The sequence below is a fragment of the Haemaphysalis longicornis genome, unplaced genomic scaffold (assembly GCF_048455015.1).
Source record: "Haemaphysalis longicornis isolate Haplotype H1 unplaced genomic scaffold, Haemaphysalis longicornis Haplotype H1 scaffold_1, whole genome shotgun sequence".
Lineage (NCBI taxonomy): Eukaryota > Metazoa > Arthropoda > Arachnida > Ixodida > Ixodidae > Haemaphysalis > Haemaphysalis longicornis.
The window spans coordinates 149270417-149414595 of NW_027526203.1; the positions used below are offsets into that span (position 1 = coordinate 149270417).

General features: G+C 47.8%; 1 protein-coding gene and 1 long non-coding RNA gene across 2 annotated transcripts in view; one reads left to right on the forward strand and one right to left on the reverse strand.

The window, feature by feature from the left end:
• Window positions 1-5738: 5738 nt before the first annotated feature.
• On the reverse strand, window positions 5739-90227 carry LOC144137907 (cytochrome P450 4V2-like). The gene is made up of 12 exons (XM_077669927.1): window positions 89800-90227; window positions 83730-83962; window positions 81396-81505; window positions 76731-76819; window positions 57188-57387; window positions 51564-51633; window positions 35470-35596; window positions 33084-33266; window positions 28642-28815; window positions 19435-19501; window positions 12035-12214; window positions 5739-6336 (listed from the first exon to the last, which is right to left on the reverse strand). The coding sequence occupies exons 1-12, from the start codon at window positions 89802-89804 to the stop codon at window positions 6173-6175; spliced, it is 1602 nt and encodes a 533-aa protein (XP_077526053.1). The 5' UTR covers window positions 89805-90227; the 3' UTR covers window positions 5739-6172.
• Window positions 90228-130148: 39921 nt separating this feature from the next.
• Window positions 130149-144179, forward strand: part of LOC144166571 (uncharacterized) — a 20104-nt gene continuing 6073 nt past the window's right edge. The window contains exon 1 of the long non-coding RNA XR_013321707.1: window positions 130149-130267. This is a non-coding gene — a long non-coding RNA (uncharacterized LOC144166571). The remainder of the gene's footprint in view (window positions 130268-144179) is intronic.

Genomic DNA, 144179 nt, shown 5'->3' on the forward strand with positions numbered 1-144179 from the left:
CTCACTTGTACTCAAACTCATTGATCCTCACGAGTATTCCTAATCAATCTGTACTCATGAGTACTCAATCTGTACTCATGATTACTCAATCTTCTGCACTCATGAGTGCTATATCTATACTCATGTGTACTCAATCTGTACTCATGAGTACTCAATCTGTACTCATGAGTACTCATGAGTACTCAATCTGTATTCATGAGTACTCAATTTGTATTACTCACGAATACTCAACTGAACACTCAATACCCCCCGGCACAATTAAGTGTCCGCGTAGCTTCCGTTTGTATCCAGATCTGCTTATTCGCAGTTGCTCGATGCTGGCGTTTGTTTTTTGTTGTTCCGGATACTAGAAACTTCGTCACAGGGCGTTTGTCTCGATGAGGTTCGGTGAATATCAAATCGGCTTGTTTTTTTAAGTGTGTTCCGTTGTATATTAACTTCGTCGGACCTGAACTTGACAGCGTTTACGGCGTTGCGTAAGTCGCGTCGCTTTTGTCGGCGATCGTGTTCCTGTAACTCGTTGCGTGCTTGATGCATGTGGCAGCGTAAACGTCCGTTTTGTGTGCTGGCGAGCTGCGGTGTGAAGGGATGGCATAGCTCAGCGCGTTGAGGACGTTGCTTCGGTTGAGGTGTGCGTTGCGTATGCTGCGGAAGCGAGTTGGCTGTTCGTTTAGCGTGCGGTGGCTTGGTGTTGTCGTAAGGTGGCGTGGCGGATCGGTCAAAATTAGAGTTCCTGTATATCGCGTAGCGCAAGAGTTGCGCGTCTGATTGCCACATGCCGCGGGTTCCAGTTCGACAAAAAAGCCTCCTTTGAGTGCTGCGCACAAGACCCCGTATTCAGTCAGTTCTGCTCAACTGAGCATCGGCGGTTGTGGAAGCGGCGGCAGCGGCGGCGGCTCAGCTGATAAGCAGCCGAGAATCGTGCGCCAGTTTTAAATGCAGAGCATTTCTTTAACTCATGATGTCACCCGTTCTAGGCGTCCGTAGTAGTCTGCATCGCTCGCAGGTGCGCCCTCTCCCCCGCTCCTCCTCTCCCGCATCACGCTACCCTCCTCGCTCTCAACAATAGGTCCGCACCCCTCCCCCTACACTATATAAAAAAATAATACTTACCGGCGCCTGGTTTCGATCCCACGACCCTGCGGGCGGAACGCAAGGTACATGGTGCTCTACCCACTGCGCCACAAAACCGACACAGAATGAAAGGCTACGAACGCGCCTTATATCCTTGACTCATTCAAACTACGTCAAGAAGCTGCTGATACAACGCATTCACTACCACCAACTCCCCAAACACTAAACGTTAACGCAATACACCCACCCCCCTAATCGACGCATTTACTCGAGTCCCCCTCGCGGGGAGATGTGCCCTTTTTGTCCAGCCGCTGCTCGCCACTCCTCCTCGCCGCTGCCGATGGCGCGGCGGCCTACATACGAGAAGGGTGGCTTTCCCGCATGACCTGGAACTCAAGATGGCGGATGGACGCGCAACTCTGCTCCCCTAGGGGAGCTATATACAGGAACTCTAGTCAAAATCGTTGCGGCTCCTCGCTCCCTTTCGCCGTGGTTGCTTTAGAAGTGAAAGCGTTGTGGTGGGAAGGGGGCGTAGTTTGTCTCTTCCGTTCGGCCCACATTCCTTGGCGTCGTAAGCGTCACTTCATCGGTACGGAGTTCGATGCTTTCTTCTGGCACGGGCTCATTCGTTGCTGTTCTTGCCGTGCCCGTGTCGTCGTGCCGTGCCCGTGTCTTTTGCCCGTTGTTTCGAGAATGCTAAAATCGCTCTCTCTCCCGTACAAGCAGGCTCGAAAGCGTTCCGTTCGTCCAGAGTCCGCTTCCTCGCGATTATGTCCTCTTGTACGAAATGGGGTTTGTCGTGTGAGTCTCGATCGGAGCAGCGGGTGCTGATGATCTTGTACGTTCCGGCTCGGACGTGCCGCAAGCGCTGGCCGTGTCGTTGCTCGTTGACGGACCTACCTGCACGAGTGTGATGTCGTTCGTTCGCTGGACTCGGGTTAGAGCAGCGGATGCCGGAGCGCTCGTACGTTCCGGTAGGGTTGAACCACGTGCGCTGAGTTCGAGATATGTGCAGTGCCCAGAATGCCCAAAATTACAGATATGTGCAGTGTGCGGATACGGACCGTGGAGGTCAGTGAAAAGGTGTTGCTCTGACGAGTGTTTGTAAGCCCAGCTATGGCTGCCTGCAGCAAGCACTCAGCGGTCGACCTAGTGATAGCGCAAGGTTTTAGTATGCCAGAGAGTTTGAGGGGCCACTATGATTACATCGGCACTAACAAGCATTTTTGCAACGTGACATATCGCTGCAAGTACTGCAAGAAAAAACGTGCGGGGCAGGAAGCTCCCATGTATACAGCGGGGCGTGATATAAGTTGCAATGATAAATTATCTTTATGACAGACACAGAGAAACGGACAGACAGACAGGTCAACATTGTCGCGCAGGAGTAGCCAAAAAAAGGCTATCGTCTTTAAAATTAGCTGCACAAAGACGCTGCCGCCACTGTTCCGCATGCTGCGAACCCTGCGCAACCATACCCATTGCCACCGTCGCCAGCCCGCAAAATAAGAGATAAACACAAAGACGAAAACCGGCCAGCGCAAGAGAAGCCCAAGAGGGAGGTACCGCCGCGAGAAAGGGAAAGAACAGGGGCGCTACGCGCCGTTATGTTTATTTCCATTAAGAGCCCGCGCAAAACCCGCACGGGTCTGACTTTAACCACTCATTTTTGTATCCGTGTGTGTGTTGTGCCAGAGCGCCCTACACGAGTTCGCTGCACCTGGCGACAGGCCGACGGCGGGGTTGATTCGCGCCTAGGTCAAACCGCCCGCGTCGGAGGTGCCGCAACTTGGCGGGAAAGGCGCCGCCGAGTCTTCTCTCCCTTTCCCATCGCTACGGCTGGACCAAATCTTGCCTGGGGGAACGACTCCCGGCAGACACGCAGCAAGTAGCGCCTGGAGAAGCCGCCGCAGAGTCGCCTTCCCTTTCCCGGTCGTGGCGGCTCGGCTTACGCAATCGCTTCGCCTCCATTCGCCAGATTCATATTGCGGCCAGTGATAGCTCCGACTGGAGGCATTCGAACTGCACGCGGCTGCAACGGAACCCCGGGGGTATAACACAAGCCCGGAAGCAGTGGTGGTGCGGCGGCATCTCATCGGAGGCACTGAGTTGAGAAGTGCTATCACCTTTGTCCGAGCCATGTAACTCTCTTGCTACCTTTGTATATGTTGTATATAAATGCTGCTTCAAATCATCGTCGGCTCGACTACTTCGTCGCTCTGCTCTGCGCAGCGTTGATTGCGGACTGAACAGGGCAACGTCGCAACAGTGGTGACTGAGCTGGGATGGCCCATTTCCAACAGTGTATGTGTATGTGTTTTGGGGGCGTGGAGCGGGTATCGCTCCCAGTCGACGGCCGCAGTACACGCAGTCGCTGCCCGTCCTTGGCAGTCGCTACAGCACTGTCCAACTGCTCTGCCGTGCTTTGTGACCTCGAAAGCAAAGTTTGTAGACAGGCTTTTCCGAGGCGTGATAGCTTAGCTTGCACCGACGTCACTGTATTCCCATGTTGGTGCGTTGGCTGTACAGTGTAAATCTGCAGCTCTTGTCTCGAGCAGCGTTGATGAAGCTGACAGCTATCGATAAAAAAGTGAGGTGGCCTCGTTATGGGCAAGCAACATGTTTTACGAGACGTTCCAAGACGCGAGCTTAAGGTAAAAACCCAACGTCTGGCGTTGGCGTTCATCATATAAAACGGCCCCTTCACGAGGCCTACCACAGTGCGAGCTTAAACTCGGCGCAAGTTGCTAGCGAGGGTTGGTCGCCCCGCCAGTAAACAGCAGATGAAGGTAGGGGAAAAACAACCACCGAAATTCACCGTCGCCGTCAGCTTGATCATTACACGGTGGCATAAACGAGAAGAAGCGCATCAGGTTGCCATTCGAAAGCAAAACGCTCCTCCAGCGGCAAAATGCCCGCGCTCTTCGACAAAATATGCGAGCCGAAACAAGCCGTCGCACGCGTTCGACTGGGCATTATGATGTCCGATTAACAGCCCCCAACTTGCACGGTGGGGATATATGCTCACTTGTAAATGGACAGCACAAGAACATAGTCCTACCAAACCTGAGCAACAGGTTTCAGAATGGGAGCCTAATAAAACCATATGGGCGCACGTACATCAGCCAAATTATCGCGCGGGCGCCTGTGTCAGCCCCCTGGCGGCGATCTTTGTGGTCCCCAATAACTTTTAAAATCGCACAAACTCCTTTGTGGGTTCACTTTAAAGGGACCCTGCAACACTTTTTCAACTTTTTTTTTGAATATTAACTGCTTGCAGAAAGTAGTCACCCAAGACACCCAGTATTTATATTAGGGGGTCGCAAAGTACCTCAGCCAAAAATTAATGCTGTATACCTATCCGGTAAATTGGAAACTCGCTCAAAAGATTTTTCTCTCTTTCCCGGACTTGACGTTCTTCGAGGGCCCGAATTACGTCACTGAGGCCATGTACCGGCTGTTGGCCGGTTCTTCTTCAGTTGCAGCAATGAACGCTTTTTGATAGCAACTTAAAAATAAAGCCACAAAAACAAAGCAGAAAAGGAAGGCGTATCTGGTGCGACGAGCAAATCACGCAGCGCCGCTCCGTGCTGGCGATAACTGTAGTTTCCGCAGTGCTTCCCGACGCGAAGGAAAGAGTGAAAGCGTTTATCGAAAGTGTTGCAAGGTCCCTTTAAGTTAAAGAGGTGATCGTACAGCTCACAAGGCTCCATACTGGTATTTAAACAAAAAACGTGCCTTACAAGTTGGCACTTTAAATCAAACAGGCCAGAAACTAGAATTTTCCAACGTCGGCCACCAGCATTATTAGTTCAGGATCAAATATTGCACTTTCAACAGGACAGCGAAATTTCCTTAAAGCTCACGCCGAGATATTTTTGAGAAGAAACGTATTTCATTTTCGCATTTCCGTAGTGAAGTGCTGTACAATGACGCTCGACAGTGGTAATGACCTTGTGATGGATATGTCTTGTATTATTTATATTTAATATAAGCATTTTGCGCGTAACCAATCCTGAAGCTTATAGAAATACCGATGACAAATTTTCAAGTGGGTAATAAACGGGAATGAAATAAACATTTGGGCCGTGGCCCTTGAATAAAACATCCGGAGCGTTGCATATATTAACTGGGACATCGATATATGTAATCAGTCATAAAGACCCCGATGGCGGCCCCGGCAAGACACCGACCTCGAGTATCAACGTCTTTGTGATAGGCAGCTAACAATTGCAGTCCTCTGGAGCACAACATGCATCCATATTGTGGTAAGATACAAATTGAGCTTTCGTGGTCTTCGCCCTATTTAATGTAGTATTACTTGCATATTTTGAGCTGGTTACATTTCAGAGAGCCTACAAAACGAATAACAAAACAAAATACAGAGATGAGCAGGCATTTCGTCGAGGATATTTTGCCCTTTCGACCTCAGCGTCATGTGATAAATAAGCACTGCAGCCATCTAGCAGCATACCTGACTATTGCTTTTTTTCACCCTAAAACATAAAAAACTTGAAAGACGATGTTCACCCGCTATTAGGACTGCCAAAAGCTTATTTGTGGCAGGCCAGGTTTTGTTTTTAATTGTGTCGCTGGAGGCCCAAGGTGCTCCCATCGGGTTTTTCCTGGGATCCAACTTTTTTGTAGCCTTGAACAACCAAAGCGAAAGAACCGAGAGCTGTTTATAACCTGTACTTCCTACAGAGAAAAACGTGCAATTACAAACAAAATAAACGCAAGCAACATTCCAGGCCGGGGTAGTAGAGAGCATGACAACAGGTAGTGACGAACCCTTACAGTGCAGCTGAAAAGTCTAACGGTAATTTTGGAGAAAGATGAATGTCAGGAGTATTTTTAAACGTTACAGTTCGTGCGGCAGGAGCAGAAGATTGGATTAGTTAACTAGCTATTCATTCCGGCAACCGTTATGCAGAGGCTACTAACGACTAGGCGGTTACATAATTTTCACTAATGGCACACACGATTATTTTCTCAACGGCTCAAAAACAGGCAGAAATGAATGTCAGAAACATGCACGTTGGCCATGATTGCTTCAGGGGGACGTCTAAATGGTTGCAGTCCATGTAACGCTGGCCAATCACAGGTTTCGTCTGCGAAACTTCACGTTCAGCTTCTCTTTTGCCCTCAGTGAAACCTCGAATCCCAAGGAGAGCTCTTCGAGTGGCAGTGTTGACTCCACGCTGTACTTCGAGAACACTGTCGCCAGCACAACTCTGCTTTGCGCGTACCCAAATTTCTGTCCTGTTAAAACGAAGGAAGAAAAAAACATTCTACATGAGCAATTTGTTTAAGGAATGCGAGGTTAGCGTACCCACGACACCACATGCCTCCAGGAATCTGCCTGACTCGTGCCACGCCAAAAGATTTCGTTTCTGAATCTCCCAAGCCTTCAATCTTTATCCAATTGCAAAGATGAGGGTGTATAGGTCCTCTACAAAATGAAAACGTATGTTTAAATGCCACTTTATTGTGCCTTGTCTGGCTTTACAGCACCTCTGATTGGACCTTCTAACTGTTCTCCAGACGGAGAATGAGTTGCTCCCTGCAGCATTTGGTAGCGCTATATCTACGTCCATATCTTGGGAATATTTTTGTCCAATTGCTACACTTAGCTGATGCTCTTTTTCCCGCATGCAATTAAATAGGTGGGAGTAAAGCAAGAAGAGTCCTACTTCTGCGTCATAAAAAGGAGCGACAACAACAATTCATCAGACTAAAAAAAAGTTTGAATGTAGTTTAATATTGTAATCTCGTTTCGACTGTAACACTCTCTCATTACATAATTTCAAAGTGGCATTGAGCAGGAAAAGCTACATCTTTAGCCTGAAAACCATCGCGAGCTTCTTAAAGCAATTTATCACGACTGAACGTACGTACATTCTAATTTTTTTGCAGAAAATAACAAGTGGACACGTTGAGTGTGAGTTACACCCAGTGAAACTGGTCATCGATCACAACGTTAAAAGAGAACCAGCAGACGCAACACAACATACAGAGTTTAAAATGGTGAGGATGATTTGGTTGCAGTTATTGGTGCTAGGCCAACTAAGGGAAAGGCTCACCAAATGGAAATTGCTGTTTAATAAAAGTGGTGTGACGTATAACTTAAATCGAACAGTAAAATTGGAAGTGAAATGGAGTGAAAGACATAAGAGGGCTGGTGTACAGGGCCGAGTAAGGCTATACGTGGTGTAAAATTATGTGCAAAAATTGGATTTTAGTTAAAAACTTACAAACATGCTCAATGAAATACATGGCGTTGTCGGCTAAAAAGTGCAATGGTTGTAGTGGCACATGTCTGTAAAGTTCCGGGAAGTGTTTGCGCGGTTTTGTATCGAAGGCTTTACAATAAACGAGGATGTGGATTACAGATACGTGTGCTGCACACACTCACCTGTTCTGCACACGTGTGTGTGTGTGGCTTATCCGTAACCTCGCTACGGCGAATTAAATGAACATGCGGTGGGTGTCAATAGTGCAAGGTCCAAGGTATGGTTTTATTACTTGTATTGATTGTCTATCTATTGTGCAAAAGAAAAGCGAACACTGACCACCTATAAAAATATGGGTTCCTCGCATACGGGTTGCGCTATGTAGCCAGCACGTGACGTAACGAGCATGCGTAGACGGCCGGAAAAGTCACATGTGTCCGTGTCCGATTCATCTTGGCTGGCGTTGACTGAATGAAAAGCGATTCCAGTTGCCGCCGGGATGGCACGCTCTTTTCCCGAGCTAAAATAGCAGTATCGTCCCAATCAATCCAGTGGAAATAGTTGTGCGCCGGTTCTGCTGTGGCATTCGTCGTGTGATTATTATTCCTTACATCACGTTGGTGCTCCGTCAGTTGTTTGCGAAAACTTCCCTGCTTCGCCAATGTACACCTGACTGCAATGAGCGCATGGAATCTGGTATACCACTCCTGGGAATGAATCACTCGGCAGTTTGCGTTTTACATTCATCAGAGGAACTTACATAGGCAATACGGATGTCGAATTTTGAAAATACGCGGGAACCTCCTTCGCTCATTCCTTGAACGTATGGCTGTGCGTGCGCAAAATGTCCTGTTGTTGGGCGTTCTTGGCTGCCGCATCTTTTTATCAGTTTTGCTAATAAGTCGTTTAGTATAGCCGTTGGTGACCATTTCAAGGCGGATCGTTCCCAATTCACGTTTCACTGCCCTGCCATTTGAGAAGACGCGTGCGGCACGCGTTATCAAGGGTGACACAACGTTCGTCTTGTGGCCGACTGGGCGGCAAGATGCAAAATTGAGGCAACGCCTCGAGTATGTGGCCTTCCTGTATACTGACAACGTGAGCTCGCATCCCGGTGAACCCGGACATCCAACAAAGGAAGCACGTTGTCTTGCTCTAGTTGCATGGCGAACTCTATATACACATTCTGGGTATTGAGGCTGTCCGGAAGATATGGGACATCTTCCCTTTTTTTTAAATGCAAAAACAGTCATCGACGTAGAGGCACAAAGACCTCGGCGCCGGCGTGAAGGTGGCCAAAACCTTCCTCTTTAGAAAGCTTCCATAACTAGACTGGCTGTAGTAACTGATTCCGATGCTCACCTCGCCGTGTCATCTGTCTTCTGATAGAGGATTCCCTTTAACAAAAATAGGTGTTGCTCAGTCAAAACGCCAGCAACTCGCAAAGCTCGGGGACGTCGAAGGGAGTGCGCTCGGGAAAGCCACTATCGTCGCTTAGGGCTTCTTCGCACGTGGCTATTGCCAGATCGACTGGGCATTAGTAAATAAAGAGTTGACGTCGAATGAAACCATGACGTCGTCTTCAGTTAAAGTTGTGTCATTTAGCTTCGAAACAAACGCAGATGAGTTTGTTGCGAAGCTACACTGACTGCTGCAAATTTAAACTGATGCTGGTAATTTTGAACTACCTAAACTGAGCGCTGGCATTTTAAGCGAAGTTTTCTGTGGTCTTCAGCCTGATGTGAAGAGGCCACTTCTACTGCTGCTGCTGCGAAGCAATAAGGCAGGCGTAACTTGCGCGCCGGCGGCTTAAGGGCGCTTGCGACGCGATGAATGACGCTGAAATATGCAGCCCAGCAGAGCTTTCACTCTAAATAAACAATGTTTGCAGCCTTTTTGACGCCATGTTGCTGCACGAGGCACCGTTTCGTGACACTGATCAGCCTTTGTTTCGACAAAAATAAAGAAACTGGTGCCACTTTCTGCATCAGCTGGCATCGGTTTAAACTGATCGATGAAGCGGATGCAAGTCCGCGTCATTCTTAACAGTATATTTCATGACTAGCAATTTTGACTGGCTTCGCTCAAAACTTTTTAATGGTAAAAAAAACGTTGCAACATAACGTCAGCACTATTTCAATTAGCTCAGCACAACAAAATAGCGTACAGTAGCTAAACCGACGTCAAACATTTGCCTACAGCGATATTGCTTGGCGGTGGTCACGCCGAATCTCTTAAAGGGATTAGTAACGATTTAGCGTTTTACAGTGGCTTCAGTGCTTACCCGGGAGCAAATTATGCTTTATTCACTGAGAAATTAAAGTTTAAGTCAAAATTTTAATTCACCCGCTAAATCATGTGTTTCGTCACGTCCGTGATGACGCCTCCAGGCCAGGTACTTCAAACGATTCTTTGTAATGCGACTAGGGCCGCAGTGAACGTCCAAACGTGTTCTGTTCCCTTGTTTACCTTTAATCCTCCAAGATGGCGGCACAATACTTCCAAGTACCCCTGTCCGCACTCTGTTCTTGACCGGATTTGTACCTGGTTGACCATTGTTACGGTTGTTAGCAATCGCTGCGTGAAACGTTGGGTATGCTCCAAAAACAGTCACAGAAGACAATGTCGCTTATGCCAGTTGACCATCCTATGCTCAATGCACCGGACGGCTGTGCAGCTATAGCTGGCATAGTGCTTCCATGTTTACGTGTGCGTTCATAACTTCCGTTGCTTACCACACCATTGTCACTGCTATAAAAAAGCATATGCATTAAGTTTAAGCGGGGACAGCTTGTATTGCTAGCTTACAAACCCTCCCTAACTTGCGTTTGCTTAAAGCCATCAGTCCCTCGGCTGCCCTTATTTCGTCGTAGGTTCTAGTGCGGGAAATGGGCTAGGGGGTCGCATGGCCACCCTTTTTTCATAATTATAGAGCTTATTTTAATGAAGTTCGCGTTAAATATGGTGTCACTATTATACTAACGAGGTAATCTTTCGAATGAACCGAACTTGCATTTTGTCCTCGTGGCCCCTTTATGGAGGATTGAAGACAAAATACAAGTTTGATATCCAAATATCCTGTTGGCTCATAATGTTGATGCCAATTTTAGGTAAACATAAGAATAATAACCTTATTAAAGTAAACAATGAAGCAATCGCGACTCAGCCACTTTGCCGCTAGGCTCTTGTGACACCGAGAACTTGGGCGTGGAATGGGCGGCCGCCGAACCTAGCTGCAAGCAATATATACGACCGCCAACGGAGTAATCCCTCCACTTTCCGTTATTGCACCGCTTGAATGCTGACACGGAAACACAACCTCTGCTTAGCAGTTTCCTCATTGCTTCCCTTCTTGCGTTGTGTTGCACAAAATTAAACATATTTTTTTTCTTTTTAAAGCAAAGCTTTCTAGCTCTACCAGCCAACGGTTCTTTCGTGGCGTGCGGGACAACGAACTCCCAACGCGGCGGAGATGGCAGCCGGGGGACGGGGGGAGGGGGGCGGAGGGTTTCACTCACGGCTCGGCGAATACCCATGGCTCGGCGAATACCCAGCGTTCCCCGCGCGGAAGTGCCTGTTCGGCGGCGGCGGCGTCGGCAGTACTGCTTTGTCGTCTGCTTTAGCGACGGTTGTTTTGGGCCTGTTTTAGTGCAGCTTCGCGTCCATTGCGCGATGCCTTCGCGCGGCTAGATTAACTTGTTCAACAGCACCTCCAGGGTAACCCACACCCGACGGAATTAAGTGATCGTACGGCCTACACACGTTAAGGATTGCTTTGCAGTGCGGGAAAACAAAATGTACAAACCACATACAGACATCTGGCCGCTAGAGAAACGCTACCTTTTGCGCACAGCTTGCCACGAATGGGACTTCGTTTTCTAAATTTGTGAATGCCAATTCGGTTGTGTTTAGATAGGTATTACAAAAGGCGAAAGTAGCAACTAGTTCTGATAAATAGCGATTATAAAAGTTTTTTAACTTTCTCGCAATTCTCAAGCTTACTGAACTAACTAGTTTAGATCGGTATCAATGGGAGTCACTAAGCTCACATGCCGAACTGTTTCGGTGTCAGCGCTTGTGTCGCGCGGTGGTGTAGTCCCAAGCTAGCACATCAGGATGGCTACGTTCCGCTGTCTCACACTTCGAAAGACGCTCCTTTCCGTTTCCTTTCTCCCGACTCAGGGCCGCGCTTCAGCGGGGACGTCCGGCGCTCTATCCCGGCCGTGTCCGACGCTGCTGCTGCGTTCGGGAAGCCGCTCCCGCGAATTCCAGGTAACGGCTGGAATAATGTCTGGTTGCACTCTTTGTAGAGCCAAGCGTGTGAATTCAAGTGACGTTGCATGCGCAATTGTTGTGGATGTCGTTTGAAGCTGTACTTTCCAACCACGTTCACAGCGTAGATTGAAGCCGAATTTTTTATCGTGGCTTGAATTGCATTACTGTTTTGTAATGTTTTTTCGAAGGCTCTACAGATGGTGCGGTGGTGTGGACACACGGCACATTACATGGAAGTTCTTAGGTGGATAAACTTGATGTCCCAAAAAGATGACGGTAGCGGTGCACAAATATTCTACGTTTTTCTGAGACTCTCTTTGGAAGATGTGTGCTTCATAACAAAATATTTGACTTTCCGCAATTCTCTGAGTGCAATGTACTAGAATACAAACGTAACTTTAGAAGAAACGTCCCAACTTGGCAGCCTTTTGCGGCATAAAAGCAAAGCTCACCCAGACAGGGGTGGACACCGCCTGAGAAAGGAAGAAAGGCGAACGGAGGTATTTTTGCAGAATTCTCGGGGAGGAAGCGTTCGGGGATAAACATTTCCGGATCCGTGTACACCGCCTTGTTCGTGTGCAGCGTGTAGAGATTCACCATACAAGTCGTCCCAGCAGGCACAGTGTGGCCATCTGCAAGCCAAGATGAGATGTCTTGTTAAACTCTTGTGTCATGTATAGGAAGAAACACATTGGAGGATTTCGGGTGGCTTGCATTTTACAAGTACCTTGTACATCGCCAGTCCAAAACTGAATTTTATTTTGAGAAGAGCGAGCATTCAACCGAGAGGTATAACGCTCACTTTGTTGCGCATGTTTTAGGACAGTGTCAGAGGCTTCTTACGATGTGGCTCTCCAATGCAAAACTGGTAGGCTCATGTCCCTTATTTTGTGAGCAAATGATTTGTAAAACTGTATATACAGTCACACCCGTTTATAGCGAACTGCCATATGCACCGCGATTAGTTCGATATATTCAATAGTTCGATATAGCCTAACCCGCCTATAACGAGCTTATTGTTACGAGCTCGCAATCCGCGGGAGCCCTCCGCCCCCTCCCCAACTCCGCCATCCGCATATGCAGAAACGAACACAGTACAGTAGCCATTACCATACCAAAATATTCCATTTATTGCAAGCATCAAAGCTACTTTCCGCCTTAACTGCCCACGTTGCAAAAAAAAAAAAAAAAAGGTGATTTTTGTTTTCACTTTCGTTTAGGCGGCTTCAACCAGCATAGCATTCTCTACACGAAACATTGTTTGCACCAGTTCGAGTCCGCGTCCTCAAAAAACTAAGAAGCATTGGCGGAGCACATTGACTGCCGAAAGCGCTTCATTCTAAGCGTCGGACGGATTTCACTCGCGACATCATCGGGAACGTTGGCGAGCTCTTCCCACAGTTCACGGATGCTAATGTCTTGGTCCGGACTCGCTGACTGGGCGGGTTCGATCGCGAGTCCCGCGCATCAGAAATAGTTACGGAAAGTATTGGGCGTCACGTCGCTCCGTGCGAGGCTCAATGTCTCAGTCGCGGCTCTTGCTGCGCTGTCGCGGCCTATCCACATCTCAATCGCCGCTCCGAGATCACGCATTTCGGCGGCCATTCTAGGCGCCCAGAGTTCGATATATCGGATGTGAACTTCGTTATAAGGAATATGTTTCCCGTGTATTTCCGTAACTGAATTATTTTTGTTCGATATATAGCATAATTCGCTCCATCCGGGTTCGTTATAGCCGGGTTTGACTGTATTATGCTGGTGCGATGCTTGCGATGTTTCCAGGATGCCCTCGTATACGGAGCTCCGATTTGCGATCGACGCGTGTAGGCTGTCGCCAGGAGTAATCTAATCATGTTGCTTTCCTCTCCTTCACCTGGCGCTGGCGCAGTCCTTACTGCTCTCTTTTGGGATCATAGCCCGCATGTTGCGAAGTTTTAAAGGGACGGACAACCAATTTTTTTTGCGTACATGTTCTCTAGCTCATATGAAAGCCAGCGTTTTATATTGTCGAGTAACCACAGGCAATTTATAAACAAATTGGCGGAACTATGTTTAATTTAGCACTAATCTTTCCGAAATCTGAAGGGTTCGTAGCGGTTCGTAGTGTAGAAACTTGACACTACAATATGTGTCCAGGTTACATGAACTCAAGGCTTTCAGCTACTGAAACTGCTGAAACGCTTAATCAGTTATTGAAAACCTTTTAACATAACTATTTGTGTCAGTTTAAATTGCATATGTATTTTTAAAGATTGTTTGAAAATTTTAAGGACGCGCCGCCCGGTGCCGCTGGGTTGCTCCCAGTGTGGCGTTGGGCCATGAGCATGGAGCTTCGTTTCATATAAACATTTCGCTTGGGAATCACCTTACCGTAAGCAGCGATTGCCGTGTGTGTGATGCACGGAAGGCTGTTGTATAAAGGATATGTTAGCGGCTCACTTTGCCTTTGCGCGTCTAACGTGCTTATTGTCATTTATTTTTTTCACTAGGGCAATCGGGTGATTTGGACGGCTAATTGCGGTACCCCGTTTCTTCTCTTCTTAAGCAGCCCCGAAGCACCTTCAGTAGACCGTATGCTTGCGTCAGAGAAGTCGGCAAGAAAAAACGATGGAAAATGACATCGTGGATGGGGGATAAGTAGGAGCGTTACATATAATCCGAAGCTTTATTCAACGCAAGCAGTTAGCGTGGGTGGGCAGCTCTATATGAGTTGGATTCTTTCGCGGTTACCCAAAAGTATGATATTAACAGCAGTGCTGTTTAAGCTTTTAGGTCCTCCATGGAGTGTTACCAGAATACTCAGCCCAGCCGAACGTACGCAAGCTTGCGCTTCTGTGCGTCGGGGGTCGTTGAGGCTTGCGCGCGCGCTTGTGCCACGTGAAGAGCTCGCAAAAAATAGCAAGAAAAATACCGAGAGCACTTGAGCATGCGCCTCGTGGGGAGCGCCCTGCGCCGGCCAGGTCGACCTTCGAGAACACTCTTCCCAGCGTTCGTGCCGTGATTTCTCGCGTGCTGTTCTCCTCACCAGTTCCCGTACATAGGCCCCTTCAGAGCGAGCACAGACGCAGAGTTCGAGCTGCAGACCCGGGCTTCGGGAAACCGGTTGCCGCGGGTTCTAGCATATGCTAATGCAGCCCAGTTTGGGACAGGTGTGAAAGCCTGCGGACAAAACGACCCGGCCCTGCCAGTCACGCAGAACTTTCAGCGGAAAGTTCGGAAATCCATGTCAGGTGCAACAGCCAGTCTCCGACGAAGGAAGACGGGACACCAGCTCTGCTGTTTCTCCAGCCTTGCACCACTAGTTCAAGCTGCTCCAATTTTTTAACTGCTTCTCGCTAATGGGCTCCGTGAAATAAACGACCGCTAAGCGGCCCACTTAATTAAAAAGGTATGACAACTACATATCATAAAATAAATATAAGGTAACACATCTCTAAACGGGAGAAAACACCTCCCAAAAAAGGCGAGCCGGCACTTAAAAGACACAAACATAGCGCTGCGTGCAATTCTTTGTGGCGTTTTTAGCCAGGATTTCTCACGTTTAAACATGTGCGAACCAACGTACTTGCTCCTTATTCTGAGACTAATATACCGCCGGTCTCAAAGACGCGAGGTAGCGGCGCCCCGTAGGAGTGGGTCACACATTTATTAAACATACGCCGGAAGGATCGCCAGGCAGGCATTTCCGAATTCCCCATCCTTGAAAAAAATTCGTGAAAGAGCCTCGCTATCGGATCGCGACAGAATGATCCGTCACGCAGCCCCTCACACACTCAGAAACCATGGCGGGAGAAACTAATCAACTTTAATTCAATCCTTTATTACAGCAACCCTATTGGAAAACATCCTACGATATCACCTTCGCAGGGCCTTTTCATTGTCAAAGCGATCTATTTAAACGCCCATTCGCTCAGAAGTTTCACCCGTCTCGTAACAGGTGTCGCGGAAAGCGACGGAGAAAAGAGCCACACAGCCGGTCGCCCTATGGGGCTGAACACAAGCCAGAGCCACGAGCGTGAGGAGAGAGCTACGTCCGTGCGACCCTGCACTAAATTTTTTCTTCTGCTCCATTATTTTGCATCGTATGATTGATTACAATGGAAAAAGATATCTTCTTGGTCAATCCCGATAAGTGGGCATGCGCCATTTTTCGGGCCACCACCACCGCCACCGCGAAAGCCGCCTCTTTATTATCATCAACACAGTCCCCCGCCGCCCAGGTGCGCTGGTTGAGCGGGAGGAAGCACCAGTTGGCGGTATTCAACGACAGTAGATGACCTGATGTCTTATAGACAGAACTGGTGGTCAGGGGCAGGTATACGACGATAATGCGGATATCCGTCCGCTAGCTCACGTTTCGGGATAAGTAGTAGGCCTAAGGCAATCCTACACCCTAGTGTCCTCCGTACCAAAGACACAAAAAAACGTTCTACCTACACCGGATGAACAGACATGTGCTTCGTTCAGCTCAGTACATCTTGAACATCGCAATTTCAGAGTGAATTCGATATGGCGATATTCTGAGAGATGGTCACTGCACAGGGCATCTTGTGGCAGACTGGCTTTGACTAAACGATGCTGTTCTTGAACTCCCAATGGTGGAATTGCGAGAATCAGAAAACGTGATGTACATCGCGAAGTAGACCAACCCGCACTTGTTCATCAATCTCAAATCGACGTAATCTCGCCAGCTGCGTGTGATGAACTGCAGTCTTGCCACGCAGAGCACTGGAAACAGCAGGGACCGGCCCGTCACCTTTATGTCATTCAGAGTCATTTCACTCGCTCACTCGAGCTTTCTGGGACAAGTTTCCTATCCGCCCACCTTAGTCCACATCCTAGTGTGGCTGATGCCGTAGCTTCGCCGATCGGCAAGCTGCGCATCTTGGTCAAAGTCGGCGTGAGGGTGATGCCCGGTGCCTCGATCGCCGCCCTAGTCGCCTCGTGATCCGCCGTAACCACCGCGGTCATAGGGGAATTCGCGCTGCAGGGGCGCCTGTGTTCGATTGACGTGCTCCGCCGTGTGCACCTGGCTGGAACGCGTGTAGTCTGCGCAGAGCGCCGTGGCTTGTAGCTGGTCACAGGTGACCACTCCTTATCGAGAGTTGCACGGATCGGGATGGTGAACTGGTCGATAGCGCCTGTGAAACGACGATCGTGGTAGCGGATTCGAGAACTTCCAGGACGTTTTCAGGGGGCCGCCAAGTGGGGTCAGTGAATCTGCCTGGTTTACGTTCATGATTTCGCCGCAACCAGGTTCGCTTGATGATTCGTATGAACCGATTCGAAGCTCCGGTGCACTGATTGGAGGCGGAGAATCCTGGATGGGCCAACACAAGCAGAGAAGCCAGCGCCGGGAACGGTCGGTCTGGCCATCCCAGACCGACCGCACTTGATTTTCTTCGACGGTTCAGACGCCGCTGCCACTCGTTGACGTTTCCTGCTAAAACATCACGTGGGTGACAGTCGCGAGCGGGCGCCGTTGCCACTTGAAGGACAGTGTCCGTGTTTCCCCCGGCGCTGGCATTTGCACTGGCACCCCCGCTGGCGTTTATCGCTCCTGGTATCTCCAGCGCTGATCCGTGCACCGGCGTGCCGATTTGCATCCCGCAAACTATCAAATGAACCTGGTTACGGAGGACTCGTGAAGGGAAACCAGGAAGCTTCAATGGCCGCGCTCGACCGCACCTCGAAAGGGTCCTGGAAGTTCTCCTATCTGCTGCGGCGATAATCGCCCTGGAGACACTGTGGCTGAGCTCACTATCCTTACCCGCGTTGCAGCTCACGGCGAGAAGTGACCACCGGTGACCAGCTACCACCCGTGGTAACCTTCGTTGGCTACGCAACTACATACAAGGGGCACATGACGGGGCTCCTTAACCGAAGAATGTGCAAAAAGCAGGGAGGATTTCCGTATGATCCCGCATGATACGGCAGGCCAGGAGGCGACCAGGGAGGCGATCAACGTACTGAACATTATTCTGACGCCGGCCGCGATCATGATGAACTGCTTACCAACCACGACAATGCCATCATGAACACCACCTTGTTTCATGAGGTTGGCAAAAGAGAGCTCGCAGCCGTGAAGGAAGCGAAGCTGGCCACAGCAAGTAGCCTTCTGGAAGGCTACTCCCAAGATGACGGTAAGCGGCCTGCTCCTGTGGTGCCTGATGCTGCGAATGGCTATGCAGCGGTTCATCATCTGCGGCTGGCTGGACTACATCAACCTTATTACTGATTAGCAAGATGAACTGCTTCATGGCGATCCCTACATCTCTGGTGACCCTGGCATTGTGGGAACGTCATCATTTTAAAGGTCCCTGGTTCGATCCCGGGTTTCGGCACCAGATGTCGCGGAAAGTGGCGGAGAAAAGAGCCACACAGCTCGTCGCCCGATCCTGGGGCTGAACACAAGTCACTGTCACAAGCGCGAGGTGCGAGCTATACCCGTGCCTCCGTGTCCGGGAAAGCCGCCTCTTTACTATTATCAACAACCGGCGCAGGCGCTCCACCCCACACAAAAAGTGAAAAACATCTTCGCAAAGAAGAACGCCAGAAAGACGTCCGCCTCCAATTGTCTTTCTAGGGCAAACTGTTTCTTTCAGCAGTTTGTATTCTCAGTAGGGAGGCATTCATTTACCGCAATGAAACTTCTGAGCATGATGATTTTTATTTATAGTGGGATATAGAAACCCTTTTCATAAGCTCACCCGTAGCACTGGGGGATCACTGCACAAGGGTGCTTGGAGCTAGTAAATGACCCCATGGTTCGATTGTTCCTGCTTCCAGCACATCAGGATAACTTGCGAAGCATTTAACTTTGGTCAAAATAGCATATGGTTCCTCAGCTATCGCAGCATTTGTTAGCACCAAGAGCAGATTTCGGTTCGGTCTGTGCCGTTCTCAGGCAGTCCTAAAAACGTTTGTGTATACGCTACTTTGTTCCATTGAAAAATCATCGTAAATTTTGCTTCCAAAAATTACAATAAACGTCGCTTCCGCGTCGTTTCGCAGAACCTGAGCCGTGGCTGGGAAAGCGGTTAATTCGAAGAAGTAATTTTATTAACAGCGGAGGTGTTGTTACTGGCCGTAAGTTCGGGGTGCGTCCACGCCGAAAACTCCCCGCGACGAACGCTATCGCGTAGGCGTCGCGCACCTGTCGCATTACCCACTTTACAACTGAAAGACACAGATAGCGGCCGCCCCAACACTGGAGAGGAGCATGCGCATGCACTCAGTGTCGTAGGAGAGCCCTTCGCGCGGGAGCACACATCATCGTTCGCATGCGCTTAGTATCGTACAAGAGACCTCGCGCGCAACGTCGTCGCAGTTCTCGGCGTGGCCCGACCGCAGATAGTTCGCATGGCCGAGGAAGCGGCCGCGAACAGAAAGGCAGGCCGTCCTACTGAGACTATGTATCCATCAATGCTCACCTACAACAGCTTCCCGATTCAAGTATTGCGCATGGGCGCAAGCTTCCCCAGATTTTTCCTCACGAAAACTGAATTGGCAATTTTTCCTTCTACACTTCGAGGTTAAACGTAGCTCCTGATCATTAACGGAGGTTCCCTTTCTTTTTCAAGATGCCTTTTTTTTTTTTGCAGCGGGAGTTAAAAAGAGGATGGGTCCCACCCATGGGTAGGAATTGAGGTGACGCGAAGAAGCGGCAAGTGCGAGACGTGTCGTCAAATCTTCAAGGGGTTGATTCTCCCGGCGGACACTTGGTCAATGGCAGCGCGAGTTCTTGCAAGTGGACATTAATTTGTAAAATTCCGATTGCGCCTACAGTAATATTGGATATTTGTAACAAATAACTTTTAATTAATGTAGCCAAAACAAGCCGCACACTTACCTATAACGAGATCTTCTGTCAGCTCTCGACCAAAGATAGGAAATGGCGGGCAAAGACGGGTGGCTTCCTGCGCGAAAAAAAGCAATCAAATTTTCTGACGCGACGAACTCCATGGTGCTGATAAACATCCTAGAATCTATTAAATAGAAGCTTTTTTGGTCTTACTGGTGGTGGCGTCGTAATCAAAACGCACTGCAGTAAAGCTAACTTTGCACATTTTTAGGGCACAGGATGATGGTGATGCCGATGAAACAAAAAAAAAACGTTCCTCCTGGTTGAAATCGAAACTATGTCCGTCGCGTTATGAAGCCGAAGTCTATCTGATACGTTGCGAGGGCGCTGGCTAAGCGTTGGCGCCTTTGGCTAAGGTGGACTTTGCTTTTGTACATTGGCAGTTTCGATCTCGGACTGCGACGATGGTGTAACGGCGACGATTGCGGGAAGTATGCTCAGCTTTCTCGTGAGGAATTCGTTTGCAGTTGTCTTAGTTTGGACTGCGACTCCCAGGTCATTTGCACTTTGATAGAAACCGCTTTTACTTTTATTGCAGCGGCTTTGACTATCGCACTTCGCCATTTGGTTTTCGCACGCAAGACAGCTCCGCGTTTCTACCATCGTCCCCGTTAGACGGAGGGCCTTCTTATTAATGGCCACTGCACCGGAGAATCACGCGAAATACATGCATGAGAAACTTTATTTGCACCAGTCAAAAGCACAGAGTTAACTCCGTGCCCCCCCACCCCCCCATCAGTCGACCGGGATCCCTTGGGACACGGTGGCTTCTAAGGCGAGACTGATGACTTTGCGCTGAGTGCTTGAGGTCCGGCTGAGTAGCAGAGAAGACCCCGGTTTGTAATTTCCTCCAGTAGACCTCTTCTTTCCTGCTAAGCTGTGGATTAGCCGGGGGAAGTACCTTACGCGCTAGTCTATAATGTTGGGTAATTTCGTGAAAATTTCCAAGTTCGTCTACCCTCGGGGATGGTTGTAGAAACGGGTCTAGCGCATCCTCGGCGATCGTCCGGAACGTAAGACCCAGGGCGGCCGCATGCTCCTTTTCGTTCCCGATGAAACCCCGATGAGCTGGAGCCCAAATAAGCGTCACCTGTTCGGCTGTCATTTTTGCATTCGCGAGCATTTTCCAGGCAGCATTGGAAATCCTGCCTCGGTCGTAACTTCTAATGGGTAACTTAGAGTCGCTATCACCCTCGTTCCTGGCTTAGTCAGCACCAGGGCGATGGCAGCCTCCTCTGCTTCTTGCGTGTCGCTACTAAGTATTGTGCAGCATGAGTGCGGGACGCCGTCTTCCGTTACTGCCACTGCCGTGTAAGCTTTCTTTCCTATGTGTTCTGCGGCGTCCGTGTATAGGACGTCCGGGCTGCCTCCGTATCTGATTTGCAGGTCGGTGGCCCTATTCCTACGTCTGCCCTCGTGATATGCCGGATTCATGTTCCTGGGCAGGGGCAATATTGTTAGCTTTTCTCGAACATTCTTAGGAAGGTGCTTCATGTCCTTAGCAATGTCTCTGGATTTGTAGCCCAGTCGTTCTAGTATTCTCCGACCTGTTCTACTGCCTAGCAGTCGTTTTTGCTGCGACGCCTTGGTCGCCTCGATGAGCTCGCCTAGGGTGTTCGAGACGCCTAGGCTGAGTATCTTGGCCGTCGAGGTGTTCGGGGGAAGACCCAACGCACTTTTGATTCCTTTTCTTATGGTAATATTTAACTTGCTTTTCTCTGCCTTGGTGAGTTTCAGGAACGGGGCAACAAACAGAATCCGGCTAACGCCAAAGGCCTGAAACAGCCTCAGGCGGTTTGCTTCCTTCATCCCACCGTGTTTGTTGTATATGCGTTTTAACATTCTACAGATTTTCTCCATACTGTTTTCTAGTTTCCTAATTGGCTCTGGGTTCTTGCCATTTGCATGGACGTGTGGTCCGAGTACCCTGATGCGTTTAACTGCGGGTATCGGTCTTCCGCTGGCTCTCAGCATTATGTCATAATTGTTTCGAGATGCCTACCTAACATTGTTCGGAACAATGAACAGTGCCTCCGATTTTTCAGCAGAGAATTTAGCCCTATTGGTTTTAGATATTTTTCGACCTCGCATATGGCTTTTTGGAGGACTTCCTCAATGTGCCCATCGCTGCCACGGTTGATCCATAACGTGAGGTCGTCTGTGTATATGGTGTAACGTAGGTCCTCTATCTTATTTAGTCTCTCGGGGAGCCCTATTATGGCGATGTTGAAAAGGGTAGGGGATAAGAGCGATCCCTGCGGCGTGCCCCGATTTCCTAGTTGTATGTTTTCTAGGGATGCTCCCCCTAGCTTTATGGTCGCAATCCGGTTAAAGAGAAAATCCCTCACATAGCTGTATGTTTTCACACCTACGTTTAGTGAGCTCAGGTTGTTCAAGATTGCGGTATGCTTAACATTATCAATAGCCTTAGCGACGTCTAGGTCAACGGTAACTCTAGTGTCTTGGGTAACTTTCTCTATGATTTCCTCTTTAATCTGGAGCATCACGTCGCAGACGGACAGTATGGCCCTGAAAACGATCATGGTGTCCGGATACAGCTCTTTGTCCTCAAGGTACCTGCTGAGTCTAGTTTGGATGACGTGTTCCATCACTTTTCCTACACACGACGTGATGGAGATTGCCTGAGGTTTTCGAGTCCCAGCTTCTTTTCTGGTTTTGGAATGAGGGCTAAGTTAGCCTCTTTCCATTACGGAGGTATCTCTCCCCTATTCCAGCATCTCTGCAAGTAATTCGTTAAGTTGCACATGGACTCGTCGTTTAGGTTTCTTAGCGTTTTGTTACTGACTCGGTCCGGGCCCGCGGCCGTTTTGGTTCTGAGATGCTTAATTTCAGCTCTAACCTCCGCTACCGTTAGGGCGGCATCCAGCGCCTCATTCGCGCAACCTGTGTAGTCGGGCAGAGTTTCGCGAGTGGGTGGACTTACATAGCGATTGCGGACCTCGTCTAGTAGCTCTTTCGAGGAGCCGTTGAATTTGTAAACGAGTCTCTGAAGTTGGTGTTGCGCTTCTGACCTAGTCTTATCCGGGTCAAGCAGGTGCCGGAGTAATTTAATGCTGAGTTCCCTCTTTGATTGGTCGCATATGTTTCCCCAATTTTGTTTTGTCAGCTCTATCGGGTATTCCTCTATCTGTTTGTTTAGGATGGCAATCCTCTTACGGAGGTTCTTATCCCACCTCTTGTTTTAAATTTTCTCCTCTATGTCTCTCTTCTTCCTCCAGAGGCTGATGAGGTGGCTGTCGACTACCTCAAGCACCTCGTCCACCTCCAGGTCGTCCGTGGCCGTTTGGGTGGCATCGAGTATCCTTTTACTCCATGCCCCAATATCTTCTATAGGTTCGTTATCTGTATATATATTCCTGAAGGCCTTCCAGTTTTTACTCTGTGCTTGCGCTTTTTCGGAACTGGGGGTCCGTTGCTAACCACGATCTCTGTGATCTTGTGATCACTGCCTAGGTCTTCCCCTGTATTACACCACGTGGCCTCAATACCACCGTGCGTGAGGGTCAGATCTGGCGTCGTGTCTGTTGACACGCTGTTTCCTTGCTTCGTCGGTCGCATGGGGTCTGTGATTAGCACCAGGTTGTGATGTTGAACTTTCTCCCATAGGGCCCTACCTTTAGCTGGAGTGTGTTTGTAACCACAGGCTGGGTGTGGAGCATTGACGTCCCCCACTAGGAGCAGAGGGTCGCTCTGGGCTAGGCTTTTTACTTTGAGAAACAGGTTCTCGAAATCACATTTCCTTAGCTTGGGTGAACTGTAGATATTTAGTATGTATAAATTCCTTTCCGCACGTTTGCGCGGTATGAGCTCCACCAGCGAGTGGTCGATTTCGGTGTTCCCGGTCTCATGCTGCATTGCCGTTACATTTCTCTTGACAAAAGTGACTGCCTGGGTATCGTTTCCGATTCCCGGATAGGATTTATAGCCTGCCAATTTTGAATTTTTCCCGCATTCCTGGGCCACAATGACCTCCGGGCGATCGCTTCCATCGAGAAATGACTATAAGACCGCACGTTTGTTGATGAAGCCCCTACAATTTCATTGGCAGATCGTGTTATTGCTGCATTTGGATGTCATCCTGAGGTCGTTTCGTTTGCTTTGTCTGGGCTTCCCCGTATAGCCATTAAATTTGGTTCTCCCTGAGTTGGATTTCACCTTTCATTGTTCCATAGCGCTGCCCAGCGATTCTACTTGCTGAAGTATCGACTCGAGCATGCCCTTTATCGAGTTGCATTCCGCTTCTAGGTTCGTTATCCTATTCTCGTATTTCACGCCCTCTTTGTTCTCCCTGGATTTAATTTTCTTGAAGGGAGGAGGACTGACTGCCAGAGCCGGTGTAGCCTCCTGCTCTGTCTTTTTAGTGAAAATTGACTTAATTTCGTCTAACTGCTTCATTAGTTCTGCATTTTGTTCCATCAGGATCCTATTCTGCTCCTTCAGGGCGTATAAGATTTCCGCATTAGCATCCTGGGCGGCCCTTGTCGGATATCCCGAAGTTGCACGAACACTGCCACTATCACGTGAGTCCTTGGTGTTTTATGTGTCAGTTCTCAACGCCGGCAGGCGAGGGAATAATTCCGAGCGGTTCCTCGACCTACTGCGTGGCCTAGGCTTGCTCCTCGAGCGGTCCCGGTTTTGGTCCTTTCTGCTCGTTTGTGGCGTGCCGCGGGTGCCGAGTTTTGTTTCTCTCCTCTTCTTCTTGCTTCCGCGGTTTCGCGTCGAGCTTGCGCTCCCACTGTCTTTTCTTGACAATGTAGGAAGTTTGGAAAAGGGCTTTGCACCTCTAATCCCCCGTCATGTACTCTTTGCCATACAACTTGCCTTTAGGTTCGCGTCGATGTTCGTTCGTCGGCGATGGTTCCCCGCATCCCTTGCATGTCTCCGTAGGGTTGTTGCAGACGTCCGACCGGTGACCGATTTCGCCGCATTTGAAGCACACCTCGAACCGTTTTCTGTAGAGGTAGCATTTCATGCGCGCCCCGAAGCAGAGCATCCACCTGGGGACTTGGGGGCCGGCGAAGGTGATGATCACCGAGGCGGAGTTTCCCATCCTTCGCACCCCAATGACGGGGGGTTTGCGCGGTGGCAGAAGGCAGTCTCCAGCTCTTCTCCGGTCAGCCTCGGGTCTAGTCCATGTAGCACTCCTCTGCCGCAGTTGTCGGGTGCAGCAATGTAGGCCAGAACTTCGAACTCTTTCCTTCGATTTGTAGTTGTCTCAACGCAAGCATTTTGACGGCGTCTTCTTTAGGTGTGCTGTAGGTTATCGTCCCCTGCCTGTCGTTCATCATGACTCGATCTTCTTCTTATCCTTTTTTCCACTCTATGGCGGCTGATAGTCTCAGTAGCCTTCCGATAACTGGTAGCGAGAGCTTGGTGAGTCCGAGCCATTTCTTGGGTCATATAATAACTTTGTCCTCCGCGTGGAGCAGCCTCGGAAGGTTCGACGCGATCGATGTTCCTGCCCGCTGTTTGCCGGTTAGCTTCGCCTTATGGTATTGTTTTGCGGCCACGTTTGTAAAAACACTTTTGTATTTCGCTCCATTCGGACCGGAGCTGTTTCGGCCGCGCCCGAACCGCCAGCTTGACTTTCTCGCTGCCCCTGTTGTTCGAGCTCCTTGCCTTTCTTGGTCACTTTCGTCACCCAATTCGACTTTTTCAGCTCCGCCGGATCGATGTCCATGCCATTGACTGTCATCACCATGACGGCGACCGCGAGCTGCCGCCGAGGCTGGCGGCTGCCGCCCGGGCTGCTGGGCTGCAAGGCCTAACGTAGGCTTAGCGAGGTGTTCGGCGTGGTCGACCGCGGGGGATGGAATAATGTCTTATAAAGTTCACTCACGGGCTTGATTTGGTATCCGCAGGATAATCGTCACTTCCGGAGTGAACTCACACCAATTTCAGGCCGACATTTGCTTAGTTCCGCTAGAGAAATTGATCATTTTACGGAGTCGACGTGACACGCGCCGCGCCCGCTGGCCCCCTAGCGGCCAATCATCACGCGACAAAACCGCCTGGACAAAAAAGCAGAGAGCCAGAACAGCGCGCCACAAAACAGGTCGCGGGTTCTATTCGCGGCCGCGGCGGCCGCTTCTCTGATGGAGGCGGAAAGCAAAAACGCCCGTGTGTACGAGATTTCGGGGCACGTTAAAGATCCACAGGTGGTCTAAATTATTCCGGAGTCCTCCACAACCGCGCCTCATGGCTTGCGTTGCGTCAGCGCGTTAAACCCTGTAATCAATCAATCAAGCGTCACAAAACAGGGAATATCAGGACACAACCGCGACATACGAGCTCAGCGGTAACACGTAAACTACATCGTAAAGGGAAAGCACTGCTACTCCGCGGAGGGGAGTGGTAGCTTTGTCATACCCTCTGTCGGTTGCCTTTTAATCATATCGCCGAATGACCTGCAAATTACACGATATATGACAGGACCCAACTAGATCCGTGCATAAGGTACACTTGCCATTCTAAGCATTGGGAACGAGCATGAACTGAATAAAAAAATTCACTCCGCCCTGCTGTTGAGTCGCGCTATTTTTCAGTAAACTAGTAGGTAACAAGTCATCTTTCAACTTATGTTTGCGGACCTGGGGCAAAGTTGTGTGAGAGGGCTTAGGTCCTGCCTCGCAACTTAATGCCCCACCATGAAAATGCGGCCCTTTAAAACTGCACTTTGAAGGGATCGTGCCTCCCGTATCTTGAACTTTTTCTTTAAAAAGGTGGTGCGTTCAAATGATATTTTGAATCAGACCTACAAAAATTTCCCCGCATTTCCCCGAGGGGAAGAATGTGAAAGTGTGAATGCAGGAGTTGAATTTGCGCGGTTCGGTAATGTTCGCGAAAGAGAGATCGCACACACACACACAACTACAAAGAAAGAAAGATGCATTTATTCACAGACACCTATTTGTGTTGTCGTTGTACTTGATTGCTATAGCGGATCTCAGCTTTGAAATTTCGTGTCAGTACTCCTTTAAGCGGGTGAATTAGCCCTTCTCACGCCCGATTCCTGGACAATCCCCCACGTGGGTATGTGCCATGCACAGACACCTATTTGTGTTGTCGTTGTACTTGATTGCTAGAGCGGATCTCAGCTTTGAAATTTCGTGTCAGTACTCCTTTAAGCGGGTGCATTAGCCCTTCTCACGCCCGATCCTTGGCCAATCGCCCTAAGTGGGTATGTGCTAAAGAAATTAGGAACTCTTCTTGGCCAATCGCCCTAAGTGGGTATGTGGTGCGGACGGACGGACGGCGGTGGACGCGTGATTCAGATTACTTGGCCAATCGCGCTAAGTGGGTATGTGCAAAAGAAATTAGGAACTCTTCTTGGCCAATCGCCCTAAGTGGGTATGTGGTGCGGACGGACGGACGGCGGTGGACGCGTGATTCAGATTACTTGGCCAATCGCGCTAAGTGGGTATGTGCAAAAGAAATTAGGAACTCTTCTTGGCCAATCGCCCTAAGAGGGTATGTGGTGCGGACGGACGGACGGCGGTGGACGCGTGATTCAGATTACTTGGCCAATCGCCCTAAGTGGGTATGTGCTAAAGAAATTAGGAACTCTTCTTGGCCAATCGCCCTAAGTGGGTATGTGGTGCGGACGGACGGACGGCGGTGGACGCGTGATTCAGGGTCGCTTAAGAAGTGCATTCGCACTTAAAAATGTTGTTGTGGCTCCACGATATCCTCCTCATGAAATATGCATTATCACGATCGATTATCATTACTTGGACGTTAATCCGGCTTACACCATTCGTTTATTTAGCGTTACCTGCTTGCGACAAAGGTCATGCGGGGGTAATTTTTTAGCGCTTTTTAGGTATTTAAAAAAAGCTATGTTTAATGCATGTAACAGAACCCTTGGAAGCTGATATTGGGGTTAAAATACACTCTGGCTAACTTCTGCCTCATTATTCCTCATAAATGTTAACAAAGAACCTGCGTAAGTTCGCGCGCACAATACACCCGTGAACCGATCCTGATATCAAGCAATCGAATGCATCTCATGATGTTCGCGAAGCGGACTATGCACCGGGTGAAAAGCGCTTTTTTTGGGTGTTTAAGGGAAAATGGAGGATTTCCAAGTGGCGAAACTACATTTGGGCTATGCAGCTCGCATACCTGGAGGGAAACAGATGATGTTGACCATTTGCGGATCTTTTCCAGGCAACAAAATCACGACACACCGGCGATTTGGTTTTCACCTTATTCAGAATCCCGAAGAGGGCTCCACTTAATCGCCTCTGTTGGCCTTACTGGTGTTATCACAATCCCAGAAATAATAATTCGTAAGGGCGGTACATTTTCTTCATTTGTCAAGCCAAAGCCACTTCTACGTGTGATTTTCTTGATCAGAAGGCAAATGTGAAAAAAAAGTAAACCTGCTTTGCTCTCGATTCTCTGTAGCCGATGCGAGTACCATAGGCTCCGCGCCGTGCGTTTCAGGCCTGAAAGGCGTGCTTGCAAAGCGCGGACATCTGAAGATCTCTAGACGAGCACAGATCCACGTACAGCGACATACGAAGCAATTGGCTCAGCAGGAATGGCAGTCGTTCTGCTCAAAATTAGACCAGCGAAAACCTCTTACGAGGATTTGGAGCTAAGTACGTAGCGTACGAGCACTGCCTACTGTGCTGCGCCCTTTCTGCTCTGTTGCTCTGTGGGCGAACAGCCGTGACCTAGACGTCGGTGAAGATTTATGCGCCAAAGTCACGGCCTTGTCGGCTGCAGTCTTACCTGCCAACCTGAGAGCTGTCTGTTTGCCCTCTGCAATTGTGTGAAAAAAAATTCCGGATTTGAATGGCCGCACCGAGCCAATGTTGCTGTGGTGTATGAAAAATTAATTAGTTAGATTTGAGCAATGAACGGGACATTCAATTTCAGTATACGCAGATATCCTTTTAGGAAGTTAGTATTACCAGCCGTCGCAAAACTTAGGTCAAACTCATCAAGCGCGAAACTGGAATATCACTTTGTGTTGACTTCAACCCGTCTGCAAAAAAACGCGCTGGCACCGTACTTCCGAATTAGATAAGAGGAAGCTAACGGTTCAACTTTGTACAAAGAGAGCCATCGCTGTAACAAAAGTGTATATGTACGTGCTACAAAAATCATACTTTTTGGGCCCTTGCACTGCCTGATTGAGAACTCTTTTAATCGAAACCGGCTTGCCTTGAAGCAGCAGTCCAGATATGGCAGCTTCTCGAGGTCTCCGGACGTGTATTCGTGTTCAACGCCTTGTCCGAAGGCATCGTCTAGCTCCTTTTGTAGCTTAGTCTGCTTGTCAGGGTTAAGGCCGAGAAGGTATATAGCCCAACAGATGGCTGCTGTTGAAGAGTCTGTAGCCTGAAACGATGTAGAAATAGAAATAATGCAGTGAACTACACTCTTAGCCAAAAAGGACGAAAAAAGGACTAACTACAGCTGTTAGTCCTCGCGAGCGACCGTTGCTCCTCAAGAGGAGTAACTGTGGGATCGTGCGCGCCGTGGGCATAATTCGCGGAGTAAATGTTCGTCCCCGCCGATCTAGAGAGCAACGGGAGGACGAAAGGCCGAGCAGTTACTCCTCCCTGTAATGGCGTCGTTGTAATACGACCTGCCGCATATGTCTCTTCAGTTTCATAATTTGCAAACAAACGTAGCTGCGAATACAGAATCTTTGATATAGTGTCTCAGGAACAAATTTTAGTTTTTAAAATAACCAGAAAACGCCTTGGCTAAGTGAAGAGGCGGCTCGCGGCACGGAGCGGCGATGTGCGATATTACCAACGCCTCTTGTTCACGTTACTACGAAGTGTCACGAACCTGGGGCTCGCGAGCGATAATACGGGAAAACGAAAGACTCCGCGCACATAACACAGTGAGGCAGGTAGCAAAAAATTTCTAACCTTACTCACTAAGTGTAGTGAATACACATGTTTAAACCGGCCGATAAATGTCAACAACGACGACAACAACGGTAAATCAAGAGCGTCCACTACACGTAAGCGCTTTGCTCTTAGATGTCATTAGTGCGACATAAGCGCCTTCCGTACAAAAGCAATGACAATGCCTCAACAGCCGTAAGACACGGCTGTATTTTCCAGTCCAGTCTACCAACGCTAGTTGAAGAAGCCCGCAGTGCCGCAATGTGTTTCGTCTAACGCGGGAACATCAGCCCTGTCCGCCTATTATTTCTCTCGCACAGACAACCATGAACTCGTACATATGAGACCAATGAAATCTGGGGTAAGTTGCGAACGTAAGGAACTTGGTAAGTTTTGCCGAAGCGGGTGCATCGTTAGAACACTCAGCCTCCTGCCGCGACGACGGCAGTTGGTTTTTTTTTCTTTTACGAGGAAAAACTATGCTTGTGAGCGCCTAATTCCAGTCGAAGGTCAGCAATAATGTCTAGAGTTAGCATCGCATGAATTGCAAGCAGTGGCATTGCTAGAAATTCGGACACCAGCAATAAACGCAACGACGGCAAGTTGCGTTTGCTCTCGACTACCCGTTTTGCACTCGACTACGTTTTGCAGTCGACTACCCATTTTCTGCCCGTTTCTTCATCTGGTCTCGTGGCCTAAATGCCGAAGAGGATGCTCGCACAGTGCGAGTACTTCATTGAAAGCGTTCTTTATATAAAAGAAGTGTATAGAGTCATGCCGGAAGAACCTGAGTGGTTACCCATTCTGGATGTTCTAGCACAGTTTAAGATGTTTTAAGCCATTCCCTTCAGCCCACTGGTGGCCGGAGCTACTAATTTGTGTACTGGGCAGTGCGTTTTGTTTTGTCGCCAAGCAGGCAATAAATAAAAAAAAGTCTCGTGGCCTAGTCGGTAGTGCGTCGGGTTGGTGTGGCGAGTGGCAGTGGTTCGATTACCCGCCAGCGGGTTTTTTTTTTCGCCGATCTCCTAGCTCGCCTCCGGGGGGTAACGAAAGGGATCAACCGTTCTTTCGTTGAGGACGAACGGTTTGGGGAGTAACCGTTCGTCACCTCGCATTTACTCCCGTAGGGAACTAATGGTTGTGGCAACGAAGTTAGTCCCCCAAAAGAGCAATGACCCTCCCCTGTCGCTCCCTTTTGGTTAATAGTGTACAGCAACATTCGGAGGCCAATTTCGACATCTACAGCTGCCACTCTGCCTTTAGCAGACTATTACAACATTCACGATCTTTTTGAGGAACCACCATAACGTAGGGTATCATGACCATCTTCCGGTACGCTGACACGCGTGCTCGCTAGGACGAAGGCATACGCTATTCACCGGGCGGTCAGTTGAGTGGGCACTCTGTTCAGTCGGAGCGGAGGTGGAGGCACTCTTTTCAGCCACGCTAAATTGGGTGCACAAAACAGGCATGCTTGCAAATATAGTACGCCATTGTAGCCCACGCCGCCGATGTCTCTTTCACGGCTTGGTTCGTGCTAAAAATACAAGAATATATCACACATTTGGAGCTACAGAAAACTTTCATGTGCCCGGTTGTTGCCTGGGATACGATCGACCAATGACGACAATTTGATGACTCGTGGCCAGTTGTCATAGCGACCACAAAGTATGCTCGCTCTGTTAACAAAATAATCAGGACGGTACAAGAGCAACACAATTTTGCGTTGTATGAGTGTCTACTTAAAGCCATGTAGTCCTCCCCGCCCTCCTAACAGCGCCGCTGGTCATACACGTTACAGCGTGCAATCGTACTGATTTTTTTACCGACTATTGGGCTGTTTTAACGTGCGCCATAGATCAGTTTCGGGAAATACGGTATGAGCTTGTCTTGTATTATTAAGTCATACGCTGTGCCCTGCAGCAGGAAAGGATATCAGCATACTTTGAAAATTGATCAATGTGAACGACGAGCATTCAGGGTTAAAAAAAATGCAAGAAGGTAGCTTTTTGTCGTGTGAGCATAAAGCTGTTTGAACTTAACAATATCTTAACCCTACATCATAGACGCTCTCTTTTGTGTGTTTGACGCTATGTAGGGCAACGCTTGCTGAGTAACTGGTGTGTATCAGGTGTGATTGTTATTGCCTCATTTATTACATTATTGAAACTCATTTATTACATTATTGACTGTGGCTATCTTATTCTAGTGATTTCCCACCTTCAAAAGCAACTGCGGCGGTGCTGACGAACAACGGTCCTCCACTTTTATTTCTGGAAGTATTATAAAGGATATGTTTTTTCCAGCCAAGAGCAGCAATGCGTGATTTGCTCCGCACCGGAGTTCCCTCCTCTAGTTTCCGCTTTGCTTTTGTTTCGATGGTATTGCAATAGCACATACAATCTATTCGTTGCTGCAACTGAAGAGAAGACGGCCAACAGCGGCGTCATCGCTAATGCCATGTCCCTCAAGTACTCCGAGAATACCCGCGGACCTTGTAAAACACTAAAAGAGTAAGGATTAGCCCTTTCGGAGAGTTTTTATGTTACGTGATGTGCATGGGCCAGGAAAACGTTCCCTGATATTTCGTGTCCACGTAGCCTTAGGACTGGAAGTGCTACCACTCCAAAATTGAACTGGTGATGTCTGCAAAAACGCTAGGTGTTTTTTTCGACCAAGACATGTTTTGGAATACACACATTAATTTTCTCGCAGGGCAACTTTCGCGCATAGTTGGAATGGTATATTCTGTACGTGACCTTCCGTATAAAGTCAAGTTACTGTTGTACAATTCACTATTTCTAAGTAATTTTAACTATTGTTGTCTCGTGTGGAGCACAACTTCTGCAACTAATATAAATAGGTTATTTTTGCTACAGAAAAAAATTATTCGGCTTCTATGTAATGCACGTTACGATGCTCCTACTGCCCCTTTGTTTAGTAAACTTTGTCTACCTAAGATTCAGGACCTGCTTAAGTACCGCTTAGCCTACACATATACTCTAGAACGCAAAAACAATACTAAGAACATTTCGTTGATAGCTAATCTTCAAATTAATCATACGCCCTATCCGACTAGACTGTCTGAACGTTGGAAAGTTCCTCGCCCACGTACAAACTACACTTTGCAGATGATTGGGTATACCCTTCCGAAGTTGTTGAATGGACTTGCATTTATTGACTTTGATATTGACTCATGTACAAAATCTATGCTGTTTAACTTGTTTGTTCGGAAAGACTATGATGTTTGGGAATAGTTCCTTGCTGTGTTTGTGCGGTTTGTTGCGTATATTTTTTTATCACTACTGCCTTCACGTCCTGATATCCACTTATTGATGCGCTATCTATTGTAGTTTTGAACATATTGTATTTTCCGTGCTAGTTTTGTTTGTCACCCACAAGTGGTGTCATGTACTGCTTGTTTTTGTTTGTTTTCCCCGCCGCTGTTGTTGTTTCTGTTGTTTCTGTTGTTTCTGTTGACCATGAAGGATGTAGGGCTTCGTCAAGTTGCTGAGTGCAGCTTTTTACCCTATTTTCCGCCATAACGGTGTACGTTTATGGAAATAAACTTCAACTTCAACTTCAACTTATAGAGCTCGTTTCATTCCTGATGTTACATTGAAAACAGTTTGAAATTGTTACACTGAAATCGTCAAAGTTACATTGAATAAATTGAAAACAGTTTCACAGGAGCGTTTCAACAACTGACTTGCCGATATAATCAGGTTTGAAGAAGAAAAGACTTACAGCAAACGTCGTCGAGACTGTATCGTAGACGGCCTCCTGCATTGTGTAGTCTGGGCAGTTCAGGTTGCTCATGAGGTAACTATCGGCGGCATGTAAAACATGCGCGTTATCTTCGCCCATTTCGCTGATTTTGTTAATACCAGCCAGCTGACTCTTCAGCGCCAATGCTCTTTTTTTAATGGCCTGAAAGAAAGCAGCAAGTTTGGGATATGGCTTTTCATTGAAGGGACAGTGGCTATTTTTTCCCCGCGGAGCTGTTGTAGGCTACCCACTGTTTTTGCGTCAGTTGGACGGGAAAAGCCCATTCCCCTCTCCTCAGTCTGGCACATTCACTCTCTGCTGCCACCTCTAAGCCCCCAGCTCTTCATAGTTCGACACGCGATGGCACATGTTGCCCTTGCAAAAACGTGTTCCCAGCAATGCACTTGTGTTTAGAACAAAAGCCGCATTTAGAAAACCGTTGCAAGCTCGCTCTTCGTAAGCTGGGTTTTTCGTACTCTGTGTTCCATAGTGAAGTCTGCTCTGGAAACCGTTCAAAGCTGGCCCGGCACGCCGGCGTGCTTTAAGCGAGAGTTTCGGTTCAACCAATAACCCACAAACAGCTCAGCTGGTGATCCACTTTCAGCGAGTTGAATGGCCCTGAATTTGTCAAGCAGCGGTAGTTTTGCTAATGCAGCTCAATACGCTTACTTTGATATCTCCGGCGCTTTCCCGTGGCATGGTCTAATGACAGATTCATCAACGTAGTTATAGAAATAATAAAGAATAAGAGTCCTTCTACTTTTGGTTTGCCCACATTTCCTTTGAGTTAACCCTTGATGCCTATTAAACATTGTTACACCATATTTCACCCTTCTTTGAGTTTCGTCAAATATTACCAAATGAGGCCACATACAGATCTTATGCGGCGCTAAAGATCACGAGGAATCCTCTAAATATTGCGAATGGCAAGAGAAGGCAATATTTGCTCAAAGGAAGCTTTTTATAACATTTAGACCGTATAAAACAGCATTGCATGGTTACTGCGTGCAATAATTTATTACCAGACTCACCGGGCGTACTAGTCATAAAAGAGCATCACTGTCCACCGTGCGCAGAAGGCGTCATCGCGCAACCGAGCAGTTTATTTGTTTTTTATTTATTTATCACGATACCCACAGCGCCAATGTTGGCATTACAGTGCCAACATAAAACAATACTGTGCAAACTGCTGTGAAAAAGACATGTCCAATATCGTAATGAAGCTTTCATCTTTACACGTGAGCATTACGGCCAGTGCAGCGATCGGGGAACAGTGGCCCAAGGTTGTATTCTGCAAGCATTACAGACCTCCCCAAAACCTATTCTCCAACTGACAGGGCGCCTTTGCTCTGAGCATGAGTGAGCACCCCGTCCCCTTCCCTTTCAAGAAGCGGTTGTGCACCATTCCCCCGGCTCCGTCGCTTTCAGGCAAGAGTATTGAGAGGAAAGCGGTTCACCCTCGTCATTTTATTTATTTATTTATTTATTTATTTATTTATTTATTTATTTTCTAAGGGGATTATTTATTTATTTATTTATTTATTTATTTACTTATTTCACAAACCGTACAGTGCCAAAGCATTGTGGAGGGAAGTGAAGCTGCTATTGGCACAGCGTCGTACATAAACCATATCAACTAAGAAAAGGTAGCGTTGAGCACCGCACACCAAATAATTTTTAGATGCGAAGCATCTCATGCTCGGGGCTGTGTCCCTCCCTCCCTCGTTGTCGTTGTCCGCCGTCCGCACACTACTGCGCATGCGCGTCTATTCAGCCCCGCCAGCGTTTGGGCTGACGTCAGCGCAGTCCACTATAAAAAGAAATACTTAGGCGGCGCCGGGTTTCGATCCCACGACTCTCTGGCCGCAACGGGAGGTACGTGGCGCTCTCCCACTGCGCTAAAACTTTTTTTTCTTTATTACCCACTGCGCTAAAACCGAGACGGGCGCACGTGCTACGAACGCGCCTTATGTCCTTCACTCATTCAAACTACGTAAAGAAGCTACTGATACAACGATGACACGCGAAGCTGAACGTCAACGGAAACGACGAACTGAAAACTAATGGGAACTTCAGTCGACCCCATGGCTACTTTGCATACTACTCAGGGTTCCCCTACGGGAAGATAGTGTAATTTTTTTGGTTTCACAAGGCTTCCAAAAGTTTGGCTTCTTCACAAAATATTATTCGGCCAGTGGCTCTTGTGGATCATCACCATTGCAAAAGACATATGCACACGGGGCCAATACAAACAAAATAAACATTCATAGCCAACAGAGAGCAAAACCGCTCAGCAAATAGTCCCGTCGACAGCTTTGCGGTTGGCTGCTCCCAAATCCATGTGAAAACACATGGTTGAACTTACGGTCAAATGCACTGCCTCTATCTTTTGGATAGTGTCCTTCCAGACCTTGCCATCTGACGTCACAGAGTAAAGTGAATCAAACCAGTCCCACGGTCGTAGGAATCGCGCTACCAGCAACCAAGTCATCCTAGAAGAAAAAATAAATAGATCAGTGCTCGAAAATATTGATTTTCAATATGCTACTGTCACGTACGGGACAGTTGATTATTTTGTTTTGAACTGTGAGCGTCATAGCTAATATTATTAGGTAGCACAAACTCCTTCATTTTGTTTATTTTTTGAGCCCCGTGTTCTAAAAAATGTGTATGACACTCGAAAAGTGGCCTAAAACAAAGGTACCTCAAACAAGTTATTATGAACTATTTGTTTAATATTTATAACATATTTTTATACAGCGAATATTTAGGACTTAGGGCATGTCGTTATTGTGCTAGAAACCAGTTAATATTGTTTCGTAATGCAAACATTTTACGCTCGCCACACTCAACAGTTAATACTCATGGCCTTGCGTACTATCCTAGGAACATAATATTTTAGCAATCATAAGACTTTTATGCAATTGCTCCACCGAATTGCTGGAGAATTTTAGGTATTGAGCTCCACCTCTCTTAATACTGAATGAAACATCTTTGACGTGGTATTGATGAGCAACATGATGATTTACCATAATTCCTGAATGTGCGAGACAACACTGTATAGCACTAAGGAAGGCTTTAGTACTCGGTCACAAATTATTTGCGATTTCGCAAAATGACAGAAGTGATTCCACAAGCGTTGGCGTTGTATTATTTGGCACAAGAATGTCAGTTGCGACGCCACTACAGTTTTAATGTCTTGGAAATACAGAGCACCGTGCGTCTGCAACTTAAAATAGATAGGAGCTCTGCCATTGCGAGGAACGATCAGACTCGAGAGGCCATTTAAAACAGCGCCTTTATCAAAACAGGCGTTTGATGATCCAAACTGTGCCACACCAAACGCAAGGTAATGCCTCGACGCCAAATACTGTTCCGTGCAGTACCCTACGATCTACCTATCGCCAAACACGGTCGAAATTGCCGCAATACTAGAGTGGCAAAAATTTCGGAGCCTACGTACGCGTGCAACTGCGTTGTGATCGATCAAGTCACGCGCATGAGTTAGTGAAAGCAGATCGCTCCTTTAAGGCCTGCGACCTGTTTCAGGACAACAATAGAACTATTGTTGCCCGCAATTTTTGTGCGCAAGCCTAACTCAAGAGGTTTGTTCAAAGGGCGTATGGTTTCGCCAGAGCTTGTGCCGACTGCTTAGAGCAAGCACGCAACGTCTCAGGAGACGGCCTCGCGTGTACTAGCTGCTAGTCTATCATTGTATCTAAATCGGCGTATGCGTAAAACATTTATTCAAAACCATTACAGTCGAACTTCGTTTTAACGAACAGTTATACAACGATTTATCGGATATGGCGAAATAAATATGAACTTTGGTTGGCCACTCTTAATTTCAATGACACTTATTTTTTGCGTAACGAAACCCAAATCGAGCGAGCCACGCTATATCGGCTGTAACGAAGAAATATTTGGTTCGCGGGAGGCTCAGAATTCAAAACCTATGCTAAAGAAAGAAAAATAGAAATTATTGAAAGATAGCACAACCATTTGTAGTAACTTGACAAACTACAGGCGTAGAAAAGGCCCTTTCGTGCGTGGACACTGTGGAAAACTGCTGTTAGCTCAGTTATGTGCAGACGAAGACCACATGCTTCTTAAAGTAAATGAAAACGCAGGCCTATTTTGTGAAACGAACTCCGTTCTTTTGTAATTTCACGCTCTCATGTTCCGGTCCATTGAGTTTGAAGCGCCACTAGGAGACAGATTAGGATTACTTCGTTTATAGTGAGTTCGAAGCCCAGAATAATGCGTTTTGTATTTACGATTTTTACGCGAGCAATACTGCCGATTTCTTAGCGAAGATTTTTACCTCTACTGTTGCAACAAATATTAGATATAACTAACTTATTTACTACCACCGTATAACTAATCAACCGTATAACTAACTTATTTACTGCCCCGATACTTCTTCGTTATACGAGGTTCAATGGTATTTGGTCTTTGCACTGAACCACAGGTTAGAAAGCACTTGTGTTGACACCCTGGTCGCAGGCGTCTGCAGCTTCGGCCTCTTGCGGGTCGTGTCGCTTTCGTTCGCAGCTGAGATTTCATTCGCTGGTAGTGCCAAGTTTACAGTGACAAGGAGAGCGCCACCAAGTAATGTGACTGCGTTTAATAATATATCTATTGACACCACCGCCGAGAATCGGGTTTAAACGAGGCAGACGTTGCACGCCCGTGTTGTAGGGGCGAAGCAGCTTATCTTGTCCGGCAGCTTGTCCGGCGTCCGGCGTCCGTGCTCACGGCACAGCACCGTGTAAATAGCAATAGCTGTGAACAAAAGGTTCACAAAAGGTTAACAAAAACAAAATAAAAGGTTCACAAAAGGTTAGAGAGAGAGAGAGAGAGAGAGAGAGAGAGAGAGAGAGAGAGAGAGATTCACAAAAGGTCAGAGTGAGAGAGAGATAGAGAGGTTTAGCAGTTTCGCGTGGCTCCTGGAGAGCCCTGCTGCGCATGCGCTAGGAGCATTAGATTAGATTGGATTGCATTTGGATTGGATTGGATTTAACTCGATTGGATTGGATTGAATTGCATTGGATTGGATAAAATTGCATTGCATTGGATTGGATTGGATTGGATTGGATTGGATTGGAATTGTATATACTGTACACATGCGTTGTCACTCATTTACATGCAAGAGTGGGCAATGTCTCGGTGGATTTCCGGTAAGAACACTAGTCAGCACACACTACAAGCAACCTTCCCTGTCTCAGCTTAGACACCCCAAATTGGTGTTAATTGAGGCCTAAAAAATCACTGCTACTCCCAGTTCACCACACAGATGGAACTGTGTAGTGTGAAACGTCGAGTCAACAAAGACAAATTCAAGATAGCAAGGAGATCGTGGAGATCGCCTGTTGTGATGAAGGCGCTGTGCACCTGTGCTTCGCCCATTCGTCATGATTCACTTCGTGGAGATGCGTGAATTTTTTTCGTTTTCTTGTAAGTGCGAGCGCAGTTGCACAAGCCGCGCCATGTCTGTGCCGCTTCATGGCGGTTTTCAGATCTGCCAAACAAATAAATCCCCCGTTTAAAAATATCAGCGAATACTAGCCTTTAACCCATAAACCTCGTATAGGTGTACATTTAGATCGGGAGTCGCAAACATTTTGAGGAGGAGGCGCAGTTGCATGAACGGCGAAGGGCCGGAGAACGAATCGGGGGGGGGGGCGGAGAAGCGGGGGAGGGGAAGGGAGGGGAGGGCTTTGCAGGCAAAGAAAAAACATTAAGCGAATTGCCAATAATATTAGCAGACAATTGACAATAATCTGGCTAAGTGGGAAGATGGGGGACAATACCGACTGAAAGCGATCAATTCTCTCTTCTTGTCTGTAGTCTAAAGTCAATTGAGGTCAAAACTAGCGTGTCGGCCTTCAGATAGGAAGTGACAGGGTTCTGACGGTTCTGACAACGTGCTGGGGGCCGTACAATACTGCCCCGCGGACCGCTGGTTGCCGACCCCTGATTTAGATGGTTCCTAGATGCGGTTACTTATTGCGCGAAAACGTCACACGCGGCGCATGCATAAATCCATGCTTTCATTGCGTCAAAATAGTTAATTGAATATCGCGAAAAGGAACGGTTCTAGGTAAGACAATACTCGCATCGATCACGAAGAGGGCGCACAATCGTATAATTTTACCTCATAAACCACATATCGGTATACATTTATGTCATTTGTAAAATGCGTTTACCTAGTGCGCGAAAAATAGTCGCCTGGGGTGGTTCTTCGTTTGCGGTTTGGGCTTTGAAGGTTTGTCGATCGATTGGACGCACTTTCAGCAAAGGTTTGGACGCACTTCTAGCTTTCGCGCTTTCCTCAACTTTCTAGGATGGGTAGGTAAGTCTTTACAACCGCTACCGGGCAATAATGTTTGTCTAGAGCTGCTAACTGGGGTGCTTTTCTCCCGTGGGAGCTAGGCTTGCTATGTTTTTAGAGGTGATCCAACGTTGGGGAGCTTTGAAGCATGTTGGAAAGGCGGTGGTTAGCGTACCCCTTGTAGAGGGCCATTTTGTCGTTGGTAAAGAGGGTACTCATTTCCACTTAGATAGACCGCCTTGATCTTGGAGGCTAATTGGTGCCGGGACGTAGATTGCTGGGATGGGCTGCGGTTGCAGAGAACAGTAGCTACTTACAGCTAGTAGCTACTTACAGTATCCTAAAGCATAGAATGACGTTTCTGGTTTTGTGCGGGTACTGTAGTGCATGTCTACGTCAAGGGGGAGGGAGAAAAGGTCGCTTGTTTGCCCATACTACACTTATGCACCAAGTGTTCTTTTGTGGGATACATCCGGAGTCCGTGGAGACATTCTATGACTAGTTCTATTAAATCTTTTAAGAAATATTGGTGTCGCGAGGCGCCACGTACCTCGTTAGTGGTATACTGCAACGCGTGCATGGTCTTCGCTGAAAAGTCTTCGCCTGGTACATTAGCACGGTGCTCCTAAAATTTCTTATATCTCAACAACTCCCTGTAGGATTGCGTATTGCGAAGCCGCATGGTTAGGTTTTGAATTGATTAGATCCAAGCAAGTAACATAAAGCCCTGTCTGCAATATCCGCGTGTTCACGGCGCACACGGAGACCTGGAAGGCCACAATCTTTCTCTACCTGAGTGCGACAATTCTCTCGCCCAGTGCATTAATGAGAGTAGAGCATGACACTGGAGATCCAGTTCTGAACATAATGAGAACATCTTGAAGCCGGCGGAGATGTGCTTCACTGGGGACTTGGCTTCGATTTTCAATTCTGCAGATTTCGAGCAATTGCGATCCTTGCGTTAGGACGTGCGCTTCGTCCGCAACCAAGTTGCCGTTGCTTTGGATGTGGAGACCTCGTATCACGATCTCCTTGCTATCTTGAATTTTTTTTTGTTGACTCGACGTTTCACTCTACACAGTTCCATCTGTGTGGTGAACTCGGAGTCGCAGTGATTTTTTAGGCGTCAATTCAACACTAATTTGGGGTGTCTAAGCTGATACAGGAAACGTTGCTTGTAGCGTGTGCTGAAGTTTTTCTGGGGAGCCTTTCAAATTCCAGATTGTGACAGCGTCTGCGTAGATGCAGTGTTGGAGGTCGGGGAGATTCTACAACATGCCGTGAATCCTAAGCGTGGCAAGATCAAGGATGTCCGGGGTATCACTGCACCTAGGAGAATTCTTCGTTGAAGGTGTTGAAGGTATTGAAGGTGTTGAAGGTATAGTATACGTTGAAGGTATAGTACTTTTGTAGTCCCCTACCTGTATGCCTAGCCCTTTCGGCCCTGGTGTCCTATATTTAGTATCTTAACCGAAATTATTTTAGCACTTTCAGACAAAAACTAAAACAATTAGTTTTCTGGGAATTAGATCTTCAAGGATGCTTCTATCAATAAGAATCACCATTGTTCGTTCTTTGCTACAGCTGAACGCTTGAAAAAGAAAGGCATTGCAGTGAAGACCAGGCAAACGTAAAAGTCACAGCGTAAACCGAAGCCCTAATTTTATGAAATGGCAGTTCATCTCAAAATACTTGCTCTACCGGCTACGTTTTTTTGTATGCAGGTTTAGTACGTTCAAAATTTAAGAAATCTTTTTTTTCCAGAAAAACAAACAAAATGTTTGTTTTGCTGGAATGAAAAATTTTACATGCCTACTGATCTAATTAGATGTCATGCTGATAGATTGCTAATTATCTGCATGAGAAGCTAAATTTTTCCTTTGTAAGTTTATAGCGTCCAAATAATAACGAAAGCGCACACAAACAATCTTTTCGATTGAAAGAAAAAATTCAGGGCTGAAAGGGCTAGTATAGAAATTCTCAGAATGTGCCGGATGTAATTGTACATATTTGGTCAGCCTTTCTTAGATTCCTCGTCGTGCACGGTCGCCTACTGTGGTATGTTGTCGGCAGCTTCATGTAGTGTTACGAATCGGCCAGCGCCGCCATACTTTCCCGCAGCACTCCACGGCTGTGCGGCGAAGCCACCTCGTGCGCCTTTCTGCCGTCAGGCGCCACCATGTCGGTGACAAGTTGCGACAAGCCGAGCCAGACGCTTCGCTTTCGGCGCATTTCAAAACTTCGGCGGCTGCCGGCGAGGCTCGTCTCCACGCTCTTCAAGGACACAGAGGCCCCGCGAACTCAGCGGAGTCCTCCTCTCCCCTCTCCCGGACTCAACGTGCGCCGAGGCTATGAACGGCTTACGAACTCTGGAAAGAGCGTTGTGTGTGTCTGTGACGTTCGTGGCGTGTTGCCGCTTGTTGCGTTTTGACCGTTACCGCTTTTGGGTATAAATAGACCCCCGCAAGCGTTGTAAACCATTCCTGGTAGAGCAGCAAATCGATGCTGTCGCTCTGTTCGAGTCCTGTATTGTAACCTCGCCCGTCGGGGCATTGTTTTTTTGGCTTCGGCTCACCTCTCGCTATGAAGTAAACAGTTACGTTGGCCTATCAGCTCTGAATTTCTTCCCGGCTGCGGCTCGGCCCGCCCGGTCGCAACAGTAGCTCACTGGTCGCGATGAAATTGAGCTGCATTGAACTGGGATCATTTGTGACCTCTTCACATAAGGCCCGTATTTTTTGCTGTAATTGCAAATGTGCTGTAACTATGGCTGTAAATATGGCAGGCAGGGAGTCTTGTCTACGTGGTTTTGAAGTCATCTCACGCCCATTCACTTTAATAGTTTCCCAGAATCGGAGGTCTCAGTTATCGATCGATTGATTGATTGTAGGGTTTAACGCGCCGACGCAACGCAGGCGATGAGGCGCGCCGTAGTGGAGGGCTCCGGATTAATTTTGACCACCTGGGGATTTTTATCGTGCGCCGAAATCTCGTACACACGGGCGTTTTTACTTTTCGCCTCCATCAGAAAAGCGACCGGCGCTGCCGGGAATCGAACCCGCGACCTCGTGCTCAGTAGCGCAACGCAGGTCTCAGTTATCGGTCTCAGGTTAGGATCATTAATTTTAGAATAAATCTTTATCAGCCCCATTACCTCCGGATGGGCCGCGGTGGTCCAGCAGATAAGGCGTTGTGCTGCTTAGCGCAAGGACGCGGGTTCGATTTCCGACCGCGGCAGCCGCTTTTCTGATGGAGGCGAAAAGAAAAAACGCCTGCGTGTACGAGATTTCGCCGCACGTTGAAGATCCCCAGGTGGTCAAAATTAATACGGATCGCTCCACTATAGCGCACCTCATCGCCTGCGTTGCGTCGGCGCGTCAAACACAACAATCAATCAGTCATTACGTCCGGATGTTTGGCATATTGCGGTGTTCGGCGTAGCGAGGGCGCGGCGCTATCTCTTGATAATATCAGTGCGTGCGGCCACCGTGCCTCCGTCGGGGCACCTGTCTACATGTCCGTGCTCGGATTAAGCTAGAAATCTTTCTCCGTGTACCGGTTTATTGTACTTGCGCGCTAGCTGTATAAGCGGACAGCCGTATTTATTGATTGTAGGGTTTAACGCGCCGACGCAACGCAGGCGATGAGGCGCGCCGTAGTGGAGGGCTCCGGATTAATTTTGACCACCTGGGGTTCTTTAACGTGCGCCGAAATCTCGTACACACGGGCGTTTTTGCTTCTCGCCTCCATCAGAAAAGCGGCCGCCGCGGCCGGGAATCGAACCCGCGACCTCGTGCTCAGCAGCGCAACGCCTTAGCCACTGAGCCACCGCGGCGGGCGGACAGCCGTATCTCAGTATTCTGTAGTTGTACGTTGTACTGGCGCCAGTCCATGCGTCGAATGAAACAGTAAGTCCCGGCCGCCAAGCCGTCTGCTTCCGTCATTTCCAAACCCAACAGCGGCTATCAGGACAGAATAGATTCAACGTAGTAAATGATGGCAAATAAAAAACTACTTACAATAGCAATAAGCAGCGACGTTTTCCTTCAACTACCAGAATTTTTGCTGTAAAGGGGTGCCATCTTATAGTCATGTCCAATAGTACGGTTTTTACTGCGAAGCAGTATATGGCTTACCCCCCCCTTCAATTTTTATTCCGGTGTCATAGATTTACTCGGCGCCGATCCTCCGCACCACCGCTGACACTTCTTTCACAATTACTTTCCCCCTCGCCTCCACCGATGGCGCTTTGGCAAGTCGTGCAGTCGGCAGCTAACGGCGGTGGTGCGGTTATCAGGTGATTTCCAAAAATAATCGGAAGCACAGATGGGCGTAAAGAATGCACTGACGAGTACTACACTCCCAAATATGAAATCTGTGCGCAGCGCGAGCTGCAGTCTTCTCGGTCACGGCGCATTTCTGCTGCGTCGCAGCAAGTGTTCGCGTGATCAGCAAACGCACGGCGGCGTGCGCTACTCTGCTGCTACCTCGCAGTGCACCGCCGCCGCCGGCCAGCATGTTGCAAACCCTGCTTGAACCTCCCGCACAAATGTCACGTGGTTCGGATTCGCCCCGTACAAGGGAGGAGCGAGAAGTTTTGCATTTCGTGTTTGAACCTCCTGCGCAAACGTCACGTGGTTTGGATTAGCAGAGAATGGAACAGCGGCTGGGGAAAGTGTCAGGGGGAGGCCGCTCCTTGGTGGCGACACATGAAACGTGTGAGGGAAAGGCAGTGAGAGAGATGACGCCGTAGCCGCACGTGTCGTACTCCACTTCACCCTTCGTTAGACGCTCCTCTCCGTTTTCTCCCTTTCGTCGCTGCCGCGTTCGCTGACTCGTTTAGGCGGTTGTAAACAGGCGCGGCTACCGCGGAGCCCAGGTAACGGCTGCCAAAGGGCTTCCCCTAAAACGACCGAAACCCGCAGTCGCCGTTTCCACTGAAATTCACTACACCAAGTAGCTGCGAGTCCCTCCCGCTAGAAGAGAAACTTCCTCAGCTGGAACGCTGGCTTGAGCTCATATTTATTTTTCAGCTTGGAAGGCCTTCTGAGCGACATTCTCGCCGGGGTCTTTCACGCCCAAGTATGCGTCATCACCGGTTGTCGGTTTATGCGTGCACGGATTGCGGGTAGGAAAAGGGGGGGGGGGGTGCACGCACAGCTGAGCTTCACTCCGCTACCTATGAAATGCCGGTTGTACTGGTGGGAGATTTAGATGTCGAAATTACATAGCTCAATGCTGTTAGGCGGCTGTTCTCCTCAATCGAGTGGTTCGGGTGTGGGTTGTTGTGTTACACAAACATCTTACACACAGACAGATGCATACGAAAGGGAAGGAAAATGGACAGCCACATGTTTGTACGCGAGAATAGAGCTCAAGGGCTTCCAGGTTTTTATTCGTTATGGGACGGATGCATGCCGTTCGTTTGGAGGAAGAAGAGCAAGAATTGAAGCGTTGGCACGAACACAAGCGCGAATGGGTGCAAAAAGAACGGGAAGCCGCTGGCACCACCGTTATCGCGTCAAGTTCAGCTCGTCCAGTAGCGGCGAATCCCTCCCGGATGAACAGCAAATTGCCCGCCTGGAACGCCGGCGTGAGCCAATATCACTTCTTCAGAGGCCTTTAAGGGGATATTTTCTACGGCGTCTGTCACTTCTAAGCACGTGGACATGACCGGTTACCGGTTTGTACGTGCGCAGGTTTGTAGTGAAGAATAATGTGGGGGTAAGGGGAGGCGTGCACGCGCAGCTATCCCGTACTGATGGATGGCATGTCCGTTGTGTTGGAGCGAGGTTTAAACGTGGACGTTAAACGGCCCAATGGGACCTGTCCGAAGTCCTTCGGGGTAGAGCGGATTGGGTTTGTGTTTAGGCTATGTTCAGATTACTGACGCAAAACCCGTATCGTGACCTATGGACGTAAAAAAATGTCATGTCACGCAGTTTTTTGGCTGAAACGTGGAATGACGTCATCGGGGCTCATACTGTTGCCGCTACTGTCGTAATAACTTTACGTTATTACGACAGTTGGGGCAACAGTCTGAACCCGGACTTACACAAACAGTAACATGCTGACGCCGCGGAAGGGACACAGACAGTTCTATGTTTATCTGCAAGAACAAATGCGTCAGAGCTTCATTCCGTCAGAGGATCCGTCAGAGATTTATTCAGCTAATTGGCTAGGAAATATTTTCCATCGCAACTTACGATAAACATGTTTTGTTACGTGCACTCCGTGGACTGCGTCCCGCTTTGCAGGTCACCGGTCTTCACAGAGTGGAAGGGCACTAATTTTTCTTATCTCTTCAGGAAACGACGTCGCATCGCTACGCAAATAGGAGGCATTTTTTAAACGAGTGGCGCAATTCGCTTCTATTCGCGATTCCCGCTGCTAGCTGCACGTTACCCGGGCGCAGCGACGAAAAATTTGGATCATATCTCATTTCCCCACCGAGAAGTGCGCGTAAGCATCGAGGCTACAGGAGAGAAGGAGCTCCATCAGGGCCAAATCGGCATTTTCGTACAGGAAATGGTTTGTCCCATGAAAACACTTTGAGGAGGGTGCGGGAGGGGGGGGGGGTGGAGTAACCGGCACTGTAAAAAATGCTTGCACGCCCTCTTGTTCTTCGCCCTCAAGTTGGAAATTAAATATTTTACTTTTAAATACTTCGCGACCTTCTGTTGGGGCCTTGCACTTTCTTCCCCAAGAGAAGAAACAACACAGGGTGGGATTTTTAATCCAAAGAGAAATAGCAAGAAATGTGGGGGTATATTTCAGCATTAGTGATAGAATAGCGGCTTTTGTGATCAAGCTATAAACAAGCGATACAGGTTAGAGCTAGTACAGTCATATGCGTCAACAACCAACTATGATGATTAAGCCGTACATAGCTTCTACGAAGACGTCGAAGAAGGCAACAACGCAGCTAACAATTGTAATGGGAGACTTTAACGCAAAGGTCCGTTAGAAGCAAATGGCAGAAAGGTCAGTGGGAAACTTCGGAATAGACAATCGCAACAGTCGAGGAGGTACACTGGTGACATTTGCAGAGAGATATAACCTGAGGTTAATGAAGACATTCTTATACAAACAAAATTATATCAAATCGTCTTGGGAAAGTCTCCATGGTACAACCAAAAACGAAATCGACTTCATTCTAAGTGACCACCCGGGTTTCGTGCAAGACCTAGCTGTGCCCACTTCCAAGTAACATTCCGCGCAGCAATCACAGGAGGAGGAGGAGGAAACAACTTTATTGGGAAAACACCTGCTGCGGGGACGCGGCCTAGGACGTCGTGATAGCTGGGCCCCTGTCAAGGCTTACTTGCGCGTCCTCTGTTGGAGGAGTACTTTCAGGCCGTTGACGGTTCAGGGCAGCCACCACCAGCTGGACGGCCTGGAGTTGTGAGTTGTAATGACATCTCTCGCTGCTGCTGTAAGCTGCGGCGGGAGCGTGGTGCCTTTCGCTTCTTCTGGATGAGTTCGGCAGTCCCATAAGACATGGGCCTCCGTGGCTCTGTCTCTATTACACAGTTTGCACAGATCACTGGTATACACTTCTGGACATATATGCTTAGCTATCACTGGGGTCAGTAGAGAGTTCGTCTGCAATTGTCTATATACCACTGACTCTTTCCTTGTTAATTTGGGATGGGGTGGGGGAAAGGTCCTGCGGCTATGTCGGTACCACTCCAGGATCTCCCTGTATGTGGTGAGTGGTGTCGTTTCTTCAGGCACCTGCAACCCTGGTGGGAGGCTCGGACTCTCGGACGCTTCGCGGCTGGTAAGCGCGTGTGCAGTCCGGTCCGCCTCCTCGTTGCGGTTGCTGTGCCCTTCTCGTGAGTTCAATGGGCCCACGTGTGCCGGGAACCATCTTATAGTCACTGGTGCCGACCGGGGGGGTAGGGTACCGCACACCCTCACAACACTGGGGGTCACACTGTTTGTAGCATAACTGGTGATCGCTGAGCGAGAGTCACTTAACACCGTGGAGCATTTCGGATTAGTGAACGCCAAGGCAATGGCCATTTCTTCAGCGTTTTTCGTGTCTTTGGCTTTGATGCTGCCCGCCGTGTATAGGTCGCCAGTGGTGGCGGCTATCACCACTGCGGTGTAGGTGTCTGGTCGACCTGGGTGTTGAGCGACGTCGACGTAGAATGCTCCTGTGTCCGTGGCGTGAGTGGCGGTTAGGGCCTTGGCTCTCGCGAGTCGTCGTTCTCGGTTGTGGTCTGGATGCATATGTCTGGGGATGGGACATATACGTAGGTTGTGTAGGAGATTTCGTGGCAGTGGTAGTGATTGTTCGCTGTTACGTTGTGATTCTTGCTTGCGAAAGCCCAGGCGGTCCAGGATGTGTCGCCCAGTGCGGGTTTGCAGTAGCCTCGTACGTTGCGCTGTGCGCTGAGCCTCGGCAATTTCTTCGAGAGTGTTGTGCACGCCTAATTCGAGAAGCTTCTCCGTACTGGTGTGGTTGTATAGGCCTGTCGCCATCTTATACGCCTTGCGGATGAGTGCGTTGAGCTTTTGGCGTTCCGCTGTCTTCCAATTGTGATAGGCGGCCACGTATGCGATGTGGCTAATGGCAAAAGATTGTACCAAGCGGAGGAGGCTGGCCTCTTTCATGCCCGCATAGCGCGTGGATATTTTCCGGATTAATCTGATTGCTGTGGTGACTTTGGTTTCGAGCTTATTTACGGTGAAGCCGTTGCATCCACGCGCGTCGAGGTGTAAGCCCAAGACTCGCAAGGTCTTTACGTGAGGGATGACGGTCCCGTCTCTTGTTCTTAGAATTATGCCGTCGGCCGCCGTGATGTTCGTGCGTCGCCCGTAAGGTGATAAAACCAAGAGTTCCGATTTGGTTGGGGAGCATATTAGTCCAGTGTCACGAAGTCGATCTTCGATGACGTCGATTGCTTGTTGTAGGGTAGCCTCTATGTGGCCGTCGCTGCCTCCCGTAACCCATGGTTGCAGGCAAGCTAAGGCTGAATGTCAGAATCTAGAAAATGAAACTCGTGAAAACTAAGAAACCCCGCGTGGAATCAGTCAGAGCCAGATCGCAGGAGTTTAAGATAGCTCTTCAAAGCAAATGCTCGATTTTGAACGAACAGAAAGAGGTCAGCGTAGACAGGCTATATGACAACCTAACATCGGCACTTAGTGGATCAGCAGCAGCTGTGGGAGAAGCAGCATGTAGAGAACAAACTGGAAAACTAAATAAGAAAACAAGGAACTAATTGCCGAACGTAAGAACATGAGAGTTTCAAGTATGGTGGATCGAGTTAAATTGGCCGAGCTGTCAAAACTGATTAACCAAAATACGGTTAAACCTGGATATAACGACCGTCTATCTAGCAAATTCTATTTTCAATTCCCCATTGTCATCCCTTTCGAAGCATATGTGTTTGCGACCTGTATGTAACGAAGGCGTTGCGACGGTTAACCTAGATGTAACAAATTCGCTAAGTTGGTATCATTGTAGTGTGCCCTTTTTCTGAAAAATAGGCTACGAAAATGCCGTAATTTAGCGAATTCCGCTCGCACTGCAATCTACTGTGTGTTTGCACGTTTGAGTGCGGTGTCGGTTAGGTGCTAGGCCTGCCTGTCGACGTGTTGTTGCGCGTCTCCGCTGGTACCTGTAGTGTCTGTTCTGCTGCCAAACAACAAAAAGTATCATCTTGTCAACACAAGCTCGAAATTTTAAGTTCTGTCTCCGCCGGCGGGAAAGAAGAACGTCGCCGTCGCGTGAAATATCCCAGCTAGCAAGCTCTCAACAATTTTGAGTGCTGAAAAGAGCCTGAAGTTCGCAAAAAGGCGCCCTTTCAGCGTAGGTTTGGTCCTTGAAACGTGTTAACGCACTGAAAGGTGTCTAAAAGCAAAAGGGACACTTGAATTACGTTTGCGCATACGGTGGTAAATGACCTTGATTCCTTGGAGTGCCGTGTAGTGATTAAGCTCGTGGGAGAGCAGCAGGCGGAAAGCACGCCGTTTTTTACCTTGAAATATATCCTTGAATGACGAGTTCCCCGTCACTAATGTCTAGCAGTCTGGTTGCGTTTCTGCTTCCTTCACTCAAGCCTTACCACTAAACCTGCATGTAACGAATGATTCCGAGATTTTGTCAACTTCGTTATATCCGGGTTTAATTGTAAAACAAAATAAAACTAAAGACGTTCGTGTATATAACATGACAGTGATCGAACAAACGCTGCCAATAGGAGAATGCTTGAAAGCAACTAAGAGAAAGCTAGCCATCGCCAAAGACAGGATGTACGTGCTCGGAGATGAGCAGGGAAAGATTACGCCCAACTTGGACTTCATAATTAAGGTAGCAGAACGATTCTAGACCAGACTGTATGCCAGTGATGTTACAACCAGAGAACCCACCGAGAATACAAGCTCAACTTGCGATGTCCGACTAGTAACTAATAAGACATTTGAAGGTGCTCTCAAAGGCATGAAAATAGGAAAAGCTGCAGGTGATGACGGCGTAACCGTATATCTTTTGAAAGGGGGAGGAGATACTTTACTGTAAAAGCTTGCTGTACTATTTTCGGAATGCATGAAGATGCAAAAAGTGGCCACAGCCTGGAAAAACGTCAACAATATTCTGATTCACAAGAAGGGAGATCCCATGGACCTCGAGACTTACAGACCCATCAGCCTACTCTCAGTTGTTTACAATCTCTTTACCAAAGTTACAGTTAGCCGCATTGGTGACAGCCTGGATTCCCATCAACCGAGAGAGCAGGTTGGGTTTAGGAAAGGGTACTCAACCATGGATCACATCCATGTCGTCCGTGAAGTGATGTAAAAATCCGCAGAGTGCACTAAACCCTTTACTTGGAATTTTTAAATAACGAGAAAACGTTGTATTCCGCACTCACCGCAGCCGTTTTAGAAACAGTTGAAGGCCAGGGAATAGAGGAAACCTACATAAGAGATCTAGAAGACATATATAAGAAATGCACGAGCAGGATAACGCCACACAAGCAAAGCGAAAAATTGTCGGTCCGAAAGGGAGTAAGACATGGAGATACCATCTCTCAAAAACTATTCAAAGCGTGCTTGAAGGTGGTATTTAGAAAGCTTGACTGGGAAAACATGGGGTTAAAGATAAACAGATCATTTTGAGCCATTTGAAGTTTGTGGAAGACAAGGTCTTGGTGAGTTAGAAGGCAGAACACACGCAAACAATGCTTGGAATTACATTCAGAAATCACGGCCGCGGGCATAAAAATAAATATGAAAAAATTAAAGTAATGAGGAATAAGCATGCGAAGAACGTCTTCTTCAGCTTAGGAAATGAAACGCTAGAAGTAACAGAATATAACTACCTCGGACAGATGGTTATTGCTGTGGGCTAACCACGAGAAAAAAATGCGGCGCAGAATAGGAATGGGCTGAGGATAACTCGGCAAACACTCCCAAATAATGAAAAGTAAGTTACCTCTGTCACTAGAAAGAAAAATCTAAAACCAGTGCGCACTTCAGGTGATAACATTCAGCTGAAACTTGACACCTTATTAAACAACTAGAAAGCAATCTTAGGTCGGCTCAAAGGGGCCATGGAACGAATAATGTTAGGAATAACACTCAGGGACAACGAACGAGCCACCAGGATCACGGAACGAACTTGAGTTGGCGATGTCATAGTTCAAATAAAGGGAAAGAATTGCAGTTCGGCTGGCCACGTAGTGAGACGAAGCGACAACCGGTGTAAAATTAGAGTAGTGGATACCAACAGATGGGTCAAGAAGAAGGAGGAGGCCATTAACACGACGAAGAAATTAAATACGGAACTTCGGGGGTAAACTGTGAACTCGAGTGGCGCAGGACAGGAGCGGTGGGAGGTCAATGGGAGAGGCCTTCGTGCTGCAGGGGACCTGAGCAGACTGATGATGATGATGATGATGATGATGATGATGATGATGATGGCGATGCGATCAGGCACCGATGAAACAAGGTCATGCGCAAGGGTTACATTCCGCGTGCGAATGCAGTCTAACCTCTTCAGTAGTTATGCCTGGGCAACAATATGCTGGAAGGTTTTTTAACATCATCATGTGCGTTCTTGGAATTATTTCTAGCTTTTATGTGTTATGAATGGTTTTAAAAAAATGTCTCACGTGGGGTAGCCGTGCGCGTACTGCTGGTTATTCTTCTTTTGAAGCTCCAGGTCCTCGCCTAATATTGCTTCTGTAACAAAAAATTATGCCGAGCATATTAGAGAGCTGTAGTGATGTTCTTATTTACGCGCTATATATTTACCAACTTGTTAAATTTTTTTTATCAAAACTCCAAACAGCACTAATGCGCAAGCAGCGCTAGCAGCGCAAGTAAGGCCACCCCTGGCGACAATATCCAGCGCGTGGACTATGGCGTACGCAATACTCGATCAATCTTTTTCTTATTTGATGCAAAATAATACATTAGGCGCTGTTGATTTCGTTAGCGTGCTGGCCACATGCTAATATTGCTTTTTTTTGCAAGCCACTGACTCTTTTTGTGTGTGCCTCATCTGTGCGTTCGTGCTCTCAGATATTGTCAGAAACGTCCGGCCAGAACCTAAGTTATCTTGTTCGGGAGTCTGCCTTTGCGGCTTCCGCTCCGCTCGCGTCATCACACCTTGTTCACCCTGTTTTTTTTTTTTTTTTTTTTGGTGTGTTAGCCTTTTTTCCATCGTCGTCGTGCTGATAGAGGTATTGTGACGGCGTCGCGGCGCTCCGGCGGCGTGGCCAACTCGTTTCCGGGAAGACGACGTCAGCTCGGCAGGGAAGTGGATGCCCAATAAGGTCAACGTAGCCGCTGCACTGCGGGAGAGTCGTCTCGTTGGAGATCAGTTTTTAAAGAGGCGCGAGGGGCGGCGCGGGGCAGTCTGTTCGAGTTCGCACTTGGTGCATCATGTGCATGGTGGTGGTTACCGGGGGTGAAGTCTCTTTAGAGGAAGCACGATGGTCGGCTTGCGGCGGCACGACCAGCCTCGTTTCTAGGACCGAGTTCTCGACCGTCGTCGTGAACATGAAGAGAGAGAGAGAGAATAAACGTTTAATAGAGCAAACGGTGGTTGCTCAGCCGTCACTCGGTGGGGTGGGTTAGCCTCAGTCAAGGTACCCTTGGCCCTTGGCTGCAGCCCTGGCGCGGGTGACCAGAAAGGTCTGGTCAGCGTGACGAGAGCTGGTCAGCAGGCCCTCCCACTGCTCTGGGGAAGGGTTGGGGTTCGAGGTAAGCGATGGGGTATTTTTACAGGCCAACACCATGTGGTAGGTGGTATTAAGAGAGGGGCAGAAGTGACAGGTGAGGGTGTATTGGATAGGGGAAATAGCGTGGAGGATGGGTGCGTTGTAATAGGTGGTTGTTTGTAGTCGACGCCAGATGATTGCTTCTTCGTTTTTTAGTTAAGGATGAGGTTAAGGCAAAGTGAGGCGAAGGTTACGATAATGGTGCAGGATGTCGTGGTAGCGTGATGGAACAGCAGAAGGTGGAGAGTGGGTTCTGTCCCTGAGGGAATGCCCGGTGTGAAAGGGCGCGGGCAGAGGCATGAGCCGCCTCATTTCCCTCGAGGGAAGAGTGGCGAGGGGTCCAGACGATGTACAGCTCGGGGAAAGGATTGACTGATACGAGTTCGCGTAAGGCGGGAAGCGAGATCCGTCCACGTTGAATGTTACGGCACGCTTTCTGGGAATCCGTTATTATTGTAAGGTATTCGGAGCCAGGAGAGTCTTCTACCTTAGTTGAATTCTGGGTACATATTGTTAGCAATTTTGGGTGCAGTAATGTGGGACCGGATTGAAGGTGGAATGCGCTGAAGGGCTTGTGAAGCAGGTGGGGTAGGGTATCCGAAGGCCTGGAGGCCGCGTCGGCCGGTAATGGTAAGGAGGAGTCTGGTGAGTTGGCTGTTGCGTTGAGCTACCAGGAGTTTTTCGAGGGTGTTGTGGATTCCGAGTTCGAGGAAACGAAAAGTGGACGTTTGAGGGGGGAGGGCAAGTCCAATTTTGAAACCTTTTAAAATTATTATATAGACTTTCTTCCGTTCTGCGGGTTTGAGGGCGATGTATGGGGTGGGATATGTGATGCGACAAATTAAAAGTGCATGAATGAGTCGTATTGACCATTCTTATTCCGCACCCTGGCCCCGAAAGCGTCAGCGAGCCGCCGGGCAAAACCATCTCGTCTTCGTCAAGATTTTGGATAGTTGTCGGACTGTAGTGTTGAGGCCAACCATACCGAGGGTTCGTATGTGGACCATGCCTACGGGGAACGGCTGGAGTGTTTGCTGGGTCCTTACGGGCCACGCCTTGTAGGCCGACGTGTAGTACTGATTGATTGTTTGGATTTCCTCGTAGAGCATGTTTTTGTATATCCATCTTTGTGTATTTTCGAATTACCTTTTTCTGTGCGCGTGTACGTATGACCGTGCGTTAGTCGCCTTGCATGCACCTGTCATCCCTTTGTATTTTGCGTATCATGTTGGATGCATGCGCGTATGCGGCTGTGTTCGCGTAAAATCTATTTTATTGTTAAAGTGTTGCTTGTTTTTCTTCAGTCTTGTGTCCTATACCTGTGTATTAGCTTTTTTTTCTTAACCGAACGTTGAGCCCGTATACACCTCTCTACCTCCAGCGACTTCAGCCCACGTACATACGCACTGGGCGATCGACCTTGCAAAAAAAGTAAATAACTGTTTTCAACCCTGTGGCTTGCGTAAGTGAGAAAAGGGTTGTACATGAGTGACGCCAAACAAACCCTTCCTGCAAGAATCGCAGTCATTGCTGAACATTGAATATTGAAAAGCACGGTAATTCAGCTAGGGTGATTACTAGTTACTTTGTATTCTTTTCCACCGACCCGCCATCCGCATACAAAAAATTGTCATTTGATCCCACCGTGTCTTTGGTTATTTCCTCTACTATGCGGCATCAAAATTACAGCCGAAGAACAAATTTTTCTGCCGTGTTTCCCTGCCGTGTACGGCACTTCTTATTATCTATTTAATCCATCTAAGCGCGTTCCTGTCCAATGCCTTGAGGGTTTGGGTCAGTGTTGCGGAGCTACCACTCCGGAATTGGAATGATTCCGGATTCATTCCACTTTTTCGAGATGCCGGAATGGAATGAGAATTGAATGAGGGCAACGCTTGGAGGAATGGAATGGGAATGGAATTAAGCGCCTTTTGCCAGGAATGGAATGGGAATGGAATGAGGATTTTAAACGACAGCGTCACCATGGCTGGTGCTATCCGGCTACTTGATTAGTCTGTGGCGACGACTGCGTCGGTACATCTCAAAGGGGTCAGCGGTGACAAAAACAAGAACGCATACCCGACATCGCGAATAACTGAATCCGCGCAGCCTGCCGCAGTGTGTGTGAAAATAAGCTTTCAGCGGCGCAAGCGCGTATGGCCGGTGGCGCCGTTACTCGTCGTGCTTCGGCAGGCTGTTTGAGGCATAGCTTTCTCTATACAACTGCCCGTGGTGCGATGGCAGACCAGCGTCTCTCTCAGTGGCAGGCGCCGTGTGACCAGGCCAGCAGGCGGGGAATAGCATCGACAAGCAGGGACAGGGGGGGGGGGGGGGGGATACGAAGGGCGCGCCTCCGAAGCCGCGGTGTTTCTCACCGCAAGCTGATGCTGAGAAATATTGAAGATAACAGTGTAAAGCGTTTTCCCATGAAACATGAACCAACGAGTCTACTTTGCGTTTTCCTGCCACCCTCTGTACCCGGAGCGCAACGAATAGCCTTGTAGCTTGCAAGCCGACCTGGTAGGCATCTCGCGGGAACACGAAGTCAATATGTCGACCGTCTGACCGAGTATTTCAGCGGGTGCCCGGGGCTCTAGCAAATTAAAACCAAGGCAACAAAAGAAAATAGCGGGTGAGGGCCCTGTGTCCACGGCACCCGCCATAAGCGTGAGAAGCGAGCTTCGAATATGTTACTGAGCTTTCTACCTCCACGCTCCGCTACGACCGCTACGGTAGTGGGCAGCTGGGATATACGGTTACACTATTATATAAGACAATGCAGAACACACACCTGCCGAAAGGCGTTTGTTTATAGTAGTTGCAGTGAAAATAGCGCCTTTTGTTTGCGAGTGCTTTGACAGCTCTCAGCAATGCGATACCGTACTTTGCTTCGATCCCAATGTGCGGCCCTCTCCAGCTGTTGCGCCAGTCTTGTTCGTGGTTTGGTTGCTTTGCTTCTATTTGCGGCCTTTGCGCCTGGGTACAAACGTGCCTAATTACTGAAGCCTTGCTCTCGGCTCGAAAGTTGAAACATCGCCACAATTCAGGTAGGAAGGCGTCATTTAACAATTTTGATCAGGTCCTTGGACTAATAGGTTGCTCGTTGGTGGAAACAAACTGCCTTTCTATACTTCTTTATTTTGCTATGGCTCCCGTCACGATATGGTTCTGTCACTTTAAATTATGTGGTCATAAATAATGTTCTGTATTGAACAGATTGTGCCGAGGTAAGGCCAGGGCAACAAACAAGCGAAATAGAGATCAACGTGGAAGCGGTGGCGACTTTCCTACGGTGAATGCAAGAAGTGTTAACGGTGTTCCTTGCCGCTGCCCTTCCATCTCTCGCGTTGGTACAGTAGCATTAGCGCTCAATCCTGTAAATTCACTTGAAATAACTCAAGTAAGCATTTCGAATGCATGTAAGTACATGTGAGCGAGCTCCGCGCGACATGCCTGTGAGTTTTCCACAGCATACTAATTACGCTGGTATGAGGGTGCGCAAAGCAGACAGCAAGGTAGCACGCCACCGACTGTGCAACAAAACGGAAAAAGCAGACATCAATGTAATAGCTGCTTCATATCGCGTCGCGCAAGAAGAAACCGTTAAAACATGCTAACATGCAAGTACTATAATAATTAGTGGGATCCCGCTACTTATTATGCAAAAAGGGGCAGTGTGACACTTCCCCATTTTAGAACGAAAGATTTGTTAGTGTTACTATCGCATTCTGTCCGAAAATAATACATTCCCCCTTAGACCAGTTGCTCTACCGAAAAGCGCAAATTAAATCTCCCTTTCTCTCTCTCTATCGCTAAACTGGGCTTCCATTGGGTTAAAACACTTACTTGAAAGTCACATAAACGAAAGGTTATAAATAAGATTACACACGCGTCGATCATGAAGGAGTACAATAGTATACCTTTATCTCAAACCACGTAACGGTGTACATTTAGAGCGTCCGTAGTTGCGTGTACTTAGTGCGAGAAAAATCGCCGCATGGATTCGTTCTTCGCGTGCGGTTTGAACGTTTAAATGTTTGAAGATCGGTCTAGACGCACTTTTAGCGAACGTGTGACGCACTTGTAGCTTTCGCGCTTCTTTCTACTTTCGTAAGGAAGGCACGGTAATTTTTTGCATGAGGTAGTTGTTCTGCACGAGATATGTACGCAATTTTCTACCACCTGGCATCTTCGGGGACAAGTGACACATTTTGCACCATACGTTTGCAGTTTTCGACGCGTATGATCACGTCAGATTCATGTTGCGTTCCTCGGTAACTCGATAGAGCACCTGAGGCAGTTCTTACGTGGAGGAATTCAAGGAATGGAATTGAACTTTCCGCCCATTCCTGGACTGGGAATGGGCTAACTTGTGTCATTCCGAGGAATTGTAAGGAATGGAATCACGACAAGTTCTAATTCCTCGGAATGGAATTGGAATGGAATGGGGATACCCATTCCGCAACACTGGTTTGGGTGTATAGGAAATAAATAAAAGATGTAATACTTACGGGTTGCGTTGTCCATTACGCACAGGTGAACCATTTCAAAGCAATCTACTGCTTTTTCCTGTGAATTCCTGGCAATAGCTTCAATATTTTCTGCAAAAATCTTGCTGTTGCGGTTGAAGATACCGATAGAGAATTTCAGGTACGCCGTAGTAAACGCTGCCTTGAAAAGACGTGCTTTGCTTTTCCGTACATGCCCTTCACTGTAAAAAAATCATTACATGACAGATCAAATACACTTTTTTAACAAAAGACTGAAGAAGAAGTATTTTCTGTTTTTTTTTTTTCACAGGTACGGCGTTTATATTTGGTGGCACACCGTGAACGCGCAGGAAAACAATGGAAGACATCGGGGCATAAAATAAGCAGAGTGGGAGAAAATAAAGCTGAATTTCATCAGTTCGCCTTGAATTTTTTCGGTAGGATCCGGGATTTTACTTGTTTAAATCTACAGCCGTCTACAAGAGGTCGCCTAACAAGCACTTAATATCGGCCAGGGCACGGATGTGAGATGCGGTGGTGGACACTATGCATGTGCGCACTTTACCCGTTCTGCTCCGATTCCCAATTATTCGGAGGCCATGGTGATTTTTATGGCCTCCGACTAATTTTTATTAGGGGTGCACGTGCGCAAAGAAAGAATTTCCGGCCAAGTTGACCAATATTATTGTTAACGCAAAGATCACAAAATAAAACACTGCCTAAGTCCTGGGCTTAATTTGCCAGCTCCTGCCTTAGGAAAGTGTCATGAGCGGAATTGCACCCGCATTAGAGATGACATCGGTAATGCGGGCGACTTTAAGAACGTTTTTTCAAGGGCTGCACATATACCCAACCATGTGCCAGTTGCTGCCAAGTCGCATCAACTATTATTGGCAAATGTTTCAGGAATAACGCTAAGTCGTTGTTCACGATGCTGTAATTTTTGTCGTTATCACAATAATGGTTAAAAAACCTCTTCCTCATGATTCAGTGGTAGCGGGTAGTGACACAAGGTCACTGCTGTATTTTCAAAAAAATATAAGCTGATGTAGCTTGGTCACTTTAATTAAGACCAGAATCGGCGGGGCCGACAGAAAGAAAGAAATGTCATAGGGAAAACACATAATGATTTAAATAAGGCTAAAATAGTTTTAAGCACAGTTAGTGTTTAAACGTAACATCTGGCCAACGAAATCTCATGTTCTTTGCATCTTGAAAAACTGACGTATCATTTCATTGAATAAAACCTATACCGAGGTATAGGCGGGTAACGCACACTAATTTGAATAAAAATTACAATAAATTCATGTACCTCAAGCGAAAAATTCAAAATATATATCTCTGAATTGCTGGTCAAATAAGTGCGCACTTATCAAATAAGTGCGCATAAAAATAAGATACCAATACCGATGCAGCTCGGCCCGAAGACACAGAAAAATTAAAATACAAGTAAAGCAAAAAAGGTATCTTTGAATAAAAATACGAAATATATTCTTACAAGTGTCTACAATGAAGGTACAGGTAACACCACTTCGCAGCAAAAGCCGGAATAACAACTGTACATTCTTGTTCACGAGTTTGCGCTCTAAACAAGAATAATTCCAACAACTTTCCTGTTAGAGTTAAGAAAAAAAAACATTGTACAGCTTCCATTATGTCGGTGAAAGTGCCCCTAATAAAGCAACGAACCCGGACCGCGACATTCGGCGATGAGGACGACGTTCAGGACCTTCACCATTTTTGACGACATTAGTTCGAGGCCCGATACGCCCTCGAGAGGGCTAAGTGGAAAGCCTTCGAGCATGCGTTTGCAGAAATACGCAGTGCATACGCGAAGAGAAAATTAGTGAAAATTAGCCATTGGGTGCCCGAAGTGCCATGATTACCTGCGAAAGCGGAGCTGGCGGGTATTGGGATTTTACGTACTTTTTTATAGACTGTGAATAATTCCTGGATGCAAACTTAAATTGCCGGTTCTGCAACTATATCAACTTTGGGTTATGAATTGTGTATATTCCGTAGACACTAGAAACAACGTTTTGCCGTCGATCAGGGCGGTAGGAGACGCTGCTCAATAAATGTCCGGGGTCATCTGGTGTCAAGAACTATCCTCCACCAAGCCCTACTCGCCAGAAAAAAACTTCAAAAGCGCCGTTCGCTGAAGTGTTCGTAATCGCCTTCCATGCGAAATACACAAGTTTCACCAACAGCGGGGTGGCCGCCGGAACCAGTCGAAATATTATATGCCGCTGCGTCGGCTGCAGTCGCTGCATCCAAACATCTGTCATTCTCTGCGTTTGTTCACGTTTAGTAGGTGTCGGTGGTTTATGGTCTTGTTTAGCGAAAAAAGCAGAAAAATAGGCGAGAGGCGCTGGAACACAAGCAGCACAAACGTTGCGTGCGCGGTCAATCCATGGATCCAAAAGTTCTGCGTACCGCAGTGCCGCCGCGCAACAAACCTCCACTCGTTCCCGCTTCATTACCGCTTCAAGAAAGAATGAATTGTTATAAGCATCGAATCGGAAAGCAGAACACGCACTCACAAAAAAGGCCACGTCTACGATGGCAGGCATTGAGAAAGCTCGCCGTAGTCGTCGCGCGCTGGCATTCATCGCGTCGACATTGCCGCGAAAGGAGGCGTCGTGAAAACGCCATACTGGCCTCATGAAAGTGTATCGCAATGTTACCATCATATTCGTCACATCCTGAAAGCGCGTCGCTAGTGGTTGTCTCGTCTCAAGCTGCCATCGTCGCGTCGATCCCACCACGAAGGTCGTAACTGTGAAATGTTAGCGTAGTCGCCACGCACTGCCATCGTCCCGTGGACAGCGCCACAAAGGCGAGCTTCATGGCAAGCTTCAAGGCAAGCACCGTAGTCGTCAGCGCCGTAAGAGTATCGCAAAGTAATCATACTCGTCGTAATCTGCCGCCGTAACGACGAACCCTTCACTAAGACAGGCGTCGTGAAATTGTCGTGCTCGCGCACTGAAAGCGTATTACAATATAGGGTGCCGAAGTCGTCCCCAGATATCGTAGACGGGTCGATTCTGCCGCGAAGGCAGGCGCCGTTGAAAATACCACAATTTCGCGGCGACTGACTGACGCAGGGTCGATGCAACGCCAAGACAATGCGGTATGCTGTCAGAGCGCGGGAACGCCAGGCAGTCTCGGCGCAACACTGCACGGAATTTCTTGGCGCGAAACCACTTCACCAACAAATAAATAAAAAGTGTGCCTCCAAATAATAAAAAAAAACAACGCAAAGAAGCAGCAAAGTTTTGCGGAGGGGGCAAAAATGCAGGCAGCAGCACTCAGTTCCGATAAAGGGAGAACTCACGACGCAAGTCAGGGCACTGGCGAACTTTTGCCAGCAATATATTTAACACGTCCCGCGTCGCGTACTCTTTCGCCTACTACGAGGCAGCGTTTCCTTTAATACGTCATATTGGCGTTAGTCGTGCGTCGCTACGCTGATCCGGCGACAACCGTTCTTCGCACACCTAGCATACACATGGCTCAGCTTCATAATTTATCGAACCGCCATATTGCATTTCTGGTGGCGCCACCTATAGCCGCTGAATGTTGTGAATAACTTATGCGGGCCGAATGTGCGTACGAGATCCTGACACCAAAGCCTTCGTAAGAAACAGCCTTAACCAGCCAGCGGGCTATTCCAGGTCCCATTGAGGGCTTCCGATCGAGGAGCCAGCTGCTTGTACGCGTTTCTGGATGCTCACATTACTTTCATGCCTTCAAGAAGATTTTTGCCATGCACTTTCGTTTATAGTTGTTATAGTTCGTTTTGCGATTGATCGGTGGCTTGAGGCTTCGGAGAATTGACAATGGCGGACGCGCCCTCAGCTTGCCATTTTCCCATCCGCATGAACGTTTGCTTACCTGAAGGTTAATTCTCGCTTTTAACGCGCCCATGACTCATATGAGGCAAAGCTGATCTTACGGCTTTTATTTTAATCGCGTTTTTATCCTAACAAAATTGTTTTACTATTTTCGCAGGCTGATGATTTGTCATTTTTGTCAGGCTTGCGACGCATTCTTAAAAATTGGATTTACATTTCTCTTAAGAAATTTTGCCCTGCTGGACACCCTTATTTAACACGGGCACATACCAAACCTGAGGGGGAAAATTGGAAGGAAACAAACAAAAATACTTATCCGATGAAGAGCTGGGTAACGATGTTTAAAACAAAGGGCAATAAACTTCGCTCACCCTTATCCTGTTTTGTAAAATCTTGAGAAAACACCCATATCGCAATGAAAACACTTAAGATAAAAATCTGAACTGCTAAAAAATTTTAGATTCGGCCACGAAGAGTTTCCAGTAAGGTTATTAACAAGAACAAGAAGGCTTGTTAATAATTTATGACAGCCACTTAAAGGCCCACTGAAACAAAAAGAAATACAGTTATTACTACTATTTACCTGCCACCCATTTTGCCTCAACATGTGGTATACACCTCTAAAGCCTCTTGTGACTTAATTTTAAACTCCACACGCACGCAGTATCTCTATGAAAACCGTTTGAAAACACGCCACATCAGCCTTCGCAGCACTTAGCGGAGTGTCGCCTCAACCGCCCCACTGCGGTGACACGGCGGCGAATCACCACAATAATCTTGACGAGTGCGCTTAACCACCTATAGTTCCAATAATTTACCTAGTAAGCGTGCGGCAGTATTGGAAACATCTAATGCGCCATGGACAAAAACTCAGCCATCAGCCCTCCTTAGGTAGCACTGTTAAGACGCACTGGAATAAAGAGCGTTCCTGAAGCTAACAATATCATTCAAGAGAACCCAGACTCCACTGGGGCAGGAAATTACAGTTACAATACAGAAGTCCTAATGTTTGTGTACATTTTGGTCATTTCTACACTGCGGTGAAGAACCCCTCCAACTTGTCGGAACAGCTGTATTCAGAGCCTGTGCCTCACTGAAGCAAACGGTGGCTACACCTTCGCGCGCACTGTAGGTGACGCCAACGGAGTTTTTAGGGCACCAGACGAACACCTGAACACATGGAAACCAGAATAATGTTTATTAATGCATGCATGTTTATTAATGCATGCAGTGGTGTCGAGGATTCTGCGAACGCTAGAAAAGTTGGATTATACCCTCCAAAGCTCAGTCACCCCCACTGCATACAACAAGCAGGGCATGCTTCTACCAAACTCCCCCAAAACGTGGCTTGCTCGTGATGTCTTAAACTTCGAAGAACGAACCTAAAACAAATACAGGTTTCTCATTTGTAACAGGAGGAAAATTTTTCTTTGTGTTGGCGTTGAATATTACAAGAACACTGAAATGGGTCATTGCACGCCTACCTCAATCACAATTTCTACTGAGATGGCGTAGAAAAAATCACATCTATAACAGGTGTACATGAAGTGTGCTTGACACAATCAAGTAGGATAGTATCAAAGTGGTGCTCTTAACATTATGCAGAAGTTCCTCTGCCAACACCAAGTGCGGCGGACACGAGTTCTTGTCTTCATCAGCTTTATGAAGCACATGGTTAAGGGAGTAGTATCGTCCCATACTATATCAAAGGACACAAAGATGCCAGTGATAAAAATGGCATGCATTACATTGCGTAACAAGAAGAGTTAAATCGGCACAACAATAGTAGATGCCGAAGCGCCATTCGCCCAATCGGGTATGCCCTGAGAATTATCGTGAAGACGACGAAGGTCCGACTCGGACGTTCATGCCCACGAGCTCGTACCGGCTGGACCTGCGCTCGGCCCGTTTCCTTACTCTACGCCTTGAATAAACCCCCACGATCAACTACCCTCGTGACTGCTATTCCCCTTTACAAGTGTTGGAGGTCAAGGGTCTCGGTTCTACACCGGAGCTTCGCAGCCGGACACTGCCCGAGATGAACCACCGAGAGACCAGCCAGCACCCGGCGCCTTCGGGCGCACCCGTGATCTGCTCTTGCGCGATGCGACAGCGGGGCCCAACCATGTTCACTGGCGAGGATGATACTGATGTCGAAGACTGCCTGTCGTCCTATAAGGAGTGTGTGAGTGCATACAAGAAATGGGATGATCCGACTAAGCTGCATAACGTGTCTTACGCCCTCGACAAGCTCGCCCGCTGGTGGTACGCTAATAACGAATCTGACATTACTACCTGGTCTGGCTTCCGCACCCGCTTTGTGGCAGCATTGGGCCACCCAGCTGTACGCAAGCTCCATGCCGAGCAGCAGTTGCGTGTACGCGGCGAGCAAGCCTGGGAAGCATTCACCAGCTACATCGAGGACATGGTTGACTTGTGGAAGCGCGTCGACCTGTCGATGACGGAAACGGACAAGGTCAGGAACATCCTTAAAAGATGGGTGATGACGCGTTCCAGATGCTACTGTCCAAGGATTCCCAAACGATAGTCGACTTCGTGCGTTTGTGTCAGAGCTTCGACGAACTTCGAAAGCAGCGGGCCCTAACTCGGCAAGCTTGCTCAGGCCGAGCCCCTGTCGAGTTTGGCTCCGACCTATACAGACGACCCGACGCTCTTCACCCGGATAAAAGATTTTATTCGGGAAGAAGTGGCTCGCCAGGTGTCTCTACTTCCGTACACCGCGAAACCTTCGTCCCCTCTAGCTCCTGCTCTGAGGCACGTGATACAAGAATAGGTTGTTGGGGCACTACCAACTGCCCAGCACCAGGCGCTGTTCGCAGCCCCCATAACGTACGCCTAAACTGCAGGGATGTCGCCTCTGCAGCCTGCTGCTTCGTTCCACCCTCCAGTGATGCACGCGCGTGCTCCACCAGACCAGCCTGGCGTGCCACTACGTCCGTTGCAGACCAATTTGATCCGAATGTCGCGCCGGCGAGCCGTCTTCCAACGGCTGTGGGTAGTCCTCCTCATACGCTCACGTGGCGTACGCAGGAAAATCGCCCTGTATGCTTTGTATGCGGAATTGCCGGCCATGTAGCTCGCTACTGCCGTGGTCGCATGCCACCTCCGAACACCTTCCAACAGGCTCCGTACTACGACCCCGCTTACGCCCAGCCGAAAATTGTTCTGCAGCCAATGTACCCTGTCGCCTCGGATCCGCCGATGACGTCGCTGCCGCCTGACCGCTCTACTACGTCCACGAACCGCCGCTCCCCTTCTCCACGTCGTCGCTCACTGTCGCCTATGCGGCGCCGCTCTGCCACCACTGGGGAGAAAAACTAACAGCCTCAGTTCCCGAGGCAAGAGCTGCGTCGCCCTCGAAAGCTAAAAGTCCTCACGTCCCGCCCGAAAATGTTATTGATGTGTTTGTTGAAGGTATCCCTACCACTGCCCTAATCAATACTGGAGCTGCTGTTTCTGTCGTTCACGCCGACCTATGCCATTCAATTCGAAAGGTTCTGACGCCACTTTCCGGACTATCCTTGCGCACCGCCAGTGCACAACAGATTAAGCCCATAGTAGCCTGCACGGCCCGTGTCGTTATTCAGAATATTCTGTACACCGTTGAACTTGTCGTATTGCCGTCTTGCTCTCATGATGTAATCTTGGGTTGGGGCTTTCTGTCGCGCCATCATGCCGTCATGCGGTGTGCACCTGCCGAAGTCGAGTTTTCGCCTCTCTTGGAAGATTCTTTCTTTGCTCCGAGCGCCAAGGTGGTCATCGTCGAAGACACTGTCGTCCAACCCCGTTCTTCCGTTCTCGTTGCTCTTTGCTGCACATCTATTCCTGAGGCCACAGTGCTTTTTACGCCATCCGACATTTTCTTCCGCCGCAGATGCCTTCCGCTACCAGTGTTGCGGAGTTGCCATGCCGGAATTGGAATCACTCCGGAATCATTACACCTTTTCTAGTTGTCTGAAATGAATGGGAATGGAATGAGGACGACGCTTGTAGGAATGGAATGGGAATGTAATTAAGTGCCTCCTGCTCGGAATGGAATGGGAATGGAATGATTATTATTAGATGAGGGCGTGACCATCGCTGCCGCCTTCCCGCTACTTAATTAGTCTGTGGCGATGAATGCGTTGGTATATCTCAAAGGGAGCACCGGCGACGAATACGAAAACGCATACCCTGCATTTTGAATAACCAAATCCGCGCAGCCTGCGGAAGCACGTGTTAAAGTGAACTTCTAACTGCGCAAGCGCGTCCGGCCTGTGGCGACGTTAGGTCGGCTCTTCGTGCTATGGTAGGCTCATTGAGGCATAGCTTTCCCTGTACAACTGTTCGTGGCACCGATGGCATACCGGCGTCTCAGTGGCAGGCGCCGTGTGCCCAGGCCAGTAGGCGGGGAACAGCATCGAGAAGCAGGGGGTCGGGAATACGAACGGCGCGCATCCGAAGTCGCGGTGCTTCCCACTGCAAGCTGTTGCTGCAAAACCTTGCAGCTACCAATATAAAACGTTCGTGCATGAAACATGAAACAACGAGCCTGTTTGGCCTTATCCGCCTACCCTCCGTGCCTGGCGCGCATTGAATAGCTTTGTAGCTTGCAAGCCAACCTGGTAGGCATCTCCCGGGAATGCGGCGCCAACCTGTGGGCCCTCTGTCAGTCTGTTGAGTGGGGCCCCGGGGCCACAGCAAATCAAAACCAAGGCAGCAAAAAGAAAATTGTGGGTGAGGGCCCTCTGTGCCCGGCATCCGCCATAGGAGTAACAAGCGACGTTCGGATGTGTTAATGAGCTTTCTATCTCCACGCTTTGCTACGGTAGTGGGCAGCTGTGATATACGATTACATTAGATATTAAATACGACAATTTAGTAGACACAGCTTCCACAGGGCGTTTGTTTCTAAATGTTAGCGCCCTTGTTTGCGAGCGTTTTGACAGCTCACAGTAGCGCGACACCGTGTTTTGATTCGACCCGAAAGTTCGGCCCTGTAATCCAGTTAGGCCGAACTGATTCGTGCTCTGGGTGCTGTGTTTCTGTGCACGAGGCCTTAGCGCCTGGATACAAACGTACTTGATTAGTGAAGCCGTAGTCGTTGGTTTGACAGCTGGAGACCACTATTCACGTACGAAGGCCTCATTTCAAAATTTAGACCAGGTCCTCGTGCATATTGGTTGCGCGTTCATGGAAACCCACTGCCTGACCCTAATTTATTTTGCCAGAATTCCAGTCACGATATGGTTCTGTCACCTTTAAGGTAAGGGGGTCATAAATAATGTCCTGCATTGAACGGATTGGGCTACCGTAGTGCCAGGGCAATAAACAAGCGAAATGGAGGTCAACGTGGAAGTAGTGGCGACTACCCTACGCTGAATGCAAAACTGTTAACGGTGTTCCGTGATGCTGCCCTCCCGTCTGTCACGTTGGTACAGTAGCATTAGTACTCAATGCTGTAATTTTTTTTGAAATCATTCAAGTAAGCATTTAGAATGCGTGTACATGTGAGAAAGCTCCGCGCGACATGCCTGTGAGTTATCCACAGCATAATAATTACGCTGGTATGGCGGTACGCAAAGCAGATTGCAAAATAGAACGTGACAAACTGTGCAACAAAAAAAAGCCGGCATCAAAATAATAGCTGCTTCATCTTGTGTTGCGCACAAGCAAACCATTCAATCATACTAACATGCGAATACCATAATAGGTATTCGCTATTAGGTAACACCGCTACTTATTATGCGAAAAGGGGGAGTGGGACACCGCCCCTTGTGAAAGCAAAAGCTTTCTGCCTAGCACCGATAGCGCTCTTTCAAAAAACATACATTTCCCCATAAACCGGTTGCTCGACCGAAAAGCTCTGATAACATCTCTGGACGCACGGCGCGTGCGTGCAACCGGGGACCGCAAGTGGTCTTTCCCTCTCTCTCTCTCTCTGTAACAGGACTTCCAATGTGTCATAATGGTTACTTGAAAATCGCGGTAAAGGAACGGCTCTAAATAAGAGAACACACGCGTTGATCATGAAGACGGAGTACAATAGTATATATCTTTATCTCATAAACCGCGTATCGATATACATTTAGGTCGTTCTCAGATGCGTAGGTGGCGATTTGGGTCTTTAAAGGTTTGACAATTGTTTGGATGCACTTCCAGTAAATGTTGTACGCACTTTTAGCTTTCACACTGCTCTCTACTTTCGGTAGGAAGAGATGGTAATTTTTCCATTAAAAGGGTGGTTCTGCACGAGATATCAGATAGCCAAAGCTTCTACCACCTCCCAAATCGGTGGCAAGTGACACATTTTGCATACTTTCGCAGTTTTCAATGCGTATAACGTGAGATACATATTGCGATCCTCGATAACTTGATAGAGCACCCGAGGCACTTATTACGTTGAGGAATTAAAGGAATGGAATTGAACTGCCCGTCCATTCCAGGAGTTGGAATGGGCTAAATTCTGTCATTCCGAGGAATTGAAAGGAATGGAATCACGACAAGTTCCAATTCCTCGGAATGGAATTGGAATGGAATGGAGATGTCCATTCCGCAACACTGTCCGCTACCCCTCGCCCTTTTGACAATTCGCAATGACGCGAATGCAATGATGATTATGAACCAGCCGACGACTTTGTGCGCCATTTTACACGGAGAAACACTCGGCTTTGTAGAGCCGGTCGATCCCCCTCTTGTTACGGAGCTCCTTTATGATGCACCCCATCTCCAAGTCGACGAGCTGAGCACTACTACACCATGTGTACGGGACGAAACATGTCCTGATATTTTCTGCCACTCAATCGACGAAAATTTGGACGCCACCCAACGAACGCAGCTGACTACACTTCTGAGCCAGTTTTCTTCGCCTTTCCATAGTGGGGAAAGTTCTCTTGGCCGCACGTCCTTTGTGAGTCACGCCATCGACACTGCCTCGCATGCCCCGCTTCGACAACGACCGTATCGTGTATCACCGGCCGAGCGACGCACCATTGAAGACCACGTGAACGACATGCTTCAGCGTGACATTATTCCTGCCTCCAAAAGTCCCTGGGAGTCACCCGTGGTTCTTGTTAAAAATGATGGGTACATTCGGTTTTGCGTCGACTACCGCTGTTTGAACACCATAACCCGCAAGGAGGTGTATCCCCTCCCCTGCATCGACGACGCCCTCGACTGTTTGCAGGGAGCAGAATATTTTCGTCGCTAGGCCTTCGATCCGGGTACTGGCAGGTCCCGATGGCGGAAGCTGATCTAGAGAAAACTGCTTTTGTTACCCCTGACGGTGTTTATGAATTTAATGTATTGCCGTTCGGGCTTTGCAACGCTCCTGCCACCTTCGAACAAATGATAGACAGTATTATAAGCGCACTAAAGTGGAAAACGTGTCTTTGCTATCTGAATGACGTCGCTGTTTTCTCTTCAGACTTCAAAACGCACCCCGCCCGCCTGCAGCAAGTTTCGACCTGCCTTCTCAAAAAGTGTCGTTTTTCTGCGCGCAAACTGACGATCCTGGACCACGTCGTTTCGAAGGACGGGATTCTCCCAGATGATACGAAGCTGAGAGCCGTAGCCGAGTTTCCGAATCCGACCACTATGAAGGCGCTTCGGAGCTTTAGCTTTGCTCCTATTTTAGACGCTGTGTACGCAACTTCGCCAGCATAATTTCGCCTTTAATTCAGCTCCTCGGCAGCGCCAGCGACATATCTGCGTGGTCACCCTCCAGCGACGAAGCATTTGTGACGCTACGGCGTCTTCTTACATCCCCTCCGATACTGCGGCACTTCGACCCGTCCGCCCCAACCGAGGTCCACACTGATGCTAGTGGGATTGGTCTCGGTGCTGTGCTTGCCCAACGAAAGCTTGGTTTTGACGAGTACGCCGTAGCATACGCGAGCCGCACGCTGACGAAAGCCGAGTCGAACTACTCTGAAACACAGAAGGAGTGCTTGGCGATAATTTGGACACTGGGAAAGTTCGGCCCGTACTTGTATGATCACCCATTCGATGTTGTCACCGATCATCATGCACTCTGTTGGCTCTCCTCCCTCAAGGATCCATCAGGTCGTCTTGGTTGGTGGGCTCTCCGACTGTAAGAATACGACATCCGGGTTATTTACCGTACAGGCCGCAACCACTCTGACGCTGATGTCCTTTCGCGCTCACCAGTGCCTGCTGAAATTTCCTTCCTTGCCTCAAGTGACAGGGACTTACGTCTGTCGCCTCTTCCAGTCACCAACATGTCAGCCGAGCAACGCAAGGACCCGTGGATTGCTTCTCTTATTGGGATACTCTCCGGTACATCGCCTTCCGGGGTATCTCAGGCCCTACGCCGCCAGGTTTCTTACTTTGCACTCCGTGACGACCTACTCTACCGCCGCAACTACTGCTCCGACGGCTGAAAGGGGCTGCTGGTCATACCCGTCATTAGCGCAGCGGCATATGCACCTCCTTTACCGCTGATCCAAGTTGCGGTCACGCTGGCGTACTAGAGACCTATGAGCATCTTCGCCTACGATACTACTTGCGCGGCGTGTATACCCTCGTGCGCAAGTACGTGCGCTCTTGCTCTGAATGCCAACGCTGAAAATCGCCGCCGCCCTCCCTTGCCGGTCTTTTGCAGCCACTGCCTTGCCTAGCAAAGCCTTTCGAACGTGTGGGCATCGAGCTGTATGGCCCACTTCCGTTAACTGTAGTCGGAAACCGATGGATCATTGTGCGTGGATCACCTTTACTCGGTACGCCGAAACCGATGCTCTTCCGGCCGCCACGGCTCGCGACGTCGCCTCCTTCCTGCTTCACCGCTTTGTTCTTCGACATGGGGCACCTCAGGAGCTCCTAAGCGACCCAGGACGGTTTTTCTTGTCTGAGGTTATTGAAGCCCTGCTCTCTGAGTGCCACAGTCGTTCATCGGACTACCACATCATACCATCCACTAACGAACGGGATCACGGAGCGCTTCAATCGCGCCCTTGGTGAAGGAAGGAAGTAAAGCTTATTTTCCTAAGCACCCTTAGTCCAGGGCGCCGTCTTGGAAAGCCGTGGCCATGGCTTCCTCCGCTCTGGACGTCAGCAGGAGCTGTGTCGTAGCGCTCGGATCAGCCAGACTTGCCACCCAGGATGCCAGGGTTGGATTAGGGATGGGGGTCAACTTTGGATGTCGATCAGAGGCCCATATTGTGTGGAATATGTTTGGGTAACCTCCGCAGAACGAGCAAGTAGGGGTGCCGGGTAAATTTCGACAGCGATGTGTCAGGTGTTCAGTGGGTAATGTGTTAGTCTGAATCTGTCGGAGGAGGATGGACTGCCGCCTTGTGAGTGTACGATGTGGGGAGGGATGTACCTTGCGCTGCGCGCGAAAAGACTCGAGGTATTCCCGCGGGCTAAAAGACGGCTGTGCTTCGCTTAAGGACGGCTGTGCATCGCTTAAGATTGACGAGAGCTGGTCAGGTGCCCGGTAAATAGTTGCTCGGGCGAGCGTATGTGCCTGCTCATTTCCTGCCAAACCCTCGTGCCCAGGAGTCCAAATAATGTGGAACGTGTACGGTTTGTAGTCGAGCGCGTCTTTGATGAGGCGCGCTGTGCGGTCGTGCAGATCGTTTCTAATCAATTGTCTGCAGGCGGCTTGCGAATCTGTGACGATGATGATGGGTGTTTGCGGGCGAACTATATGGGTGGTAGCAGCGTAAATGACTCGTGTCATAGATCGAGTTTCTAGGTCGTCTATATCATGTCCGTCTGGTTCGAGCGTGACGAGTTCGTAGTTTAGGGGTCCGACGACAGCCGTGATGCCTCCCTCATTTTCCACAGGATGTGCGTCAACGTAGTAAACGTGCTTGACGGGGCCAAGGCGCTGCAGTGTTTTTGAGAAGACGTTGGTTTTGATGTGGCGCCGTTCAGCATGCCAGTCGGGGTCCATGTTCTTTGGCAGGGGAGCGATGGTTATGCGTGCTCGATGTTCAAGGGAGAGGCATCGTTCTTCCTGCGATGCGGATGACGGTGGGTCCTCAGAGTAGCCAAGATCACGCAGGATGGGCCTGCCTTGGTCGGTGCTACGGAGTCGGTGGAACTGTCCTAGTCGCTGCGCACTTAAGAGCTCCTCCAGGATGTTGGTGACTCCGGTGGCATGGAGCGCTTGTATCCATGTATATTGTGGCACTCCTAGTGCTTGCTTTAAGGGCTTCCTTCGAACTACATTTATGCGTTCGAAATCCGTCTTCGTGGGATTTTGATATGGGAGGTGATACAAGATATGGGAGTCGATGAGCGCTGCGCTGAGTCGCACAAGGTCGGCCTCTCGCATTCCCCTGTGCCGACTGGCTATGCGGCGTAGCATATGTATCACCTGTGTCCCTTAATCTAGCAGCTTCCGTATGGTCATAATTGCTTTGGCATTACTCTGGATTGTGAGACCGGGAATCCTGATGTGAGAGCGTTAAGGAATTCGTCTGCCTTCTCTGGTGATGTGCAGTTCTTGTTTCTGATGCGCCGTTAGCTTCGTGACCACCAAGAATTCGGATTTCCCGGGTGAGCAAGAGAGGCCGCCCCGGGTCGCGTATCTTGCGGTTGCATCAGCAGCTTCTTATAGCGCCTTCTCTATTTCAGCCGGGGATCCTTCCTTGGTCCATATTGTGATGTCGTCCGCATAAATGCCATGTTTAACGCCAGGTATGCGGACGAGCATTTTGGGCAGATCCTTCATGGCAAGATTGAAAAGCGTTGGAGACAAGATGGTGTCCTGCGGTGTGCCTCTGTTTGGGGGTTGTTGGATGCTCAATTCATAAGGTCCGAGGGTGAGCGTTATGCTGCGTTCTCGAAGAATATCTCCAATGTAATTATACATTTTCTGGCCACAATTCGTGCTTTCTAGATTCTGAAGGAAGAGGTCATGTGTGACATTATCAAACGCTTTACATAGGTCTAATGCCAGTATTGCCCGCATCTGCGCTGAGCTAGGGTGATCCAAGATGTCTTCTTTGAGCTGCAGGAGACAGTCTCGTGTAGATATAGATTTCCGATAACCAATTAGTGTGTGAGGGAAGGCTTTCGTGCATTCTAGATGTCTGTGGAGCCGGTCTAGGACTATTTTCTCCATCAGTTTACTGAGGCAAGACGTGAGGGATATTGGTCGGAGATTATCTAAGCTGAGCTTCTTCCCAGGCTTTGGGATGAGGACTACCTTCGCCGTTTTCCAGGCTTGGGGGAGTCGCCCTGTCTGCCATGCGCTGTTCATATACTCCGTAAGTGTTCCGCAGTCCTTGTGCGTTAGGTTGCGGAGTAATTTGTAAGTGATTTTGTCCGGTCCCGGAGTAGTATTGCGCCTCAGCTGCTGTGACGCTTGTCGGACTTCCGCTATCGTGATGTCGGCTTCCATTTCTTAGTCATCTGGCTACAGTAGTCACTGTAACGCGGCGCGTCTGCGGCAGGTAGGTATTTGGCAGCGAGCTGTTGAAGCAGCACATCGGGCTGTACGCCCTGCTGATGCAAGAGACGGAGGACGTCGTTGGTTTGATCTGCCTCCGTCTCATTAGGTTGTATGAGAGCCCGTAGGAGAGTCGAAGTGCTGCGTATTCCTAGTCTCCCACTGAGACGTTCGCACAGTGAGTGCCAGTTGTTCCTTGTGGGAGATTCAGCGTATTGCTGTGCTGCAACAGATAGTTTAGTTATTCTGGCTTCGAGCTTGCGGTTGTGCTTATTCTTCTTCCATCTCTTCACGAGTCCCTTGCGGGCTTCTCAGAGATGAAAGAGGTGAGGGTCGATGTCCGGGTGCTCTTCTGTTGTCTGTACTATGGTGGTTGGTTTTACGAGCCTCTCGTTTATTTCGTTTATCCAGTCGTCTAGACTGGCTGGTGACTGTTCCGCTTGCTGTGAGCGAAAGCTGTGCCAGTTTGTAATCTTGGTGACATGCTCTCCATGTACATGTCTGCCAACCAATCAAAGTGGCCCCTCGCATTCTCGTTTGTAACATTTGATTACAATACGGCAACGCAGACGACCACGGGATTGTCGCCGTTTTTCGTGTTGTATGGGCGAGAGCCGTCCTGCACAATCGACACGATACTCCCCTTCAAGCCCGATGCAACCGAATTTACGCCGATTTCAGACCTTAGTCGTCGCGCCGAGGAATGCCGTCGAATGCCGTCGTTCGTTTACATCGACCGATCAGCAGCGCCAGAAGCATCGTCACGACGAATGCGTCAAAGATCACAGTTTTGATCCCGGCTCCCTCGTGTGGCTTTGAGTGCCCTGCTCAACACCCGGCCTCTCCCCAAAATTGACCACTAGTACCATGGCCCGTACCGAGTCATTGAGCGAACTTCGCCCGTCAATTACCTTGTGGAACCAGTTGCACGAACTACAGATCATTGCCGCTGAGGGCGTGAAATTGTTCACGTGGATCGGTTGAAGCCCTACTATGACCCTCTAGTTTCGTCGTGCCCTTGAGTAGCCGGGATGGCTCCTTTTGCACTGGGGGAAATTGTAACAAGAAGAGTTAACGCGGCATAACAATAGTAGATGCCGAAGCGCCATTCGCCCAGTCGGGTATGCCCCGAGAATTATCGTGAAGACGATGAAGGTCCGACTCGGACGTTCAAGCCCACGAGCTCATACCGACTGGATTTGTCTATTATCGTCGCTAAATGCGCGGTCCTGGTGTTTCTGTTATCCACTCCTGTTAACCTTTGTTTGAGTTATCGCGAGAAGAACATTCCTCAGGTGACTGCTCTGGAGTACTTGGGTATTATCTATGACACTACGCTTGATTGGCGGCCGCACATAAACCACATTTCGAAAAAAGGAGGAAGAGCTCTAGCATTGTTGCGTAGAGTTAGCAACAGAAAAATTGGCATGCGAAGGGACACCCTACTCATTATATACGGTGGTTATGTAAGACCCATTTTAGAATTTGGGTGTGTCCTCTTTTCGGGTGCAGCAGCGTACAATCTCCGTCCTCTTATTCTTTTGGAGCGACAAGCACTGAGATTGTGCCTCGGCCTTCCGCGATATGTGGCAAACAACATTCTGTATTTAGAGGCCCGCTCGCCGTGTCTAGAGTCTAGATTTAAACTTTTAACAGTGCAGACTATGATGGGAATCTTCGAGTCAATCTCCTCTGAGCAAACTTTTGACTTTAATGGTGGCTCAGCCAGCATTGTTTTTTAACTATCCATGGCCTCGATACACTCGTCCTCAATGCGTGTATGCTCAAAGCTTGCTTTCACCGCTCAACATTAGTCTTCCGGAAATTCTTCCGATGTTACCTGAAGTCGTACCTGCTCCTAAGTCCCTCAATAACGTATTCCCCCATGACGCCAAACTGCTATCCACACGGATACTAATGGGTTTGCTGGATGAGCATCTGGGGAACTTGCGCTCACATGTGGTAGTGGCAACGGATGCATCGCAACGTGCGGAGAGGGCGGGCGTGGGAATTTTCAACCCACAACTTAATTGATGAGTTTCTTATCATTCCCCTGATTTTACTTCTATATTCGAAGCTGAGTTTTTTACAATAGTTATGGCCTTAAAAAATTACCTGCACAATATTTAAATGTTGCTATTATTTCTGATTTCCTGATGGTTTGTACCGCGCTAACACCTCCAAAAAATTCATTACTTATCCGTGCCTTCAGAAGCCTTGTGTCTCACCATTTACGTGACATCCGGCTCATCTGGGTCCCAGCGCACAGGGGCCTATGGCTGAATGAAACGGCTGACTCTTTGGCCGGTTCAGCTTTAGATGGCCCTATGGTGGACCTCAGCCCTACCCCATTTCTCCTGGCGCGAGCAAGGTTCCACAGATATCTACGGCTAGGGATGACACAGGAAGGTATTGTCACAGGATTGGATGACTATGCCCATCTTGCTCACACTTGGAATGCGAGATTTTGCGAGTGCCGCCAGTGTGAGGCCACTTTGACCAGCATCAGACGCAGAATACCGCAGCTTAATTTTTATTTGCATCGCGCTGGCCTCACCTCCTCCGGTCTTTGTGCTGCTTGCGGTGAAATTGAAACAACTGAACACTTTATCCTGTACTGCCGCGGTTTTTCTTTCATGCGGAAACGGTATCTAACCGCACCAATTCAATGTATTCGCCTTCCTCTGTCGATGCCGGCGCTTTCGTTCGGGGCCACATCCCTAGGGTTTTGTCATAGAGGGATTGTTGCGGCCATTCACGCGTACATATCAAAGACAAGACGCATGTCCTGCTAACCCGGTCAAAAGTTCTTAGCCTTTTCTCCCAAAAATGACCTCATTCACTGATTCTTCTTTAGAGCTATTATATAATTCGGTAACCGTTTCGCCAATTCCTACAGGCTGATTATATAGGGCCATGATGTGGGCGTTTTAGCCCCAAAAAGCCACCCCGTTTCTTGGCCAATCCCCCACGTGGGTATGCGCCAATAGAAGAGGAACAACAACAACAACGACTGGACCTGCGCTCGGCCCGTTGCCTTACGCTACGCCTCGAATAAACCCCCACGATCAACTACCATCGTGATTGCTATTCCCCTTTACAATTGGAAATGTTAAATCCAGCAAAAAAATGGGCCCAATATTACGGAAGGCCGTTCTTTCACTTGACAGTTGGCGCAACATGGTTTCTGCCAGCAAAACAGTTGGGGTGTGTGATCTTGCATGTGCTTGCCAGGGGAGTCGAGGTAACCTCATAAAAGTATGTCCTCTATTTCAGTTTACAAAGACAAAAATATCAGTACAATGAATTACTCACGTAGATAACAACGTATAAATTAATAATGTTTCTGAAAGTAAAAACTGTCCCTCGTCTCACGAACACTCGCCGCGGTGGCTCAGTGGCTAAGCGTTACGCTACTGAGCACGAGGGCGCGGGTTCGATTCCCGGTCGCGGCGGCCGCTTTTCTGATGGAGGCGAAAACCGAAAACCCCCGTGTGTGCGTGATTTCGGCGCCGGTTAAAGATCCCCAGGTGGTCAAAATTATTTCGGAGCCCTCCACTACGGCGTGCCTCATCGCCTGCGTTGCGTCGGCGCGTTAAACCCCACAATCAATCAATCCTAGTCTCACCAACAACAATTTCCCAGCGCAAAAACAGACCAGAGATGACAAGAAAAAGGAAGGACTACAAACAAGCGCTGATTGTACTTCCTCTTTTTGTCGTCTCTGATCTGTTTTCCCGCTGTGAAACGCATGAATTACCCACTAGCCGGAACCCTCACGCCTTAAGCTCAACAATAACTTTGCATCATTCATCTTTAAAGACAATGCGTTCGCATACCACGAACAATGAACTAATTCATTTTTCCAGATTATGTACTGAGTGAAATCATGGTTTTCAAAAATTATGAATGATTTTTTGGTAGAGTGTTTTAAACAAATTAATGGGTAATTGCCATGGATCAAGCAGAATTGCCTTAATTAGCCATTACATCTAGCTCTCGCCGATCACTTTTTCTGTACATTTGGCGCTTAATGCGTGTTCATTGTTTAAAGTATTCAAAATCTTACGAAAATCGGGTAATGAAATCAAACGAACAAGCTGAGTGCATCTGCAACTAACGCTCCGAGTTATCCAGCTTGATTCCATGGCTGAACATGGAAAGCTGGTGAACTATGCCACTCCCTTGTTTATTACTGACCATGCAATACAAATCGAGAAATGTCGGTAACTGCCAGCGGACGTTTTTAAATAAACACTCACCCCAAACAAAACGGTTAACCTACCTTGTGAGCATATTTCTTGAGCCGAGCCAGGGATTAAAGAAGCTGTACACAAATGGTTTCTTCAAGTTTTTCTTCGATGTTAGCAGCACCTGAAACGAAAAGTCAGAAATTTCTGCACCTGATGAAAATAAACAGCCGAAATAGTCGACACCATGTGGTGGTAAGGATTCGGAAGAAAACATTCGCTCATTGTTGGAATAAAAGGCATACATTTGCTTGTTTCCGCTTGTGGGACCGTATACAATAATGTTGTATTTGTGGGGACATAGAGCCATGCATTGAACGGCCTTCTTTTAACTGACCGTTCATACAATTCCGCCATCCTTCGTTAATGAGGAATTCCATAGCATTATGTCCGGCGGAGCGTATACCATCTACCGCTTTTGTATGCTAATAGACACCATCAACATCGTTGCAATACATCATTTGCAGGCGAAGGGAAAAGCTGAGTTCAAAAGACCAACTTTTAGCGAAACTAAAGCAAGGTTCCAATCCTGATAGAACTTCCCTCCCGAATGATAGGTACATAGCATTGTTAAAAAGTAAAAGGACCAAGCACACGACATTCCTAATAGTGCAAGTATACAAGCGGCAAGGCGGTAATATTAGTCTGGGACGGTAAAATACCGCTCCGAACCACCAAAGTACCGCAAGTTCCCTTCTTGCTAAGATGGCGTAATTCCAATTTCCACGGTGCGATACGCTATCTTCGGTTCCTTTATGTTGTGCGCCTGCATATAATCTGGAATGGACTGGTTGTCATTGAATCTCACCTGTGCTCAAGCGATATTAGATGGTAGGTAACACCCCAAAGCAAAATGGCCGAGAAATCATGATGAGAGCAAAAATAAGCAGAAGCGATAACTGCACGGCCTTTGTCCGACTTACGGTAAATGCTTAAGTTTATATATGGTAAAAAAGGTCAATGGCTTATTATAACAAACCGTTGACGATTGTTGCGAAAAGTAACGTAAATGTAATTTAACTTTCTCCGCGGCTGGTGTGTTATAACGAGGTGGCTGTATTATGATAGCAGAATGCGCACCGCACAGAAGAAAATCAAGCCCGATGTAACTATTCAGCGCGCCGCTACACTGTACACGAGTGCTACGAAGTTCCGTGCAGTGCGGTGCAGTTTGCGTGCGTTGCGGCAAATCCCACTCTCCGCAGACAAGTTACGACAATTCGGAGCGTCGGCCCTTCCGTGGGCTCTTCCGCGTGGGACGAGCCCATGGCGACGACTCATGTCCGCGAAGACTCCTCGTTCGCGAAGACTCGTGCCTGCGGCAGTTGCAAAATCCGGAACAAATGGGTTCTAGCGGCGTCGTGTACACACTTCACTCTGCGAACAAACTCCACGCGTAGAGATCTCCCTTCCCCTCTCTCTCAGACTCAACGCGAGGCCGGTTATCACGAGACCACTAAAGATATTCTCCCGGGTTTGTGCTTAGTTTAGGCCATGCGCAAAGCCCTGGAAGGCGGTGGAACTGGTGTATAAATTCCGCCCTTACAGTGACCGGTGTCACATGGCTTCAGCCACCCGTAAGAAGCGTTGCAGTGCCCAAGTCAGGCTGTAAGCCAGCAAGGTTGCTGTTCCTGTATCGTCGCTGTTCATCTCTTGCCATGCAGTAAAGCAGTGAAGTGTTGCTCTCGGCTCTTTGCCGTCAACACCAAGGCAGCTTTCCTCCTGGCCGCTCGTCCACCACGCTACCACTGCATGACGGAGGCGACGGAGCACCGTACGGTGATGCCTTCGCCAATGTAACGCCAAATGAAGCAGTTAATGCTGCGGAGCCACCCGTACGCTACAGTATTTCAAAAATAAATGCAAGCCAAAGAGGCAGACTCTGCAACAACTGCACGCACAGAAACGCTACCCCAGCGCCGCCTCCAAAATGGCGTGCCCGTGCACGCGTGTGTGTTTGTGTGTGTGAAAACGGTGGGGCACAAGGAACAAAGAAAATATTCCACCAGAGTTCATTTCAAAGTTTATGCATGTGGCAGTAACATAAGTACTTTCCTATGTACGCGTGTCCAGCACATGAACGCTGTATTTGTGCGCAGGGCATGAACTGCTTTTCGCTAGTACATTGTATATAAAACGCCGCTAAATTTTAGGCTCAAATGGTTACTACATATTAACAAACAGTTGAGATGGTCCTTAACACTAAATAGGATACAAACTTGACCTTGTTGGTACATTGCGACAATGGAAACTGCGGGAAAAAGCACGGACCTAAAGTTAACCTAAGCAATAGAAACACTCTACGCTTTTGACCCCTTTTAGATATGTTCCTACGAAACTCTCCAGACGACAGCAGTCACTTCATCTCGGTATTCGATCGTGTAAAGCGAATTCAAGCTTGAAGATAAGTAAACGTACAGGTCTCTTGAAGTTATAAATTAAAATGCAGTCACCTGCAAGCTCCAACCTACATCAGGAAAAAGGCAAGTTCCACTACTGCGCGATCGTTTCCTATGCTTCCGACCGCGAACGCGACCGAAGGGTGTCCGCTCTTGACGTCGTGAATAAGAATGCTACCAATCAAAGGCGTCAAAGACGAAACGCCCGCCTCTTTCAAGACGAAGAGCGCGTTTTGCGAAATAAATGGCGCTCCGACTCATGCATGATAAAGTTCAACGGGACATTCAGGGTCAGCGTGCAAGAAACTATATAAATTCGCCCCTGAATCATTTTTTTTTTTAGATTGCTTTAGCTTCTCTTTCAGGGACGCCTTTTTGAGAAACCCCGTACTTTACAGGATTTTATGAAGCAATGGAACCACAATTATTACAGCCTATTTATTAATCGTACGAATTGAATACATCACACATATAGCAAAAGCTTGCAATTTTTATCTTGTAGCCTTAAATATGCAAGGTTGCCACCGAAAGTATTGCAACGCACGCCTCTTTCGCTGTGGCCAAATGGCTACATGCAATAACCAAAAAACGCAGGAAAAAATTTTACCGAAAATTATTAGAGCGAAAGCTCGTTAATTCGAACTTCAATAATTTGAATTTATGGATAATTAGAACTGTACTATTTGGTCCGGCCAAGCTCCCATAGAAGCCTTTGTGTAAAAAGCCCGTTAATTAGAACCTGCGTGGGCTTCCTGGCGGATAATTCCAACTACGCTCCCCCTTGCCGGCGGCTTCATTTCTGAGGTGGGGCCATATTAACGCACGCGCTGCCTACACACGACGGCGCGTCGCTTCTGGGACATAGTGAAAAACGGAAAGAGAAAGGAAAATTGGGTGAAACCAACGGAAACCCCCATGGCGAACCCCTTTCGGACTGCAACGGCATGAACGCGAGTGCAGTATTTTGTGGCGCACTGACAGATGAGGACACCGTTTCTTAGTTGAGCAATGGAAAACCTTTCCTCGCCAGTGACGACGAAGAGGAGGACAACGCTATGCCAGTACGGCCGTACTCCCGCATGTCGTGGTCGGATGGAATACCGCCCTCTTTTGTTTAGTTTTACAAAAGGCGCACAGCAGGCCTACCACTCTATCCGCTACTTACAGAAAAAAAGACCGGGCCATCTCCACTAAGGTGAAACCTGGGGAGGGGCAAAGCCTGCAGTGTATACGTGTATTCTTGGCTGCTTGGCTTTTTCGTCCACGGAGATGAAACCGTTGAGGGGTAGAGGTATACAGCTTTGCTGTAAAAGTCCCGTGTCTCTGAAGCACGAAGCGTTCTAGCGCGAGGCGCTGGAAAACGAGTGTCCCCGGTGTGTTGTTCTAGCGCGCGTTTTTGCCCACGGAGATGAAACTTTCTAGCACGAGGCCTTTGAAAAGGAGTGTCTCGTGTTTTAGGACCATGTGACTACTGAGAGTACGGCGACGAGAGGAGACGCCGACAGCCCGAGCCCCTCACGGGCTTCGCCCCTAAAAGTGCTTGCCGCCGCCTTATAGGTGGAAAGTCAGGCAGAGATTAGTCAGTTTTTCATGCAATGAATAACTGACGTGTTGTACTGACATGTTGGTGCCATTCCTGAGGTTCGTTACTTCAAACTTTCATTAAGTCAACTTAGGCGGTGTCCCCTTGCGGTTCGAATTAACAAGCTTTTACTGTATATACTTCAAGTGAGAATTTCGTACGCTTAGGCACTATAAATTTAATGGAGTGCTTGCATACATTGCCTCTGTTTGTGATAGGTGTAGTTTTTGCAGGCGTCTGCCCGTGAAAAGTACCGCACAAACAGAGCATGAATTGCAAGTTATACGAATGTCTCAGCCATCTTTCTGCGTATACATTGCCGTGCACTCTTAGGAACCTCCAATGGGAGCACTCAACACAGCGTTCTTGGTAGAATAATCACTGGAATGAAACGAACAAACCGGGCCAATGCGGAGGCTCCGGATACGATTTTATTGACATTGCGGTCCCCGTTGTGAGAGTGCTGTTCATTATAGGTGATATATCTGCGCCGAAAATATTCGTGTGGTTAAGTTTATTCAATTAGGTTCACCAATTTCATGGGTGAAAGTATTTATGCTAACACAAAAAAGGGCTTCCTTGACTCGATGAAACGTCCGAAAGCAGGCTACCAAATCTTATCCTTCGTACAACCCGAATTTCGCGACCTATTGAACCACGCTCTCAGCCCTTGTAGAGAGGACCACAATCGCTCATTGGCTACTTCAGGTTAAGCTTACCTCCGAGGCTTCATGCGTGTGGAGTATGACAAAAGGGCTCATTCCGACGTAAAACTTGAACGTTTTCCCTTCATAAATCCTTGCAGCGTGGTTTATAGCCATCTGAGCCACTGTAAATAAAAATTCTTGTTTCACAGCCGCACATTTTACTGATAACGCTCAGGAGAACACTTCAAACTTGGGAATAATCACTACTAATATGTCCAACTGCGCATTCAGAACGCCTTCGTCGGAATTACATTTCAAAATACAATGAAGCAGGGGCACGTTATGTATGCGGCAATACCATCACTTATTGTGTTGTTGCGTTGACTTACAGGTTAAAAAAGGCTCATGTTTAAAACGTCTCATAGTACTTATCCCCGCCGAAAGAAAAGGCTATGCGGACGGAGTTTCGTAAAAGTTAGTCTTTGCTTTAGATCTCGTACCTAGCCGCCCAGCTATAACGGCTGAATGATGGTTTCATCTTTTCAATTGCGCTCAAAGGCACGCGCAGACAACCCAGCCGGCTCTCGATCATTGGAGAGACTGATGGTCTAGCGCAGGAGAAGCAGTCGTTATATCCTGGTCCAGTAGTGTGGTTCACTTTTGCTGAAGCGCACGTCCAGACAGTTCAGCGGACGAGGCTCCGAGCAAGCACAGCGATACGAAATAAAGGCGCAGCTTGCTGACCGAAGGCTCTAGGTCACTTCACACGCGATGAATAGACATGAAATTTGTATTGTAGTGCAGCTTTTATTGCAATAAAGCAAAGCAAAGCATCCGTGACGAAGAAGTGCGTGGACCCAGCTGCCGCTTTACTTATGGAGGCAGAAAGCGGAACTGCCCGTCTGTTCGATATTTCGGCGCATGTTAAAGGGACACTGCAACACTTTTTCAACTTCTTAAATGCTAGCAGAGCGTAGTCACCCAACACACCCAGTACCTAGATTAGGGGGTCGCAAAGTACCTCCGCCAAAAAGTACTATTCTATGCCCATCCGATAACTTGGAAACTCGCTCAAAAGATTTTAGATGCGAAGCATCTCATGCATAGGGCTGTGTCCCTCCCTCCCTTGTTGTCGTTCCTGTCCGCCGTCCGCACTCTACTGCGCATGCGCGTCTCTTCATCCCCGTCAGCGCTTGGCCTGACGTCGGGGCAGTCTACTATAAAAAGAAATAGGCGGCGCCCGGTTTCGATCCCACGACTCTCTGGCCGCAACGGGAGGTACGCGGCGCTCCTCCCACTGCGCCACAAACCGAGACGGGAGCATGTGCTACGAACGCGCCTTATGTCCTTCACTCATTCAAACTACGTGAAGAAGCTACTGATACAACGAAGGCACGCGAAGCTGAACGTCACCACGGAAACGACGAACTGAAAACTTTAGAGGAGCATGTTTAATTTCCCGTGGGAAAGCTACGGCGGGAAGCGCCACGCTGCAGCTCAACCAGATAAGAGGACGAAGAGGGCAGGCAGCGGGGTAGGAGCGTGAGCACGCAATAAAGAAAGACGAGAACCAGGAGGTGTTCGATCAGGTGCGCGGGTGTCGGTCTCTTCGCTGTCTCTACATTTCTCTACATTTCTCTGTCTCTACATGGGGGTTCACACTACGTTCCCATTCGTGCACAGATAATTTAAACAACATAGCGGCAACACAATGGAACCTACACGGAACCCGCATGATGCTTCGCATCCTCCTCCTGGTTCCCCACGGGAAGATGGTGTACTTTGTTTCTCTCTTTCCCGGTCTTGATGAACGTTCTTCAACGGCGCGAATTACGTCACTGAGGCCATGTAACAGCTGTTGGCCGGTTTTTCTACAGTGTCTGGAATGAACGGTTTCCGATAGCAACTTTAAAAATGAACCCACAAAAACAAAGCATAAAAGGAAGGCGTATTTGGTGCGACGAGCAAATCACGCAGTGCCGCTTCGTGCATGCGATAACTGTAGCTTTCGCAGTGCTTCCAGACGCAAAGGAAAGAGTGATAGCGTTTATAGAAAGTGTTGCAGGGTCCGTTTAAAGATCTTAAGGCGGTCAAAATGGATCCGGAGTCCTCCACTACGGCACGTCTCGTCGCCTGTGTAGCGTCGGGTCCTTAAACGCCAAAATCAATCAATTATCGAGGCACTCGGTAAACAACATTCATCTAAGCATTGTTGCACGCTTTATAGGTTTTAAACTCCAGGGGCGCCTTGTACGTGTCCAGAGTATACCAGCCCCATCCTCGAAGTAATATTGCCAGCATACAAATACGTAATGTATTCGTGATAACACTTACGGCCTAATTTTAAGATAACTGATAAAGTTATTCATGACGCCGACTGTCCAGGTCAGGGCAGAATGAACTCACCCGTAGTTGCATCACGCTTCCACAAGTCCTTCCCGTATTTCCAGTATTGTGAGAGTAGAAACCATGGGGGAAACCAGTCCGTACCGGGTCCCGGCATCGTCCGGAGGAGGACCCACTTTCGTAACCATCTACTGCTGTACGCCGTGATCACGACGAAAATGATGAGTAGGCTGACCCAACGCGTCGTTGACAGTACCGCCTCGTTGAGGCGTATACACTCCAAGAAGAACCAGCTGAAAGACATGATGCCCACTCAAGGTTACTATACTTCTGAGACGCGAGAGCCCACTTCGCACGTTTAATTGCACGTGCAGCTTTTAGGCCGGCGCTTTCGACAAGCACGAGCGTGGTACACCCTAAGGAGGCTGGTGCGCGTCCAATTTACAATACTGGTGACAGATAAACACTTTCTCGGGGTCAGTTATTTTTATGTATTCAGTAGTACACCGACTGAAACTAGCGCCGGCTGACGCACAAGCAGGTTCAAAGCAAAAATATCATAATGAAAATTAATTCCAATGTACCCATCTGAAAAAGGCGGCTACTTTCGTTACCATTTATTATACTATATTGATTCAACTCGTCGTTCCAAGAGAACAAGTCAGTCTTTGCTATGTACGATAAACCACCCTTCGCTGCATCCTCACCCAAAGCAGGAGGATCCCGATGGAAACCTTTTGTTGTAAAGTTTCGAGCAGACTTTTCGGCCAAACTTTTTGTGCTCCCTCCTTGGGGATGGAGGGAACCTTCTAACTCATTGATTGATTGTAGGGTTTAACACACCGACGCAACGCAGGCGATGAGGCGCGCCGTAGTGGAGGGCACCGGATTAATTTTGACCTCTTAGGGATCTGTAACGTGCCCCGAAATCTCGAACACACGGGCGTTTTTGGTTTTCGCATCCATCAGAAAAGCAGCTGCCGCGGCTGGGAATTGAACCCGTGTCATTGTGCTCAGCAGCACAACGCCATAGCCAGTCAGCCACCGCGGCGGGTACAGGGAGCATTCTGTTCCAATGGTTGAATTGATGTGTAACTGTAATTGTGGGTTCCACAAAATTCGGAAAGTACCTCACCTGAGCTCGCAACCGCAGTAGCGGCTGAGTGGCTATGACGTTGTGCGGCTGAACCTAAGGAGGCGGGTTCCATCCTGGCTGCAGTGGGTGCTTTTATCACGGAGGTGGAAAGCAAAAACGACCATGTATAGAGATTTCACCGCACGTTAAAGGGACACTGAAGTGATTTGTAAACATTGCGGGATTACTAGCGCACATTGTAGTCCGGAGTCCATAGGCCATGTTTCGACCACTCTGAGGGCGTTTACACGACTTTATTTAGTAGAAAAATCAATTCGAAAATGCTGTCCTCCTCTCTGCACCCTCGCCCATTTTCTGTGGCGTTATCGTGTGACGTCAGGAGGAGATGAGCTGGCAATTGGCTGCGCTACTGCACGGCTCGCCGACCTTCCGACAGAGTCAGTCAGCCCAGCGTTTAGTCCGCCGGCCGCTGACGGGTCGTCGCAGTTCACTCGCTCTGTTGAAACTAAGCCACAACACGTTTGTGAATGGAAGAATGTGGCTTTCTTTACTGTGTTAATTTGTACACTGTATCAAGATCTGAATCTGGTTCGCTCCACACAAACGCTGGACAAGTGCACATGCGACGCTTCGCTGACTGGTACGCTAGTAGGAAAACCAAATGCCACTTGAAGGCGGGAGAAGAGTCAGCGAAGTCAATATAGGTACTAAGGAAATAAAATCAACTGAAACTTTTACCGTAAAGCGCAAAACTAGGGAGAAAGAAGCACTTTTTTGCGCTGGGTGAACAGGCACAGAGGTCAGCAGCACGACCACACATCTGCGAACGCTTTTCCGTCCAAGAAATGCAAATGCTACCCGTGAGATATTGTGGAAGTTTGGGGGACGCTTACTGCACGAGCGCTATACAACAAATAGTCACCTAAGGTACTTGAAATGCTAAAGCTAAATAAAACTGTCAGCTGGTTGTACATTATATACCTTATATACCCAGCCTCGGCAGCGCTGGCTCGCGGCTGAGTGGTCTAAACCGCTGGGATTATTGTTTTGCAATCCGCAAGTTCGAATCACCGAGGGTACATGCTTTTTTTTTGTAAGTTGATTTTTTCGTTTGCGGCCGATGTTTTCTAAACTGAGTTCTTCATTTTTGGGCCGTAACGTGCACTGCTCCACGAGCGAGTTCGCCGAACGCGCGCAGACTGACACTAACGCGCTGGCGAGTTGTCGTTAGCTAGCTGTTGCCATAAGCACCGACTACTTGCGGGCAGTGGGCACAGGCCAGAATCAGCAGACGCTTGGCCTGATGCGAACACGCTTTTTACGATGCAGGCATGAGTGAGGCAAGCTCCGAATATGCGGGAAAAGCGCATGGCATTCGAGCGTCTGCGGTGACACATGCAGCGTTCATCCGCTGCGTAGGCCTCGGCTAATGATTGCTACGATTCCAAGCCGTCCTGGGAGGCTTATCTTAGGCATTTTACAGCCGACAACATGGCAGAACTGCGGTAAGGCGAGTACTGAGATATCGAGAATGCCCATCCAACGATGCCGTCGGATGTGAAGCATGTTATTTTACAGAACCGAAACCCAAACTTGTGGAATGCAAACCTTGGGCATCGTCTAATCAAGGTGCATCTCCTCCTGTCGGCACAGCCTTTATGCGGCCGCCACCGACAGCGCATGGTAGTTTTAGGGGCGAAGCTCCTTAAGTCATGGGTCTGTCCATTCCTTGTGTCTCGTGGTACGTGACCGCCGCATGCTTTCGGAGATGTCGCAAAGTGGGCCGCGTTGCACGCGCAAGAACCGGCTGGAACCGGCAGCGCAAACTCGGCACCGGGAGCGCGAGCTTGTCTGTGTTCGCCAACGGAGGCGCGAGCGCACGTGCACTGCGAGGGGGAGATCACGCAAGAGATCACGCCACGAACGCAGGCAGTCGTTCTCGGAGATCGAAGGAGACGCAAGAACCTTTGCTCGTTTCCTCTCGTCTTGTTCGGGCACAAGTTCGCCCTAAATAAAAGTTCTTTCTTTACCGTTGTGCCCCATCCTACGTGACAAATTGTGGTGGAGGTGCGGGGTAGTCCTCGATGGCGCGGGGTCTTTCACCAGGTCTGGGCCTGGGAGCATTGACTCCGAAAATAAAAGTTGATTTGTACAATGTACGCACACAGTCTTACGTCTTTCTTAATGATGTAATGGGCGAACTTTCACGGGAGAGTTACGGTTACCGATGATCTCCCCCTCTCGAGCTTCGCCCCACTTATCATCATTCATTCCGTGGATATGGCGTTATTTTTTTCTTCTTTCCCGCTTTATAAAATAATTACCGACTTATCAACCAGATAAACGATGAAAAGTGTGATAATTTGAGTCAGTCTGCGCAGTGCAAGCAAAACCGGGAGCTTGACAAATTCACTTCAGTGTCCCTTTAATGATCCCCAGGTGGTCAAAAATTAATCCGGAGCCCTCAACAACGGCGCGCCTCATAGCCCAAGTGTTGCTCGTAAGCGTTGAACCGCATAACCTAACCGGAGCGTGCCATCCTGGGGGATAAATAAAGGCATTGGATCCCTGTTCAAAAAAATGGGTGATATGCGACACCAGTTAAGACTAACGCAAATGATTTGTATACGAAGTTTTTCTGCATTCAGAAACATTAGACTTATTTGAGGCCTTGTTAGCGAGCAGCGCTGATGGTGTGCGTTGTTAGCGACGATTGCATTTTAAATTAAACATTTAAAGCATTTTTGCTAAACTCATGCCCGCTGTCAGTCACTTCACTACAAAAGTGTTTTTGGATTATTGGGGAATAAAAATTTCCCCTAGGATTTTTTTGGGTGAGAAACGTAAATTGTTACTTCATGAATATTTGTTCGGCCACTTTCCTTAATACTGCGCAGATATATCTGATACCGCATTGCAAGGAAAAACGAGGAAAAACTTAAGGAAAAACGAGCGCTACAGATGAGGACAGAAAAAACAAAGAACGACGAGACAGATGCGCTACTAACAACTGATTAATTCCAAGGAAAGACAGGAATATAAGTAGCTTGTCTACAAACACACAAGGAAGGAATGAAGAATGTAGAAGAAAGGCAGGTGGGAAAAAAAGAGAGAGGAAAAAAAGAGGAAACGTTGGACCAGACACGTATGCCCAGCACTGAGGCACTGACAGTGATTCACACTGGAGGCTCTCAGTCTATAGCCTAGTGTTCAAGTTCGTCGTCCGTAGAAAACGTAATAGTTCCTTAGTCGCCTTCTGAGCGGATGACTGAGAAGGCCAGTGGCACAGAACCTTGTCCTCCGAAAATGGCCGCCGAGAGTCCTGGTTCCTCAGCGCTAACGACAGGTTTTTTCTTTCAGCCGAGTAGCGTGGGCACTCGCATAAGACGTGGCGTATCGTCTCCGATGTGCCGCACGTTTCGCACTCCACACACACACACAAACACAAACATACACAAAGGATTATAGATCTAAAATTATACTATAAAAACAAAATAGCCACAGCTGAAGACAACAATCACACCTTTTTATCGCATGTTGTCTAGGATCCGGATCACTGCCGCGAGTATGGCAAAGGATGCCTCCCGCGACTGACGGAAACAATTATATAGGAAAGATTCGTGACACCCTGGCGCGAGAACTGCGCGAAGCGTATTTTATCCAGAAAAACAGCGCGAGCTGTATCAGTGAAGCATCGCTATCATTGTTTTCGAAGGAGCACCGGATCCTAGACAACATGCGATAAAAAGGTGTGATTGTTGTCTTCAGGTGTGGCTATTTTGTTGTTATAGTATCTTTTTAAATCTATTATCCCTTGTGTATGTTTGTGTGTTGGTAGACAAGCTACTTATATCCCTGTCTTTCCTTGGAATAAATCAGTTGTTAGTAGCGCATCTGTCTCGTCCTTCTTCGTTTTTGCTGTCCTCGTTTGTAGCGCTCGTTTTTCCTTAAGCAATGAACAAACTAGCCCAACAGCATATTTTACTGAAGTAACATGTGACATCGCATTGTTACAGCAAACCGAAGCTCTCGAATACTCTGAACATTTATGCCGTACAGTTATTATTCACAATAAAAGCTTTCTTTGGTGTGAATGTCACGGTTAAGAGCTGATTGTGCGTGACTGAAGACAATAAATAGTGTGCAGCCCTAACTCTCAGGGCAACTGCTTGTGGCGACTAATTCACAAAAATCGTAGACGTTATGACAAAGTGGCGCTAGTTAACTTTTATAGAGGATATTTAACATCTTCTGAGAGTAGCACTCAACGGTAAAAAGTGACGGGGACGATTGACACAATAGCGCTATCAGACACACACACTGGGAACTTTATTTCCGTCTACAAAAATGCATAAAACTGACTATTCGAGCCCGTTTACGAGTTGCGGCTGGCAGGACCGCTCTTTCTCAGGGCTGGTCCCCAAGGTCAAGCGGTCATCGAGAGCTGCGCCCAACTCGAAACGTTGGTGATTGGGCGAGTCGTCATGTCACTTTAAAGTTACGGTAAAACATGGCTCAAGTATCATCAAATTTTTAAATCCCGCCATCGTCTGGATTATATCGCATTTTATTACCTCAGCGTGGGCGTCAATTCCGCCACCTAATTTTGGGGTTGTTTAAGCTTATCTGAAGGAATAGGGCAAGGAGGAGGAGTTGCTCATCCATGAAAAAAAAAAACACAAGCGTGCTTCTTTGTCTTTACTGGAGTCCACCAGTGTGCCATGACCGCGGCCGATGCCCCGTTCTGTTTCTCTCGGTGGGCGAAAATATTGACAGCACGTTTTCATTACAGTCTGCTTTATGCTGCCAGCGAAAATTTTGGCATTCCACAGGACCACAGCGCTAAGTACGAGGCAGTGGCGCTTGAACGTCATTGAGCAAGCATATAAACGGAAAAAGTCACGGTACAAACCTATATAAAAAGAAAAAAATCATAACGGTTCACCGCTAAAAAGGAAAATTACACGAAGCGGAGATAAACACAGGGACACACTAGCTAAAAAAAAAGTTTACAAAGTTTATAAAAAAATTCACCCCATGTGGCGTTGGAGACGTGGCGAGTCCCGGGTAGAGCCGGCGAAATTAGGTGGTGCACGTCGGGGCAGCGATGGCAGCTTCGCGGATGCCAAAACTTCAGCGCAGTAGACGCTGCGCTGCTCGAGTAGTGGGCGGTCGGCTAATGACAGGGCGTCAGGGTGCTCCAGGCAGCAGGCGGCAGGTATACGGGCAGCAGCAGCGCACCGGAACGCTCAGGATGTTTTATTTCCTCAAGCGCGCCACCCACCTTTTCGCCCTCCAATCGTCGTGTCCGCCTATCATAGCTGGTTTTAGGAGCTTCAGTATCACGCCACGGCGCTCGCATTTCCGGTACGTAGTGCCTTACGCTTCATCGTTATCGGTAAAATGTAAGCGAGGGCATCACTCCACATGTACGCGCCCGCTTACATCACCTTCGTCGAAAAAGAAACAACAAACGACTACCTTGAAAGCAACGATGTCGACTCTTCCGTTGCCTACTGGGTAAGCCGTGAACGCTGAGCGCTACGCAATGAAAGCGAATAGCAGAATAGCATCCGCCATCTAGCCCTGAACTAGTTGGACGGCCTCGCGATGGGACTTCTCAGCTCCATCACGGTGTAAAGTTATTATTTATTTATTTATTTATTTATTTATTTATTTATTTATTTATTTATTTATTTATATTTACTTTTTTGTTTAGTTCGAGTACCCACAGTGTCACTGAGTACGTTACAGAAGGGAGTGGGAAAAAATCTACAATGCACAAGTAACACAGCATTGGATCTGGACATGAGACAATGTCCAAAAAGAATAAAGAAAATATACACGGTTTACACATGATGTAGATCTATGAAAAATCAAAAACATTCGCTAGTAGGGCAGCTTTGAATGACTTGCTATCATGTATTGATACTGATGGTTCGGGAAGGCGATTCCATTCACTCACCGTGCGGGCTAAAAATGAATGATAAAAAGCGTTTCTTTTGCAAGGGAACGGGGCAACTTGGTAGCGATGATTAACACGGCTTGATATGTAAGATGGGGCCGACAAAAGATAATCGTGGAGATTCATATGGAGAAAAATTTTGTGAAACAAAGGTAATCGAATGATATTGCGGCGCAACGACAGAGTAGGCATAAGCAATGATGCTTTCATATGATAAACACTAGCAGTGTTACGATAGTTGGAGAGGATGAAGCAAGCCGAGCGGTTCTGGATTGCTTCTACCCCCATTACTAGACATTCGTGGGCTTGGTCCAATACTGAGGCCGCATATATCAGATTTGGGGGAAGAGCTTCTTATGGAGTTGTAGCTTGAGTCTTGAAGAGGTTGATAAAAAATTGCCGGTCAAGTATTCTAATAGGCGGTTTGCATCGTTTCATGCATACGTATATACATGTTTATCCCAGGAAATATTAGATGCGACTGCATCTCATTCACTCGCCTTGTCCATGCAGCATCGTCGGCGTTGTTGTCATCCTCCCCTCCCCCATTCTCCTCGCCGCGCGAGCTGCGCTCTCCGCCACTCACCCCCTCTCCTCTCCGATGCCCCTCTCTCGCGAGGGGCATTGGATTGGATTCGAATGGATTGGCTTGGCTTGGCTTGGCTTGGATTTGATTTGATTGAATTGGATTGGATTGGATTGGATTGGATTGGATTGGATTTGGATTGGATTGGATTAAAGTGGATTGTGTTGGATTGTGTTGCGTCATAGCCGCGGCAGACACACTGGCGCCGGCGCATGTGCAGTACTCTCTCTTCCGTGGTCTCCTCTCCTTCGGGCGCGCAGCGCATATAACCGGTGTGCCGCTCTCCGGCGGCCTTTCGGAAGACGGTTGTTCTCCGCTTGCGCTTGAAGCCCCCTCAGCGTCGCATCACACTAGGGTTCCCGCGAGGGGAGGTGGGCGTAATTTTTTTATTTGAAATATAAACTCATAGATACAAGTAATAATTAACGAAGTCAAGTGTAGTTTGTTGTAGGGTGTAGGTTGAGAAAGGCGCATTGTTGAGGGATACATGCAATACTTTGCATTTGTTAATATTCAACGCCATCACCCAATCGCTGCACCATGACGATACAGCATTTAGGTGTGACTGCAGGGCTAGGGATACGTTTGTGTTTCTTATTTCACGATGAATGACACAGTCATCAGTGAAGAGGTTAAGCAGAATGCCCTTCAAACTGGAGGTCATTAATATAAATTAGGAAAAAAAGCAAACCAAGGACCGACCCCTGTAGCACCCGCGAAAGAACTGGGGGCAAAGATGAGTCAAATGATTAATGGTTACGAATTACGAATTCCACATTGAAGGGAATGTTGAAAAAAATTTTCGTCAAGATAATTGATGAGCACATTTTGGTGTTTTTGAGGAACTTTGAATTGATATTATCGACACCGGAAGTGCAAGACAGCTTTAAGGTATCAATCACTTTCGCAACACCAGCTGGGTCAATTACAATATGAGGCATTGTACAAAACTCGGAATCACCAACGTTTGCATCAGCAGAACAATCTTTAACGGAGAAGGACTTCGAAAATAATCATTAAAAGCGGAATAACACTGTGAAGCTGGCAAGGTGTCGCCATCGACAGGACAGATACTGATATCATCCTCGTTGCGCCTCCCGTAACTCGTCAAAATTGGTGCGAATTAGAGCGGAGCATCGACGGTAATGAATGTTTAAGAAAGAAATCTTTAGCTTCTCGCACATCAAGAATGCAGTTGGAATTGGCGCAGCGATAAGCTAGTCGTTGTTCCGGCTGGTTTATACGCTTGGAAGCGCGAAAAATTCGTTTTTTATTGTTGGCAAGTTAGGTAGTGTCTTATCGCACCAGTGTGCTTGACTGTTTTTTATCACGTGCATGGGAACATGGTTATCTGTTAATTGAAGTACTTCTGCTTTGAAATTGTGCCAGTTTTGCTCTACTGAGCGATTTGTAGTGTTCCAAGAATCCGTCAACAAAGCAAGACAATTCAGGGTTAATCGAGTCGTAGTCCGCTTTAGCACAATCACGGATGCGCTTGACATGCTTTTTTAGACGTGACACTGGGAAAGGTATAATGGACTGGATGACTGAGTTATCACGTATACCTGGACGCCGTCATCGAGGTGACGGCGTCAGTTGACGATGTCAGATCGAGATCGACATTTTTGGCGGAATGTGCAGTACACCGGGTGGGTTGAGTGACCATTTGGGTGAAGTGGTACTCAGAACAAAAGTCAACTAATAACTATGGTCCGGAAGCTCTAATACCAGGAACGGGGCCATAAACCGTCCAAGTTATGCTGTGATAGTTGAAGTCACCCAAGAAGAAAATAGGTGACTTAGGGAAGCGGACGGAAATGAGGTTTACAACATCATGATGGTTGTTAACAAAGGAATGATCACTGGATGGGGATCTATAGCATGCTCCCATTACAATTTTACGATCTTTAAGAGCTAATGTTACCCATGTGATTTCAACATTGCTAGGTACCTGAACCGATGATGATGCTATACTTGAGTCTACTGGTATTAGAACACTACCTCCCGATCCAACGTCTCCGTCATAGCGGTAAATCATATTTTTTCGCGCCTTGAAGAGCCTCGTTGTCCCGTATTTTATTAGACAACCATGTTTTCGTCAGTGCAATAATGTCTGCTGAGCACACATCAATTACTGCGCTTAGGATTTCCCGATTTTCTAACAAACTACGAATATTTGTAAACACCACCGACAGTCGGACGTCTGCACCACTACCGCTCTGCCTAGTCTATGTTGAAAATTTCGACGTGTTGGCAGTATGAAAAGATGATTCATGAGCACCGGTTCCAGATTCGATTTCACAGACACTCTAGATGCTGGGAGGTACATACAGGGTGTCCCAGCTATCATGCACCAAGATTTAAAGAAAGTGTAATGGCGTAACTCGAAGAAAACCTAGTGCATAATGTTAACAATACCGTAGAGAAGCGGGCAGCATTTTTTTCCTTAATGAGACAACTAATTAACTGTAATTAATTATCTAACTTGAGAAGTACAGTCCTAATGACTAAAGTGTCAATGGGGCACTTGTAGGTACCCACGAGGGGCATCTAACTGCGGTATTTTCAGCGACGAACTAATTGCGTCCTCATTTATTCTGACTGATAAAGAAAACCCGCGAAATATGAAAAATACCACGTGACGGCGCCTCCGCGCGTATCGTAATGCAATTCCCTCAAAGAGGGCCGAAGCGCCACAAAAGGTCGGCTACTATAACAGCAGCCACTGAGGCATGAACAGTGAGCTCTGGCATACCAGTTACCGGCTCCAATGCAGAGGTGACAAGCAGTGAAGCATTCTTCTAGGGGGTGTTTTCACAAGAGATCGGACAGGCGTGTATGGTCAACATCATTAATTTTGACAAAAATTTATATATAGCTCATTGTGCACAAGAGAAAACATTAGTGAAGTTTGTTTGTGAAAAAAAAATTCCCTTTCTTAAAAAATTACCAAATACGGCTCGGGTCACTGGAGCTCGCAGAAAATTGGAAGCTTTTACCGCCGTCAAACAAACATTACTGCAGCTTTCGCCCTAGTTCTTTTAAGTGCAATGCACTTCTTAAGCGACCCTGAACCTGCATCCACCGGTGATGTCCGCGCACGTGGAGATGGGCGCGCGCAGCCTGGCCGCTGACATAGAACATACCCACGTGGGGGATTGGCCAGGAATCTCCTCGTCTTCCTTGGCAACGGGGGGAGATGGGCGCGCGCTGCCTGGCCGCTGACATGGCACATACCCACGTGGGGGATTGGCCAAGAATCGGGCGTGAGAAGGGCTAATGCACCTGCTTAAAGGAGTACTGACACGAAATTTCAAAGCTGAGATCCGCTCTAGCAATCAAGTACAACGACAACACAAATAGGTGTCTGTGAATAAATGCATCTTTCTTTCTTTGTAGTTGTGTGTGTGTGTGTGATCTCTCTTTCGCGAACATTACCGAACCGCGCAAATTCAACTCGTGCATTCGCACTTTCACATTCTTCCCCTCGGGGAAATGCGGGGAATTTTTTTTTGTAAAGGCTTTGCATACCCTCAGATGATTTATCGTATTCGTCTTTCGCTTGCAGAGCGACTGCCTTTTGATAAAACTTTCAAAATTGGGAATAATTTTGATAATATCCCCAAATGTGGGGCGTTTTTTCTGGAGTTCTAAACAAGCTCAGTAGTTGCAATTTTTGAGTGTTATTCATCTATCCTTGTTTAATCTTCGTGCTAATTTTAGTTGAAGTGGCCAAGACTCTTCATTAAGGAAAAAGTCCTCTACTAGAGCAAAGTAACACGTTTTAATATATTGTGAAAGCCATCACAAAAGCACACCATCGTCGATTTTTTTCCAAATTTTCACAACGTAAAGCCAAGGTTACTCTCTATCACCGACATCAAAAACATGTTGCACTATATATGTTGTTTTGCAGCTACAAAGCGCCAAATATGTCCTTCTTAGCAATATTCCGGCGACGAACCCAAGTGGTTTGTAAGAATCTTATTACCCCAATGTAGGGCGAGAAATGGCCGATACAACGAAAAAATCATTAAACAAACATTGCGTTGAGCATGCTTCGTTGAAATTGGGCGCAGATAAAGTACAGGTGCCGTCATAAGTAATTGGAGCACGGGAGCCGTGGCCGAACCGCATAGGAGCGCCGTGTAGCTGCCCCGGCGGTAAACTAAAGGAGCAGAACACGCATGCGCGCCTGCCGACGATGATAGCCCATCTATACTTCTCAACCCCCTTCTTTTAACGCGGCTTCGAGCATTATTCGCAGCATACTGGTGTCGGTGAAGGCGCTAATAGCAGACCCTCCTAGAAATATTAGAAAAGCAAAATTGTCCCTTCAGGTCCCTGCGATTGCGACGCTTCTCCAGCAGCTCGCGTGCGCTGAAGGTGTGGGAGCAACGCTGCCAGATACCGCCTCTGCTATCAGCGCCATCGCTGAGGCCAGTATGCTGCGAATAATGCTCGAAGCCGCGTTAAAAGAAGTGGGTTGAGAAGCATAAATGGGATATCACCATCGGCAGGCGCGCATGCGTGTTCTGCTCCTTTAGTTTACCGCCGCTGCAGCTACATGGCGCTCCTATGCGGTTCGGCCACAGCTCCCGTGCTCCAATTACTTATGACGGCACCTGTAAATTGCACCTAAATCCCATGTTGCAGCTCCGGCTTCCGAGCCCATGTTTGGTTGCGTGGATAATTATCAACTGGCGTAGACTCAATCGCGCAACTCGAGACCGGATCTTTTTAACTTCTGGGCTTTAAATGATTGCCGCAATATTCTGGATGAAAAACAGCGCATTCAAGGAGTGATAGAAAAATGTCTGTAATGAACCAAGACTGTAAATTATCGTTATGTTCGAACTATATGCATTTCAGTTCTCTTATCTGGTGCTCACGCTTTCTGCAAATGTCACAAAAAGCGCCCTTGTGCAATTGTGCGTTGCATGAAAATTTAAGTGCACATGAACTGGTTCACGAGGATCTCTGTGCCATTACATACTACTGCAGATAATTTAGCACAGACGAGGCTCTAAGTCTTCACTGTCGTTGTTTTGAGCATGAAGCAGGAGGGCAGTGAGGCTAATCCAAGTGGCCAATAGCGGGTTAGCGGCAACCAAAGAGTTTTAGATGCAAACAGTCCCAGGGCGCCAGCCATCTAGCGACCTTCAAAGAGTGCGGCATTTACATGTTGGTTTGTGTTGCGAATCGCACCGCTGTCTCTACTGTTGGAAACCAGGGTAGCGTGGTCGATGTAGACCGAGGTTGGTGTAGTGCCGGGGCAGTCATGATGGCGAAGTTGACGGAGAAGAAAACTTTATATACAAGTATTTACATCTCGGTATCAGAGAACGGGCAGTGCGCTCCTTCGCGCGAGAGATTGAATAGGCGCGTTGGGTCCTTTCACTTTCACCCTTTTTCTCGGCTGACGTCAAAACGCACCAATCACAGAATTCAAGGCACTGATAGTAGCGTCCCCACGCACAAACACACACACACACACACGCACACGCACGAGAGACCCGCTCTTCTCCTGCGCAGGTGAGCGCTAGGTTGCCGTCGCCGTGGCAATCCGCCTGGAGTCGGAGACCCCTTTTTCCTGGGGATGTTGCACAACCATGGAGATGTCTTGCATCCCTCTGTCGTGATATTCGTCGGGTGGCTTGTAGAACACCGCTCCAGCGTCGTCAGACACCCCACAAAAGGGCATGGCAATGAGGCGCGGGCACAACGCCGAAGCTTGCAGTGCGGGGCGTCATGCAATGAGGTTTAGCATAGCGGGTACCGTACGCTAACGCTACGGCGGCGGGTAACGGGGCCCGACTGGGAAGGTGAAAATTCGTTTCGATGGGGGGATTAGTTCCGCCGGCCGGCCTTCATCATGCCCGCGCATTCTCTCCACTGAAGGGCAACCTCCTCGCCCTTCCCGCGCGCACATGCGCGGTCGGGTCCCGGTAACCCGCCACCGTAGCGTGAGCCTCCGCTAGCCGCTCTGCTAAAACTCTCTATTGTTAGCACCACCGCTGGCCGGCTGGCGCTGGAGGGGCCATGAGGTCGCTGAAAGGCTATTGTCAAGTAGCCGCATAGTTCACCACTGTGAACACGCCGGGTAGTGGAAAGTCGATGAGGAAGGGTCGTCGGCAGGTTTTCGGTGATTCACCCGAGCGCAGAAAACGGGTTGCGTAACAGCGTCGCAACATTAGTCAGCTGAACGGGATCTTATTTTCCAGTGTCCACATATTTCACGCTGGGGAAGTTCCTTCTTGAGGCATGTTTTTTTTCTTATGCCCTCTTAAATAGTCAGCAAAAAGCACGCGCTCCTCACTACTATTGATGGATTAGCCTCCTTTGGATCGTGGATGTGCGTGAATCGACGAAGGCGATATCTGGCAGAAACTGTTGCTAGCTAGGGAAGTTTTGTAGCGTGAGCTACACTGGGCGAGGTTGAGCAGTTTCGCGAGGCTCCTGGAGAGCCGTGCTGCGCATGCGCGAGGAGCAGTGACGTCACACGGCGCACAGAACGTTGCTCGCTGCCCGGCGTCTCTCACACACCCCACGCGCCCAGCGTCTTCGCCGACCTCCGTTTCGCACGTGGCGGCCCGGTCCACTTGATGATCGTGCGAGGGGTGGCCGGGTGTGGAACCGATGGCTCGTGCGTCGCAGCAACACCGGTGTGCGCCTGTGGAACCAGCTTAGCCCTGGGGTGGTTGGTGACGCTGCGCTGGAGCCGCTTAATATATGTACATGTGTCACATAATGTGTATACCGTGTGTGTGTCATTGAAGCAGCAGTAAGCATGACAATCAAGCTAATCCTAGACAACCAGGAAACCTAAGAATAACCAGCTAAACCTTAGCTCACGCTACGTATATCCTGGCATAACCGAACTAAGCCACTGCTAATTTTTTTTTCAAACCACCTGATCCTGTTATCGCTCGCGGCTGCGAAGGTCATTATTAGTTGATTCGTTTGATACTTTTAGTTTTGCTGGGAACCATGAGATCATGTCTTTCTGAAACTAAGCAGGAAGGTCAGCCAGCCGCCATCGTTCAGCACTTCCTTATTTCCTCCAGAACTCTTACACCGACGCTGTAAGTTATACTAAGGTCGAGCATAGCCTGTTCTACATGGTCGCTCCCGAGAGGTCCGGATCTCATCTTACCAACTCTGTATAGGCGAGTGGGCCTACACCGCGCGGAAACAACAACATTGAGCGGCGCATGAACAGATGCATTCAGAAGAGCGAGTGCGCTTGCTCGAACGATCCACTTGGGGATGTCTTCTACGACTTGTTAAAATGCTGGCTACTTAATTCACGCTTAATTTCGGCAAATCATGCTCACACTAACGTTTATTTAATGTTGATTTCTTTGTAAGTGCCGTTTCTCGCTCTATATTGCTGTCATAAGCTTCGTATGAACCACTTGGGTATGTCATCGCAATACTGCTAACAAGGACATATTTGGCGCTTTGTAGCTGTAAAACAACACAAATTGTGCAACATGTTTTTGATGTAGGTGATGATAGAGAGCAACCTTGGCTTTAATTTGTGAAATTTGAAAAAGATCGAAGATGGCTTTTAATTAATTGGCTGTCAAAATATACCAAAATGCGTTACTTTGCTGCAGTACAGGGCTTCTTTAATAATGAAGCGCCTTGCCAGAAACTAGAATTGTCACAACGACTAAACAAGTATAGAAGCATGGCGCTAAAAAATTGCAACTACCTAGCTTCTTTAGAGTCGAGAAAACAAGCACCATTTTTGGGTAATTTTTAAAATTATTCGTAATTTGGGAATTTTTATTAAAAGTATTTCGCTCTGCAGGCCAACGACGAATACATAAAATCCTTTAAGGGTATGCAAAGTCTTCATATAAAAAGAACTAGGGCGATAGCTGCAGTAGTTGTTGTTTTACAGCGGTAAAAGTTTCCAATTTGCCGCGAGCCGCTGAACGCGCCAATTAACCGAGCCGGATTTGGGAATTTCTTTTGAGAAAGGAATTTTTTTCCACAAAAAAACTTCACATGTGTTTTTCCCTGTGCAGAATGAGCTATACATAAAATTTGCGTCAAATTTAAAGAGGTCGACCGAACACGCCTGTCCGATCTCTCGTGAAACCACCCTAGAGAACATTTGAGGACTCCCCTTTTTCCGAGGACCACGTGCACGATAGGAGATCTTTTGTCGTGGCCCTATGGCATTGCGTGGACAAGAGCTGTCACTACTGCGAACTTAGAAAGACACCTCGCTTTCTCGATTTTCTTCCCGGCTAGCTCACGGAGCGGAATACGCTATGCTATATGACAATACAACATGAGCCAACCATGACTGGGCACGCATGTAAGCTTCGTGCCGATGCACAAGCGTTTGGTTAAGCTAAGGTGCTGGTTTGGGGCCTGAAGTGCCTAATTAATGGTTCCCCGAGGATGGGAAAAAACACTGCAATTCTGGCGTTGCCGCTGATGAGCAGCCAATGGCGCTGGAGAAAGTACATAAAGTACCAATACGACAACGTGCAGCACTGATGATAATTGATGGCTTTAGTGCCTCAAGGCTGACCCAGAGCAAAGAGCGCCAAACAATGACCACCTGTTTGTAAAATGATATGGAGTGGAGATAAAGTCAGGCACGTGGAGTAAACGTAAAAGTGTCTAAAGGACCAATAAGATGGCGGGTGTCAAGCTTCTTGTTGACGACTAAAAGTAATGTGTTTAAAAAAGAAATAAGCTAACTGGTGTATATAGGGCAAGGTCATGACTAGGCATGACACGAGATGAGTTGTAACAATCTGATCTCAGATGAATATATTTCATATGCTTCAGAGGAATGATGCGATTGGGATCGTCCGCTAAAAAAATGATGGTTGTAGGGAAATACTGTGCTGGTAGAATTCTGATAAGTGTTTGTCTACTGTTGCTTCAAGTGCCTCCTATTGCATTAGTGTATGAATTACGAACACACTCTCCGCACCTCTCGCACGTTGCTCTTGAAGATTCAATGAATACGGGTGAGTGTGTTGCAAATCTGTGACATACCCGTAACCCAGCAAGGGCAACTTTATTATCCTGTTAGATTTGTCTGTTATGTATCTACGCATATGTGGTATTACGTTGTGCAGTTTGTTGTATGTTTCTGTATACCAAGTTTAATGCCAAGATTTACGGAGTACCCTTGTGCCAGTGGTTTCATTGTCGAGGTATGGGAGACGCGGCACATGCACGCAGCTACGGAGACAAGCCACAGGGGAATTCTATTCGACTCTGTACGGGAGCCCAGGAAACAATTATTTTTACATTGAACTTATAGCCAGACGTTCGCGGTTGGTTGAGATGATTTAAGACAATGTTAATAGCTGGTTTCCTGGAATGCAAAGCTGTAACCACACTTATGGAATGTGTGAAGAAAACAGAATCTTGCATATTCTTTTGTACATGTGTCCCGGTGTAAGCACGAACTACTTTCCGTGATCATCATGGCGGTATGCTGATATACAAAATTTCCAGAGAACAACAAAGTGTGTTGTGGTCACGGGTTCCAAAGGAATCAACGTTATTTCCATTCCTCACACTCTAAGTGAAGTTTTCGATCAACAGTATCTAATACTGAATATTTGTAGTGTGCCAGAATTTCTACGGCATGACATGATGGGACGTATTTCGAGGCCGTCCCGGACTCCCCGTTGTATACAAATGCCACAGCTACCGTAAACCACCCATCACAACATCGACAATCTTGGTGTGTTCAGATAAGGACAGCCAAGGTGGTGTCATGACCATTTTTTGTTTCGAACGAAACTTTTAGGGTGCATAGAATATTGTATCCTCACCAAGGACCTGACAGTATCTTAGCGAGAAACACCATAGGTGGCGAACTAAAAAAAAATATTAGGACGCGACTGGGCAAAGCTCTTCTCAGTGTGCCCGGTGTGGCAACTTTGGTGGCCCATAAAACAAAAAGGAAAATTTTATAGATATTCATATTCTCTACACGAAATATTTGCAAACTTTTCTGCTGAATTCAGCGAAATTGACTTCTTCGTAACTGTATTTCTTCAGAAAATATTTCCCAAAATTAGTCGGAAAAGCAATGTCGTTCAAAAATGACACTTTTTAATTTTTTTTTGTTTGTACCCATCGACTCAAAATCCAAGCTCTCAATTTTTTTGCCTAGTTTACCGAGGGCAGGCGAACATTTTGTACCCTTCTCATAACTGTAGGAAATAAACTTTTCAAAATGACGCTATGTGAATTACGCAGGAAAATGCAAATCTCTGAAAAAGAGCCAACTTTCGACGTCATTTAAAAAAAATCATGTCTCTCAATTTTTTTGAAATTTTCTCAAATTGTGTCTCAATGAATGAATATTCTGAAGCAGTAAAAATGTATTGCATTATTTTTGTTTTAGTTTGGGAAAATGAAGTCATACTTAGCCCTATAATCCGAACGTGAGCCTTAGCATGCTTTCTGTATGGCGGCGAAAGAAAAAAAAAATGTATCATAATGGATCGAAACGCCTTTTTAGAACTATGATCAGGGCTGTAATTATAGCCTGAACATAATATTTCAAAATATTTTTGACCTTTTTTGTTGGTTTATTTTGTAGTTTTGAAGCACACTTCCACGCCGTTGCAACTTGAAGGAAGCGTACACCTTGTATTTCTGCTCACAATATATTAGTACCCATGTGACGGCTCGTTTTTGAGAAAACTTTGCAGAAGGTTGTTAATAAACTACTGAAGAAGGGTGTGAGAATGACGTTTTACTACAAAGAGCAGTGCTAACTGCGGCAGTCCTGTGAGAGGCAACAACTCGATACCCAGCGTTGTTATTCTTGGCTCTGTGTGTTTCTGTTGTTACGGCAAACTATAAACCGTTACGGATCGCAAAACTAGATTTTCACACTGTTCAAAATTGGAGGTGCGTAAGCATCAATTAAGTGATTATTGCTTTCAACGATTGCCTGGCGGTCCGTCAACTGCTCAACTAATAAAGGTTTGTTCCTTACAGCCAATCGAAAAACAGCAAGTTTTTCAGCAGCTTGAGGACATAAAGGCTTCAAGAAAATTCCAATTATACCGTGCGAAAGCACGTACAATCAAGAACCTATAAGGCCAGAAAAATGCTTCGACTAAATGGGGCCGTCACTCACGCGCTTGGTAAAACGCCAAAATGACCAAGCGCAAATGCTTTATCATCCGTGGACCTCTTGTGCCCGACTGATGACAGTTTTATCGCAATTCACGAGTTTCGAGTCATTTCTGCCTGATCATCGTCATCCTGTGCCCCTATCAGCTCCGCGGCTCCTGCTTGCACTCATCTGGGTCACCAGACAGCCAAGCAACCTCCTAGGGGCATCTGGTATTTTTGAGAGAGAGAGAGAAAAGACTTTATTCATAATTCCTGCGTGCGGGAGCACCCCAAAACCGCGCAGGGCAGGGGGTCCCTGTCTTGCTAGACCTCAAGAGATGCCGGCCGGGCTCGAACTACTAGGAGTTTCCTCCGTTCGCTCTTGCCTAGCCAAGGCCCTCTCGAGCCGCTGGATGGCTGCACGTTGCAGTTCGTGGTTACCCGAACGGAGCAAGCCCATGAAGTCCACCGGGATTTCATCCGGCACACATGGCCTCACGCCATCACTGCTGTTACTAGTGTCACTATCACTACACTCACTCAGTAAATGTCCGAGAGTCGCGGGAACCGTCTTGCATACACTGCACAGATCACTCTTGTAGAGCCCGGGAGCGACGTGTCTCGCAAGGGCCGGGGTAACGACGGAGTCCGTCTGTAGCCGGCGTAACGTCACTTCTTCTTGCTTGGTGAGCTTCGGGTGCGGAGGGGGGAAGGTCCTCCTCTGGTCCCGGTGCCACCGCAATAGTTCACCGTAGCTGAGCACAGGGTCTTGGTCTTCTTCTGCATCTTCCTCGTCATTGGGGGAGAGGTGCCCGTCCCGTACTTGAAGATCGGGGGGTGTCGCCACTCGGTGTGCGAGCTCACGGGCGGCGACGTCCGCTTCTTCGTTCCGGTTCGGTACTCCTCCGGGAAGACGGCCCATATGGGCCGGGAACCAGCGGAGGTACACATGGCTTGGTAGTCCCCTGGGAAGAAGTCTGAGCGCCTTCGGGCCCACTCTCCCTCTTCCGTAGTTCTTGATTGCCGATTTCGAGTCGCTCAGGATCGTCCCTATCCCGTTTGCGCTCTTGAGGGCCAGAGTAATGGCGACTTCTTCCGCTTGCTCCGGCGAATCGGCTTCCACGCTGCAGGCATTAACCAGCTGTCCGCTGCTGGCCCGCACGACAGCAGTCACGTACGTCTGTCGTCTGCGAGGAACTCGAGCGACGTCCACGAAGTAAGCATGGCGGTCGTCTCCGTAGGTGTGTGCCAGCGCCTTGGCCCTGGCTGTGCGTCGTTCCACGTCGTGGGTGGGGTGCATGTTCTTCGGTAGGGGATGAACGACCAGTCCCTGAAGGAGCTGTCCGTCGATCTTCCCTTGAGGGGGGCCGTCTGCGTCTTCCGCGGTTCCTAGCGGGTTCATGCCAGCAGCCTGGAGGATGCTCCGGCCCGTCGTTGTAGTGCCCAGGCGGACGAGCTGAGAGATGCGCTGGGCCTCGCTGATCTCGTCCAAGGTGTTGTGCACCCCCAGCCCGGCTAGGGCACTATTTCTAGTGCATCCCAGCAGGCCGAGGGAAGACTTGTAGGCTTTTCTGATGGCCGCGTTGATCTTGTCTTTTTCGTGTTGCTGCCATCTGTGGAAGGCGCCCACATAGGCAACGTGGCTGACCACGAAGGATTGAAGAAGTCGGAGAAGGTTCTCTTCCCTCAACCCGGATCTCCTCGAGGTGATTTGTTTGACTAGCCGGGAGGCGATTCCGATCTTCGTGGTTATCTTGGTCAGGGCTGCGTGGTTACCCGTGCCCGTGTTGATGTGCATACCTAGGACCCGGATCTCGGATACCCGGGGGATGTCTGCGCCGTCGCTCGTTTGGACGCTGATCTTCGCAGCTTCCGCTTCGGCCGAATTGCGGTTGCGTCCCGATGGGGGGAGGATCAGTAGTTCTGACTTCTGGGGAGAGCAGTGGAGGCCGGTGCCTCGGAGACCTTCTTCTACCTGCCTTACGGCAGCTTGGAGGCACTCCTCGATGCGGCCGGTCGGACCTCCCTTGACCCAGATCGTCACATCGTCCGCGTATATCGTGTGGCGGACGTGCTCTAGTTGACTGAGGCGGCGGGCCACCGGAATCATTACTAGGTTGAACAGGAAGGGCGAGAGCACCGCTCCCTGTGGTGTGCCCATGCTGCCTAGCTTGCGTTCTTCCAGCTGCAGTTCGCCGACTTGTAGCCGCGCGGTTCTGTCAGTTAGGAAGGCCCTTATGTAAGCGTACGTGCGTTTGCCCAGACCGCGCGTTTCGACTTGCTTGAGGATGGCTGAGTGGAGGACGTTGTCAAAAGCACTCTTGACATCTAATCCGAGGATGGCGCGGTTATCCACCTTGCTGGGTGCTTCCAGCAAGTACTTGTGGATCATGAGCATCGCGTCCTGCGTGCTGAGCTTCGCTCTGAAGCCCAGCATCGTGGGGGGATATAGCTCCTTTGTTTCCATGAACTCGGTCCATCTTCGGTTCAGTACGTGCTCCAGCACTTTGCCTATACAGGAGGTGAGGGAGATTGGCCGGAGGTTGTCGATCCCCGGGGGTTTGTTCGGCTTGGGGATGAGAACCGTGAGGGCCGTGCGCCATTGCTTGGGCACGAATCCTTCTCTCCAGCAGCGGTTGTAATACCTTGTCAGCGCTGCGATCCCCGTGTCGTTGAGGTTTCGCAGCGCCTTATTACTGATTTTGTCTGGTCCGGCTGCCGATTTACAGTTGAGGTCCTGAAGCACTTGCCTCACTTCCCACTCCTGTATGTCAGCGTCCAGGTCCAGATTGTCGGGTCCTTGATATTCGGGGTTGCAGTATTGAGCCGTGGCCGGGAGATAGTTGTCGTTGAGGCGTCTGCAGACCTCGCTCTCGCCGTGTTCTTTAATGGCGGCGTGCATAATCTGCGATAGCCGGTGCTGTTGGTATGATTTGCTTTGCGTTTCGTCCCTGAGGTGTCGGAGCAACTTCCACGTCCGGCTGACGTGAAGCTGTCCGTCCATCTCATTGCAGACGGCACGCCACTGCTGCGCACATAGCTGGCGGCTGTACTTATCGATTTCTCGACCGAGCTGGGCCACTCGCTTGCGCAGGGTTCTGTTCTGCCTTTGTTTCCTCCACCTCTGCTGCAGCGAGCGGCGGGCTACTATGAGGTGTGCTAATTTGGGGTCCATGTTGGGGAGGTCCTCATCTCCTTCAATCTCTTCAGTGGCCCGTGCCACGGCTGTCGCCAGTTGGCTGGTCCATTCGTCCAAAGTCTCGATTTCCGGCGCCAGCGCTTGCGATCGGAAGGCGTTCCAGTCAGTAAGGCGCTGTTTGCGCTGCGGGATCTTCGATACCGGCATGCCCAGGGGCACGATAATTTCAATGATGTTATGGTCACTGCCGAGATTTGGGCCGGTGTTCTCCCAGGTGACGTTGCCGCCTTGCGGGAGGAGGACAAAGGCCAGGTCCGGGGTGGTATCTCTGGTGGTGGATGTGCCAATTCTTGACGGTTGTTGCGGATTTGAGAGCAAGGTGAAACTCATTGCTTCTGCTTCTTCGAGGAGTGATTTGCCCTTGGCCGTAGTGCGAGGGTACCCCAGCTCCTGATGTGGAGCATTGAAGTCCCCTGCCACGACCGAGGGCGACCCCGCTGCCTTCTGGAGTATTTTCTGGAAGATGGTGCGGAATCTTTGGCTGCGGTGTTGCGGATTGCTGTATGCGTTTACCACGAGAAGGGTGCCTTTTCTTTTCTTGCCGACAACGGTCTCGGTGGTGCACGATTCTAGGATTGAACCCTTGGCCAAGAGGTCGCCGCCCTCGACGAAGGTGATGCCTTTCTTGATGAAAGTGCACACGCCTTGCGCGGCGCCCTTGGCGGCCGGTCTCTTGCTGGTGGGTACCGCGTGAGCGCAATAACCGAGCAATTTTGGAGATTCCTCCATGTGTGTTTCCTGTATCATGATGATATCTGGAGGTGAAATCATCGATTGTATCAGTAATTGCAGTGCCGCCCGTCTGTTACGGTATCCATTTGCATTCCAGTGCCATATCTTAATGGAGCCCAGATTATGCGTAGGGGCCATTATGAGGAGACATTGTTTCTTCTTGTTGCCCGGGGCTTGCGCCGCCTAATCTCTCTACAATGAGCTGTTCCAATCTGGCGAAGCCTTTGTTCACCCTATCTTCGAGGGTGGTCATTCTTGCATCGAGGGCCCGGAACTGGCTCGCGAGCCTATCTACTTGACCCGCGAGCCTATCGACACGCTGTCCTTGTTTGCGTATCCGGGCGCCGTAATTAATGTTGTTATCTTCGCGGCCTTCGTCGATGACGTTGCCGCATTCCGACGTCATGGTGTCTTCGCTTTCACCGTCATCTTGCTGGCTGGTGACTGCGCGTTTCCTCATTTTGCCAAGTGGTTGGAGATTGACCGGCGCAGTTGTCTTGGGAGGGGTTAGAGTTGGGGGTTGTGGGACCTGTCCCAGCTGCCAACCTCCGGATTTGGCCCCACCGAAGATTGGTTGTTGCTGCTGCTGCAGCTGCGGTGTCCTTGCAGCTTGCACGAGCTGTTCGATCATTTTCTGCTGAGTTGCGATCGTCCCCTGCAATTGGTTGACGAGCGCTTTCAGCTCGGCAACTTCTGTGTTGTTCTTCTTTCCCTCTCTCTGGAAGGAGGGATGTCTCGCCGTCTGGTGACCTTTAGCGTCGGCTGACGCAGTGCGCAGACGTTGCTTATTTGCAGCCACGGCTGCCCATGACTTTCCTGAGAGAGGAGGTCTTCTGGTGCCGCTGTGCTCTCTCTCTCTCTTTGCTCCGGCCAGGGCTCTTGCTCTTATCGCGGCCTTGACCGGGTTGTCCTTGTTGATGCTTTCCCAGCGGTGGAAAGTTTCCGCTCGAGAAGGTGACCTTGCCTTTGCTGGCAGCCATCTTGCTCTCCTCCATCTTGCGTTCGTGTTCCCGCTTCCTCTCGATGTAAGGAGTCTTGTACTTGTTTGGGCAATTGCCCGTGCCCGAAGCGTGCGGCCCGCCACAAAGCTTGCACTTGGGCTGGCAGTGTGCTTCATGATCTTGGGGGGGGTTGACGATCCCGCAGGCGAAGCAGATAGTCACGTTCGGGCGCGGGCAGACATCTCTGCGGTGGCCTACTTGACCGCAAGTGCGGCAGACTTCACGGTGCTGTTTGTATAACTTGCAGCGCGACATGTAGCCGGCGAAGTTCACAAATTGGGGGACGCGCTGGCCCTCGAAGAGAACAACGACCGTTCTCGTTTCTCCAATTCGTTTGATTGCAATTGCCGTGGGGTTTGCCTCATTTATGACACACTCTTCTAATTCCGCTTGGGAATAGGATTGCGAGATGTTATAAATTAGGCCTTTGGTTGTGTTCTCCGGTGCCGCTCTGTAGGCGTAAATTTCATACTGTCTGCCTTGCAAGAAAATGGCTCTGACGTTGGCGTAGGCCACTGCTCGCTCTTGGCTGGGGGTACTGATTACCAAGACGTTCGGGTATGTGGTATCCGTCTTAAATGCATTGTAGTCTACCTTGGCGGCGGCCGCCATAGCCCGGTTGAACGCAAGGGGCTCGATGTTCTTGATGACCATGCCGCCTCTAGGCCTAACCACGATTTTCTCATGTTCGGCGGGCATGCGCGGCATCCTTGCTGATCTTGCGACGGTCTTATTGACTTTCTCTGCGAATTGCACTCTCGAAAGATGGGAACGCTTACCGGTTTGCGCCGCTCGCTGCGAATTAGCCGGCGTCGATGCTGTTGTTGAGGAAGGCGGGCTTCGTTCCTTGGGACGGCTTCGTCGCGTGGCGACCGTCCACCCGGCGCAGGGACCCGACGTCGACTCGTCGCACGAAGTCCCGCGCACCCGAACCACAGTGCGGCCTGCGCCACAACTCACAAATTCGCGGTTGACGTCCGATGAAAGTTCCATGTCACTCGGTGCATTCGGCGAAGACGACGAGTCGCCCTCCGTCATCGTGGAGCCCGTCATGGCGGCCGAAGTCGTCGCTAGGCCTCACGGCCTCGATAGGGTTAGCTGGCGGCCGACCGCTTCAAAACTTTAAACTGGCGTAAAATGCCGAAAAATGGTCGGAATTTTAAAATTCCCTCACCGGACGGTGCCGGAGACTTAACTGAATAAGTACTCACAAATTTAGATGCCTGGGCGAAATTCTTCCGCACCAAAAGAAAGCATTTTCCCGGAGCCGAGGTGAGACGCGTTCGCACTCGTTCGGTCAAGGTCACGTGCCCTCTGGTATTTTTTTTGAAACAGTGGCCGGCATCTATACGGAAGCACTCGAGTTTTGGTGCCTTTCAGCGTCGTTTCTGTGAGTGTTCCAGTTTCGTTCTAACTGAACCAGACTAGGCCAACCCTGAACAAGTAGCATTTATTACCTCCGGAGGAGCATGGCGCCTTTTCCTAGGCAGAAGTTTTGTGCTGATTACTCAAAAAGACACAAGCGCAGAATTCAATTTCAAAGGAATTTTCATTGCGTGAGGGAAATTGGTGTCGCCGCCATCAAGAAACTACTACCCCCAGACACAGCCACTACCGTGCACGAAGAAGACATGCTTTGTCAGAACTGTTTCCGCCGTTTTAAAGAGGATACCCGAAGCACGCCAGAGCAATTTCACCTCGCACTAGACAACTTTCTGCCTGAACAAGTTATTGTCGCAAACCTAAATGACTTTGTCGGCAGGCGCTTGGCGGTCTCTCCACTGAAAAAACCGAATGCTGTGCGGAAGCACCTCAAGGCTTCCTACGTCAAGAGGAAGGAGAAGGAAATTCATGATGCCATGGTCACTGAAATCAACACGAATATTCGGGCGGCATACAATGTCCCAGGCACATCTACAATGACGCACGAAAGCTGCAACGACTGTGACAGCTGGAAAGGCAACATGCGCCAGGCGTATGTCAGATGCACCTCCTTTCAGGAGCGGTGCCGCTTGCTGACTTTGCTGCCACCCGCCATGACCGCAAAAGAAGTGCAAAGGGTAATCCCAGAGGCGACTAGGCACATCATCAAGAAGGCAAAAAAACTCGCAAATTCTGAAGGCGTGTGGTCTACCGTGGAGGCCTACAGTAGACACAGAGTGAATGAAGAAGACATTCGTACAGTGATTTCTTACTACACCACTGATGAACTGGACTGCTCAAGGCAAAGCCCGAACAAAAAGGATGTGGTGCGTGCTAAGATCGACGGTGAGCAACAATGGACTCCTAAGCGCTTCATGACACGGTCCCTGCGAGAAGCTTACTGTATCTACAAGCACGCTCACACTACCTCCGGAGTGGGGATAACAAAGTTCATTTCTCTGCGTCCTAAATGGGTGAAGTGCGCTCCATACCGCCAGGCATGTGTGTGCATATATTGTGCTAACTTTCACCTGGCCCTAGTAGCCCTCCAAAATGCAAGTGGACATTCGTTTTCAAGCGAAACCATGCTGGATCTTTACACATGTCCGCAGCCTACAACCACGTGCTTTCTTGGAGATTGTGAACGCTGCCCGAAAGCGGAAAACTTGACCTTGGATAAGCTCCATGTTGACTTTGAAGAGGAGGTGGTCATGGCTTCCTGGAACTCGGGTGAGCTTATTAAAAAAACAATGACCGCTCCAATATTCATTGAAGAGCTACAAAGGTTGACCGAAAAATGGGTGCCGCACAACTTCACGAGATGTGTGCAGGCCAGAGCAATACGTGATGCGAAACAGAACTGTGAAAGGAGCGCGGTAGTGCTACACTTTGATTTTGCCGAGAACTGGACGATTGTGCTGCCAGACGAAGTACAAGGTTACCACTGGCACAAGAGGCAAATAAGTGTATTCACTTGTGTTGTAACCTCGAGAAAGACGACGAGAAATTATGCCATAATCTGCCACGACCTTAGTCATGACTCTGCCCATGCATGCTTGGCCCTCGCCAAAATCAAGCAGCATCTCGAAGACAACTCACCAATATACGCTATGCTTACATATGTAAGTGATGGTGCTGCCGCCCATTTTAAAAACAAATACCAGTTCCACGAGATGCAGAACAGTGAATGTAGGGAGATGAAGTGGATTTTCTCCGCAACTGGACATGGCAAAAATGCGTGTGACGGCGTGGGTGGCCTTGTGAAGCACCAAGCTACGGCGCAGAATTTGCGTTCAGCGGCCGATGAAGCCATACAAAGCGCAAAGCAGTTCGTGGACACGCTTGCAGGAAAAGTGAAAAATGTCGTCATGATGCATTTGGACGACAGCGAACTTGCCACATTCAGAGAGATGAAGAAAGAGGACTGGAAGAATGTCAAACCGGTTCCTGGCATCCAGTCGTCTCACATGTGGAAGAGTGTGAAATCACATGAAGGAAATTTCATGTACACAGCACGCAATGCGGACTCAGAATGGCAGCGACGGTTGTGACCAGAGCTTGTGGACACTTTCAAAAGCCTTTATAAGAGCAAGCTGCACCTTTGTTTTATTGTTTAGTGATCCTATAGATGTAAAAGTAAAAAGTTTTGTAGTAGTATAAAATTTGCCTCTCTTTCATCACTTTCGGAGGACACAAATCAAGATTTAAAAAAGCAAATTATTTTATAAATCTCGGCAGCCTGAATGGTGGATAATTGAAAAAGCTTGTCTTTAAAATTAGAACTTAACAGGCAGCAGAAAAACGAAAATACACCGTGACTACGACGACTGCCTGCCGCACCTCACTATCTGCAGCGTGGTTACTTGCTTGTAATAGGGCAAACTTTATATTAGGTGTGATTATGCAAGATCACAAATGTAAAATATGGGTTTCTGACAGAGCAGAAGCAAGACGATAGAAATTTATGAAAAAAAATCGCAATGTTTTATTGCCGTAGTGAATTTGAGATATAGGAACTGTTGAGTCAGCGCGTATACAAAGAATATATGGTTTATAAATGCCGCAATTAACAAGTTGAAATATGGCTAATTATGAATATAGAGACCGGTTTTCTTTTTCATTCCCATTATATATTTTTTAAAGTTGTAAGAATAGTCCCATTTATTTGCCTGAGTTAATTGCACGCTGCCATTCCCTAGAAATCGGGCAAAAACTCGTGTCGGATATGACTTCATTTTCCCAAACTAAAACAAAAATAATGCAATACATTTTTACTGCTTCAGAATATTCATTCATTGAGACACAATTTGAGAAAATTTCAAGAAAATTGAGAGACATGATTTTTTTTAAATAACGTCGAAAGTTGGCTCTTTTTCAGAGATTTGCATTTTCCTGCGTAATTCACATATCGTCATTTTGAAAAGTTTCTTTCCTACAGTTATGAGAAGGGTACAAAATGTTCGCCTGCCCTCGGTAAACTAGGCAAAAAAATTGAGAGCTTGGATTTTGAATCGATGGGTAAAAACAAAAAAAATTAAAGTGTCATTTTTGAACGACATTGCTTTTCCGATTAATTTTGGGAAATATTTTCTGAAGAAATATAGTTCCGAAGAAGTCAATTTCGCTGGATTCAGCAGAAAAGTTTGCAAATATTTCGTGTAGAGAGTATGAATATTTAGAAAATTTTCCTTTTTGTTTTATGGGCCACCAAAGTTGCCACACCGGGCACACTGAGAAGTGGCTTTGCCCTGTCGCGTCCTAATATTTTTTTTTGTTCGCCAACTATGGTGTTTCTCGCTAAGATACTGTCAGGTCCTTGGTGAGAATACAATATTCTATGCACCGTAAAAGTTTCATTCGAAACAAAAAATGGCCATGACACGCACTTCCAGTTGCAAGCAATACTGATCGCCACCGTTTGGCTTTTCGCGTTATATGCGTTCTCGTCTCGCTGCGCTTGGAACGTTGGCAAGAATCCAAAGAAAAGGAAAGCACAAAAACGTTGATTCGTACCCTTTTTAACCAATCCTCAAGCATAAAACCGTTCTAGCAACATAGTGAAGTCGTGCACCATACCCACTGGCACAACTGGACGCCACTCACTCTCGCTCTCACAATAAAAGATTACTTCCCTCGCAGTCCTCCACTTCCGTTCACTTGTTTTTAAACTTCCCACTTGAATCCTCCACTCATGCTCATTCGCACTTCGCTCAGCAGTCGCCTTCGTCACTAACACTCACCACTCGCACACCCCACTAACACAATTTTTGTTTAGTGTAGGTTAATAATAACTTTGCTTCCTGTCCTGAAAGGACGCACATGCATCATTCTATTCTGTGGGAATCTTCAGTGAGATCACTCTACCGTTTAGCTCCAAGTAAGGAATTCAAGGCCATTCCTTTCTGCTAAGGCGGTCAATTTGTGGAGCTGTAAGAGCCTCGTGCACGGATATAGTGGCACCACTGATGTGCGGTGTTCAGGGCCATAGTGCGGACGACGAAAGCAAAACTTGTGAATTCCGCGAGCAGATGACGTCCCGAAGCATGCCATTCAGCGGTGTACCATTTTCAGCAAGATAAATAACAAATGGCCGCTATGCTGTTACAGTGCGATACAAACAGCCACACGCAACTTAACAGAAAATGGTTCGCAAGGGCGACAGCAAAGCGATTGATCGCAATGAAACCAGTTGTAAACAAGCGGGGGATTGTCTCCGCGCTGCGTGGACATACTGCCATTTCGCAACGGCTTCAGCTGAACACCAGCGCGCCGCCAAAATGAAAGCTCAAAATAAAAAGACGAAAACCCGTGATACCACTTTCGAAGAGGACGAGAAGACTGTAGGAGTGTGCGTGTGTGTGTGTGTGTGTCGCCTCCTGTAAGCGATAATGTATGTATATATGTATAAGGAAAGGCGCCATCGCTCCACCAATGGAAAACATTTTGTGGTGCCACTGGCTGCCGAGCAGCATGAAATAACGGGATAACGTCCCAGCGGCACCGGCAACGCTTTCATTGCCTCGGTGGATTTGATTTATTCAGCTTTGGATCCCGTTCACGACAACTGGCACAACCCAGCAGCTGGACAGCTTATGAGAAGACCGGCGACGCGACTTCATGGTGCTTGTAGAAACGAGTGTCTCCCGTGTACCGTGTACTCCACTGTGCCTTGTCGGTTCCCGAAAATGATTTGACGTCCATTGCGTGCGGAATTGCAGTGAATTGTTCGTTTGTATATTGCGACACTCAGGATACACGGATCCAATAAACGAAAATTCATGTTTGTAGAGGCAGGTTTTTGAAAATACAATTGCACAGCAAAGCTCTGCCTGAAACTGAAACTACGATGAGTGTTCGTTGGAATGGCTAAAAAAAATGTTGCTTCATGTCTTTTCGCAGAGGCGTTCATATGTTGATAAGCGCGTACCGAGGATTCGAATATTTTTGGACGTAGATGAGGAGAAAGCTGTCCCGAAAGCCTCTATACGCTTATTTAACTTGTTGTTCGCCCTTACATTACTCAACATAGCCACGGCCACGAACATGATAGAGCGCACAACGGTAGCTATGATTTTACATGAATGGTTGCCCTCGCATTCGTAGTGCAAGATGGAAACAAAGCCATTTGGAATAATGGAGATCGTTTCAAAGTTCATAGAGGTGTACGTGATTTTTCGTGTAACTATATGCAAACGTACGTTGTTGCATGGGCTCGCGCATGTTTCTGTGTCAGCGAAAATATTTCGCGCAACAAGCTCCACTTAAAGTCGTTTCCGTGGACCTACTGCGGCAGAAACACAAACTACAAATTGTACAGGACCGTATGTTTGAGATATTTGAGAGAAATTTCAATAAAGCTGTAAATGCGAGTTTCCTAATTATTCCTCGTGTGTGTCCATCTGTTTATCCTAGTGCAGCTGCGTAGCGTAACAATTGCGTTCCTTGTGTTTTCATTTTAAGGCTATCTTTATATTTTGCCGGCCTGGATTTTTCCGCAGTGGCCGCACGCCAAGTAGCGTGTAGAAACGCAACTGTAACTATGGTTCTTTTTTTATTTATTTCTTCTCGGGTAGCATGTGCTTTGAGGACGTCGGTGTCGCAAGCAGCTCATCCGTGTAATGTCGTCTGGTGGTATTAGAGAAGGGGCGCTTGTTAAAATGTTTTAGCGTGCATTCACGCACAACTGGTGAAAGGAATACTTATTTTGAAATAGCAAGTGTGACATGAGAGAAGGCAGTGATGTCTGTCTGCTTAAACTAATTTCCTGATTGGTGTTTTAATTGAACCCAGTAGCAATCTGCTGTATATGTTTAGTTTCTTCTTTCGAGAAAACGCCGCGGCTGCTATCCGGTAGCACCACGCGTTTACTTGAAACTGCAGTGCACGAGGTCTATAGCACATGGTTGGCGGGAGGTGGGGTTACATATCCGTTTTTGTACACAGCCGCGGAAGAGCACCACGCAGTAAGTAATTCTTGCACGCTACGGGCACCTTGAACGCTACCACGTCGCCCTTTTCACTGTTTGACAATTTTTAACTAAGCCATTCTCATTTTGACTCTAAGAGAAGGATTTTAAACTATGGATACACCGTAAATCATTAAAATGTGTTTCATCATGGGGAAATACACACAGAAATACGTACAGGAAATACATACATGCATACATACATACATACATACATACATACATACATACATACATACATACATACATACATACATACATACATACATACATACATACATACATACATACATACATACATACATACATACATACATACATACATACATACATACATACATACATACATACATACATGCATACATACATACATACATACATACATACAAGGAATAGAAGCTACATCAAAGGCCTTAGCAGAAAACCGGCACCAACATGCGTTGGAAGTCTGCATTAATTTACTAAAATTAGTTCTAACTCTCAACTATTTCGAGTTCGACTCACCTTACTACTTGCAAGTTTTTGGAACCAGCATGGGCACTTCTTTCGCACCCACCTACGCGAACATTTTTATGGGACAACTTGAAGCTTCCCTCTTAGAGTCTTTCCCCCTCAAGCCGAAGGTTTATCTTCGATACATAGATGACATCTTTATAATTTGGGAGCACGGCCGCACAGCCCTAGAAAGTTTCATTTCGCATCTTAATTCTTCGCATCCGACCATTAAGTTCTCATGCCAGTAATCGGAAAAACAAGTGAACTTCCTAGACACCACTGTTGTTCTTGACAATGGTAAACTGAAAACCACGCTTTATAGGAAACCGACGGACAGGCAAGAGTACCTAGACTACACTAGTCATCAACCACGACACTGCTAACAAGGTATCTTTGTAGGACAGGCTACCAGACTAATAAGAGTATGCGGTGGTAACACCGACTATATAAAACACCTTAATGAACTAAAGTCCACCCTGGCAAGCAGGAATCACCCGGTCAGCTCGCTGGATATGGCTTACGAAACAGCATCCAAGCTACAAAGGGACGAAGTGCTTAAGCAACAACGTCGAAACGAAAGCGCCCGACCACCAGCCTTAATAACCAAATTCTCAAACGCGCTCCCTAACATAAACAACATCCTGCGGAAATACTACCCCATTTTAGCCAATAATCACCGACTTAAAAAGACGTTTCCGGAAGCCCCAAGAGTTACCTAAAGAAGAAAGAAGAACCTAAAAGACATTATAGTGCATGCCAAAATTAGCGCTTCCCAGGAACCAGTCATCAGCCCTTGCCTCCACCCTAGATGCAAGACCTGCAAACATCTTCAGATGAATTGAATTGTCAATAGCACTGCCAGCCAACACATTCACAAGATTATTTCAAGCTTCACTTCCAATTCTTCTAACATTGTGTATATGCTAGAATGCCCATTCTGTCAAAAGCAGTACACTGGAGAAACGAGTCAACCTATGAACTTACGCCTGAATGGACATCGGGCCGACACTCATAACAGTGCCTCCATAGCAGTCGCGAAACACTTCAACCGGCCGAACCACAATTTCGCTGATCTCAAGCTCTTTAATCTGCAGTCAAACTTTAAGTCTCCAAGGGACCGGAAATACAGAGAATCGTGCTTAATCCATAAATTCAACTGCCTGGAGCCGGCTGGAATCAATGCTTCGAAAGGCAGCTTAGAAACCTTACGGTATCTTAATCGAACAGAAAAATAAGGCTCTTACAAAAAGTGGGCATCTCCATTCGCAACATTCCTGCCTGCCCATCCCCAAATCTGATACTTCAATACAATTTCTGTGTTTCTTCTCCTTTTTTTCTCTCCTGTCTTGCTCCTAGCCGATTTCGACATACCACGCGCACTCGCCTCCCTCAACCTTCGGCATTTCGTCTTACTGCCTGCCTTACACACACACGCAAAAAGGAAAAAAGGGGAAAAAAAGAAAGAAAACAGAAAAGAAGTCCTTGAATGTACCGCAAAGCTCCGCGTGGGTTGTACGCGCGCATACCACTTCTATTCTTCTGCGAACACTGACCTCCCCAGTCTGAATTCTTCGAACTATACGGACTGTTGCTGTTTACGAGTTTTCTTTCTTACACACAGTTCAGTAACCTTGCAATTGCACCCCCAAGACGCCCCTCTCGTCCCCTAACTTCCCGGAAGCCTCCTCTGAGGTCGCCCGGCACCAACGCAGCCCAGCTTAAACCATTCCCCCCTGTTTTCTCCGACCCTCTCGTAGTCTTCCCTCTTTCTCTACTGCGCGGTCCTGCAGGTCCTGTCACACTAACCACGCCTCCCTTTCTCTCTCACTATTTCGCTCCTTTCAACGGACCGTTGACCCACTCTGCTGTCCCCTTTCCGGCCCCGCTCTTAACAACCTCCCCCCTCTCTCTCCAACTCAATCTGTATCTGTAAAACAGTGTGCCAGAGATGAACCCTGATGCCTTGAAAAAGACAAGTCTCCTTGTCGAAACGTTGGCAGACGTCTGAGGCCGCTACCTTCTCCAAAGTATTATTTCTATCTGGTGACCATCTTCAAAGCCCTCTCGTTCCCTGGATTACATACATACATACATACATACATACATACATACATACATACATACATACATACATACATACATACATACATACATACATACATACATACATACATACATACATACATAAATACGTACATACATACATACACGCATACATACATACATACATACATACATACATACATACATACATACATACATGCTTACGTGCATACATAAATACAAACAAACAAACATACATACATACATGCATACATACATACATACATACATACATACATACATACATACATACATACATACATACATACATACATACATACATACATACATACATACATACATACATACAGCAACAAACGAACATTTATTGAGAGGGATGGCTCGAGGCCGCATGGCGAAGGGGAGGGAGGGACAAGAAGGCCTCAATAGTGTCCCAACATGGAGGAGTCCAGACTGAACCGCCAGAGTGCGGATAAAGTCTGTTTAATGCCGCCCTTCGGACTGATCCAGTCCTCGTAAGCAAGTACCCAGGCAAGCCGATGTGCCTCACGTGGCCGTACCAGACCTATGCAGTCTCATACAAGGTGATGGATGGTTGGCTTCAACGACTGCCCACATGCGTAGCAGACGTACGAAGGGTCGGATGATGATGCCGCCGCAGATGGAAGGTCTTCGGAAGCTGCTGCAGTCGAATTGCCGCGCCTGATTGTTCTAGTCGAGGTGTACCTCCACCTGGCCACGACGTCATCAGTTAAAGCGTATCCAGAGCGCGCACGGTTAAAGCAGACATGTGCGGCGCGGGGAAGCCCAGGAGTCACCGGGTCCGGGTTGATGGGAACTGTTGAAAGGATATCCTGACGCCGGCGCTGTTTGCGGCAGCACCATTCGCCATCGGGATCAAAGCAGATCCTCAGTGAGGGATCCGTCAAGCTGCGAGCGGAAATTGCTACAAGTCTCGTTCGCCAGCTCATGGGCCCACTCACTGCCGAGCGGTCGTGCGTGGCCGGGTGTGAGGCAAATGGTAACAATAATGCCAGTGCACAGTCGCAGCGTTGCACAGGAACGTTTGATGTTATGAGTCACAGAGTGCCGTCTGGGTGGTCCAATGAGGTCCCGTAAAGCCTCTGCGCTGTCCGTAGATATGCTGACGCTTCGGTGCGTACCGGGATCGGCTGCCAGTAGGCGTACAGCCAGCTGGTCCCCCTCCTCGATGGCGCGAAGCTCCAGCTCTGTGGTGGTAGGTGGTAGGTGGTAGGTGGTAGGGTCACCTTTGAAGGTGCGGGTTGTGTCTACGCCCGTTACGTGTGTAACGGCTGCGAGGGACGCGATTTGTAATTGTCGCCGCCACAAATCACCCACGAAGACAGAAATTGTTGTTGAGTCTTCTTTCTTCAAAGGAGTTGCGGTGACGGAAGGAACATGTCTATGCGACCGGTAAATTCCTTGAGGACGTGGAGTGGGTGCTGGCCGTTGCTCAGTAATGAGCTCATCCTCCCAGGGTGGAATGCGCTTATGTATGGCAGGCACAGACGTGTCGAAATCCTCATCGGCATGGCACAGTAAGCGGCGGCACTGGTGAGTGAGATTGCGACGGTCTTTCGCCCCCTCTGCCCTCGATTGGATTACGCTTTGGAGAGTGGGAAGACGAGCGTACCAATAGAACTCCTCGATCCGCGTGTGTCGTGGAAGCCCAGTTATCGCTCGAAGTGCTTCCCGGTAAAGTACTTCCAGCTGGCGAGTCTGGTGTTCGGTGAGTGAATAACAATTGGCGTCATAAGTGGCTTTGGACACAAGTACACCTTGCACTAAACGCCGGGCTACGTCCTGATATGCCCCGCCAAAGGTGTTGAAGATGCGGCAATTGAGGTGCAGTAGGCTACGCCACTGCGGACGAAACTGCTCGATCCATTCTGTAGCGCCACCATTCTGGTGAACGGGCACTCCGAGGACATGCACCCATTCGTGTGGAGCAGGCTGGAGCGAAACGCCTTCAATGGTTAAATGAATTCGGGTGCGCACAGCAGGTGTGCCATGTATGGGCAGGAAGCATGTTTTCGCCGGCGATATTTACATTCTAGTGGAAGCTAGGAGGGCGCTGAACGTGTCTAAGACCTTCTGTAATTGACGGATCGCGGCGTAGGGTGTGGGGTGGTCACCTGCCTCGGTCCCAATTGTGATGTCATCGGCATAGGCCGTGACATGAACACCTTCCTCCGCAGACACCCCATGAATCAACTTCCTCAGAGCCAAATTTTTCAAAAAGAATAGGGGATATGATAGCCCCCTGGGGCACCCCGGAGCAATTGGTGAAGGAAATGGTGTCGTGGGGTCCGGATCGCATCCCGTATGTGCGGTTAGCCAAAAAGCTCCGTACGAAATTGCGTAGCCGCTTACCTGGATAAGCATCTATTATGCCATCGACTACCGCTGCGCGTGACTCGGTGTCGTAAGCCTTTTGTAAATCAATAGCAAGCAGAATGTGTGGCCGCTTACACCGGCTTGCTCGCAGCAACTTTCATAGAAGGTAAAAACAGTAGTGGGTTCTTAAATTTGGTCGGAAGCCTGTCTGAGCCGGGTGTAAGTAGTTGTTTTCTTCTTCCAAGTGATGACTCAGTCGAGTCATGGTCATCTGCTCAGTCAGCTTACAAATGGTACGTGAGCAAAATTGGACGTAAATTTGCCAGGACTGTGGGATCCTTACATGCCTTGGGAATGGGCACCACAACAGCGTGCTTGAGGGCTGAAGGGACGACGCCACTGATCTTGATGTCGTTAAGTGCCTGAAGAAGCTCCTCTTTCTGTGCTACCGGCAGATTGCGAAGCATAGACCAAAACACACAGACTTTTCCTGGTGTGCTGGACACATTGATTTGTTCAAGGGCAACCGTGAACTCAGCGGAAGTAAAAAAGTCGCGCCAATCCACCCCGTGAATGTGGTTGGAAAGCAAAGCTGTAAACGGCACCCACAACGATTACCCATGCGACGTCACTTAAATTCACTCACATCGCTCTACAAATAGTAAAACCAGAGAGAAGTGAAATGCACTTAACCACAACATTTATCACTTCAAAGAGATATTCTTGGTAAGGTTAAATCAATGCATGATGCATGAACGGTGGTTGGTTGAGTTGTATTGGTGTAGCACAAGAGTGAAAACTTTTTTTATAAAATTAAAGTAAGCTCCAACACGGTGTTAGACGATCTGACTTCTCCGTCTCTGCTCCGCTGACGGAGGCAACGAGATTTGCGGCAGAGAAGGAGAAGGAGGAGGAAGAAATACTTCTGTTAAGATTTCTGAACGGCCCAGAGTGCAGCCCACCCGGAGTGATTCCTTCTTCTGTGGGGCCCATATGCAGTCCGCGTGGCCTCTGTTCTGTCCACCCGCTGAAGCTGGGTAGGTAGAGAGGGCCTGGACAGCAGCATCTCCCATTGCTCTTGTTGGGTAGTTGACGGAAAGTGAGGAGGGTGCTCAGGGCTAAAGTCGCACACCCCGATTACGGGGCGGAATGTTCCTACTTCTGAGCAAAATTTACATTCAGCGTCGTAGCGATTCGGATGCATTAAGTGAAGACGCGTAGGCTGTGGGAATCAGCACGGATTGTATGAGCCGTAGGATAGTTTGTTGTTTTCGGGAAAGGTCAGGGTAAGACGAAGGTACGGTCTTTCTCAGCAGGCGATAATGCTGGGTTATCTCCCTGAACGTGACAAGCGGGTGATTGTCCTCGTGCAGCTCCATAGCAGGGGAGGTAATAGCGCAGGCTTGTTGGGTGGGCGTATTCATTGCTCTCCACAGAAGCGTGAGGGGGTGTCCAGATGCGCCGAATGGAACCGTTTGGGGAGTGGTTTTTGAGCACGCGCAGTGCAGGTCAGGACACCCAACCCGACTGCTAATTCCAGTAGGCTTGCTGGGAATCGGTGACTACCCTCCGAACGCCTAGTTGAGTGAGAGCCAAGGTGATGGCTGCCTCTTCTGCTGCCGTCATTTCTTGGGTCCTAAGCGAGGTACACGCAAGGAGGTTGGTTCTGGAGGTAGCCAAGATGATGGCGTATTGCTGCCCTCGATGTTTGGAGGCGTCTGTGTGGATAACTGCATGATCCCCACCGAGGGTGGTGTTTAGCGCTTGAGCCCGTGCTTTTCGGTGACCCTCATCATGTGAGGGGTTCATATTTCTAAGCGAAGCGAGCATCCTTTGTTTCAGTCGCCAAGAGTCTGGGAGTACGTCAAGCGGAGTGACATTCTGGGCTGCCAAGCCAATCTGGTGAAGCATGCGGTTACCCACCCCAGTTCTGATTCGGACCTTCTGGTTAGAAAGATGGCCTTATCTCAGGGCTTCCACCGTGTTGTGGAGCCCTGTGCTAAGTAGCCTCTGTGTGGACGCACTCATGAGAAGACCAATGGCCTGCTCGACCGAATTTCTAATCATTATATAAAGTATCTCTATGTCCTCCTTGTCGAGAAGAAAACGGGGGGTTGACGTAAGTGACTCTCGAGAAGACAAAAGCTTCAATTAATCGAAAAGTAGTGGATTCCTTTAGGCCTCGCTTCTTGGTGGCAACTCGCCTGATTATGTGTATGATTTGATTAATGCTCTTTTTGAGGCGCTGCAAGGAGACGTCACACTTGGTGTTAGTCTAGAGACGTAGGCCCAGGATCTGGATGCTGGGGCTTGGAGTGATGGCCTGTCCATCAAGGAGTATTTGAATGTATTCCTTAATTTGGCGTGAGGGCGGACGACAAGGAGCAGTGATTTTTTACGTGAATATTGGAGGCCACAAGCTTTAGCACCTTGGCGTACTAGAAGTGAGATGCCATGCATTGGTGTGAGCTTCCTTTAATTTTTGTAACTCTTAGTACATGAGCAAGGTGCGCACAGGGCCGCTAGATGGGCGTGAGTGGTCGCGTGACGTTTTCACGTGGCATTCAGCGAGAACGCAGGCCGAAAACGCGTAGATGTGCTTGGTGAGTACACCACCTGTCTTCGCCGTCTTCGCGTGGGCTCGTAGCTAAATCGGTACGACAACAGGCTCTCGATTTGTTAGTCTGTTAGTTCCAGGTTCGATTCCCGGCGGGGCCAGTAAATTCTTTTATTTGTTCGCTGGAGTTTTCTGGTGACACCAACGGTCGCGAAAGAACCCTTGGGGGGTAGAGGTAAAAAGCTTTGCTTTAAAAGTGATATTTCGCACTGACCAAGCAGTGGACCCGGATATAAAAATCCCAATAGTTTGTGTGTCATTAAATATCAAAAGTTACTACTCATACACTTGAAAGGGATATTTCAAAGGCCATGAAGCCTTGTAGAACAAAGTTATAAACTTGAAACTGGGCACAAAGTAAGCTTTCGCCCCATCATTAGCTGTGCGAAAAGTCACTGCACTGCGCTCAATAACTTTATAGTAATCACACCTCGAAAAATTGCGGTAAGCCGGAAAGCTGCACCTGGTCTTCCTTTATTCAACTATATACCCCATTTTTTTGCGAGTAGGTGGCAATGAAGTTATTTTTTTACAATGCCGCTGTAAGTCGCTCGCTCATGCGCTTTTCTACTTTGCCCTGTTATGTCAGCAGGATCTTTCAGCAGATTACGCTTTGCCACAAAGCCCCAACTTATTCGGGAAACTGCTGTAGCTTTAAATCCAGCGTAGACATCTCAGGTAAAATTATAATGCCACCTGACAGATCTTTCATCACGGCGAGTTCATTTACTTGTCGTAATTAGGTGGTCCACAGTGAAATGGTAAGCGTTGAGGAATTCTCTTTTGTTGTAAACATGTGAACATCTACGGGATGAGAATGGTTACAGAAAATGGCTGTAACTCTTGTTTTGGTGAGGAGACCCCGAAACGTATAAATAAAGTCTGACTGCTGAGGCGGCTACATGATCGTGGGAAGTTTTAGCTTAGGCGATATCACGGGCAATTTACCAGTCGCAGTTTTGATAGAACCATCATAAAGTCGCTGCTACTAAGTCATTCCATTAGCGCCTCAAAAACAACGTAAAACAGGCAACCTCATGTTTGTCTGTTAGAAGAAAACTGCGGCCATTTCCAATTTGATTACTATATTGAACTGCGAAAAAGCTTAAATCGCACATAACAATCGTATTGTGTTCCTTGGACTCGTTCGAACTATGTCCGGTCAATACGCTCGCAAACAAGGTAAAATCTACTCTCGATAATTGATGTTCTCGAAAGTGATGTTCTAGCTGGTCTCGGCAATTATACCTGCAATTCAATGGAAAACTTGCCCCATAATTCGAAGCCAAAACTAATTATGTCCGTTAATTAAAAGGTATTTTGAATAAAAACATATATGTGGCCGTCATTTCTCGATTAAATTCAAATTTTTCAGCGCCAAAACAACACCGTGCACCGCGTTATGTCGGCGCCATTGCAACTGCGGCCGCTCGCAGCCAGTTCCATTGAAACTCGCGCCAACGTACATCCTTACGTTCTTTGTACGTTCTTTGCTGCACACAACTCCGTGTAAGCAGATTGCGCGCTGGACGCTTCAGGCTTCACCTTTAGCGATAAGTCTTAACACTCAGGACAATGTCGTCCGCTTGAATTGGTGAGGGAAGTCGAGTTTGCGACCAAAATCAAGGAAGACGTGTAGCGTAGTCATGGCAATGCTTTCATGGTACTTTTTGTTTCATTGATTGATTTATTGATTGATTGATTGATTGATTGATGGATTGATTGATTGATTTATTGATTGATAGATAGATAGATAGATAGATAGATAGATAGATAGATAGATAGATAGATAGATAGATAGATAGATAGATAGATAGATAGATAGATAGATAGATAGATAGATAGATAGATAGATAGATAGATAGATAGATAGATAGATAGATAGATAGCTTGATTGATTGATTGATTGATTGATTGATTGATTGATTGATTGATTGATTGATTGATTGATTGATTGATTGATTGATTGATTGATTGATTGATTGATTGATTGATTGATTGTGAGGTTTAACGCGCCGACGCAGGCGATGAGGCGCGCCGTAGTGGAGGGCTCCGGAATAAATTAGACCACATGGAAATCTTTAACGTGCGCCGAAATCTCGAACACACCGGCGTTTTCGCTTTTCGTTTCCATCGGAAAAGCGGCCGCCACGGCCGGGAATCAAACCCGCGTCCTTGGGCTCAGCAGCACAACGCCTTGGCCACTGAGCCACCACGGCGGGATTCTCCCCCGCACCACCCTACACGTGTACCTTTCACACGAGCGTGACGGTAGCAGGCGCACTTTCCCGTGACTAATCTGCAGTGGTCGCCGCGCCCCTTTTTCCTTTTTTAAAGCAAAACTTTTTACCTCTACCCCCCAAGGGTTCTTTCGCGACCGTTGGTGTCACCAGAAAACTCCAGCGAACAAATAAAAGAATTTACTGGCCCCGCCGGGAATCGAACCTGGAACTAACAGACTAACAAATCGAGAGCCTGTTGTCGTACCGATTTAGCTACGAGCCCACGCGAAGACGGCGAAGACAGGTGGTGTACTCACCAAGCACATCTACGCGTTTTCGGCCTGCGTTCTCGCTGAATGCCACGTGAAAACGTCACGCGACCACTCACGCCCATCTAGCGGCCCTGTGCGCACCTTGCTCATGTACTAAGAGTTACAAAAATTAAAGGAAGCTCACACCAATGCATGGCATCTCACTTCTAGTACGCCAAGGTGCTAAAGCTTGTGGCCTCCAATATTCACGTAAAAAATCACTGCTCCTTGTCGTCCGCCCTCACGCCAAATTAAGGAATACATTCAAATACTCCTTGATGGACAGGCCATCACTCCAAGCCCCAGCATCCAGATCCTGGGCCTACGTCTCTAGACTAACACCAAGTGTGACGTCTCCTTGCAGCGCCTCAAAAAGAGCATTAATCAAATCATACACATAATCAGGCGAGTTGCCACCAAGAAGCGAGGCCTAAAGGAATCCACTACTTTTCGATTAATTGAAGCTTTTGTCTTCTCGAGAGTCACTTACGTCAACCCCCCGTTTTCTTCTCGACAAGGAGGACATAGAGATACTTTATATAATGATTAGAAATTCGGTCGAGCAGGCCATTGGTCTTCTCATGAGTGCGTCCACACAGAGGCTACTTAGCACAGGGCTCCACAACACGGTGGAAGCCCTGAGATAAGGCCATCTTTCTAACCAGAAGGTCCGAATCAGAACTGGGGTGGGTAACCGCATGCTTCACCAGATTGGCTTGGCAGCCCAGAATGTCACTCCGCTTGACGTACTCCCAGACTCTTGGCGACTGAAACAAAGGATGCTCGCTTCGCTTAGAAATATGAACCCCTCACATGATGAGGGTCACCGAAAAGCACGGGCTCAAGCGCTAAACACCACCCTCGGTGGGGATCATGCAGTTATCCACACAGACGCCTCCAAACATCGAGGGCAGCAATACGCCATCATCTTGGCTACCTCCAGAACCAACCTCCTTGCGTGTACCTCGCTTAGGACCCAAGAAATGACGGCAGCAGAAGAGGCAGCCATCACCTTGGCTCTCACTCAACTAGGCGTTCGGAGGGTAGTCACCGATTCCCAGCAAGCCTACTGGAATTAGCAGTCGGGTTGGGTGTCCTGACCTGCACTGCGCGTGCTCAAAAACCACTCCCCAAACGGTTCCATTCGGCGCATCTGGACACCCCCTCACGCTTCTGTGGAGAGCAATGAATACGCCCACCCAACAAGCCTGCGCTATTACCTCCCCTGCTATGGAGCTGCACGAGGACAATCACCCGCTTGTCACGTTCAGGGAGATAACCCAGCATTATCGCCTGCTGAGAAAGACCGTACCTTCGTCTTACCCTGACCTTTCCCGAAAACAACAAACTATCCTACGGCTCATACAATCCGTGCTGATTCCCACAGCCTACGCGTCTTCACTTAATGCATCCGAATCGCTACGACGCTGAATGTAAATTTTGCTCAGAAGTAGGAACATTCCGCCCCGTAATCGGGGTGTGCGACTTTAGCCCTGAGCACCCTCCTCACTTTCCGTCAACTACCCAACAAGAGCAATGGGAGATGCTGCTGTCCAGGCCCTCTCTACCTACCCAGCTTCAGCGGGTGGACAGAACAGAGGCCACGCGGACTGCATATGGGCCCCACAGAAGAAGGAATCACTCCGGGTGGGCTGCACTCTGGGCCGTTCAGAAATCTTAACAGAAGTATTTCTTCCTCCTCCTTCTCCTTCTCTGCCGCAAATCTCGTTGCCTCCGTCAGCGGAGCAGAGACGGAGAAGTCAGATCGTCTAACACCGTGTTGGAGCTTACTTTAATTTTATAAAAAAAGTTTTCACTCTTGTGCTACACCAATACAACTCAACCAACCACCGTTCATGCATCATGCATTGATTTAACCTTACCAAGAATATCTCTTTGAAGTGATAAATGTTGTGGTTAAGTGCATTTCACTTCTCTCTGGTTTTACTATTTGTAGAGCGATGTGAGTGAATTTAAGTGACGTCGCATGGGTAATCGTTGTGGGTGCCGTTTACAGCTTTGCTTTCCAACCACATTCACGGGGTGGATTGGCGCGACTTTTTTTTTTACATTTTCTTTACTCCCTGACTGATAGCCGAGTTTTCGCAGCGTGGTTAGTCTCAAAAGTCTTTGCCCTTTTCTTTTGAAAGTGTTGTGTGCACTTACGAAGTCACCATGAGCTGTGTAAAAAAAAATAAATAACGACGTGCAGCGCTAGAGAGTATACCCGCTACCCAAGCAGTAAGTTGAGGGGCACCCTTTTGTTCATTTTGTAAAGCGAGAAGGGTAGGCGGTGGGGAAAAAAGGTTTCTGCCTTAACTACCCTCCTCTACCTCCCGCCCCACCGAGTCGCTAGATCCACCGAGTCATAAGATCCAAGGGGTCGGTACATCCATCCGAGTCAATAGATCCAACGCGTCACAAGATCCAACGACTCAGTAGATCCACGAATGGATGGAATGACTCGTTGGATCTACTGACGCGTTGGATCTGGTGACTCGAAATCCTGCAGCCCCGGGCCCCCCCACTGTCCGAGGCCCCGCTCAACCATTTGAGAAAAAAAGGTTCTGAGTGTGCTTGCTGCTCGCATCAAAAGTTTAAGGTAGGATCTTCAACCTCACCTTCATAACGAAGCTGACTAACTCGTTACAGGCGGGAAGGAGCGGGGAGCACCGCACCTTATGGCTGGCAACCTTCGATTCCATCTCAATTTATTTAGTTATTTGTCCTCCTTCTCCTTGTTTTCCCAAGGTTTCTGAGGAGACGTCGTGGACCAAAAGTCGTGGGTACACAGGCTGGCGGGGCCCAAGAAGCCACATAAAAAAGGCTCCTAGCTCCGCTCCGGTCTTTTCCGGCACAGTTCGTTTCGGTAGTCTTTTTGGTACACGAACCTCTAAGTACGTGGACGTTCCGATGCGCACGCGTTTCGGCATAAGAAAGGGTCAGGCATGTGAAAATGAACTAATTTCTGAAGAACATAGTGAACTGTTTAAACCTGACGGGCGTTAAATGTAATTATTTACAAGTACTACCCTATGGGCTGAGATATCTGCGTACACTGTTTCTGCCAGAAATTTTAGTGTATTGCACTTGACAAGGAAGTTTATTGCGATGATGACCCGTTCCATGAATCTAGTGAATTATTTGAATTGCATGAGGGTGATATTGACTTGATATTTCTCGCTGAAGGGGTTCAGTTTGTTTGCACTACCTGGAGTGTTGCACTTGCAAAGACAATATCGCGACTGGTCTTCTCAAAATGATAACGGAAAAAATATTGTTTCCATTGCTGTTAGTTTATAATTAACTCTTCCTGTAACAAACTTACAGACTGAACACTAAGTGAGTGAGTGAGTGAGTGAGTGAGTGAGTGAGTGAGTGAGTGAGTGAGTGAGTGAGTGAGTGAGTGAGTGAGTGAGTGAGTGAGTGAGTGAGTGAGTGAGTGAGCGAGCGAGTGAGTGAGTGAGTGAGTGAGTGAGTGAGTGAGTGAGTGAGTGAGTGAGTGAGTGAGTGAGTGAGTGAGTGAGTGAGTGAGTGAGTGAGTGAGTGAGTGAGTGAGTGAGGGGTCTTCACGCACTTGCAGCTGGAGTCTAACTGCAGTTTTGAAGTTTTCTTGTATTAGTCATGTAATTCAGCTTTGTTAACATATATTTGCATATAAATCCTTTACTTCCCTTCATCATATCAACAACATTTCGAGGTCGTCACTCCGGCCCCAATCTCCGAAAATTCCAACACTATCTCCATGCTGAACACTCTGCCAAGTCAGCAACACTGCAATCCGGGAAAAAAACTTAACTGGGTAGAACTATCGACAATACGCCCTGTTGATTTTTATGCGTTTAAAACTAAAACATTAAAGGCTTAATGAAAAGTTTTTCTTGTAAGAAAATACTCTTCTGTACTATGGCATGTGCAGGCGGACGCGGCAGTTCGATTGTTTGTGAATTTGTGATGGACCGGCAATCAAACAATACTAACTTTCACGCCTGATAAAATAAGTTATATATTACTAGACATCATGCCAAGAAATTAGTTTCCGGACACAGTGCAATTATGTATAATTTATCACTGATCAAAGAGCGTAACATGGGCTTCGAAATTTTAAGCATAAGAAAGTGGAATCATTATCATCATCGTCATATCCTCATCATTGGGGCCACAAGGATACAGTAGCCCCGGGCACCAATGTTTCCTAATCCGGCACTGTAAGGGAGTGTAGCGTAAACATCAGCCACGAAAAACCAATAAAAATGCTGGACCGAGTATTGCACACAGGGTTTGGACCCGCGATAGGCGCGTTTCGAGGCAGCCCTGTCCAAAGCCCTCACGCAGAGTGTGATTCACTTTATGCTTTTAAGATGTCACTATCTTTTTAAATTCATGATCTGATGCTGCATCCACTTCACCGCTTTTCTTAAATAGCCCATCCATTTCTGATCCCTTCTCGCGGAGAAGGAGAGATGAAGCGGCTGTACTTGTTGCCTCCTTTTCATACACCTTCAAAACATGTCACAAATTTTGTAGCACAGTGGCATCTCCGCCCAGTGTCGTGCGACCTGTCGTTTACCCAACTTGACAAAAACGCGGTACAATCCAGCCCTCTTCTAACGAAGACACCTGGAAACCGAAATTGGTTCGTTCTCTTCGCTTTTCGCTATACCTTGACAATAAAATAAAGACAAAATAAAAATGATTATAAAATGGCTTGCTGCCCGCGGATGTTTTACTAACTATCGTTGCCCGATTCAAAGGCACCCTCGATTGTAACAATTCTGGCATTTTGAGGCTGAAATCAGAAGTATATACACAGTTCCAATGTGAAATCACTTTTGCGTCGTACACGTTTTCTAAAGGGCCCTTGCCGCGACCCATGACCTAGCAACCGCGACAGCGTTTGCTTTGCAAATCTATGACTACGATCTCCCTAAGCCCGCGGCGAAAAACATCAACCCAAAGGAGCCCGGTGGTTATGGGGATAACAAACCAGTGAGCCCGCCGCGCCAGGGTCACTATAAGAGAGCGATAGGCATCGCCTTGCCCCTTCATTTTCCGGACCGCCTCGGCGGGAGCGGGGGCTCTGTGTACACAGACATTTTGTTATTCTTGTATTCTCGGAAATTCTCTACCTACCGCCATGGGGGACGCGGCCTCAGTGACGACGTAAAATTTTCTTTTTGTGGTCGATGCACCGGCACTCGACGAGGTGCACACGAACACGGGAAGAATGGCGAGAGGAAACGGCACCAGTAGCGCAGAACGCTGTGATTGGTCAGCTGCGTTAATCGGACGTGGCACGGACAAAACCAGGACCAACCCATGGAGTAACTCGCGCAGCATGTCTTGCAGTGAAGCATGCCGCTTTTCCGAAGAGCGAACATGGCGACCGGCGACTTTTTCGCCGCTGTATACGCTCTCTCGAGGCGCGGTATGCGTGCTGTGGGTGAGCAGTTTTGTTTTGCTTCTAGTTTGTTTTAACTCGGTCGTACTATTCACGGCCATTTTTCCTAAAATTCTCGCATTTTGGGCGAGTTTACTTCGATATATCTGTGTTGGCCCTTCGAAATTTTTCGTTACAAGTGAACTGAAATTGCATTGCAAGTATATAAAAGCGAAAGAAAGTTTTACATCCACCTAAATGCAGCCGTAGGGCTACAAAGGAAAGCTATACAGCTTTCTCAGAAACTTAAAAGTTCAAGAAAAACTTGTCCTAGTCCACGATTCGAACCCGGGAACATCGCTCAACCGGAGCAGTCGCTCTACCAACTGAGCTAACCAGGAGGCTAGTCGTTTGTGGCGCGAGAGCGAATTGATCTACAACTCGAAGTAAAGGACAGGTGTTAATAGACCAAATTTATGGGAAGTATCCAAGGTGGAGTAAGTTTCTGCGAAGGAAAGTTTGACGTCCACCTAAATGCAGCCGTACGGCTACAAAGGAAAGCTATACAGCTTTCTTAGAAACTTCCAAGTTCAAGAAAAATTCGTCCTGGTCCAGTATTCGAACCCGGGACCACCGCTTAACCGGAGCAGTCGCTCTACCAACTGAGCTAACCAGGAGGCTAGTCGTTTGTAGCAGGAGAGCGAATTGGCCAACAACTCGAAGTAAAGGTCAAGGTGTTAATCGACCAGATTTAGGGGAAGTCCCTAAGGTGCAGTAAGACCCAGCAAACCACTAACATCTCTGCGACGTCCCAAAAAGATCCGAACGCCTATGTCCCAGCAGTATCTCTATTAGACATCCGTACAACGTGCAATATTTTAATGAAAATTTTTGGATGTTGAGATAACGTTGCTGGTACCTTAATGTCGGACGTACTTTCAACTTTGCTAAAGGCTTACTCTCGATGTTGCTGCTGCTTCATTTGGGGACGGTATTTAGACATATTTTGCTCACGTTGTTCTGATGTTGCTGGTATGTCCGTTTTTTACTTCGAACATGACTACCGCAGTTACATTTATTTTAGCTATATCTGCTATACTTTATTTTCAAACTCTCCGCAGGCGTACTGTATTGACGTTACCGAGGGGTTTTGTATGTGTTTTGTAAGGGTTTTGTACGGAGGGGTTTTGTGCAAGTATTGTAATCCACCACTATTGCTTTGAACCTTTGACCTTCAAAACAGTAGCCCAATACCGAACCTCACGGAGAGAGGCAGGGACTTACTGCAGAATTCGTTTACAAGTGACGTTGCCAACGAGCCTCGTAAGGTTTTTTTTGGTGGGGGGATGAAAGAAGACGCAATTAGCACAACTTTACTTGCTACTTGATTTAACCTTGATGTTACGTACCGACTGCAGCTTCATAAATTCAAAGTGCGAGCAAAGCAAATTTTGGGGCTGCCTTGATACTGGGGTTACAGTAAAACGTCACTTGTAGGTTAAACGGCAAGGTACACACTAAACTTTTTTACACCCTTTTTGGCCGAAAAGGGTGTAAAAATCTTGTCCCATGGCTAACACCCTTAAAAGGTGTTTTGGCAAAAAAAGGGTGTATGCATGAAAAAAGGGTGTTGAGCTCAACACCCTAAAAAACGGGTGTTGAGTCTCACACCCTTTTTTTTGAGGTGATGGCATGCGCAGAGGCAATGGCAAACGGCGGAGCGCGCAGCATTCAACACAAACAACCAATACGTACAAGTTACAGTTGGAACACGGGATGCAAGCGGTAGAGGGAGTGCATACTTACTTACCAATACATGTGCTGTTCTTGCTTTTATACCCAGCAGAGGAAAGCCCCCAGATGGAGTCGGTGGGCTTGTCGCAAAAAACTGATATTTTAGCGCTAATTTTGGAAGTATGGATTTTACTACGAGAATATACAAATCAACACGCGGATTTGCAAAAACTTTTTAATTACGCGGTAGTTTTTCTGATCCGTAACTTATAGAATTTTATTAAATACCATACAAATCTTCCCTGCCACTTCAACACCCTTCAAAAAGGGTGTTCATTATTTCAACACCCTGTTTCCCAGAAGGGTGTAAAGCTACAAATTAGGGTGTTCGAAACTAAGAAAAAGGGCGTAAAGAAAAAAAGGGTGTAAGGAAAGACAGCCAACGAAGAAAAAAGGTGGAGACCTCCAATTTCGGAGGCATTTTGTACCTGTTTACACGGGTGGACTGAACATTCTCTACAAGCGGGCGGGGATGGGGGGGGGGGTTGTACCTCACGATGTTTACAGCAATATGAATTGGCATAATTTATTACCAGTGAAGCTCTTTAAGCTTCAGGAGGTAGTTTCGGTGGCATTAGCAAAAAAATACAAAGAAAAAGAACTGGGGCACCTGTAAAGGGTGCACCACCGCAGATAGGGTATTATAACAGTGAAGTGGGCTTTCGAGCTTGTTAAAGTGTGAGCACAAGGGGCGTATGCGTATCCGCACCTCTTACTGTACCATTTCAAAGGTACTAGTCTTGTTTGGATTCTAAAAGGTAAAAAAATTCGCGCAGCTTGCAATAGTGATGCAAGGCTGGAGAAACAGCAACGCTGGGGGCCGACCTACCTTTTTTCCCTCTTGGATCTCCTGGAAATGGGGAGGGGGGGGGGAAGCAGGGCACACTGGAACAGCCTTGTAAAATCCGGTTAAATTTGGCCTCATCCCTGAGCGGTCATGCTGGCTTAGCAAGAACATTGTAAAGTTTAGCAAACATAACAAAACTTAGCAACACCGGAAGAAACTAGGTCGACCCCCAGCTCCGCTGTTCTTTTTTTGCAACTGAACACCTATTTCACACCGTTTCAGCAACCTACAGAAAGCCAAGCGTGTTGCAGTTGGTAAACATCCTTTTCGCCACGCGCCTACAGTCTTCTTAATTTTGAAGGTTCAAATTGGTGTTTCACGTGCCAAAGCTAAACTTGGGGCATCTGGTGCACCGAATAAGGAAACGAGCGATCATTGCATCAGAGCAATTTTTTTTTTTTGCGTTTGGAAATTTCTTGCGAGTAGAGGAGTATATGAGGGGGTGTCTTCTTCTTTACAGTGCCATTATGCATCCGAACATGGCCTTATTCAATGAACAGCTGAACACCTTTTCCACACCCTTTCAACACCCTAAGAAAAACCAAGGGTGTTGAAGTTGATCAAAACCCTTTTTTTCAAACAAAAAGGGCGTAGAGCTAGGAAAAGGGTGTTGAGACCCAAGAAAAAGGGTGTAAAGGCCTCCCAACACCCTTTCTTCACTTATGCTACACCCTTTTTGGCTAAAAGGGTGTAAAAAAAGTTTAGTGGGACGTATACTCTGCCTTTTTTTGCCTTGAAAAAAAAGCCGATGACACCCTCATTGCAAAAAAAAAAACTAAGAAATCCGTGAGGTTTTGCCAAGATTCGAACCTTAGACTTTCAAAACACAACACCAGCACCTGAGCTCCAATCCACACGACCACGCCGGAAAACAATGCGTGGGCCCAAGAATTTGGTACCCTAACGAATGCTGCCAACGAATATTGTCGGGTGATTCGTCGTGGTCGTATTTGACAAATTTCGGCAGTGCTAATGCTTGTTTCTTCTGCACCGATCTTGAAGGTGAGGCTACTTATGGTAATACTGCAAGTGATGTAACCAAAGCTTCCTTTCTTTAAGCCAAGAAAAGCTATCGCGCTTCATCGTTCCCCCTATGCAAGCTACGGTAGCCGCCAATGAAATTGAATGCACCGCCAGATTTCTGGCGTTGATAAACTTTGTTCGTTACGCACCGATCTGGCAGACAAGCCCATCATGCTAACACTACAAGCGATGTAGCCAGAGCTCCCGTATTTAACTCGCAAAAAGCTCTCCCAAATCCCCGATCTCCCCGATTTAAGTCAAGCTAGCCATGGAGGAATGCGCACTTTCGAACAGAAGTAGCTTGTAATTTTCCTCAAGGCACCAAATTACCGCACGTTAAAAAAAATTGTTTTCTGCTAACGTAATGACCCCAAACCAGGAGATGGACATGGAATCCGGACGATGTCGCCTGCCTTTGAATGCTTTCTGGCGCTGCGTCGACGCTGATATCTGGCGAGCAGCATATATACATCGGCGTAGCTACATACGAGCAGTGGGAGAGTGAACTTGCCAGCTCGGACCTAATTAAGCAGCTTTGGCTCACTGAAAGGGCGACGACGGCAGGCGCACCAACGGAGTCCTGGACTGAGGACCCCGCCCACTTCGAAGCTCGGTCTACCTGTTCGATAAAGTTTTCTCCTCCTCCTCCTCCTCCTCCTCCCTCGTCAGCTCACGTCGCCATGCATTTTGCCGACGCAGTCAATGCGGGGCGATATCGACGCGCGAAAGCGCGGAAAATACGCTGCTAATGGTTGCGGAATCAGAACAAACCGTAAAATTACGGCGCCCACAACCCCACGGCAGCTGTATTTCCACCGCAGACCCTGAAATTGCCTTAAATGTCATAATATAGATTGTCGGTACAATTACTGTTTTATTTAAAAAATACCCAGGCTCAAGCTTTTCTTGTATATAATTGGCAACTAATATCTCTATTTACCAATAACTTTGGCATCTATTTCGCACCGCGTTTTTATCAAGGTAGGTGTCTTTCAGGAACTAGTTTTTCCCTCGGACGAACACGAGACAGGAAGTCGCTGCGCGGTGAGTCCGATCGTCCGGCAGTTTTTTAACTGCACTCCGTGTCGATACGCGTGCTACAGGCCGGTGATGGCACGGGTGTGCACGCCTTCAACTTTCGTTATTTCGGTGATTTGACTACCATGGATTTACCTACCAGACGAAGAAATACTGCCAAGTAGTGGAGGTAAGTGAGTACTAGTGAACCTTGTTTTCTGGTCATATGTATTTAATGTAGTAAAGTTTCTCTCGAACTTCTGTACGCGTGAGCGGTTAGCCCTAACGATTTGAGCGACTCGCTTTGTGCGTTGCGGAGATTTGTCGGTAGACCTTTGTACCTGGCTGCTGCGTTTGTAAACAGAATCAATTATCGCGCAATTTCTAGCCCTGTGTTTGGTGAAGTGTTTGTGTTGTGTCCTGTTCTGCTAGGCGAATGGTTTGAGTGTTTGTGTTCTGTCCTGTTCTGCTAGGCGAATGTTTTGATATGAAATGAATTAGGGAAGCTGGAGAGTGCTAATATAAGCGCGTGTGCGAATATAAGCGTGTGTGCGAGTAAAACGTGTGTGCGTTACACGCACGTCGTGTACTTTTAGCGTGATATTGGTTTTTGTTTCGTTTCTCCAGATGCCGTTTTTTTCGTCATAATAGTTTTTGGTTAAAAAACGTGCACAATAAATTGAATGATTGCCGTGCGTGTAGTATTAAAATAAAATAATAAAGGAGTGGATTCCGAGAGTACAGCATTAGATTAAAATGCCATCTCGGTGCTTTTTTCCCGTTTCGATTGAGTGTTCAATCTTTTCGAACGCTCAGTTCGGTCATGAAATGTTGGAATAAACAACGTATATGCAACCCGAATTTATTTGTAACGTCAAAACTACACGCATGTCGTAACTGGTACAGTAGTATGAGCAGCGCTCGTTGTGCTTCGTACTCTTACTGCAGCATCGCAAACTTAAATTAACCTTTCAGAACCTTGTAAAAATATTCAAAAATGGCTGTTAAATTTCTGTCACTTATGGAATTTTCAGCTTAATGAATTTAGTGTGTAACACACCTTGGTGATCAGAGTAACACAGCATTTGGGATTTCGCAGGTATAAGGCAGAGTATGATTCTGGTTTCTGGCCTGTCGTTTGCTAATAACTTAAATGTTGCAGGCTGCTGACTGGTGCAACTTAGACTATGTGTGAATGTGATTGTGCTGTAGAAATTTCTTGCACTACTTTGATGCTTCCTGCTGTACAAACGTAGACTTCAACTAAAAATGTAGGTTTAACAGGACAAGCGAACAGGACAACATGACGAGTTTTTCAGTGATGGGCATTTGGAAGGTTTAGTTATGCAAATACAGGGTGTCCCAGCTATCATGCACCAAGATTTAAAAAAAGAGAAATTGCGTCACTCGAAGAAAACCTAGTACATAATGTTTGCAGTACTGTGAAGAAGCGGAGAGTAACTTTTTTGTTAATGAGACTTGATTAATTAATTGCAATTAATTATCTAACTCGAGAAATACTGTCCTAATCACTAAAGTGTCAATGAGGCACTTGTAGGTAACCGCGAGGGGCACCTAACTGCGGTATTTTCAGCGACGAACTAATTGCGTACTCATTTATTCTGACTGAAAAAGGAAGCCCGCGAAATATGAAAAAATACCACGTGACGACGCTTACGCGCGCATTGTAAAGCAGCGTCCCCAAACAAAGCTGATTGAAAGCAACTGCTTCGCGTGTTACCCGCCCGAAGAGACAGCGCATCACCTTGATAATAGCATGCATGGAAGGAGCAGCAGCAAGATTCGCGGGACGCGTGTGCAGATAAGGAACAAACACGGTCGCGATTTCTTCTTTCTTTCTTTTGTCTATTTGATTCTGGCTAACTCAGAGGCAGCCTGTTTGAGGGCGTTGCTTTATGGTGCGCGCGGAGGCGCGGTCACGAGGTATTTTTCATATTTCGCGGGTTTCCTTTATCAGTCAGAATAAATGTGTACGCAATTAGTTCATCGCTGAAAATGCCGCAGTTAGATGCCCCTCGTGGTTACCTACAAGTTCCTCATTGACGCTTTAGTGATTAAGACAGTATTTCTCGAGTTAGATAATTAATTACAATTAGTTAATTCAGTCTCATTAAAGAAAAAAATACTGTCCGCTTCTTCACAGTACTGCAAACAATATGCACCTGGTTTCCTTCGAGTTACGCCTTTACTCTTTTTTAAAATCTTGGTGCATAATAGCTGGGACACCCTGTATACCAACTAGCCCACCTCGCCATTCTGCTGCAGGAAGTATACGTCCATGCTAGTGACGCTGTCCGGGTTTGTGCATGTTTCCTTTTGACACATTTTGTGGACATGGCTTCATCCGTGTGTATATTGTCACTTCAATCCACCAAGCGGTTAGGAGAGACACAAAAAAATATTTTGTAAGTTCAGATGGGACCTGTAGCGGGGCTAAAATGTAGTTCTTATATATAGTGGTACCTCACATTAGCTGTCATAGTTAGTGTTAAGGTAGCCTTAGTAGTGCCAATGCTGACATTAAATTATATCCACTCCGCTCTCTTCCTGTCCCTTAATGTTACACCCATCTTCCAGCGTTCTATTGCCTGCTAAGTCGTCCTTAATTTAAGTTAGACCCTTTTAGTTAGCCTGGAAGTTTCTGCCCTGTAGGCGAGTACCGGTAGGATGCAGCTGTCATAGACTCTTTTTCAGGGACAATGGTAGGCGGCCATTCTGTAATATACCAGTCTTAAGAAGCTGTATTAACAACACAGATTTTCCTGTACCCATGTCTAGATTGATGAACTGGCTTGCAAGGGAGGTGCTACTGCAACAGTCTGCACAAGGCGCCTGCTCAAGCTACTGTTGACGGTCAACTTGGCGCAGGACTTCTCCTGGTTTGGGAAACAGGGAACACGCTTTTTTCCACCTGCGAGTGGCATCCTGCATTGTGTGTAACGAGATATCTTCGTGTAATTACAGACATCAAATTCTTTCACCAGACAATGTATAGGGCCCAGATTTTTATTGTCAGTCACATCCTGCGCAAATATCAGCTTTGTTGACAACCTGCGGCTTCCTAGTTTTTATTTCTAGAAGCGGTATTAAATTTCTTTCAGCCTTTGGACCATGAAATTTTTACTCACTTTCCAACCAATCCGGTCTGCAACTATTTTGGCAGTTTCTGGCACCACAACGAAGAACGCAAACTGTTCAAGAGTCCCTACCATAACTGACGATGGAGGCATGCACCATTGAACCACCATTGAATCATTTCCATGCTTCCATGCGTTTTTATTTTGTGTTATTGTTCTTTGAGCGTATCACTTCGTGTGACTCACATAGTTATGTAAATCTGTCTTCTTGTAACTAATATTCAATCATTTCCGTGTTCCCCGTTTTTTTGTCGGTTCCCAAATCATATCACTTTGTGTGAAATATTGAAATAGTGTAACTTTTTGTTTTCCTAACCAGAATTCAATAAGTTGTTTCTAAAGTTTTTTATGTTTTTTGTCCTACCATTTCACTAAGTATGAATCATTTCATCACATAAATTTCTACTGCTCTTGTAACCGCCGTATAGACATTTCTTTATACACACCTTTTCTATAGATCATAACCATTTCCCTAGATGTTGGTGTGTTTAAAGTAGCCTAAATTTGTATGGCACTCACAACCACCAATCAACACCACTTCTGTGTTTCCTAGGTGCTGTTGTTTTATTGTTCCACAAACTTTTCACTACATGTGAACTATATAGTTTCGTAAATTTGCTGTCTTTTTATAACCCCCATTCAATCATTTCTTTGTTTTCACACTTTTCTTGCGTTGTTTTTCACCCAATTATGTTAATGTGCGATATTTCAAGTTGCATAACTATCTTGTGCTTCTACCCTGGGTTTACATGTTTGCTTTTCTTCCTATTTTTGTCAACCTTTTTGCTGTGTGTGACTTATTTATAGTCATAAATATTTGTTCTATTCTTGTAATTGTACAATGTGTACCATGTGGGCCAGGGCAGATAGGAATGAAAATAAAGTGGTTGTGTTGCGAAAGCATATTACATAATTTGCAAGTCAATACAAACTGTTTTACCTGAATACTTTTGTGTTTTATGTGTACTTTGAAAGCGTTCTTACTTCCCAGCTGCAGGTACTTACAGATAGGATGGGAGACTGTCATTTTAATTAGTGTAATTTTTGAATTGTTTCTGTGATAGTTTATTTGCAGAAGGCCTGTGCAGCCGTGCTGTATGGTACAATTCGATGACGCTACTGGGGTTGCCTTAGTGTCCAGGGCTCTTGTGCTGATCAGGACTGGTTGGCTGTTACTTACTGCCTCTTGTTTTCGATGCGACATTGTTTAGAGCTGTGCTTCGTGTGCTTCTACGAGAGTGTGTGGTCAGCTTGGCACTTCACATATCAGACTTCATGCAGTATGCAGCACTTCAAAAGTGGAAACACATTAATCTAGAACCCAGGTGACAAGTAACAGCAAACAGTGGTGAATGGCTAGTAAGACATGTATTTGAAGTATAAATGCCCACAACACGTAGGCAACCTTGGAAAGGGGGCTGGCCAAACTTCCAAATAATGTATAAAGAATGTAAATTTCAGGCATACAGGTTCATCTCAACAATGTCATACTAACGTACAGAAGTCATGAATATAACAAGCTAATGCTTGTGCCAAAGACAGAAAACCAATGTAGAACAGACATCTATATACGTCTTGCATGCGTACCACTACAATATCCATAAGACGTACCACTAAAATAACGTCCCGTAAACAGCATATAAAAGTACCATGAGACGTCTATTGTACGTTATCCTTTGTGTGATTTAGACAAGTTTTTTGCAGTTGTAGCAAAGTTGAATATATGTAACTTTGACCCCAATGGTACATCTCCTGGACATCTGCAATGTCGATTGCTGACGTCTCCGGGATATCTGCACGACGTAACGTGGTTTGCTGGGTTTCTGCGAAGGAAAGTTTGACATCCACCTAAATGCAGCCGTACGGCTACAAAGGAAAGCTATAAAGCTTTCTCAGAAACTTCGAAGTACAAGAAAAATTCGTCCTGGTCCAGGATTCGAACCCGGGACCACCGCTTAACCGGAGCAGTCGCTCTACCAACTGAGCTAACCAGGAGGCTAGTCGTTTGTAGCAGGAGAGCGAATTGATCAACCACTCGAAGTAAAGGTCAAGGTGTTAATCGACCAGATTTAAGGGAAGTCCGCAAGGTGGAGTAAGTTTCTGCGAAGGAAAGTTTGACATCCACCTAAATTCAGCCGTACGGCTACAAAGGGAAGCTATACAGCTTTCTCAGAAACTTCGAGAAAGGTGGATGTCAAACTTTCCTTCGCAGAAACTTACTCCACCTTGCGGACTTTCCCTAAATCTGGTCGATTAAGCTTGTAAAAGGTAACGCAAAATGAACATTTATTCACTATGGCAGGTATTTTGTAAAAAGTGGGTTCGCTGTAAGTGGGCTATATTGTGGAGGGAAATGCAATTACGCAGCATTTCCGTTTTTTTTCTGGAAAGATGTCAGTCTGCATATTTTACAGTAACGTCTACAAAACAGCCTCTACCCTGTTCTGCACTGCGCATGGATCTAATTTTAATATCTGTAGATCATCAATGTAATTAGCAGCATTTCCACAGGGGATAAATACGGCATGTTTCTTGTAAGTCACGTTGTTGACCATTAGATTCCGAAATCCACTATTTACAGATTCACTCAGCATCGTACGTGCATTTTTCATCACAAAAGCGTTCCAAAAATAAACGTTATCAATCTCGGTTGCAACACATTTACCTAAGCATGTGAGTCAAATCTAGAAATCTAAAGAAATGGGGTAAACGTCTTGAGGCTGCGGATCAAATGGCCGCGGCTGCTGCACTTACAAATGCAGTCGAAATGACAACAGTACCTACACAGACCTGAAGCCACACTTCAGACGACAGCTTGTTAAAACATTGCAAGACGACTAGAGTGAACAGAGAGACAACAAACCACGCGTAATAAAGCCACACTTCACACCATATACCGCGGACACACTGTTGCGGATCTGGTAGCGTGACCGGTGATGGCGTCCGTTAGTTCGGAGTTGGGCAAACATTGGGGCCAAGTAGGGCGAAGAAAGAAACTTTATGTACAGATATTTACATGCCATTTGACTGATTGAGCAGGGTTTTGCGCTCCTGCGCGCGCGAAATTAAATAACCAGGTTGGGTCAGCCCCCTTTCACCCTTTTTCTCGGCTAACGTCAGGACGCACCAATCACCAAAACCCGTGGCGCTGAAATTGACGTCCACACACTCACAAAGACAAGGCACTTCTCCTCTCGCACAGGTTAGCGTACGGTTGACTCCGGTGGTGGAATGGTTGAACCGACAGAAGGATGCATGGGGCCGGTCGGTAATCCAGCGTCCAGCGCTCGTTGAATAGCGGCGTCTCGGACCTACAACAAAGCGGCCCCACGATGCGCGGCTCGAAACTGAATATTGACTCTGGAAGAGCAATGCTGCACGCCTTTGTCCACCCCTCCCTGCAACATTCTCGCTCATTGTGACTTGCCTTGCCGGCGGGCGCTTGGGTTGCCGCGAAGCTGCGTAAAGCGGCTGCTGTCCAGCAGCAGCGTCAGTCGCCCCCGCGTGCTTGCGTACAAAGCCCGGTCGCTACCTGTCAATGAGGGGGGGGGGGGGGTACCGGCGAAAACCGGACGAGGGGAGGATTGGGTGATTGAACCCGATAATATTGCAGACGGTCGTCGCAATGCCCATTTGCCGATCCCAACAGCATCTCCGGCAGGCGGGAAGCTAACGACGACATTGGTTTCCAGCCCGTGTAGGAGGGAGTCTTGTCCAAGCTAGAGAATTCGGGCCGGCACACAAACACCTCAATCAGTCCTTCCAGAGGGTAACTCATTGTTTTAACACGACGAAGCGGTCAGAATCATGGCCCAGATACGTGCGGGAACACCCGTGGCTTTCCATGTCACGGAGGGCTTCCTGGCTCTCTTACGTGCATTCGCCAGTCCCTATAGAAACACAAAAAACACAACTACAAACAAGCGAGTGCAAGGACAATCTCCTGAAAGACCACCACGCTGCCTCGAAAGTCAAACAAACATACCCACTAAAACCTATCTAATTTGGCAACACTCAAACGAGAATATGAACTGAATAAAAATAAATCTGGTATGCAATACGCATCAACAAGGGAACTCACTATGGTATCCACCGCAGAAATCAATATTGGTAATGAAAAATAGTTCAGGAAAAAAATGAAACCGTACTCCTCGAGGCCACCTCTACACTACGGGCAGCGGCTTAGGCCGTCAGCGTTGTCATTGAGCTTCCCCTTTTTGTAACGGACCTCAAATGAGTACTGCTGCAAAGCGAAGCTCCAGCGCATGAGGTGGTCGTTCTTAGCGGAGATTGTCTCCAACCATGTGAGGGGACAGTGCTGTTTCAATAACGAAATGCGAGCCGGTGATGTCGCGAGCTAGCTTTTGAACTTCCCACACGACGGACGCGCCCTCCTTTTCGGAAAACGAACGAATGAATGAATGAATTTACTGTTATCAAGGAAATGAAAGACCACCAGCAAACGTAGTTTGTCTCACCGGAACGCCTGCTGGTGGAGGGGGGGAATGGGGAACACAGTTGTGCAAGAAAGGGAGGATAGAGAGGAGAGGATACATATAAACATATATACAGGTCTAACAGGACATATATGTGCAATATATACAAGTAAAACTCTATAATACGAAGGCAAAAAAACAAAAAAACCTAGCACCCACGCACACACACAAAAAAAACGGCCACAGTTTAGTTTAGCTGGGGAGAAAGCGGAGAGCCGGGAGGAGCCCTGAGGCGTCCAGGTAGGATCCCAGGGCCTCGTGGACTCCATCCCGCTCTCTGGCACTGCGTGGCGGCCACAGAAATTATTCGAGGGGCCGAGCCCCTCCCCCGAAGGCGGCCAACAGTTCGGTCCTCCCTGCCACAAACTGGGGGCACTCCAGGACCAGATGCTGCAGGGTCTGGACAGCCGCCCGGCAGTGCTGGCACGACAGGTCGTCGATGAGCTCCAGGCGATGTTTTCCCTCGGCCGTCCACACGCACCCCGCGCGGAGGCGCAGGACAGCCGAGTGTTACTGTCTGGGCATCCGTGTGGCCCGCACGGGTGGTGGGGACTCTCCAGCGGCCAGCTCGATGCGCGGCTCGCAGCTGAAGATTGACGCCGGAAGAGCAATACTGCATGCCTTTGTCCATCCCTTCCTGCAACATTCTCGCTCATTGTGACTTGCCTTGCCGGCGGTCGCTTGAATTACCGTGAAGCCGAGGAAAGCGGCTTCTGTCCACAAGCAGCGTCAGTCGCCCCCGCGTCCTTGCGCAGAAGACCCGGTCGCTTCCTGTCGGTGAGGGGGGAAGGGGTATCGGCGAAAACCGGACGATGGGAGGAGTGGATGATAGAACCCGATAATACTACAGACGGTCGTCGCAACGCCAATACGCCGATCGTAACAACACGAAACAGATACCCAGAAGTTGCCTAGCCAGGTTAGGTGATAGAACCCCATAATATTGCAGACGGTCGTCGCAATGCCAATACGCCGATCGTAACAACACGCAACAGATACCCAGAAGGTACCTAGCCAGGTTGTAGATAGGCCACACACATGCAAAGCACTCGCATCTGCTCACGGGATCTTCAAGACTCCTGTAGTAGGTGTGGAGAGGCCCTATACATAATTCACATATTAATACAATGCAAATCACTCGACACAACACGACGGAAAGATTTTCAAGAACTTTACAGGCAACGTATATCACTACACCCGTCATTATTTTTACACGACGATCCCATAATTCCTTCTAACCGCATTTTCAAGTACTTGTCAGGCATTATATTTCTAATTCTCATATCATAACGTGCATAATTCGAACTGGCCCTATACACGAGTCATTATGTGTAACTGGTTTCACTTTTGTTATTTCTCACCGATTTTATCAGTTTCTTATTCATCTCTGTCAGCTAGCCACACTTTTTGCAGCTGTTTGCCACAGTTGGTCTTGGTCCACTAAAATACAACCACAATCAAATCTGGAAATAACTATATGCTGGGTTCCAGACCACTCTGGGATCACCGTGAACGAGCTCGCGGTGAAAAGGTCGCTGCTGCGACACTTAGAAGTATAGTGAACATAACAACCCTATTTGACACGAACCTGAAGCCACACATCATACAACTTTGTAAAGTATGGCAACCAGGATCGACTG

What these genes read in the sequence shown, in the direction of transcription:
- LOC144137907 (XM_077669927.1), bottom strand. An exon ending in GAAGCGTGATGCAACTACGG is followed by an intron (nt 81,506 to 83,729) that starts GTGAGTTCATTC and finishes TTTTATTTACAG; the next exon opens with TGGCTCAGATGGCTATAAAC. An exon ending in CGTAATGGACAACGCAACCC is followed by an intron (nt 51,634 to 57,187) that starts GTAAGTATTACA and finishes TTTTTGTTACAG; the next exon opens with AAGCAATATTAGGCGAGGAC.